This window comes from Thermobia domestica, chromosome 2, assembly GCF_964235325.1.
Source record: "Thermobia domestica chromosome 2, izTheDome1.hap1.1, whole genome shotgun sequence".
NCBI lineage: Eukaryota > Metazoa > Arthropoda > Insecta > Zygentoma > Lepismatidae > Thermobia > Thermobia domestica.
The window spans coordinates 36,390,106-36,534,284 of NC_137455.1; the positions used below are offsets into that span (position 1 = coordinate 36,390,106).

The 144,179-nt window shown below is 36.5% G+C and overlaps 2 protein-coding genes across 3 annotated transcripts; one reads left to right on the forward strand and one right to left on the reverse strand.

Moving 5' to 3' along the window:
• The first annotated feature begins 13,070 nt into the window (after positions 1 to 13,070).
• Positions 13,071 to 83,433, forward strand: LOC145671470 (ornithine decarboxylase-like). Of its 2 annotated transcripts, XM_081740663.1 has the most exons (10): positions 13,071 to 13,395; positions 58,305 to 58,455; positions 62,216 to 62,357; positions 63,294 to 63,390; positions 64,779 to 64,855; positions 67,604 to 67,776; positions 72,883 to 73,177; positions 74,101 to 74,349; positions 80,769 to 80,977; positions 82,885 to 83,433. In XM_081740663.1, exons 3-10 carry the CDS (start codon positions 62,268 to 62,270, stop codon positions 83,129 to 83,131), a joined length of 1,437 nt encoding a protein of 478 aa, XP_081596789.1. In that variant the 5' UTR covers positions 13,071 to 13,395; positions 58,305 to 58,455; positions 62,216 to 62,267; the 3' UTR covers positions 83,132 to 83,433. The 2 variants fall into 2 exon arrangements, with proteins under 2 accessions (XP_081596789.1, XP_081596792.1); XM_081740666.1 differs by lacking the exons at positions 13,071 to 13,395; positions 58,305 to 58,455; positions 62,216 to 62,357; positions 63,294 to 63,390; positions 64,779 to 64,855 and adding an exon at positions 64,897 to 65,063.
• Positions 83,434 to 99,841: 16,408 nt separating this feature from the next.
• Positions 99,842 to 124,976, reverse strand: LOC145671476 (EEF1A lysine methyltransferase 4-like). Its single transcript, XM_081740671.1, has 4 exons — positions 124,806 to 124,976; positions 120,087 to 120,261; positions 115,717 to 116,000; positions 99,842 to 100,427 (listed from the first exon to the last, which is right to left on the reverse strand). Exons 2-4 carry the CDS (start codon positions 120,241 to 120,243, stop codon positions 100,143 to 100,145), a joined length of 726 nt encoding a protein of 241 aa, XP_081596797.1. The 5' UTR covers positions 120,244 to 120,261; positions 124,806 to 124,976; the 3' UTR covers positions 99,842 to 100,142.
• Between the last annotated feature and the right edge of the window lie 19,203 nt (positions 124,977 to 144,179).

Below are 144,179 nucleotides of genomic sequence, written 5' to 3' on the forward strand. Positions count from 1 at the left end.
ATATTATATCTAACGCTTGCTGTAAGTCGAGGCGTAGCCAAGAGACTTATGCTTAAATGTGCTACCATGTCTCACACGTGCTTAATAGATTTAAGTCCACAGACCTAGCAGCAAAGGTAAAGATTTAGTGAATAACGCATATTAGTCCCTGTGTTATACCGTGTACCATCATTGCGTACACTACAGATGGAGAATAGACACATCACGACCTCAATTCTGAGGGTTAACCACCCGACCTTTCGTGGCCCCTGTAGAGGTCGGGTGGTTAACCCTCTCGTGGCCCCTGTAATAATTACGGTATATCACGCTTGATTTTTGGAGCGTACCACAATACCCTAGAAAATACCATAATTTTGACCATCATGCACAATAAGTACCAGCTACCTAGTTGGCAGTCCTGGTCCAGCCAGCTAGTCCTCATATTATGTTGTCTAAGGCCTAAGCATGGGCGTTCTGTCGTAAGCGAATTTAATGCTTGTTTGCTTTTTACAGTTAATAGTTTTAACGCAATTAAATTTACAGTATTAATCTTGACACTATAAGAGAGCTAGTGAAGTGTGAACTTTTTACATTATCAATATATTTTGAAATTGGCTCGAAGAGTAAAGTATGGAAGGGGACTCGTCTGAAAAATCGAGTCCCTTGCAGTAAAGCGATGGCGCAAGCAGAGGGGACGGTAGGGGTGGGGATCGGCCGTTTCAGTATTATATTCTGGACCAATTATTCATGGCATCATTTGGATTTCTAAGTTTTCAAGAAAAGCAACAAATAATAACCAATGGTAGACCAACTTCAAGTATTTCCATTGGCATAAATGAAACAGGCCCGCGTTTACAGATCGTCGCGAAATCCTTCAAGGGCCAATTTCTTTTCGAGTGAAGTGTTAAAAGTATTATGAAAATCTTAGTATTATTCTAAATCATATGTAGTGTAACCCACATAGTGCATAATAATACAAAGTTATTTACAATTCTTGTTATCATTTCTATAAGTGATGATAGTGCTAACCAAATATGTTTAATATGTTATGCACATTTTCTTAGTGATTGAAATGTGTACCAATTAAAACGTACACGATGTGAAATGTTTGTCAGAAGGTAAGGTATCTATCAATAGAGAAGTTCAAACATTTACTTTCGCCTCCCACTACTCGTCTGGTGTTAATCACGCATGCTATCCTACCTTGCACTTTTTTACAGGTATTGACCAATGTATATTGGAGCTGACGTAACAGCGATGGTGGGTATATGGCCTAGGCCTCTGATACATATAACGCCCGAATCTTAGGACCGTGGAGGAGTGAAGATACTTGTTTATTGCCAGTTTCTTACGTCTATTTACTAATTTGTGCATTCGAATGATGTTATAAAGGAGACTTTGAGAGGTCCAAGGTTCGAATCCCAATATTATTATTATTAGTCGGTCTTCTCGCACTGGAACAAACGAGTATCGAACCCCATTCTCCTTATATCTGGTACTTCGAACACGGACATCCGGAACTCGAACCCAGAACCGGCACTCCCCTTATATCTGGCGCCCGAACAGGGACAGATGTTTTAGTGGGAAGAGAGTAAAATTTTTGAACTTCACTGTTGTATTCAATGCCACTAATTTGCACATTGTATTTTTAAGTATAATATTTTACAATGTCAACGCTTAGTGAAACGGAAACACTGCTTGAAGCGGTGAAACAATTGTCCGCAGATTTGGCTGCAACTAACCAAATGCTAAAATTAAATCATAATGAGTTGACCAAACTACTGTTATAAACGGCTTCTCCCGAACGGGAACCAACGAGAATTGAACCCAATTACTGTAATAACGTGTCCACAATAACTAAATTGAAAACTCGGGAGAGCTAGAATTGATTTTCAATTGAGTGAGCAAAGAAGGTTAGATGTTTTAAAGCATAATGCACAAGTTGATTCAAATCGAGAACTAATAAAACGATTGATTTGTGTTTTTTGTTTTATGGCTCAAGAAAAGCTATCATTTAGAGGACATAACGAACAGGAAGAGTCTGTCAATTAGGGAAACTATATTGAAGTAATTCTAATTACGACACCAAATTCGTAATCTTACTAATTACTTTCTAATTACTAATTCGTTACTTTTTAATCTTCACAGCACGGGAGTGTTTAAAGGAACATCAAACAAGATTCAGAATTATGTTATTAAATGTGTTGGTGACGTAATTCTGGATAAAATTAAGTCAGAAATTAACAATACACATTTTACAGTAATAATGTTGGACAAAACTACGGACATTGAAAAGAACTTTCAATCGTTTTCGGTACGTGAAAGACGACAATATTCATGAAAGATTTATTTATTTTGCAGTAATGATCGCACTGCGACAGTTCTAAGTAAGCATGTTTTCCAAGTTCTCTCGCGCTTTGATTGTGAGTAAAAGCTTATAGCACAAGAATATGATGAAACTGCCAAGTTTTCTAGACATTTAAACGGTTTACAATCTTTTGAGAAAAGGAGGTGTCCCAGTGCACTCTCCATATACTGTTATGCTCACAGACTCAATCTCGTTGTTCCACAGTCTGTTAATCACATCAAGGAATGTAAAATATTTTTTTAGAATAAGTGGCATTCCAAATTTATTTTCACATTCATCGAAATGCTGTAACGCGTTTGCTGAATCAAAAGTAACTAAGCGATTTCCAACGGTTGCCAATATAAGATGGGATTACAAGTCCAGAATTGTGAATGAAGTGAATGAAAATCAAATATAGTTCTTACGGTATTTTGAAGACATTGCAGAAGATTCAGATAATTGGGACACCGAAGCTTTCATGACTGGAAAAGGCTATATGTAATCATTGAAGGGTTACGAGTTTGCATTTCTACTAAAAGTTTTCAGTCATATTTTTATGGGCACAGACATAGATACTATTCAACATTCTTCAAAGTAAAACCTTGGATGTGAAATGTTCCATCGAAAAAGTACAAGAAACGATGTCTCACCTTAGAAATGCAAGAAACGATTTTGAAGACACTTATAGAAAAGTAGAATTAGATGATAACGGGAACCTTCTAATAAAAGACGTAAAGTAGATGACTCAATAGATACAAAAATTAAATATGTGCGTCTCTACCATGACATTATTGATACTGTGATTGGACAAATGGAGATGAGATTTCAAGATCACAGTGAGTTGCAATTTCTTGAGCTGTTATATTTAAAGAAATTTCAGTGCTTCAAATCTCGATTTCCTGATTGCTTGTTTTTGACCCTTAAATCAAGTTACAGATTTAAAAAAAATAACAATTTGCGGAGTGAATTAATATCAGTTTACAGACTCTCAGATTTTTCAAACAAAACTATGACTGAAACTATCCATTTATTGAAAGAAAGAGGCTTGGTAGAAGAAGCGTTTACAGAAACATATAAATTGAGTTTGGTGTCAACAATACGACTCAGAACCTCCACTGTACAGTGCACATTCTCTTCGAACCTAGTCCCCTATGAGAAAAGTCACCGCACGCCACTGGTAGATAGATAGATATCACTCTCTTAGGAAAAACTTTATAAAGTAGACAAAAGCAAAATTACTCCTCTGATTGTGAGGCTTGTGAAAAAAGGAAAAGCGCATGAATATTTATTGTGTCTTTTACAATTATCGGATTTATAATCTAAAAGCGTACTTAAAAAAGTCTTTGAGATTCTTTCCAAAGGAAGATTTCGAAACGGAGAAAGAATTTGTCAATGTTACGACGATGGTAATGTGACGGCAGAATGTAAGCGAGGTGTTTAATAAGTATTGCAAAACCAACTTCGGAAACCAGTCCCTTATGTTGATTGCTACAATCATGAACTTCATATTGTTGATTCAGCGATTGCTACTGTGCAAGAATATTTTGAATTAACCAAGTTATTGTATTCAGAAAACATCGAGTGTGACAGATGTTCAAAGGCCAAAAGCTTAAGAGGATGAATCAATGATGGACTAGACACTTAGAAACAGTGAAAACTACTCAAGATAATTTTCATGATGTATTTGTTCTGGAGTTTTTTTTTTCTCTCAAGGGAAATCAGGTCGTGTAGATAGTGAGTTATCAACTGAATCTACGGAACTTCTAACAAAAATATTGCACATTAGAATTCTGTTTTATTATTGCTCTAATGTTACAAATGCTTTTTTCAACATTTGAGCCACTTAATAATGCATTACAAGGCAGAGAAACGCATCTCGGAAAAGCAGATCAAACTGTGGTGTCTTGTCTGTCAGTTTTCGAGGAGAAAGGCCTTGGTTTGACTACAGGCCTACTACAGCCAGAGACAAATTACAAAAGATTTGTATTAAAGTACCGTATCAGATCCTTAGTTCCCTTCGTCGAAGCGAATTCGGAAGATTCTGTCGTCTTTAAAAGATTTTGTTGTTGAAGAATCTCTAAATATAACTCAAGATGAAACTCTAAACCAGTTACCATCTTACGCAACCCGTATAGTGACAATATATATGGTTTTCTTTTTACTTGTAAAAAATATTTATATTTGTTATTTCATGCCAATACAAAACAGTAAAATACATATACAATAAGTTCCTTCGCTTCCGAAAATCCATTACAAAAATTTTAAATTGTGATGCAAATATAAACTGGATTCGCAAATTGCTACGTAAGAAACAAAATCTAAAAGAAATGCTGATATATATATATATATATATATATATATATATGTTACAATAATTATATCATGATAATTATTTTAGTAGGCCTACAAAAAGGTGTGGCCCTAATGAAGTAATTTTGGGTACAGACCTGGTCTGGGGGGCAGTCGGAGGGAAGGACGATACCATGCGAGAAGGAGGCTTGCCCCCTGTCTTCTCTAACGTCGTCACTGTTACTGGTTACCAGGGCAATTTCAGAATGGTGAATAATGACGTATCTCCCCAAAATTGTTGTATCCTTCTAACCATTTCGAAGTTACGTCGGGAAACTCTGTTCGACTAATACGATATCAGATCAGGAGCGTCATTTTGGATATTGCTTGGGTGAGGAGTGCAAGATTCTCTATTGACATAGAAGTTCTACGTTTTTTATTAGTATATATCTACAAGTGAGTAGAATATGCGTATTTCTCAAACTCAGAGGAAGAGCAATTGCCGCCCCCATGCACTCCGAAAATGACACCTCTGATAGGGATACTGAGCACCAAACATCGGAGCACCCCTAACCATCTCCAGTTCCCCTAATCATTTTGGGTGGCTACGGACCTGCTTCTAGATCAAGGATATAATCACTGAATTTAACTAACGTTCATGATAAACACAAATTTAGCCACTTTTTTTCTTTTTTATTCCAGAAAGGTAAACTAGCGACCTACGTTCTACTCTTTTAAAAATGGTAATATCTTGCGATGGTCGTGTGCTGTGGAAGTGCCTAAATATGTACTGCATTATTTAGCCTACACAATAGTACATCCAGCAATTGCATTATATTATTCCAATTATGTTAGACTAACATTTACTTTGATAAGATTATGTAAATGTTTTTAAGTCTCTGACCTAGATAGCTGGTTTGTCATCATTCTCATATGAAGTTGAATTAAAAAAATATTAAAAGCACTACATTGTTCTCAGATTAGATTAGGTGTTCTGTTTTCTCTCGTTTTATCGTAGAAAATATACATTAAATAACGAGCAGTCTATGGAAGCAGCCTATGGCACCCAATGATTGAACTTTGGAATAGGGTGATTGCGATCAAAACTATCCAGTCAAGTATATAGCCCCTATAGAAGTCTGAGTGCAAACGATTGTTTTTAAAAATCCGTCTACACTTTTTCCCATTAAATTAACGTGAAAGCTAAAGAATAAATTATATCTACTTGTCTATCTATAATGCCATCCGTTCTCGTACCGTCTCTTGTTACATGCATGCAAGGGTCCACAAGCGATAGTAAATTGAGAAATTCGTCAGACAAAATTCTCAAACAGTTATATATAGTAATTTCAGACATTTCAGCAAGTATATACAGAGTGTTTCAAAACAACACCGACAACGTTCGGGAGATGATTCCTGACATCAAGGTAAGATAAAAAGGTATAGAGCAACCTGGATGCACACATGCTTCCTTTTGGAGTTATAGGCTGCCGAAAACATGAAAAAATGAACTTTAAAAGTCCATAGCTCCAAAACTATGGGGCCTACCATGGTCGGGTCAAGACTTCACTTAGGAACTAGTATATGACCTATCCAAATATTAAAGTTTCAGAATCCTGCGGTACTTTCGCAACACTTTTTATAGAGGTAATTGGTGAGCACTTCAAATTATATGCCCGTAGCGAAACTTCCTCTATAAAAATTGTTGCGTGAGTACCTTAGGATTCCGAAACATGTATTTTTGAATAGCGCACATACTAGTTCCTAAGTGAAGTCTTGACCCGACTACGATAGATTCCATAGTTTTGGAGCTATGGACCTTTAAAGTTCATTTTTTATCTTTTCGGCAGCCTATAACTCCGAAAGGAAGCATTTATGCATCCAGATTGGGCTATACTTTTTGTCTTACCTTGGTGTCAAGAATCACCTCCCAAACGTTGTCGGTGTTGTTTTGAAACACCCTGTATATTAACTGAAGTACCCGTTATCCGCACGGGGAGAATACGTTAATGTAAAGTAGATAGAGTTGGATAGAGTTCAATTCCATGATAAAACAAATGGTGGTGAATTTGAATTTAAACGGCGTATCAGAAGTGTTACTATTTATATCACGCATTGGACACAAATGTTGGTCGTTTTCAATTGTTTTTACATGTCACTTCCCTTACCTCCTCTACCCTTTTGGCCGAAAATGTACTAAAATCTAAGTTAGGCCAGAATTCCCTCATATATCGAAAATAATCAAAATTGTCACAACATTCTTGGTGGAACTTATGGATAAACATTATTATAATCGTTTATATATATAGCAGACTCTTTTTAGTTCGAACTTGGTTAATTCGAATTATTGGATAATTCGAACAAAAGTTTATTCCCCTTGAAGACTGTATTTAAAACAATGGTAAAAACAATCGTTGATGAATCGAACTTTTGAATGTCCTGTTTGAATAATTCGAAGTATTTACAGTAGAAAAATTTGTTGTGTTCGACAGATTGCAAATAGGGCAATGCAATTCCAACTGGTTTTTGTTTATCTGTTATCTTATCCAGAGGCGACCGTGGGAAAGATAAAGCATTATTTGTTGATACTACCTCCGCTGGACCCCCTCACACTCTAGAGAATCTGGCAGAAGGTGGTTGGTATGCATCTCTCCTCCTCCTCAATAACCTGGAAGTGTCCATCTCTTTTATAGAAGTGTGAATGACCTTGAACCCTGTCCTCCACTAGCAAATGACTTGTACGAGACATTTGTGCAATTCTTTTTAACTGAACTAAAAGCAGTGACAAAAAGGTAAGCAGATTCGTTTCTGATCTATTGGCGTGCATTATGCACAATGTCAAATCGCGGTGCGTAATCTAATTCCTTACGAAAATGTTGTGCTTTAAAGGTAAGGTGCATTGCATGTTAATTAGTTTATCACATACAGCACAGTTATTTTTTTCCCCTTGATTTTACTTTAAAATTAGTGTTTCTGGTTAATTCGAATTTTGGATAATTCGATTTTTTTTTTCGTGTTCCTTTGGACTTCGAATTGAAGAGGTATACATACATATAGAAAATCCATTAAAACGGAAATTTTCAAAAACGATAGGTCGTCATGATAGGTCGAGGGGTCAGCTTATTTTTTTTTTAAAAAAAATAATGAATATACAAACCAAGTTTAAATTTCCTAAGTTGACAAAACCGTTTCGTAAAACTTTTGACCCCTGCTGCCCTATTAGGATGCGCATATTAATCAAAGTATCATGTTTTAAAAAAAAAGTTTAGTTCAGTCATGTATAAAAAATAATCAAAATCGTAAATAACTAACACTTTCTGACCAGAGCTTAATACACTTACTTATTAAAACTAAAATAATGTGTAACAATTTCTATAACTAACGTTATCTTCATCAGGCAGTCAAGATTGGTGAGTATCTGATGAAGACAACGTTAAGTTGTTGAAACTGTAACACTTTATTTTAGTCTTAATAAATAAGTGTTCTATGCTCTGGTCAGAAAGTATTAGTTAGTTCCAGAGTCCTAATGGATAGAGTTACACCGGTGCAAAAATGAAATGAAATCTTTAAGTTTTACATCCCATGCTTATGCCGGTTAGGCTAAAGGATACGATGATGATGAGTGAAATGAAGAAAGTTGGAGGAAACGGGAGAACCCCGAGAAAACCCACGAGCACGGTGTTTGTCCACCACAAAGTCCACACGGCGCGAGCTGCGATCGAACCAGGGACCCCAGGCACCGGAGGTGAATGCTCTACCACTGAGCCACCGAAACCCCTACACCGGTGTAGCGGTGTAGGAAGGAGTTAGCGGACAAACATCGTTACACTGATTTTTATATTATAGATAAATATTCGGAGCGTATTTGATTCATTAAGGGATTTTTGTAACCACCGTACTCCGGTAGAAGTTATAGAAAGTGGGATAAATTCATTACATTTTTGTACAGTAGATGCGGTTCTGGCTACGGGGTTTTGAAATATAAGATATCCCAGAAAAAAAGTATAGCTCATCAAACTACTGTATGTTCATGACTATAGACAGAGGTTTATGATCTTTCTTGACTGTACAGTATTATACAACGCTCACGATATGGCCACACACTAATTAGATTTTTTAATTATAATATAAATAATAATAACATAAGATTATACCGTATAAATTATAATAGTGTGAGATCGCGTGTTTTTATATAGTCTTATATAAGTATTAGCATTGATACTACCGTTGACTGACATATAAAATGTTATATAAAGACTAGAGTTATAACTCATCTGTATGCATAGGGAGAGCCAGTCGGGGCGAAGGGCTGTTCGCTCCTCTCCTTCCAGCAGCATCGACACCAGTGCTGCAAAAGTCTAGTGACAGAAGAAAAGTAGAATCTTTTACCACCGGGCCGCGGTGGCTCAGTGGTAGAGCGTTCACCTCTGGTGCTTGGGGTCCCGGGTTCGATCCCAGCCCCCGCCAAGTGAACTTTGTGGTGGACAAACACCGTGTGCGTGGGTTTTCTCGGGGTCCTCCCGTTTCCTCCCACTTTCTTCATTCCAGCATTTCATTCATTACTCATCATCACCGTCTCCTTTAGCCTAACCGGCATAACCGTGGGACGTAAAACTCAAAGATTTCATTTCATTTCATTTCTTTTACCACCACCCTAGGAGTCCATGTATATCCGCCAATGTTTGGATGATAGAAACACTCTATGGAACTGTACCCGCGACACATTGCGAAAACCTACCGTAAGTGGTATGCACTTTTATTTACTTTTTTCGTCTCTCCTGAACCCAGTTCACCCAGTTCACAGTAACCTCGCTCAATAGACTCCAGGGTCCCGATCCTAGCGGCCTCGGCCCCCCAATACTCATGTGGACCCACATGTATTTTTGCAATTTTTATTGTTATATGTTTTTTTAATGAATATACTATATTTGGCATAATTTTAATTCATTTTGTCTTAAAATCCTCAAATATGCCTTCTTAGACCCTTGTCTCCAACCAAAGACACATCTGAATGCCCCCCAAAATACAGATAAATCAGCGCCCTTGATAAACGCATGCTTCTACGAAAACGAAAACAGAAAAGATTGAACACGTTACACCGTGATTCGTTTCTTCTAACGTGTTCTTATAAACATTGTCGGACTGGCCCTTGGCCCAGTTTCTTAAAGTCCCCCAACATTATCTATCTATCTATCTATACAGCCGCGGATCCAGGATATGATTAAAAGAGGGGCTAAACCATAGTTTAACGCTTTATCCAGTGTAAAGAAAGTAGGATTGAAGCCCATTTTATCCAGTGTTTTACCTCAGCGACAAGAGGGGGCTAAAGCCCCTATAGCCTTTCTCTTGGATCCGCGCCTGAATATATATATATATATATATATATATATATATAAACTTCAGCTGCAAAACATAAACATAAAAATATCAGTTGCAAAACATAAGTGACAAAATGATAAGCCCATAGGGGGCGTTACGGAACCTTTCTAAGTACGAAGTTTTACTGGCTCACAGGGCCGTACAGATATGAGCAAGGTGGGCTCGAGAAGACTTCTTTTGGAAAGACCAACTTAAGCATCCGGAACCTTTTTGGTAAAATAAGATCAAGGCATTCAAGTACTGCGCCTTATCTTCCTTGTGGGGCCCTTGGTCATCGCCAAGTAGCCAACTACTTATAAACAAAAATTTGAAGAACCATCATTAAAAAGAAGAAGAAACTGATTGAAAGGTTAATTCCATCCCCGACTTCGTCAATATTGCGGAGCGTAACGCAACCCAAAATGTGCACCAAAACAAAACTATTATAACCGATATATTTATTATTGCAAACTAAAACGCAGATTTTGCGTTGACGGAACCATTACGGAGCATAGCCCTCAATGTATAAACTTATTGCGGAAAATCTTAAGCGGATATAAAGGGAAATTATATCCCAAAATCTGGTAGTATTGACAACGAACATAAAATTCATAGTTGCCAACTGCCTAATTCAAACACTAAGTTTGACGGTTTTAATTAAAGTAAATCTATGAATTTAAACCACATAAAATAAAATGTCAACATTAAAAATATAGTACACTGTTTCGCAAAAGGTCGCTCTTACAGACACACCCGCATGGCCTGGTGTGTATATGCAATTAAACAGGCCGAATATTCAAATTGAAGGTATAAGGACAAAAATGTAGGGTATAAGGGAATTCAATGGTAACCGTAGAGTGATTATTATAATAATCACTCTACGATGGTAACCAACATTGATTTTATTGTTGATTGCAAATCAGGGACATATGCACGGGGCGGGTACTAGGGTGTATGCTAGGTTTAGGTGTCCAAGCCCCTCCGTAATCTCGTCTTTCAGCTAATTTAGTCTCATTTTAGGAACGATTTTACTTGTTTTAATATAATTTGTTTTTATTGAATTTGGATCCCGGAAATAAATTCTTGTGTAGGCGCCGTGTTAGAATTGTATTCTCCCATACCTTTCTAATAAACTTTAATAGTAATAGAAGTTTTATTTTCTATAGTAGAATAATTTCATATAGGCCTATTAAGATTAAATTCATTGCAATTAAGTATGATAATAAATTTTAATTCAAATTCATAAATTGTTAGTAAATGCTTAGATAGATTTCACTTTAATATTAAGTTTTGATAATAGGTTGATTAGTATAACTATTTAATATTAATAGTGTCATATATTACGTTTTAGAAGGGGAATGATATTTCATTATGCCGTGTTGAGCCATGGAATAATTATGCTTTGTGGCGAGAAGACAAAGGTCGCGGAAGTATGCTAGTACAGAGACTAGCGACTACAATATGATGGTTTTAATATTCATTAAATCCATAACACAAAACGTTTAGTCATATTTCTAAAAATACAAAAACAGTTCTTGAAAATAATTTACAATATTGTTGTATCAAGTGTAACATTGAGAATTTTCTGAGGAAGGTTATGACTCTCAATTCTCTCTATAAATTCTTTTATGTATAGGCAGTGTTTATGATGCACTTTTAAGTTGTTTTTTTTTTTTAATCAAAATGCAAAAGACTTTCGGAAATTGTTAACGTTATTTAGCCTAAGTAGTTTTTCACGATTAGAAAAAAATACAAAAAAACAAATTGATAAAACAAGTAAAGATATAATCCGCCGTATTCGGGTTTCTTTGACGTATGATTAGCATCATACTAAATATCTGACTACTGCAGGAAACAAATGTTAGTCGAACCCTTTAGTATGGTACTAATCACGCGTCAGAAAGACTCTGCATAAGGCCCAATTAATTTTACTAAAATGTTGAGTTGTGTCTGATTTTCATAAATGGCTGAAGAGTTTAAAACTACAGATTAGTTCCTGGTTAAAAGAGGGCCCTTATTCAGAATCGGTTTTCGCAAAATGTGTATAACAAAACGCAACACTAAATAAATAAATACAATGAGCAATGCTGCTATGCCGATTGTCGCAAAATAAAATTCTAATTTTTTGTTTCGTCGACGCAATGTGGTTAAGTTTAGCTCAGCAAATCAACAATTGTTTTTTTAAATTAGAATTAAATTCCATTATACAATACCTGTTGGAAAAAGTATCCAAACATGGCCCCAGATAACCAACACACACCTGGATTTTTCATCTCCACTTCAATCTAGTTCTGCTCTCCCACGCACCGAGTTCAATGATCTTTCCACTGCTCGAAAGAGGCCTGGAACCAAGGGCGCCCGAAGGGGGGCGTGGGGCCCTGTCCCCGTGGCTCATGAAAACAACTTACATTTCTCAAGATTTTCTTAATACAAATAAAAAATACCAAACGTAATATAGCAATCAGGAAGATGGGATCCCCTAGAAAATTTTCTTCAGGCGCCCATGGCTGGAATCTTTCATCGGGAAGTCCTATGAGACAGGGGCGTCATTTAGGGGGGGGCAGGGAGGGGGATTTGCTCCCCCTGAGTTTGAGATGTATATAGATTTTATCAATATAATAATAGTAAATCAGTGAAAAACGCGAAATTTTACTTATATCAAGGGGTCTTGCCCCCCCAAGCAAAATCTGAAATGACGCTCCTGCTATGAGAGCAGCCACTAGCAATTGTTACGTTCGTCATTCCTTGGGAAAATTCTCCTTGGAGACGAATCACTGAGCACTTACTTGTTAGATTTTCATTTGAAGAATCTATATCACAAAGATATGAGAGAGTATGGAATTAGATTTTGGCCAAGAAAAACCTCTTAACAATTTATAAAAATATATATATTACGCAATGGTATTTAACTAGCATATAGTAATATTTTGATAATCCTTGCATTGGTAAATATTCAAACTTGTCTAGAAAAGCTTTTTTAAATAGTTTTTTAAAACTAAAATTTAGTGAATCTTTATGTAGACAGTTGGAAACACAGTGTGCCGCCTCACAGATGGTTCAATAACACAAAAATAGTCCCATCATTAATGGTTATAAACAAGCAGGATGGATTCTATTTAAAGTATGAACAAAGAACAGTGTACTGGGGGATACTTGAGAAATAATTTATTCATTTTTGAGTTAGTTTAAATCAAGTTAGAAGATTTTAAGTGACAGGAATAGCTGCGAAAGTAGTTCTAGTTCTGAAGTTATCTGTCTCAGTCTCTTTAGGGCATGGTGGTTGCAGTGAGGTAAACGAGCAAACCTGGCAGCGAGAATCCTGAAGTTTTTATCATCTTTATTCCGTGTGGAAGTTATAAAACTCATTCACCATTCCGTCATTAACTAGAGGCCTACCCAAAGGGTGGCAAGCATCCGTACAGGTAGGAAATGATTAATTTCTTAAAAATGAGTATTTACTACTGATAGCTTCACTATCATATTTCTTCATACTATTAGTAATTTGTCGAAATACAGGTTCCGTATTAATTTTGTCCTATGTTATGAGTCGTGTCTTCCAAAAATATGCAACGATTTCAGTCATGTTACACATAAAATAAACTTGTTACTACACATCTGTTACAAGTGTTGCATAAGTATTGATTTATGAGTCATCGTTTGCTCTCGGTGCAGACTACGTCGGGGTTGCAGCTGATAATTTCGTACGATGTGCGAAAAGGTTGACTTTCAGTATATGCAGTTTAAGTCGCGTAATACTATCATTTCATCGATTGTAGAAAATAGTCCTACTGCATTATTTATTGATACCTTGAAATATTTTGTGTATAACAAAATAGCATATCCATTTCATACATACCTGATGCAGCTAGTGTGACAATTCCCATAAAAATACAGTATAGCCAATTATTCAGAGTGCATTCATGGGGTAAATATATGAAAGAATTGGTACTGTCCTATTTTAGAGGGCACACTTACATTTATGAAATCTTAATTTGGTGCAGTTTTATTATATGGATCCACAGATTGTAAAATGTACGAAAAAAAGGGGGGATTCTTTAATTTGCCCATTTTATGTCGAGAACAGCCCAATAAACCCCTGCGGTGCTTCTAACCCGTTCCTACTATTACTAATACTGTAGATCCATATAGAAAAAACAGCACGGTTAATTTCAGTACAAAGTTCATTCGTAGGGGTAAATGCATTATTCTGTGCAGATAAAATTTTCGATAGTCGAGTGTAAATTTGGAACATTTAAATATATTAGCGAACTTGTAGTTCGCTGAGAAGCACGAATGGTATCTAACCGAAGAGCAGGCACGTCAGCGATGGTGGGTATACAGATAAACGAGGATACTGGAAAAGCACTTTATATGGCATAAAAATTCATGCTTGTATGTGACACAACTTGGATCACTCTAGACTGCCTTTACTTAGCACTTCAGGTCTTCGTTATGGAGTACTACATGGTGAAAAGCACACTTTGCATTTCATATTTCTTAACTTTAGGGGTGCCCTTCCAGTTTGAAGCCTAGTGAAAAGCACTTAAAACCTTAAAGTTGTAGGTTACGTTCCTTTACCACACCTGTTTGTCTCTACGAGCAACACTTTCTCAGAGATAACATTGATGTTTCAATAAACTGGAGGAAAGCCACAGTTGTTTCGATAGCCATGCGTGTTAAGTTTTTCTTTTCTGTGGAGATTCAATACTTCGAATCCCACTGGGTGATGATTTTTTTAAAACTTTCCTGCTATTCTTGCTGTATGGTTTTTTATTGTATGTACACCTTGTCTCAAAAAGGTTGAGCGCATTCTTTATTGGTGTTTTGAGGCAAAAATTTTCTAAGTCCAGCTTCGGGTATCTTCGGGAAAAAGTAAGCCAGGTTCGAACCTCCAAGCCAGCCTTTGCAATCGGGAAAAAGTTTGCAGATGTGTTTTTCTTCTTTTAAATATAATAAGACTTGTTACCAAGTGTTTAAAAAAGCAACATTGATTGAAATACTTAATGATACAATATTTCGAAACCTTTTATTAATGTGAGCACATGCTTGTTTGTCATTTAGCTCTCTATACGTAATGGAGCATTTAAATACGTTAAAGAATCTTTCCATATGTAAAAGAATGCTCAAAGTTAAGAAATAGAACATAATTATCGCCTGAGTAGTAAAATAAAAGTCAAAGTAGAACAGAAACAGCGTTTGTAATGGATATGAATGTCATAATTATCTTGAGATCCGTTATACATCGCTAGAAGCTTAGTTCTAGAAGTCCTTGTGTTAGCTCATTGGTAAGCTATCGGATTTCAAATCATAAGGTTGTGAGTTCGAATCCCATCTGGGTCAATACTCTTTTTTAAATTATATTTTCCGCAATGCATGAAAAATTATATAAAATAATTACATTAAAATACATAAGTTGTTTATATATAACATAATAATTGCAGAACATAGTAATTATTATGTTTAAAATATAACATCTGAGATAATTTTCACAGTAGGTCGTTATTATATATAAGAATGTTAAATACAAGTTAGGAAAATCGTTTAATAGCAATAAATAAGTTATATAGTGTTTTTATTTGCAGCTATTTGTCATACAGATTTAACTTCTCAATATTCTCATTACAGTATGTTATTTATATTCGTGAAATACAGTATATTCCTACGGATATAGAAAGTGTATAAACAGAGTATCCAAAGTCGTATCCTGCTTCAAGACACATAGCTTTTCCCGATCCCCTTAACGTCACGGGAAGAAACACAAATTCTCTTTAGAACGGAATGTCGTTACTTAGAGTCTCATTCGAATACGTTGAATATGCTTTTGTGTATTCATCTCTCTCTCTCTTTCGCTTTGTCTATGTGTGTGTGTGTGTTGCGGAATATCCCAAGTTGAATACAACATTTGCAAAGTATATGAGCATAATTGTCATCGAATACCAGAAATTGAAAGTCGTGTTTCTTCAGGTTAGGTTTGCGTGTTCATGTTAGCTCACTGGTAGAGTACGGACTTGCCACTGAAGAGGTCTTGTGTTCAAAGCCTACAGCTAATTATCATTCTTTTTTTAGTAGGATTGCACAGAAATCGGATACAAGGAGTGGTTTACTTCTAGAAATATTTTCAGAAGCGTTTAGGTAGCCCTGAAAAGGGCTGTTTTCGGGAGTTAAGGCGGGGACATTAATATTGTGTCCAAGACCCTTCTGAATTTATTACACGCTCCATTCTTGTGGGGATGGAATCTATTACATGGGTGACAAATCTATCTCCTTCCCCTACCTCCAGCCATGCTTCGGAAACAAGATGCCACAGGTCATTCTGAGTTCTTGGTGGATCTGCCTCAGGCCAACTTTCCCTTAGAGTACGCTTCACTTCTGCTCACATATTTTCCATGAGATTGAGGTCTGCTCCACGAGGCGGCAAGTCGATTAAATCAATCTCAGGGTGCCCTGCGAACCATTCCTGAACCACACGGGAATTATGTATTGGCGACTTGTATTGCTGGAACTGAATTACACCATCAGGCTGAAACAGATGGCACCATGATATTACTGATAATGTCTAAGTACTGAGCATTGTCCAGATGTCCTTCAATTCTATGAAGCTGTCCTGCTCCGCGACTGGAAATCCACCCCAACATAAAATAGATACATGGCCACTGCGATTGCAAGCAGCCACATATCCATGGTCATATCGGGTGCCTCTCGGACGATACACAAGACGGCGTCCCTCCTTTGATGTTGTGAATATGGATTCATCTGAAAAAACTACGTTTTCCCAATTGAGACCCACATTCGCCTGTGCAAACGCGAGACGGTAAATTTTGTGGTCGTCTGAGAGTTTTTCCTTCACGGCAGCAACACGGCCACGTAACCCAGCATGACGAAGCCTTCGCAGAGTTGTATGCTTACTACCAGGAAAGAGAGAAGCTTCCCTTATCTGTCTAGACGTCCTTAGTGGGTCTAACCGGGCTTCGTTTACTAATCTCGCATCTTGGGCTTCGGTTGACACATGCGGACGACCAGGAGATCGTAAATTACCAGTCTGACCTGTAGCACCATATTTCCGAATCCATTGCCTTCCTGTAGAGGCCGGGACACCTACTCGCCTGCTAGCTGCTGCAGTTGCAGAATAACCTTCCAACTCCCATAAAGTATTTACTGCTGTACGTCTATCCATAGTTACCAATATTCTGAGCTGTGAAAAGAAAGCAATAGGTAAAAGCTAGTACTTGACGTGTGATTGGTTACTTGCACGACACGCCTATTGTGGGGAACAGCGTTGCCAGATCTAGCATAATGATGCTAGATCTAGCATAATTTGCATGTCTCTAGCACCTAGCATCTTGCTTTTAGCATCCTGCCCAAATCTAGCACAATTTCAGCAAGTTATCAAAAAGCCGTAAAACCTGGAGAAGTTGGTCGTGGGAAGAAAAAGAACGGCAGAAATGTATCCTCTTCCATTGATTCATACACTCGGTAAACCATACAGGCAGTCTTACTTTCCTAAGTAAGTTCAGAACGGCTTTGGGCTTTTTTTTTTTTTTTGTGGCTCCACCCAGGGTTTTCTAATCCTTTAACTCCGAGTCATGGGCGGAGCTATGGGGGCCATTCTCCCCCAACTTTTTGACAACTTCACCATCTTTACTTCTGACTTCATGATCATATTTATTCCTGAAATGACAGCTCCGAGACCGACCAAAAATCTGCCCCCTCCCCCAGCAGACGATTCCCAACTCCGCTTATGCTGCGAAGTAATTTTCTTTCAAAATATGTAAACAAAAACTTTGCATTCATTTATACGATATATACGCCATTGAGTTTGGCAACGACTGCAGTAATTTAGTTGAGTTAAAATTTTGGTGCGTGAAGTATTGAGTTCTATCCATGCATTCTTGCTCTCTGTGTATTTTAAGTTACGTTATCGTATCTCAACTTTGTTTTTTTTTTTAAACTCCTGAATTAGTAATTATGAGGATCTAGCATAATTTGACCGAATCTAGCATAAGTTCGATCAGGTTTTGGAATAATTCCGAGCTGTGAGTCTGGCAACGCTGGTGGCGAACGACTTGGTCAACGACTCGCGAAAGAAATCTGAAAATGGTGCGCCGTAATAATAATAATAAAAACAGTTTTTATAAAGGAATATTAATACATACGAAAAGCTGTTTAAAGAATGAATTGTTATACTGACTTTACACGTATAAAAACATATACCATATACCAAACAGATTGAGCGATATGATTATAGCTGTTTTGAGACGAACACTTTCGAAGTCCAACTTCGGGTGTCTTCGGAAAACAGTAAACTAAAGCTGCTGGTTCGAACCTCCAAAGCCAACCTTAGTAATCGGGAAAAGATGTACAGATATGTTTTTCCTTCTGTTAAATATAATAAGACATGTTGAAATGGTATTAAGTGTAGAAAAAAGTAACATTGATTGAAATACTTAATGATACAATATTTCGAGACTATGTATTCACACTCTCGTTTCGTCATTGTGATTTCCATACGGAAAAGAGCATTTACGTATGAGCTGTTATATTTCAGAAGCAGCTTCCGAAAAGCGGTCATGTTAGCTCAGTGGTATACCACCGAGCGTTTAAATCGTGAGTTCGATACCCGTTCAGGTGAGATTCATTCATGATATTCTACTTTCCTCAATGCATGAAAATTATGTAAAATAGTTACATTACAATTCATCAGTTGTATATATATTTTCATATCATCAGTTGTATATATGAGTTGAATATATATATTCATATCATCAGTTGTATATATCAGGTGAATATATATATTCATATCACTTCACGACATAAGTAATTCTTATCTTTAAAATATAACATCTGAGGTATTCACAGAACGTCGGTGTGTTATGTGTGAATATTCAATACAAATTTTAAAAAAATCGTGTAATAGCAATAAATAAGTTATGTAATATATTTATTTGCAGCTACTTTCATCGCAGATAACTTCTCAATATTCGCATTACAGCATTTAGGTAGAGCATATCAAAAATCGGATCGTGGTTCAAGACAAAAAACTAGATAGCCCCAAACTGTCACGTAAGAAATTCACGAATCGCAAAAGTAAAGTGAAGAGATTGAGAGCGGTAATTCCTTAATCGCTCTCTCTCAACTCTCTCTTATCTGCATTTATACATATAAAAGTGTATGTATGTATGTTCCATCATAACTCATGTATGCCTAGAGCAGGGTTTCTCAACCTGGGAGTCGCGGCCCCTAGGGGATCGCGAAGATAGGCGGAAGAGATAAATATAGTTAGAATCTAATACCAGAAATTATTTTTAATTTTGTTCTGATAGGCATACTTTTATTTTTTATACACACTGTAAAGAACAATAAAAAATAAGTCTACTGAACATTTTCAAATGGTCTAGAATTCGTGTTACTATTCGGTTCAAAGTCTCTTGTCGTCGCGAATTCTGTCGAGAAATTTGAAGCTTAAAATATACAAAACGATAATCATGCCTGTTGTTCTGTATGGTTGCGAAACATGGTCGCTTACTCTGAGGGAAGAACATAGACTGAAAGTATTTGAGAACAAGATCCTTAGACGAATATTCGGACCCAAGAGGAACGGGAATGGGGAATGGCGGAAACTTCATAACGAGGAACTACATAATTTATACGGTTACCCAACATTGTTAGGGTCTTCAAGTCTAGGAGGCTTAGATGGGCAGGTCAGGTAGCTAGAATGGAAGAAAGTAGAAACGCTTTGAAAGTCTTGACTGGAAGACCAAACGGAAAACGACCATTAGGAAGACCTAGGGGCAGATGGGAGGACAATATTAAGATGGATCTCGCTGAGATAAGAATACAAAGTAGAAACTGGATCCAATTGGCTAAGGATAGAAGTCAGTGTAGAGCTTTTGTGAACGCGGCATTGAACCTCCGGGTTCCATAGGCCATAGAGTTAGTTAGTTAGTAGAGTTGTTTAAAAATGAATTTAAATCAAAGAGGTATGATATAAAACTAATGAGAACTGTATATAGAAATACTAGAAAAATACACATGAAACAAAACCTGCACATTGAAATACAATTAAAATTAAAACCTAATGAGATACCTAAGCATGGTGTAATTTCACTAGTGCAGCAATGCCCGGTTCAATCTTCATGACGAATAATATCAAGCCGTTTTCAACTGATAAGCGATTTCTTATCTTTGTTTTAATGTTTGCCATAAAAAAAAAAAAACACTTTCGCACAAGTACGATATAGCAAATGGAATTATTACTTTTAAAGCAGCAATCACCAGACCAGGATATTCTTCTCTCCTCATCAGGCAGAACTTGTCCAAGTCTTCGTTACAGAAAACCAGTTGCAAAGACTTGTCGCATGATCATTCAATTATTTGGTCAAGAAGTTGTGGGCTTAGATCGGATACGTTAATGGCCTCTTCAATGAAGGAGTTTAACATCCATCTTGAACCAGCACCTTCGTCGTTGGGAATATAGATATTACAGTTACTGTATCCACTGTCAGTGCCGGGCGCCGAAAAGAGGGGCCACACATTTCGGAGGAAGTGTGTTACTCAAGTTAGGAAAGTGCATGTGCACATGTGTAAAATAGAAGGAAAAACGTAGTAAAATGTGCTCAAAATTAAGGAAAGGTAGGGTTTATTTTGAAAATGTTATTGAGCTTCGTGCCAACCATGGTGGCGCTTCGTAGCTAGTCTGTCGACGTCACTCATATATACGGTGACATCGTACTATACTCTCGCCCCGGGCAATGATTTTCCATGGCACTGTTCACTATAAACAGAAAAAATGGATTCTACTATTATAGAAATAGGTATGTGAAAAATCCCACACAAGCTTATTATAAAACAAATTATAAAAGGGTCGCTGGCAAGAGCGTGTGATAAAAGGGGATCGTGATAGGAATTAGATTGAGAACCACTGGCCTAGAGTAATTTTAACCACATTTCTTATACTTTCAAAAAGAGTGCTGTCGGGTTACCTATGGTGAATGGGAGGGGGATACATATAAAAGATTGCTAGAAAATGATCGATATTAGATTCATAGTTTTCGGGGTCGCTTAGATAAATATTGTGACTTTCAATTTCGCTTAACTCCGATTAAGCTCTCATTAGTAGGGATGGGCACGAACGACTTTTCTTTGAAACTCGACTCGACTCGAAACAGACATCTTTGAGGTCTACTCTTGGACTCGGCGCGAAAAATATCTTCCAACTCGACTCGGATTAGAGTCAAGTCGAACCAAAACGAGCCAAATCCTGTGTGTAGTCCTACCTAGACAATACATAGACAATAATTATTCTATCATCAATTATACTACTGTTACTACAAATAATAATAATAATAATAATAATAATAATAATAATAATAATTATTATTATTATTATTATTATTATTATTATTATTATTATTATTATTATTATTATTATTATTATTATTATTATTATTATTATTATTATTATTATGACAACACCGTGTACAAACATGAACGATAGATGGTTAGTAAAGGAATACTAAAAGCTAGTTGACTGCCGACGTCGGTAGTCATGAAGTCTACAAGGCAAGGACATCGTTCATTACCCTAAGCTGTAAGCGTCGGTGACTACAGGTGGTCAACTATTAACCTCTCGCCAGAAATTGGTGGCCCCGCAGCGACGATCCGTGATGGCCCAAGTTCCATTTTGAAAACTTTACTACCAGCGGCAGAGACGCGATGAAACGCCAACGAACCACAAAATTACTCTCCCAAAATATGTTAAAATGCCTATATGTGTGATTTGTTTATATTTAGGTGAAACAAAAAAACACAAAACAAATACCCCGGGGTGGACGCGAACTATCAATATTACGATTACTAGGCACGTGTTCTTCTGACTTCCCCACGGAAACGATTATAAATGATCATAGATGGTGTGGGTCAATGAAAATTTGATCCACGACCCACCATGACCCACTCTGACCCACCACCCAAATGACCCATTGGCCCACTCTGACCCATCAACCATCGTGATCCACTCTGACCCACCACCAACTATGAACCACTCTGAACCATTGCGACCAACTCCGACCCACCAAAACCCATCGACATCAACTCTGACCGATGACCCACGTCCTCCTCTCCATTGACTAAAGAGATTACACTTGTAATAAAACAAGACTGTGAAATTATCACTTATCGGAGTTTGAATTTCTACCGTCATTGGCTCAAGCACCTCTTTGTTACAATACTGGTGGGTCTGACCTTTACGATATATAATGGCAAAGTGTTTCTCATCTTCCGAATTAAAATGAATTTAAATTTATCATATGTAATTATTTCTTTGTTGCCTTACAGACACATTTCAGTAGAAAATAGGGTGAAATTTAAAAATTTCGAATCAAGGAAAAGTAGACCAACGTAAAAAAAAAAAAGAGAGAGAAACTAATTTTCTATATAATTAAGCATGCCGTACTAATTGGAAATGCCCATGTAACTAAGTTTAGAATACAAATTTTATGGCCATTTTTCTCTAACTTTATGGCTTGATTGCCTTATGCTCGGAACGCTCCATATATTAAACACCAGCTTCAGCAATTATAAATAGAAAGCAGTGGGTATAAAATTCAAAAAGAACTTTAGTTTGCATTACTCAATTTTTTTTCTCAACTAATATCAATCGTTTTCGATTATTTTTACAAATCAACCCACTACCAATTTCCAATATATAGAAAATGCACCCCCGTCCCCCCGCTCATAAAAGACAATTTTAAAAAATGCCAGGGCATATTCTCTTTATTTTTAATAAAGAGTTATATGCTGAATTTCAGCTCTCAGTTGAACGGCTTGTGAAATACTAAATTTTTCGCAAAAATTCGGACTTCTACTCCCCCTAAGGATATGTATTATAATGAAAGTGACACGCGTATGATAACTTCCCAGTTGGGATTGGAGCCTGATTATATACCAAACGTCAATTCATTTGACTTTGCAATTTGACCGTGATGATTACGCAGACATAATTACTTTCAATTTTTTATGATACATATCCTTATTTCATATGTTACAGATGATCCAAAAATATTTTTTCAAGCAGTTAGCTCCTCTAGAATCTCACAGGCTGCATCCCAAAATCCAACTGCTACTATCCTATGACAATCCAAAAGTGACTGAACTTTTTTTATTAGGAACAAAAGACAAAAGAAAAATTGAGATCTTGAAAGTAAAATGTAGAAAAGCTCGGTGCCCCCAATAACTCCATATTTCTCCGCCCCTTCATTCCAAACTTAAAAATAAAACTTAATTCGAATATGGTTAATTAGTGAATTTATTACAGTTAAATTCCACTCACTACATGCTACAGCTACAACTATGTAAGAAAAAATAACAACTGTGAAACATGTTCTGAATTACTATTACATTTCTTACGCTATTATTAAACATATTAGAATAGTAAAAGAGGATTGTTCGTGAAATAGTATATTTGCTCATGATTTTTAACTTTTTCATACGGAAAAAATTAAAATATTATTCAAGTTTTAAAATTTGCACTCTGCAAATATGTTGCCCTCTAGGCAATGGGACTAATGTGGACTAATGGGAAATGCTGCACTGTTAGCGGCGCTGAAAACTTACGATTCGATTCTAATATCGGTTGATTTCGATATCTTTATGTCGCTACGTAACCACCCTGGGTGCTAATGGGAGCTTAATTGGACTTGAATTGAAAGTAGAGCTATTCACCTAAGCGACCACGAAACTATGGATTCAATAATAATATCGACCCGTTTCTAGCATTTTTGATATGTATCCCGACAGTACTCTTTTTCCAGACTGTAAGAAATATAGTTAAAATTGCTCTAGATATATCAGAATTATGTTGAAACACACACATAAATCCACTTTTATATTCTGTATAAATAGAGAGAGAGTGAGCGAGCGAGCGAGCGAGATAGGGCGACTCAAGGCCCACTTCCACATTGCAAAAGCATATATCAGGAATTGAATTGAAAATCTATGTAGACTTTCTGCTGTGGCATGCTTCATAAGGACAATTCGAGTCTGCTCACGTGACCTTTGGGGTTCATGAATTTTTTTGCGAGCGTTCCGACTTTGGATTCTCTGTTTATACCCTCTATTTATGCATCGAATAACTTTTCAAGAACATAAATGACATTCTATATTATGAATGTTGAGAATTACTCTCTATATGACAAATAGCTGCAAATAAATACACTACATGATTTATTTATTGCTATTGAACGAGTTTCTTAACTTGTATTTACATCCTCATATATAATACCGACCTACTGTGAAAATTATCTCAGATGTTATATTTTAAACATAATAATTACTATGTTCTGCAATTATTATGTTATAAATAAACAACTTATGTATTTTAATGTAATTATTTTATATAATTTTTCATGCATTGCGGAAAATATAATTTTAAAAAAAGTATTGACCCAGATGGGATTCGAACTCACAACCTCATGATTTGAAATCCGACAGCTTACCAATGAGCTAACACAAGGACTTCTAGAACTAAGCTTCTAGCGATGTATAACGGATCTCAAGATAATTATGACATTCATATCCATTACAAACGCTGTTTCTGTTCTACTTTGACTTTTATTTTACTACTCAGGCGATAATTATGTTCTATTTCTTAACTTTGAGCATTCTTTTACATATGGAAAGATTCTTTAACGTATTTAAATGTTCCATTACGTATAGAAAGCTAAATGACAAACAAGCATGTGCTCACATTAATAAAAGGTTTCGAAATATTGTATCATTAAGTATTTCAACCAATGTTGCTTTTTTAAACACTTGGTAACAAGTCTTATTATATTTAAAAGAAGAAAAACACATCTGCAAACTTTTTCCCGATTGCAAAGGCTGGCTTGGAGGTTCGAACCTGGCTTACTTTTTCCCGAAGATACCCGAAGCTGGACTTAGAAAATTTTTGCCTCAAAACACCAATAAAGAATGCGCTCAACCTTTTTGAGACAAGGTGTACCTATTACACGGGGGTGATTAACAACTTTTCTAAGCTAATAAAAGATAAGAAGTTGCATAGGTGTGAAACCTTTCGTATATTTTCCAGTGTAATTCCTCCTCAATGTAAGACACCTCCTACATTGATTCATAAGATTTTCGTAAATCTGAAGAGAAAAAAAATCTGGGATTAACTTTACAATGCCCGCTTTAGCTCGTATACTCGGTCAGAAACGAGACATTACACACTATTAATTTTATGAGAAAGATCAAAACTTCCCTAACCTTAAGCTAAGCCGTTCCTACCCCTACCATACTAATCCTTATCATACTCTGCTTTACCTTATCCTAGTCTACTATACCTTTTAAAGCGGCCCTACTTATCGATTTATTATTATTATTATTATTGAGCAAGGAAACAGAAAAAAGTTCGAGGGTATTACATTTGGTGACAAATTTATTTTTCGCTGTTTGCTGTTCCGCCTATAAACTTCGTTGTCTTGATACGTCATTCGATTTCATAGACTGCTTTCCACAGCGTTCTCACTCCCCCCCCCCCCTCACACACTTAAGTGTCTTAGTAGTTCGAAATAATATACTCCAATCATTATATCACAGTTTGATAGTGTCCCCTCAAAATTCCATAGAACACTGGCCATTGACGTACTCCGAAGAGTCTCATATGAAATACTTTGGAAGTGGGGTTGAGGTATGTTCTCCACTGCTTTGAAACCCGTTTTGTCTTAGGTTCAAAGTGGTTGATGAAAGTGTATCCTGAATAACGAATCTGTACTGAAACCTTCTGCCACTCTATAGAGATAAATGATGTACTCGCAGGCGAGCGCTCACTTATATTTCTTCGAGAAACGTTTATCTGGAGAGAAATTAAAATGACTTGGGTCTGCACTGGACACTATTTGATGTATCTGTTACGTGTTAATTTATATTTTATACAAAACAAAGTATTACTTTAATTAACTTCCCAAATCTATAGTTTACCAATGAATTAAGATACCACTTTCTTTTCACTGTCAACCTTGAGTTGCCTTATATATATCTCTATACACAATTAAACAGGAACCTTCCTGTGGCCAAAAAATTATCACAATAACTATGACCACACTTGATTACAATAACCCACTAAAATATCAATTGCCACACTCGACTGTAACTCTCCTTAACATACAAAAGACTTCAGGCACTTATGGCTCCATTTCTACATCAACACGATTACACATTATTTATTTCTACATAGTAACACCCTTCATTTGTTTTTACACTTTTCCAACACACTGTCCGATTATTCCCAATCAACACCTTGTCCGACTAATCAACATAACCCAACAATATCTTAGCTCTAGCGCAGGACGATGTTTCAACTCCTAGGGGGCAAGAAGTATACCTGGAAAGAATACTGCACTCGCTGCTGTGTTCAGCATTCAGACATCTGGCAACTTGCCTGGCTGGTGTTTTTCTCATGCTGTCCCACAGGCTTATGTGCCCAGCACTTCGTCAGCGGGTAGTGTAACCTTTTATGTGAAATTCAATAGTTTCTGTAATACACCATAAGTCTTTGATTCTGCAATACCGTGTCATGGATAACCAATGTTTTCTGGATCAGCTCTGTTGAAGGTACAGCGATCAATGGATGTCTGGCACTATTGGAAATGTGCGACTCAACATTAGAAATTGATATTCTTCAGTGATTGACACATATCAAGATGGATTCTTTGGGGCAGTTTCCTTCTTGTAAAGGTATTCAATAACTGCTTGGTTTTTCGCCGGTTGTCCCTTGCACATGCCTATTTGGAAGGCCGTTTTGTTGATTTGCGAAACCTGGAGTAAAATTAAATTGTGCCAATCATGTAGGTGAGAATTCCGTATCCACCATGAATAAATTATTTTGTGGTACAGTGATATTTCACTAAATTTCTAAAGCAAATGACAATGTACTTCATATTAATCCAATACAGTACTTAGTATATGTTAAATAACATTCACTGCCTTTTATATGCATCATTGCATCAAATCCATTCAAATTAAAACAAATGTATTCTTTATATAAGCAGCTCATCTGCAAATTTTAGGTTTCCAAACTGTGCTGTGTCAAAGGATGGAAAGTCTTATAGAACGTTTATATGCGTCCGTCCTTCCGTTTTATTTGACGATGAATATAGCAAAATCTGTAAGATATATTAAACTTTTTTCTTTGCTAAATAATGGACTCAGTATCTCAAGAATAGGTAATCTCCTTTAATCCTCTATTCATACCGTAACGAAAATGGTAGAAATCGAATCTTTTAGAAATATATATATGCAGAGAGAGAGAGAATGCTTTCATATGGACTTCCAACCGGAAGTTAGAAATTTGCCACTTTTAAGTTTTAAAACTAAACCCCACAGTTTGGAAATTACCGTTGTTTCACAATACTACCCAACGCAATTTTACTCGTTCATTGAAAGGAAAAAAAAGTTGAAATGAATAATAATTTATCAGTTAATAGCACTAATAGAACTAGAATATATTTAATTCTACACGTCTATCAAATTTCTGAGAAATCTATTATTAGCATTACTACTATTACTTTTTTTTTGAAATTAAATAATCATCCTGTACAGTCCATTTGGCTCTAGAGGGCTTAACCTTCAAAGAAAGGAATTTATCATCTTTATGACCTTTGGTATATCACTTTGAATAAAAATGAGCCAGCTCATTGAAGCGTTGCTGTTTCAGATTTTTTATGCATTATTATTATTATTATTAGCTTTAAAAACTGCGTTCTGCAGATTCAACTGGAATAGAAATGGTGTGGAAGAATGCAGTGGGCTAGTGTTAAATAATATTAGGATAAGACTCATATAAGGTCATTGACCAGCGCTGTAGCATTTTGTACAAGTACGTATGCAGGAATTTATTTCGTGAGGGATCCAAAGCATTTGGGAGATTCAAGTGTAATATGAGGATAAATTAAATTCGTGAAATCACCCCCCGGAAATTACATTAAATCTACAGAAGAGTTAGGATTTCGAGGGGAGGGATCCGAAGCCCTAGGAGCCACCCCCTGCGTACGTCCCTGATTCAGTGCGACAATGATGTACCGATCGCTCCAGTCTTAACGTAACATAATAAGATATCGACGGATTCACTTGCTTAAATCCTCTGACAAAATGATGGTTCATAATTTCTAAACAGCAAACAGTGTGTTTGAATTGCTTCACAACTCCAGTTTTTTTTTTTTTTTTCTTTGAGTGCGTTGTTGCCATAGTTTTAGGGAACTTATAATAAAAAATTATGTGCGCAAATATATTTTGAAAAAATGTACGTTTACATACACAAGTTAGTGAAAGAGCCAAGAACATCCATTAGGACCTTTTATTTATTTATTTATTTAGTTAGTTAGTTAGTTTATGGGGACCAAGTGTGTACGTTTGACACTATTGCCAGATGGTTTGAGTTATTTAAACAGGTGAGGGAGATTTTGAAAGATGACCCTCTTCTTCAGCCGACCTCGGGAAGGTGCGAATAAGAGCTCTGTTCACAGAGCATGGCAGTGGGAAGAAAATAGCCATATCACCTGGAGATACAAAAGTTTGCATTAGTGGTGATAGCATTGATACGATACTCCTTTGAATATGAGGAAGATATTTGAAAAAGTGGTTCCTGATTCTTTCACGAACAAAAAATGAGGAGGAAGATCTGCTCGGCTAAATTGCTTAATATGCTTATGCTCCAAAATTACTGACAGACATATGCACAGGGTATGTGAAAGTTTATTTTAATATTAAATCTTCACAAACAAAACTCAGAACTGCGTGTGTTTGACTGAAAATGGTTGAAACCAGTTGTTCTTGGACAAGTTTTCGGATTTTGAAAGCTAATTTGTACGATTTTAAATTACTGTTAGTTGATTGCATGCTAGAAGTTCGGACCACAAATGAGACGTATTATGGTATTTTTGTGTTGAACCGTCCTTTCAGAGATTGAAAATATGACTTCAGAGATAGGAATCTGGAGGGATTGTTTTATATGACAAATCTCCTGCTCGCAAAATATGTTCAATTGAGAAGAAACTGATTAGTGAAATTATCCAGGTTCTTGAACATCCATCGCACAGTTCCCACTGTGTACCGTGTTTTGGTTGTTTCCTGGAGTGAAGCCTGACATCGCTGGAGAGCCTTGTAAGAGGATGGAAGACTTTGGTTTGGAATAAATCCAGCTCTGGTGACAGTACCTCAGTCTGAGTATCATCGTGCCTTTTATAAGTGGTTCCAGCGCTTTCAGCGATGTTAGTAGTATGATGGAGATTATTGATTGAAGGATTGTAGATAAATATTTTAGTACAGGTTATGATGTGGATTTTGAAGGGCTACTTTCTGATTATTCCAGGGATAAAATATAATGTTATTAGGGTCAAGTCTAGGAGGTTTAGGTGGGCAAATCATGTAGTCAAGATGGAAGAAAGTAGGAACGCTTTCAAAGTCTTAACTGGAAGACCAATTGGAAAACGACTATTAGGAAGACCTAGGCGCAAATGGTAAGACAATATTAAGATGGATCTCGCAGAAATAGAAATAGAAACTGGATCCAGTTGCCTAAGGCTGGAAGTCAGTAGAAAGCTTTTGTGAACGCGCGGCATTGAATCTCCGGGTTCCATAGGCCATAGAGTTAGTTAATACAATGTAACGATGAAGCTTTAATTTCGATGTGGTGCCTCATATCGAGTAATCTCTCGGTATGCAAGAAGTTAAAGTTAATGCTTAAATTTTATAGCGAAACGGCAGTAGATATGTTGATGATGCAATACTTGAAAAGAGGTCAACATTCTTACGTGAACTAGCACTTCTGTTATCACTTGACATCAAACCTAGTAAGTTCACTACATTGAAAGATTTGTAATAATAGTATTGTTTTTCTCTGACGTCATTGTTGATACATTTAACGTTCGAAAGACAAAAGTTTACTGTTTTCTTTTAAAACTACTTTACTTTTGCGTTACAGTTCAACCTAAGATTTCTGATGTAATTGTAATGTAGTCACGTTTAAGGATACCTTATTTATTTTATTTAGTTTTTTTTTTTTTTTCCTTTTCTTTCTTTCTTGAATTTAACGTGTGGAATGAATGTGGAAGTGAGTAAGACACAAAGGCTTATCTTTGCCTGTTTCGGATGATCGTTATTGTTAATGAAACAAAATAATACAGTATCAACGACTGAGAGGAAACTTCCGAAGGAAATGCAGGTGGTTCGAAAGTTAAAAAAAAAAACGTCCAGACACAATTTATCGTGTTATTTTTCGTGAGTTGATGTTTTAATCAGTTTCACGTGAAAGGATATTGTATTTGAGTTGTAGGAAACTGCAGTGCAGTTTCTCGATCCATTTTTAAGTTTTTGAACGTATGAGTTAATTAAAGAAATATCCACCAATGTATCGGCAACGTGGAAATAAGTCTTGATTAGAATAACTGTTACGGTTTATTTCGGTAAAGTAAATCTTAACGGGATATCCTAATGAGCACAGATGGATTCTAGTTAGATACGGATCACAATATGGCACCGTGAGAAATTTCCGTTATGTTTCATACAAGGAATTCAAGGTAGAGAAGGAGACTGGATATAACTGGGAGTGAGTAAGGAGGAATCTTAAAGGGGTGGGAGACGTGCGTTTGTTTTAAAACTCATAAGGAAGTCGAACGTGTGATTTTCATGTCTTTCAATGGTATAATCCTCAGTTAAACTCAAAAGCCAATGGTACAGTTCTAATTAGGAATAGAACTCAAACTTGCCTCAGGGCCGCGATGGCTCAGTAGTAGTGTTCACCTCTGGTTCGATCTCAACTTCTGCCAAGTGAGCTTTGTGGTGGACAAACAGCGTGTGCGTGGCTTTTCTTGGGGTTCTTTAGTTTCGTCCCACTTTCTTCATTCCACCATTTCATTTCTCGTCATCACCGTCTCCTTTAGCCTAGCCGGCATAACCGTGGGACGTAAAACATAGATTTAATTTCATTTTCAAACGTGCTTCATAAGAAACTACATGGTAACCTTTATGGAAGTAGTTTCACGTTTTTTATGCCTATAAACCTCGGGAACAAGCTTCCGAGCAGCGATTAGTATAAAGTTTTTGTTTTGTCAAGATAAAGATCTGCCTTAAAATAGTTTTCGTGGAATACATTCTATTCATGTATTCCAAAATTATCCATATCGAATCTATCTTGAACTGAACTTTGTAGTTTCGTGATTTTGTGTATTGAATATGTTTCCATCTAATGCAGGTGAAATAATACTACTGTATTAAGAATTCGCAGGACGGATCGATTGCTACATCATAAAGTAAGGTTTTCTTTTAATACATAATAATAATAATAATAATAATAATAAATGTATTTACCTTGGTAATTCTTCGCTACGTTTTTACCAATTATTTCGGTAACTATTGATTGTTACCTCTGACGAGGGACTTTACCGAAATATTGGGTGATAAAGATAAACCAAGGTATGTACGCAATGAATTGTTGGTACTTATTACTGTAAGAAAAAAAAAAAAACCTACACTTTTGTCCATATATACGTGAATGAACGAAGCTAGTCTTGAATTTTCAGCTCAACAGAGAGACAGTGCACAATAAAGAGAGAGCACGTGTCAAATTGTAGCCAGTATTTCCGTAGATCTCTTTGCTATAGTCCATTGCGGAAAGTTCTTGTACACACTATATGATTAAGTTGTGGTTTTATACAATAAGTTTTTTTTTTATCGTACTGTTTTTTCTTCGACGTAATTGTTAGGAGAAGGATCTTCTGGTCATGAAAAAATCAAATTCCTACGGATTTAGCGTTTTATGCACCCTACATGCCGAAAAAGTTATTTTTGGATGTTCGTCCTGATGTAAATACGCCTAGTTTTTTTTCTTTTTTAAGTAAAAATATTCGCATCGATATATAACAGATTGAGGGCATACACTTCGTTATTGTTTCTAGGGCATGTTACTTGACTCTCCCTTTCTGAAATGAAGTAACATCCCGTTGAAAAGTCACTAGAAATTTAACCTGTAGCTCCCAAATAGTTGAGGATTAGACATACGGTCATAAGAACTTATTTGCTTAGAATAATTTTTAGTGTCACCTCCCTGAGGGACACTATTTCCTTCTGGAACGCCCTGTGTAAGGCACTCATACTTCCTTTGTTATCAAAGAGGATAAGTTACAAGATGTAAATTTAAAAATAAGTTCATCTTACAGTTGGAGACGAGAAAAACACACTGGAATTCTATACTAATTAGTTGAGAACTGAAACTTGGGTCGACTGCAGTGGAAACAAAAGTTTATAATTGCACCGCATGATACTTGACTGTAGGTAGTAAGCTTAAATGATCCAGAGTTACAGCTCCCGTTTTATAGATGTGCTGTTGTATATCCTAATAATGAATTGTTTATGTACAATCCGCGGCAAAAAACCTGCAACATGAGCATATAAGTTTATTGTGAAATGACGAAGTCTTTTGCTCCAAGATAAGTGTGCACGGGAGGAGGCAGAGGTTTATCCTGGCGTGATTCGTTCCACTTAGACGTTATGTTCATTCCCTGTGCTGTTAGGCGTAGTTTCACAATAAACTTACATCTTCATGTTGCAGGTTTTTTGCCGCGGATTGTACATACTTTTTATCCTGCAATGGAACTCAAATATAAATTAGTTCAATACGAATACTCTGGAGTGAAAAAATATTTAAATTACTGTACTACATCTACTAGTTACGTACATATTACGGATTCACGTTTATCCATCTATGTATCCTGTAGTTGTTGAAGGAAGGAGATGGATATAGTGACAGCCATACATCGGCCAACTAAAAGACGACAGGCCAGCCATGGCAAATTCGTTGTTTCTACTAGAATGAGCGGATATTTCCGTAACCCAAACAGCAGGCACGTGTGTACGCCGTGATCGACCGTAAGCACAAGATCAGTGTCCTAATAGAGATTTTGGCAGGTAGACTATTTAACACGGAGGCTGCCGCTCTGTCATTATCTTCAGTCAGTTTTTAGTGACGATGAGTGCTCACCAATGTCTGATACGTCAACTGTTACTGTGTAAGTCCGAACTTGGACATCCTCCACCAGCACACGACGAGTATTAAATCAGCTGGGCATGTCCCAGTCCATTGTTCTACTGTAGTCTCTCCTACACGAACTCTATGAAAGCTGTTAGGAGTTGCCACATTGTGCCATATGTGTTGACCCAGGCTCAGGCCCAGAGGAGAGTGGATGTATGCCAACATGTGATGTGAGTTTCCTGAAACAATTGCCACTTGTGACGAATCCGAATGGGCAAATACAATGGTTGAGCAAAGGCCAACTTCTAGAATCGTTCGTCAAACAGTCATTTCAAGCGTAAATTGATATATATGTGGTAGTGTGTGTGTATGTGTGGTGGAACTACGAAGAGGTAATTTACTTTGAGTTCGTTCCTAACGGTCGTACCATCAATGTCGACCATTATTCCGAATAATTGGAGCGGATGTATGCTGCACTTCCTATATTCATGAACTAAAAGCGCGCCCTGCTGCAACAGGATAACACAAAATCACACTTGGTTCGAAAAACGCAACAGAAAATTCATGAATTTGATGGCATAGTCCTGACCATGCCCCTTCGAATTAGCACCTGTTTCGGTGCATGGGTACCTCCTGAAAACATGTTTCACCAGCTAGGAAGGGGTGGAAACAGCAGCTTCTTTACCCCTTAGGACAAGACCTGATATTAACGTGGAATGAAGAACTGGCAGGATGGTGGCTGCAGACAGTCCAACACGAGGGGGGATAGTTTGAATGTTAACCTGTTCCCATTGTACTGTAATAGATACAGGTGTGTTGTGTACCAGAATATTGCGAGACGTACAGCTTATCCTTGTAATTCAAGAAATTCTATCGTAAAATGTAGGCCCACATTTCATATTGCTTTATTTATTTATTTAACGGCAGAGTTAAGGCTATATTTGCCTTTTCTTACTCAACCAACTAAAATGTATACAAGATATACGTACTACCATTGTCATCTAATCCATAAAGATTACAATTACTACATTAATGCATATGTACATACACACCTATATACCCCTACACACGAATAGGGATAGCTTAAAAGGACGTTAAACTTCAAGAAGCATTCAAATTCTAATTTTATGTATTTTGTTCCTTTGGTACAGAGAAACTTTTAACCTTAAGAGAACTTTCCTTATCTGAACTGTTTTAATACAAGGGTCATCCAGAAAATAAACACCGTTCAGTTATATAAAATGAAAAACACAGTAGGGTCAGTGAGGGTAATTGAGACACTACCTATGGAGGGTAATTGAGACGCCCTTTACTGATATTCAAACCTGTAAAATAAATACAAATTAAGAGCATAGGCATTTAGTAACATCCTTCACAATGCTCTCTCTACATTTTAAAGTTTGTTTACAAAAGTTTGAATGTACCATTTTTTTTTTTAACAAACATTCATTTTTTTTTTTTTTTAATTCTATCATTAACTTTTATATCTAATCGTGCGGTAATATCACTATTGTGAAACTAATGAGTGTTGGTGGAAGCCTGGGAGATCAGCAGTTACAGGTTAAGTTGAATTTGTCCCTTGGGCTTTTGTTTCAGAATTAGAAATTTTGTTTCTGTTCTCTCATTTTGCTTATGTGGAGGGTAATTGAGACGCATTCTGGAATATCTGTATCGTACTATGTTAAGTTTCAGAAAAGCTGTGCTCTGTAGTTTAGATAGTACTATAATTTTGTTTCTTACTAACTTTCAAAGTTGTAAACCTACTTTATTTTGTTGAAAATAGCCTAGTCTGTATATCAATGTACTCTACTAGAACATAAAGACATAGAAGTAGCCTAAGTTGTTTTTTAGTAAACAGCCTAGAACTTGGTCTAAGTTTGTTTCATAAGCCTGTTTTGCAACCTGAAACTATCTAATATGGCCTATTAGACTACCAGACCCATTATAGTCAACTCTCAAATATTGTAATGTAATTGCAGTTCATCAGTGTATATTAAAATAATAATAAAAATAAAGAGAGAGCAAGGTAATAACCAATGACTTTAAAAAAACACCTTTTTTTTTCCCTAGAAGAGGCAATGTAATGTGATTTCAACTCATCAATGTATATTACAAACTTTTTGAAATTGAAAATAAAAAGAAAAGGCTGAGGTTTCGTAAACAAATTCACTTTCAAGGAAGTGAAATCTAAAGATGAAAGTAAAAATTAACAAAATAAGGAACTTATACCGGTGGAAAGCCAAAAAACCAGAGATATTTAAACTAAAATAGTAAACAAAGGGTCAGTCACTTGGTCAGTCAGAACGGCATAGTTAGTCGACCACTAGAATTGGAATCTGGTCAGGATGGACTTCAGCCTATGCAATTTAATTATCCTGTAAGTACTTTCATTACTTATGCTTAAGAGGCTTCACATAAAAAAAAATCAGTGCTTGGAGGTCTTCCTCCATAACAGGCTTAATTTATCAATTATAATTTCTATATTTATTATTTTATAACCTTCTTTCAATTCTATGTAACTTGTTTCAGTAATATTTAAGATGCATCTGAATTAGTATTTGCTAATTTTTACCGAGAACACTAAAACCAATCAATAAAACTATGCATATCTAAATATAACAAATAATAAGCAATATCCTATAACCATTATTCAAATTAGTAACAAATCTCTATTTTAAAGTTACGAAACAATATGTTAGAATAACATCAATGGCTCTTTCTACTTTCTTTTAGTTATTTTCTCGTAACGCAGCCAAATATTGGTATATCTGTATGTAATAAACACAAAATAATAGACTTCTTTCTCTCACAATTGTACTCGTTCATACCTCAATATCACATACAGAAAGCTGGGGACAACAGGTGTCTTATAATTACCCTTTTGGAGGGAAATTACGAGACAGCACAAATTCGACATTTACTCATCAACTTATGAGATGGCAAGAAATTTCTTGGTAGCAAATTGTTACTCTATTGACACGATAAACTGCTGCCTAGGTTAACTGCTTTCAAAACTAATTTAAGCTGAGTAGCGTGCAAAAGTTGTGAAATCTGTCTCATTACCCTCACTGACCTTATTATTGAAAATAGAAAAGTTACATATCTTCTTTCACTTCTCGACACAATTACCTCCTACGTTTAAACATTTGCCGTATCTGGTCACGAGCTTCAGAATTCCCATGTTATACTCTTCTGCTGTTATTTCATTAAGCCAGGTAGTTACTGTATTCTCCAACTCTTCATCACTTCCAAAACGTTCAAGGCCCAGAAACTCTTTCAGCTTAGGGAAAAGGTGGAAATCGCTAGGACAAAATCCATCAAAAGAACACCTTTACAATCCCAAAAGACTGTTACCATAGCCTTTCGTATTGAGAGAGAGTGAATTTTTTCAGTTGTTTTGAGTGATGAGGGATGATGATACTCAAGTAATTGGCACTTGCTCTCTGGGGCGATGTGAGGTACCCAGGTTTTTCACCAGTCACAATTCGATCAAGAAAGGCATCTCCATCTGTGTAATATCCAGTCAAGAACGTCAGTGCTGAGTTTTTTTTTTAATGCAGTGACCACCTGGTTTAGTGAAATGACGGCAGAAGAGTATAGCATGGGAATTTGGAAGTTCGTGAACAGATACGACAAATGTCTAAGTGAAGTGGTAATTCTGTAGAGAAGTGAAGGAAACTTCGGTGTGTAACATTTTTTTCATTTTGTGTAACTAAACCAGGGATGCAAATAACCGCTCGCCCACTCACCCGGGGCGAGTGGTTCATCAGTGCGGGCGAGTATTTAATATCATACCGAAGGTAAGTAAATGATTTCTATATGTTGGATGTGGGCTAGTAGTTTGTTTTTTTCTTGGGCGAGTAAAATTTTGTTGCTTATTTGCATCCCTGAACTAAACGGTCTTCACTTTCTGGATGATCCTCGTATATTGTGGGTATTAGTATTTATTTTGCCTTATGTTCACTTCTGATCATAACTAGTTATAATTCGAAGGCAAAGTTCTCCTCTTCTGACACCAGGGCATAGACTTCGTCCTTCGAATAAAGAGAGATGTCACTGTTCGAGAAGGAAGATTATCTACAACTGTTGTAACAAGTGTGTACTAGGAATCTTACTATCATCGGTCATTGTCAGGAGTGTGTTGCTAAGTCGTATATTCATTTCAGCTGACCGGAAAAGTAATTACGCTTTCAACTATTACGCGTGGATTTTCCGTATTTGATTGCTTTGATGTAAATATAGTTACAACTTTTAAATTTTATTTGATACTGCCCATATCAACCATAACCATTTTATTATTATTATTATTATTATTATTATTATTTGAAAATGAACGTTAGTTTCTAGTTCGAATTTACATATAAAAAAAATTGCTTTGTATTTTCATGTCTATATCACAAGTATAAGTATTAAAATTTTGTAATCATGGTTGGTTGTCATATTTTCGTTAAAAGTTGATCAAACAATTGAGGCGTTCCGGGTAGTAAAGGCAAACTCGGCAAAATTGCAATCTGCGATCTAAACGCTCGGCAGTGTGCACATTGGACAATTTTATATGTATTTGAAATATTCGGGTAGTAATACCAATCTGTGGCAGCCAGTTCTTGTGCCTATAATTATAGTTTGTGAAATTCCTTCTTTTTTCATTTAGAAAAGTATTGCTAAAGAAATAAGCGATTATTTTGACCGTCTAGAGTGTTTTTTGAAACAGCCTCTGTTGAGTTCGTCCTTCTACTCAGAATGCCATAATTTTTGGGTAGCTATAGTACGGCCGCTGTATCTCTGGCTCTGACAGCTATGCGAAAAAGAAAGCGAGGGTTGATACTACATTGACACACCCTCATAAGGCCCAATGAGTAACCGAGCTGTCACCGCGCTGGCATGGAAACCAGACGTTGTTGCCGCTCCGTATTCTTCCTTTTGTTTGTGCATAGTTCAGTGAAAAGTGCTTTGAGATCGTTTAGTTACTGCAACTTTTTTTTTTCTTGTCTTTGTGTGTGTATTTGGGTGTGCTGTTAAGAAGTGTTATTATTTGGTGACAATGGCTTGTTCTTCAGAACCGAAGCCAAAGAAAATAGTGTATAAAGAACAAATTGGCAACATTGTTTTTCCACGTGCAGAACTGTCAGAGCCAGAGACATAGCGGCCGTACTATATATGTGCCCTTGTGTGGTCTAAGGTAGTCGAAAGTTCCAAATGGCTTCCGCCATTTGTATTTGAAAAAAGAGGATGGGTCACAGTCAGTGGCGTATTTAGGGGGCTATCGGGCTCAAGCCCCCTCCCAATTAAATCTATTTTTCACATACCACATATAACAATAATCTTCCTTACCATTTCTAAGAACTTCATTGACTTTCCATCCTCTTATGCTCTTTGTTCAGAAAAATACTGTATTTGTCAGATTTCATTCCATGTAAGAACTGAGTTTTTTTCCTTTCTTTCGTCCATTCTACTTTGTTTCTTTTTCTCAGTTGTTACTTTCTTTCGTTTTTCCAATCATACTTTCGACCATTGTTTGTTGTGATTCAAATCGGCCGTCGTCAGTAACGCAAACTTCGAGGAGCTGATAAGCGAAGCTGGTCTGCCGTGTCGTGACAAAACGCTGTAACTTTGGCGGAGCAGTTTTGCGAAAAAGAGCCGTAAAGTTTTCATCTGAAAATGTGATCTGTATCGTGTAGAACCAGTGTATCTTGACTTTGGAAACACGTGGTTACATGTTATGCAAATGCATGTTGTGTGATTAAATTTGGTGAAAATTGATCGGTTGACTATTATTGCCTAGTTACACTTGTTCTACACGATACAGATCACATTTTCAAATGAAAACTTTACAGCTCATTTTCGCAAAACTGTTCCGCCAAAGTTACAGCGTTTTGTCACGACACGGCAGTGGTGTTCCACACAAACTTGCATGGATATCAGCATAACAGAACTTTAGTTATTATAGCAAAGAAATATTTACATCATTTAGTTATGAAGAAAGGTAAATGTTTGACTTAAAGAAAATCAAGAGTGGGGGGATAAGTAGCCTGGAAAATTAGGTATGCCCTTTTTTTCTGTGAATAGAATAAAAGGTTAGATTCACTGCTAAATTTTTGTATCATATCCCGTAAGTCTGCAGCATTCACCAATCTACAATTCTTGCTATTGAAACTTCAATTTATGCATAAGTTAAAATATATTTAATTCTCAAACTCAGGTGGGCATTTGCCCTCCCCCTGCTTCCCCGTGTTGTGCATAGTCCATCCTTCCGAAACAAAATCCTGAATACACCATTGGTCACAGCAGTTGCAGATTATCCTTTGTACTGCTTCATTAATCGCAGCAACCTACTATGTCAGATTCAGCACATTGCTTACAGCAGGTGCAACACATGTTTTTGTAACATATTGCTATACATAATGAATTTTACTTTTATTTTATCCAAATCTTGACATTTTGTTATGAATTCATACATTCTCTGAATGGGCATGACTGTCCCTAAAATCAACAAAAGCTGATAATTTTACACAATGTATGCTTGTGTATGGTTCTAAGTCGTGTTTACGAAATGTAAATATAGTTCGTAGGTAGTTTTCCATTTCTCCTCCGTGTACCTTCAGTTGTTTACACTAGAAACAGAGAAATTGGATAACACTGCGTAATCATTAATGTGGAAATGATCATCATTGTGTGATTGATAGGCGAATTGCAAACAGTTGGGTGTCCTTGGAATACATAGGTCATCGTACTTCAATCAGAAATGAATTTAGTGGTTCATATTTGAAACGTAATGATCAGTAATATTTGAATAAATAATAATGCTTATTTTTTCTGGGAGTAATGGAAACAATCTTCTATCGATAGAAATGTGATTTTGTAGTTTTTTTTTTCTGACTTATACACTCTAACAAATGTAAACCCACATGAGTGAACTGCATAAATACTGCCAGCTATGAATACTCACATGAGTTGGACTTCCTGATTTTTAGTTAAGTAGCTGACGTGTCCATTCTCTGCCGACAACCGATAAGAGTAAGAAAATGTCACTTTTCTAGTTTCTTTTAAGAACCTATAAGAGTTCCAATTTACTGGAGTCCCGGAAACTTCAAAAGTCTCCCCTAAATGACTTCTGCCAAAGTCATCCATCCGAATATTTGAGTTCGAGTGTTTTGCAACACTGAGATTCTGGACAGGACGTGTATTCTCACTGAGGGCAAGCTGTAGTCCACGTAGTAGTTCGGCGAGGCTACTAAGCCAGCACATTAGGGTAGGGAGGACTGTTCCTTTCCCCGTAATTGGAATAGAGAGGAATAGGGTAGTAAATTAGGATTAGAGATACAACATATACAAGAACGGGTTCATTGCACAGATTTATATTGTGTATGGAACTCGGAGGTTCAATGTCGCGTTCATAGAAGCTCACCATTGACTTCTATCCTTAGTCAGCTTGATCTAGTTTCTACTTGGTATTATTATTTCTGCAAGATCCATCTTAATATTGTCCTCCCACTTGCGCCCAGGTCTTTCTAATGATCGTTTTCCAATTGGGTTTCTAGTTAAAACTTTGAAAGTATTGATACTTTCGTTCATTCTGGCTCCATGACCTGTCTACCTGATCTTCCTGGACTTGATAATCCTAACAATATTTGCCAAATGGTACAAATTATGCACTTCTCATATATATAATATGAATGTGTTTAATATTTTTCCGATGTGAGACTCATGAAACCTAGCCAAATAGTTTTCTCGTTCAGAAATTGAAAGTTATTAAAGTTATTAAATTCATTGTACATCTTCCGCTGTGACCAGCAGTTGTCTTAGGCCGGCCGTATATTGACCAGAGAACAGGACAGCCACAACGATATTCAGTACTCTGAGCAATGCAACAAATGCTCGTAGCACATATTCACTCGAGCTTTTGCTAGGCAAAAGTCTCTCCAACGTGAGACACACATTAATGTACTCAGGCCTCTCTCTACATCTTCTTCTGCCTCCCTTTGCGTGGCTTGGCGGGCCTTTCTTTGGTTAATATTTGACCGGCCTAAGCATTACAGTAGGTAGCTTTTAACTTGTCTTTAAGATTCCAATACAGACATTGAAGGTTTCATTGTAATGACTCATTAGGTTTTGATTTGTCAAATATGCATCTGTTTATCCATACATTTCCCGTTAGTTTTAGATTCATGTAACTACATTGCCCTAGAAACTCAGAAACGACAGGATGGGAGCGCTGCGCTAACTAGATATTTATCACCAACTAAAACCCGTCTACCGGTCATAGTCTTCCATGGATTGTAGACGTTTTGGTGTATGGATAAATAACTTCCAACTGAATGCTTTGCGACGTAACAATTCGCTTCTCGTTTTCTCAGTAAATTACATAGAGAAAACAAGACGGCAGCAAACGTTGCGTTAATAAAAGACAGTGGTGACAGGGAAATAAGGCATAGTCGACGGTTCTGCAAATGCATTAGTCGTGGATGCATGACTAGTCTTTCACTGGCAACACTTATTTTATTTCGTTGCATCTACCCCGTTCCCTCCTCTTTGCTCAATCTTGTTCTCTCCGTCCTGGCTCTTGTAAAAGCGCGCTCCTGCACGATACATCGGTTAGTTAGTAATGACTGATATAGATATGTACACTCATGTCCAAAATTATTGTTGCATGTCTATAAATATGTTGTTGTTGGAATATATTTTGATAACTAATTCGCCCGGTATTTCTTATGTTAGTATGTGTATAATTGGCAAAGACATACAGTATATGTACCAAATTTCATGTCAAAAGAACAGTAAATAAGAATATAGCGAAAATAAAACTTTCTTGTCCGTTTGGCAACATTCTGTTTTTCTCATTCTAATTTTTGTATATATAATTCTTTTCCTATGAAATTTACCACAAATATACATTTCCCGATTATACACACAGAATCAGTATTAAAAGTACCCTGCAAAATCATTATCAAATTATACTTTTACAAGAAGACAGTTATAGATATACGACAATCATTTTGGACATGAGTGTACATAATTGAAAATGATAGTATTTTTTACTGTGTTAAACTCAGTGAAAGCTCATTTCTTTTTCTATCTGTAGTTTTCTCTTTGAAACAAAGTATGAACCCATTGACATACTGTTATTCTTTAAGCTGTTGAAGACTGTAAGTAAATTAATGAAGAAATGTTTATCACTGTACTTTTGTACTAATGTTCCACTTATCTGTCTAATAGTTGTAATGGTTTTCTCATTAACATGCTTTGTCAGTGGTGATATGGAAGTGAGAAAAATGACATGTTAAAATTAGTTGGATGAATTCAGATGACACATCTTTGGTATTTTTTTCTTTTTAATTGCAAAGTCAGTGAGTGTCATAGCTATGAAGTACTATGGAAATTCCACAACCAATCAAGTCCATATTTTAAAACGAGATATTGCGCAATTAAGGTGTATTGCCTTTGGAATGACCTAAATAGATATCGAACATGAATGCGATTCACACAATGATTATTTATGATTTCTTATTACGCAGATAGAACATAATCGTCATTTAGAGAAGTCGAATAACAAATTTAATTGTTAAACTTACATTTATCGTAAGTAATAATGGAGCGCTTACCAAAGTATAGTAATTGTTACGACTAGTCGCGGATTCGATTCTGTGGGGTCACTCGGCCGAAAAGGTATTAGCTTTTTCAGGCCAGCCATCCTGTGAGATTTTCTTAATTCACACCAGTAAAATGGCGGGATGGTACCTAACAATTGTTCCAGGCCACACAAATTCCCGGGTAGTAATCGCCGAAGGGACGTCATCCCTCATACACGACGGACTAACATTGCCATAGATGCCGAAAGCCCAGAAAACTAGTTCCTCATCTAACTATAGCCACAGCTTCGATTCGAGGATTGTGTTTTAGTTTTGTTGGGTATATTTTCTCTTCCTTCCTTCCATTTAATCAGGTTCTATTACCAAAGTTCCGTACCATCTCAGTGGAAACAACAGCGTGAGTGGAGTCGCGGATATAAAAGCTCATCATTAAAAATTCAGTTCCGTACAAATTGACCTAGGTTCGATTTTGGGTTTCGGCCATCTTAACTGATGTTTTCCCTCTTAAATTCACCTAACAATTATAAAGATTGGCTTATGGGCTCCTTCCATAATTGAATGTATGTGATTGCAGATTCAAATTATCAAGTCGTCTAAAAACTATTGAGCTTTTAAGCATGAGATGGCGTCAGCGTCCCGAATCTCAGTATGAGTCGCAGCGGGTTAGACCCAACGTCATTTGACAGCTAACTGTTTTAGCTAGTAGGCATGTAAAAAGTGTTCGTTGCACCGTAAAGATGAGTGAAGTCTCCGGTTTTTCGATAAATGTGCAAATGCTGCACAGACTTGTGAAGAAATTTTTGCTGTTTAACATGTTATAAAAAGCAACAACCAAAACACGACCAGTTGTTTTCGTTCTGGAAATGTCGATGTTCAAACTTCTCGCAGTGGGCGATCAGTCACAGCAAAAATCGAGGATATTCTATAAAAAGTCGAGCAAGACCAACATGTAAGCACTCATAGCATCTTAGAGAAAGCTGGCAACAAGAGTAGATAACCTATAACAACAATGTATAATAAATTGTGGTTAAAGCGAGAAGCTCCACAGTCTATGGCAGTACCCACCACTGACACTCACGAAGGTTGTTTTGCGTTTGGTGGGATTGGAAGGGCGTTGTGCATCACAGATTGCTGCCGCCGGGAAAATAGGTTGACTCGAACCTGTACTGTAGACAGGGCGAGTATACCTAAGAATTCAAAAGAAACGGCCGTAAGTAGTCAATAGGAAGGATGTCGTATATCTCGCTAGGCTACATAACCTTTAAGAACTCGTCAGAAATTGATAGAACTTCGATGAGAGAGTTGAAAGCATCCACCGTATAGCCCAGATCTGGCACCATCACCTGTAATTTGTTTCTGTCTACGCAGAAGTTCTAGAAAGATAAGTTAGTTTCAAAGGAAGCATGTGAAAATAACGTGTCATATATATTACCAGAAATCACATACGTTCTGTAGCGACGAGATTATGGTCTGCTACCGGCAAATCATCATCGAACGGTGCAAATATGGTTTCATATAATCACAATAAATGCATTCTCAATTTTGACCTCCAAAAGCTCAATACAAAAGAACGCAACTCGTGATACAAAATCAAATAATTATTCCTGTTCTACTTTAGTAATAATTAACGTAGAACCTAATTAAACTCTCCATTTTCTTTAGACTACAAAGAAAAGGTGGGATGTTTAACGGATTGAAATGACCACGTTCAAGTAAAGCAGCAACCTCGATTCGTTGTGCAATATATAGAAATGCTCTTCGATCTTTTTGCCTACATAAGAATACAAATTAAGCATCAGTGCCAGGAAGGTGAAGGAATGAAGATATAGCAAAATGTGGGTTAAGGAACAAAGAATTTTGTCGGAAGTCATGAACTGGCCCTCAGATCAAATTTTGAACATAGTTGCTTTTCTGACCAGATTTACTGACGAGTTGCAGCTTTACTGTTGAACAGACACAGTCTTCTTCTTCTTCTTCTTCTTCTTCTTCTTCTTCTTCTTCAGTTATTTAGACATTGAAATTTGCATTTGTTAATGGTTCTGCAGTGTTACCAATAGATGAATTACCTCTCGAGTTCAGAAGATAATTGTAAAAATACTTTAGAAAACAGTTAACGAAAAGAGGCCTTCCCTCATACATAATCTAGCTTCGGAACGAATTGCTTAATTTGATTGGTTTTCGACGCCGTCCAGAGAATGGCACACGCCCTTCGTGAAATAAAATATTCTAAAATTGGTCAATTAATTCTGAAGCTATATACACGCACTTCTGCTTACGACTGAAGATTCTTTTAACAGTAAGTATTTTGGCAACTAGAAGTAACCACCAATATCCAGCAGTATATTCAGATATTTTCTCTTTTGCTGTTTCGACTGCCGGCTGGAGAGCACAAAAAATTTAATATCACAATCATCAGTTTCATTAATCACCCGTCTCGTTTAGCCTAAAGCATAATCGTGGGACGTTAAACTAAAGTCCTTTCATTTTTCCCTTTTAAAAAATTCAAGTTCATAAACAAGACAGTACCTAGTGGCAAGCTTTTGTTTCTGTGGCATTGAACCCGCGGTTTCATTAACCCATATAATATTTGTGAAAATTGCAGCACCAAGAAAGATGTGAGAGTGGAATGAAATTTATACCACAGATTCGTTACATGTACGAAAAGATTCAAAACTGTACATAATCTCTAACCTTGCTAAAAGCATTGTGTGTTACATTCACTCTCTCTACGTAGTGGCATCGAATCAAAACATGATGAATGGTTCCTGAGAAATCGCAAGACAGATGAGGACATTGAGAAGCAAGAAACAACCATATGTCGTACACATGTTTGATGGTCGACGTCTGGGGCTAACACTACGCACGCCGCTGTAATCCGTCATACCATGGTCTTCGTAATGCTCTAAGTGACCGAGTGGCTGATACACAAGGTTGCTGATTCAATTTCTTGTTGAGCCATTCCTCATGCCATCCCTAACAGTAGTATGTTCGGACCCCGCTTTAAACGGTCTAATCTTAAACATCTTTCAATAAACCATCCGTGTCGTTTTCATATCCATTGCCTGATCGGTGTATACGGTTCTCTTTCTGGTGCTGCCTCACATACGCGTCACTGTTATGATGATATAGTAGGGGGACAAAATTGATAAAGTTGCACAGAAAATAAATCCGTAGGATATTCATTGCCAAAAGCGGCAACAGTTGTTTTCTGTAAGTCCTTGCATCTGAGACTTAGAAAAGTACTGTTGCCAACATAACAAGTAGGTGTGTTGGTCGCCATATTGGATCAAAAATTGCGGGTCCAAAATTCACATACTTAAATTCAATTGAAATATTGGCATGTGTGGATAGAAAATTAAAGATTGAAACATCCACAATGTATTAAAAAGTAAGAAAATATATAATACAGAAACATGTTAGGCCAGTGAAGGTGAAAGTGCAATATCAAAGCGTTGTACTATAATTTATTTCATGTTTTAGCGAAGATGACACTCCAGTGACTACCGTTGGGTTTTTCCCAATTCTGCCAGCACCAGCCTCAGATTATGATGCAATTTGAACAGCTGCAATGAGATATAAATTGATTTTAGAACATTTGGGCCAGCATCACACTGTTGTAACATTTGGTCAGGCTCTTTACTGTAAAGTATTTGAGTTAGTATGGTTGAATAAAGAGGAAACATGTGACGTTATAATTAGACATAGATTTTGACGTTATAATTAGACATGATAGATTTCACATGATTCTGGTGTGCTTCTCAGCTCTAAGCCATCAGTTTGCTGGTTCAGGACTGGAAAAATGTAGGAATGAAAGTGGAATTTTCTCAGAAGTAACATCGTCAAATATAATAAAAGGTAAAATGTATAACCGTGCAATCAGAGTTCACAAACTTATCTTTGAAGCTATTTGGCATACATTGATTAATGAATTTGTGGATTGGTTGAACAATTCAGGTGGAGGGTGCGAATATGATGTTGTAGAGGAATACACACAAAGAATTGCTACATCTTTCAACAATAGAGATTATGAACAAGTCAGAAGGACAGTGAAGGAATTAACGTGTAATCTCCCTGCATTTGTACTAAAACTACAGAAATTTGTAGATCACATAAATCGGTTAACTTTTAGATTTTGTTTGCCTTACTTGGAAGCAGTGAATACATTTCTCAGCTTTATAAGAGCTAAACGTGAGGGAAACTGACACAAGCACTTAGAAGCTTTCGAAAATATGCTGGCTTTGATTTCTGCTCATAAACATACAACGTACACCAGATGGAGTCCAATGTACCTTACACGCATGCAGGTTTATGCAGAGTTCACAGATGGTCATTTCGGTGTCAAAAGAAGCAAGCCGCCGTTTATAAAGATAGCAACTGATCAAACCATTGAGCATATCAACAAGATTTGCAAGGTAACAAATGGCATAATAAACACTACACGGAATGAATATGTCAGACAGCGATGGGAACTCAGTTAAAATGAACTTAGACATCTTTCTGAAGCGATAAATCAGCAACATTGACATTCAAACACCGTTCATCCACAATGAACAACATAAGAAATGACTAGAGAGGGACATCACTGATGTAGCAGTAATAAAAGAACAACTTGTGCGCTTTCAACTGTTTCGTGGTATCAACAATGATTTGAGAGTAATGTCAACAGAAGATGTAATCCTGGAAGTTACAACACATGACATTCTCAGTGCTTTTGAAAATGGCAAACGAATTATTGACTATCGTTAAGACACGTTTACTTCCTAAATCCCAAGTTAATCTGTTTGAGACTATACCAAACCAAACCAAACCGAAGAAACATTCCAAGACATAACGTTACAACGAAGTAAAACAAAGTAAGACATTTGGGACCTTATGCAGAGTCGTACTGACGCGTGACTAGTGCCATACTAAAGAGTTCAACATATGATTCCTGCAGTAGTCAGGCCTTTAGTATGACGCTAATCATATGTCAAAACGACTCTGCATAAGGCTCCTGGAGTATGTCACACAAGTTAATCAGCCACAAGTTAATTACATGCATAGACCGATATCCAAATGTTGATGTTTGATTTCTCCTACAGCATGAGTTGTTTTCATATCCTCCATCCCTGTCCAGATCGGATGCATTATTGGTTACAATGCTGCTTTATTTCAGCTTCTAACACAGGATATAGTAGCCACTGCAAATATAAAGGATCTTCAAGGCTCAGTAGCACTAATTATTGATGCTATAGCTTGTGTGCACAAGGTTGGTAACCCAAAGAGTGGTAAAACTTTTGGAGACCTCGCAGATTCCTTCACTGAGTTTATATCGTCCAGTTATTCAGGAATATGAACTAGGATTGGTGTTGTTTTTGATAGGTATGTCTCTCCGTTCATTAAATCAAGTACAAGAAACTTTAGATCTGGAAACACTTTACCCATTAGAAGGGCTATTCAAGACAGAGGAATACCGCTTCCAGCATCAGCATCATGAACGCATTTTATGCGCTGCCGCAGAACAGAGAGAACATTGTTAGTTTTCTCAGTAAGAAACTTCTTAAATGTTCCAAAAACAAACAAACAAACAAACAAACAAAAAAAAAAAAAAAAAAAAGACAACAAAGTACTAATTGGAGGCCTTCTATCTGCTAAAGCAGTGCACTCTGTAGCCGGAGACATCTCGGACCTACATTCAGATCAAGAAGCAGACACAAGGATGTTGTTGCTGGGAAACAAGCTTTAGATGACGGATTTACATCGCTTGTCTTTACTAGCGACGATAGAGTCGTATTCGTCCTTCTTGTGTGACATAATTTAGGCTCTCGTGTGTGGATGAAGAGAAGCAAACCAACTAGATTAATACCAATCCTAAGATTGTGCCTGATACGCCATGTTCTGGTATACGGGTCCTCTTTGCTTTCATTTCACAGCACTACAGCCTGTGATACAACCAGTCAGATAAGTGGGCATGAGAAGAAGTCACCCTGGAAAGTATATAAAGACAATTATAAATTACTGACATCTGTGGGACTGGAAAACGAAGTAACTTCTGATGTGTTCAAGAGAATTGAATATTTCGTTGTCCTCCTTTTCCACTTCAAACCCACTGTATCAGAAATAAATGATAGATTAAAGCTATTTTATCAGAGAAAGACTATTCAACAACTGTCCCCAACAGAGGATGATTTACGCCAGCATACCAATTGAGAAAACTATCAAAGGATCGTTCGGAAGAGAGCATTTCAGCAACATCAAAAGTTTCCTACACGTACAGATTGTGGCTGGCAAACGAAGGGGACATCTACGTACCAATTATGACAACGCTTCCACCAGTTCCTACAGAGTATTTGCGCATCACAAGCTGTAAGTGAAAAAAAAAAAAATGTAAATCGTCTTGTCCGTGTAAATATGCAAGATGTTCATGCTCTCGAGTATGTGACTGTTATAATCAAGTATGTTATAATGAGTATGCATCTCAAGACAACTTATCAGATTCAGAAACTGAAGTGAGGATGAAGAATCGTAGTGACTATAGATAACACTGTGAAAATTCAGAAATGAAACTTTCTTTTCGTTTCACAATACCTTTCAGTCTGCTTTCAAGTAATGTATTAGATTGAAATTGTTTTCAATTTAAAGTATTAACAAAACAGTAACATTAATGCCTCTAACTAGGAATTTCAGTAAGGTGACCTAACAATCTTGACCTTAAACACACAAATAATGGCTTAAACAATGTATATAAGTATTTTCGTTTACTTGTATGTATCCTAAGCTTTCATTTGATACCCCACATGACTACATTTTAATTAACTTGCACTACGTAATTTTTATTTACGCCATCTTTAAATCAACATGGCGGTCATCCTACCAATTGCCGAGATTGGCAACAATACTTTTCTGGTTCTTCGTACAAATGTCTATCAAAATAAAATAGTTGCCACTTTTGGCAATGAGAATCCTACGGGGTGACATATTTCTATATTTTGTTACTCTTATAATATGCCTGTACTCACAAATTTCGCAGTACGGGAAATTTTCCCATAGGCGGGTCATGTGACCCTATTCAAACGCAGTGGTTTTTGTATATTGCAGTGTTTGACGTCGACGAGGCATAGTGGTCTTTTCCTTACACGTTCCCTTCCCCATTCCATGCGAAAGTGCTGCGTTAACTGCTCTCTTGCTGCACTACTCCATACACCGAACAGAGTGCGCTTCCAGGCCACACCTCTGGTGCGACGGGTCCCTGATTTAGTTCCAGGTCATATGAGTTTGTGGTGGACACCTTTATGTCCATGAAGTTCTTTAGTTTCCTTCCACATTCTCATTCTACTATTGTATCATGATCATCCACTTCCATTAATTTTCCATTTCTTTTAGCATAACAAGCGCATCTGTAGGCCGTAAACATGAAGTATTTCATTTTTCGTAAAACTAAAGCTTTTAAAACTATTTCTTCAAAACTAAGACATTGTAGAAAAGGAAAGCGGCGTCATTTAGACGGGGAGGGGGAGATTTGTTCCCCTCGAGTTTGATTATATATTAAAATCAATAGTATATTAATATACTAATGAACACAGGGACCTACGATTCAGTGTAGTTTCCTTCTTACCCCAAGCAAAACTTCAAATAAGACAACTAGAGTGCTCCATATATCAAAGTTGTATAATGTAAGCGAGCGTAAGCAATCTTCTACAATTCAACTCAAATGTGCGTGTGTCAGTATCTGTTCCACGATAACTTTTGTAGAACTTATACGATTTTAATCTCGTCAATGCTTTCCTTCAGGTTTAAGAAACGAGTCCATAATTTGATGTTAAAATCCTCAAATACAGGGTGGCCCACTATGTAGTCCAAGAATGAAATAACTGTATTATTACTATTATTTCGAAAAAAAAAAAAAAAAAAAACGGTAAAACCTGTCAGATGCAAAAAGTGACAAACCCTCATGACACGTATGCTACTAAATGTGTATTAGTAATAATGTAGTTAGTTTTGTCTTGTACTGCCTTCTTGTGGTCCGCCTTATATAAGGGTGTAAAAGAGAATAAAATGAAGTTGGAAGTTCGCACATACTTTTTAATGCACAATATAATATAAAAATTTTCCCAAAATAACCTTTGATTTTAACGCAATAATTTGTATTTTAAGCGCTTTGTGATCTTTCGCATTATTCAAGTTATTCTGCTAAGGATGAAAAGTTAAAGGGATACTTTATCCATTCCTTGAAAGTTTTCGTATACATATAATGTGGTAATCTCCAGAATATCTTCCTTAAAAAATACTTAGTTTTGATGCAATATGGCAAATATTTTCCGAAAAAGGATATGGCATACATTTTCTTTGAGCTTTCCCGGTCATTCCGACTGCTTGGAGTTGAAATTTGCCAAGAATTGAGCGTCAGTTTATTCCTTAAACTACGTAAGAATTCTATTTTTATGAAATGTCGTGCACTTTGTGACTTAAAATTATCTGTTGTGAGGGATTGAAATTGTAGGCAACGTATGCATTCACCTCATGCTAAAAACATTTAATAATTTTCGTAAAAGTTAAGTGATTTTCATAAAGTTTGGGATACGTTTGCCTCGAAGCTTCTCTGTACTAATCACTGAGATTTCTATTAGAATTTTCCATATTGAATTTCGCTTAGGATGAAATTGTGAAGGACAAGCAGTGATTTCACGTAAGCTTTTTTTTTTTTTTTTTTTTTTTTTTTTTTTTTTAAAAAGACATAACCCGGTTGTCATGAAACACAGGCTATCCTTGAGGCTATCTGTTTAAAACTACTAGCTGAAGTCGCGGAAAGGTGTGAATCCATCTCAAACGTTTTCCAGGTTAAAATCAGGGGCGTACCCACGGTGGCTCAGTGGACTCCCCAAACTTGTAATTCAACATTTATACACTTTTTCAATAAAACTATACTTGTTTAACTGGGAAGTTTTTGATTTAGCATGAAATTTTGATCTTATACTTCGTCTGTATTCTTTGTATTATAGAAACAATCTAGTTCTATCATTTTGTGTTTGAAAGTATGGGTGGAAGTTTTTTACAATCACCGTCGTTTCGGGTGCAGAGTAATACCCATTCAATACTACACAGACGTAGTGGCTTGTAGTATTGGAACGCCCTCTCCCAAATTGGACAAAAAAAAAAAAAAAAAAAAAAAAAAAGGGTGCGCGCCTGACTGAAATCATCCAAATGGCGTGCGTACATTTTCAGGGAGGTTTCAAATTACTCAGTTGATTAGGGTTAATGTTTCTTTTAAACAAATTTCCGGAGAATCCTTGTATTGAATCTCCCCCTCCCCCCTGAGATTGCATGTCACTTTTGTGCAGGGGTCGTCCTCTAGCGAATAGTGTCCCAGTGTAGCCTTATGATATTTTGATTTTCCTCTTTTCCCCTTAGGCAATTATGGTTAGGATTGTAATGAAGCAAGAGTAAAGTGGTGAAAACAAGTTTTAGGAAATCTCCCGTTCGCTTCTACAGTGCACGACATCGATAGTTACAATGACATCATTACAGGTAGTTACATCATAATTTTGTGAGCTAAAAATGTATATTTTGAAGGTCATGGAAATAGCCGTGTGTGGCTTGTGAAAAGAAAGAAGTAGATAAAGGTCATTCTCTTGAAGTATGTTAGAGGGAAGAGACGTAGAAAACCAATTCAATTTCAATACAAAATCACAGCTGCACTTGAAGGAAGAAATGTACTTATCATTTTAATGATTTTATGATAAGCTTATAGATTTCCCATCTCATGACATCGCAAACAATTAATTGAATATTGAGTGGGAGTATATAAATCGAAGCTTCCGCTGAATGATCTGCAGTAGCAAAATGCTCTTTGTGAGTCGACACAGCTGTTTGAAAGTCGACATTTGCTTCGTGCATAAGAGAATTCACGTGGACCCTCACTGACGTTTGTAGTCACGCATTACACTTCATTTAGTGTAAGTACATTATCTAACTTCCCAGTTTAACGCGTACATGATGTGATTGCTGTTTTTTGAAAGTAATTCGGATGTGTGTGGGTAATTAAGATTACCGTTCGTTCACAGTATGAAATATCACTACTTCATTCAAATGTGATCATATATTCGGTTGAGTGAAGGAATTGTAAAAATGCTCTTTTAAAATACTAGAAGCGCGTTCGTGAAAATTGTGTGCAGTGATGTGTTTGTGCGCATTGTGTAGATAACTTTTTTTTTAATAGAAGTGTCATGTCTTAATATAGTTTTTTTTTTTTTTAATTGATAGAACTGTGTGAGTTCATAATGGCTGCTGTTATTTTTGATTGTGACAAATATAGATAAGTTCTGCCCTCAAATGTCATGCGGTACAAGAGATTAAACATAAAGCATAATGAAACTTGTTCGATCCAGCCAAGGACCAATTGGATATGAATTTTATTGCACGAGTGGTAGTGTTATATTTGATAATGTGAGAATCAAATTAAAGTTTTAAATTTTAAACTTTTGTCTTTGATTCACGTGGTCACGGAGTCCGTTTTCAGTAAGGGCTGATCTAATATAGAGAGGTCAGTTATATTCATGCTTTTTAAATGATAAGGATTGTCACTTTTCGGGAGATCCGAGTTCGATATCCGCTAATAGTTCGTATCTCACGTCTAACTATAGCCACGACACTTAGTTTCTAACAACCAACCAATCGAGAACATCAGGGATTTCAGTATTACAATACACTTATCAGTGGAAGACAATAGACTCTACCATCTACGAGTAGATTTTAAAAATTTTACTTCAGCGATAAATAAGTCTCGGTAAGCTCTATGTGGCTCAATGTTAATTTGTGAGCTGCTTCGTTGCTAAGCGGTTAGCGTACGCGCCTTTGGTGTGGGAGACCTCGGTTCGATTCTCGGCGGGAGCTCATTTGGTTTGGATTCCACGTTAATCAGTAGATCCCATCTCATATAGCCTCGCTGTTGAAAGGGTCGTTAAACAAAATCAACTCAACTCAATATTAATTCGTATTTTTTAGTATGTGAAGAAAGGGTTGAATAAATAGTGAGTGTTATATAAAAAAAAAGTTGCATTAACAAAATACAGCTTTAATAACACTGAATTCATTATAAACCTGAAGTTCTGGCTACAGACAAGCTCAAAGTGATATATATATATATATATGATTTATAGGTTGAAAATAATATTGGTGTTCAGTTTAGTAACGACGTTCTGGCGAGACAAGTTATGTATGTATACAGACCATTGCACTGATAATCTGCTTCATCAGCAAACATGTGCGATAGAGAGGATTTGGAATTTGACCTAACGGAAATCGTGAATACATATACTGTTTCATATGTTCTTGCAGAAACTTAAATGTGCAAGAAGATATCCAAGACATTTTAAATTAAGATTTTGTCAATTTAAACTTAGTAATTATAAAGTTACATATAAACTATACAAGGCCAGTAAATTAGAAATACCAGAATATAATAGTTCTTTGATAACAGGTGTATCAGATCTTACAATGATTTTTTTCTAAAAAAAACTAACAGCATCTTAGTATAACGGTGTAAAGCAGTCTTGTGTGCTACTTTCTTTTTTAGTATATCATCGAGAAAATCACGTGAATATTCTGTCGGTTATAATGTGTGGTATTTCGACACAGTTTTCATGCATTAAATAAATAAATTTCTCTATTAATTTTCTGACAGTCGTAAGTAAAAGCTCATAGAAAAGTCAACAGTATTCTGTTGAGCAATTTGCTTCCTGTATAACTTTTGGGAACTATACATTTAATATCATAAATCGAAAATGTTGATTCTCCCCCCGTTCCGTTCAAATCTTCTGTGTATTATATGTTAGAGTTAACTGTGAGAAGAAAACTCTTTCATCTCTGTGCTTTGAGAAAATTGTAATCGTAATACCATATGCAGATGTAGTTCTATTCCTTTTTAGTAAATTCGTTTAGAATTTTCCTTGGTAATAAGTAATTTCTTAATTTGCTTGGTAGAAGCTTTAGAAATATTTAAATACACAGTACGACCGCAAATCTGTCCATACTTGGAACCCACATAGGCCCTAACTGTGAAATAAAACAACGCTAACTTATTAATGTGCATATATTCTGAAAGTATATACAAACTATACCCTCTTTTGAAATAAGCGACCTATGCGGCAACACAGCAGTGAAGACGTCCAGGCTACTCAATAGCTGCGTGAATCGTGTTCAATGGAATTTGGTTGACTGCTGTCCTGATGGATTTCTGTAACATCTCTATATTGCGATGCCGTTTGCGATATGCTACCGCCTCAGGCTTTTACCACAGAGAATAATAGTGGATTGAGATCCAAACTTTAACTAGCCAGTCAGTATGTGTGATAAACTATGGGGTATTGCTTGCCAAACACACTGTGGCGTATTTCTTTAATTTGTATGTTAGCAGATATCATGTGTGTATCTTTTATGCGGAGCAATGTTCATATCACGAGACAAAAATCTTTGCTTTAAAGGATTGCATTGAATCCCTACATGAACAGTATTTACAACTTTTGTGTATGCACATGTTTAATGGCCCGATCAAGAGCTCCATTCATTTATTTGAACCTTACTCTTGTTCGAAACGAAAAGCGTGTGGTTTCATCGTAGGAATCTCGCACTGGTTTTCCACATCGAAATGATGCTAAAACGGCGATTCGATTTTCATAATACTGTCACCAGGTGCAACTGGATTCGTGAAGTAGACTATTTTAGCTAGAACATGCAGTGTTGCTAAGCTTCGTCACGGAACATTAACACATTACGTCTTCTGATTTCACTGACAGATTCTATGGGCTTACTGTCTATAGACAAAGGACTGTCGCGTTATGCCACTTATATTTGCAATCGGAATTGCATATCCGTCTGTATTTTCGTCCTTTTTTCTTTTTTAAAAGTCAATCACAAGGATAATATGTATATAAAACATTCGATTTTTGCGCAGTGGTACAGCGTTCAACTCTGGTGCTTGGGGTCCAAGGTTTCAACCCAGCCCGCGCCAAGTAAACTTTATGGTGGACAAACATCGTCTGCGTGGATTTTCTCGGGGTTCTCTCGTTTTCTTCCCACTTTCTTCATTCCGCGATTTCATTCATTTCTCATCACCGTCTCCTTTAGCCTAGCCGGCATAATCGTAGGACGTAAACCTTAAAGATTTCATTTTTTCCCGATCTTGACCAAGCTTGGTTGCAAGTTGTGTATGAGCTATCAAAATTGGAGTTTGTACTCCGCCAAATTTTCGTAGAGAGCTCGGTGGTTAGTGGCAGAGCGCTCACTTTGGTGCGAGGTCAAGGGTGTCGAATCCGGCCGCACGAGTTTGTGGTAGACAACATAGTGTCTTTGGGTTTTCTGGGAATCTTCCATTTCCTCCCACATCTTTTCATCAGTTATTTCACAATCGTTCGTCTCCTTTGACTTTGAGCAGGCCTGGCCAACACATTGACTGGCAAGTGGTAAGAGGTTGCTTGCGGTAGTCTGTTGTCGATTGTTTTTTTTTTTTCATGTAGAGGGAAGCACGGTGGCTGTGGTAGAGCGCTTGTTCATGGGGTCCCTGGTTCGATCCCTGGCAAAGTAAGTTCGTGGCGAACAATATTAGGCGTGGCGTAGGTTTTCTCGGGGTACTTCCGTTCCCTTCCACTTTCTCATTCACTTGTTTAAATCGTAGTCTTCCTTAGCTAAAGGGCATAATTGTGAGACGTTAAACTTAAATATTTCATTTAATTTTCTTTCACGTAGAGCAGTGTGTCTCAACCTTCAAATGAGGACCCTTTTTATTAAAACGTACCGTGGACCATCTTACTCTTGACTCCTTCGAAACAGTACTTTTTTTCTTTTGAGCATATACCACTATATCAGTACATTTGAGTTTAAAATACTATTAATTAAAATTTCCTTAATTTTATATAGTATCAGTAGAAGAAAACATTTTTTAAAATTAATTGAAAGCTATCAGGAATATTTTATAATCATACATCTATAATTGATGAGAATTAGTACCTTCACTTTAATAGATTGTATAACCTAGTATTGAGTTGATTAGTTCATGACATTTAGAACCAATGGATACATTTCTTGTTTCAAAATTGAACTAATAAAACAATGGATCACTAACATATTCCCCCACATTGTTCACTATCTGTTCCCAACGTTCAGATAGTTGTTGGATGCCTTTATAGAAGAAAAAAAAATGGTAGCTTGAATGCATAGGAGTCACGAATGAAAGTTTGCAGCTGCTCATCGTTTTCGAAGGACGCGCCACGAAGTGCATGCAAGATTCGACAGGGACCGGAAAAGATGGTAATCTGTAGGAACCCCATCTGGGGAATACGTCGGATTAGGAAGAATCTCCCATTGAAGCTGCTGAACGTTTATCATGTGTGCCACATATGGTCTGGCGTTGTCTATGTGGATGATGATGCCATGTTGTTTATCTTGCCCTTGATTTTGAAGTTGTGCATGAACATTTTGGAGTTGATCATAGTATAAAGCAGCAGAGTATACGGAGCAAGAGTTCACTGTGGATAATCCCCTCCATATCCCACCAGACACACAACATTGTCTTCTTGGTATGCAAATCATGTTCGGGCCATGGTGTTACCCTTCTGTTTAGGGTGATCCACTCCTTCCTCTGCTTAAAGCTCACATACAGGCCCCATTTATCTCCGGTAACAGTATGTGAGAGAAAGAGCTGATGTTGGCGACAGTATTTACGATGACGGATAAGAAAAGAACGACAAATGGCAACACACTGGTTTTTGCCAGTACTGAGTGAACGAGACACCCATGAACTCGGTTTTTGAACATTTCCTCTGCGTTGAAGATAACTCCCAACAGTTGTCTGTACACTGCCTTTCTCTGTGGCCATTTCTTGAATGATATGATGTGGATTGAGGTGGATCAAGTCGTTCTAATGGTCTTGTGAAAGTTGGATGGGCGATCAGAATATGGGGCATCGCTTAGGTCAAAATGTCCACTTCGGAACCTGTCAAACCATTTACAAGCGATCCTGTCAGCAATAGCGTCTTCTCCATATCCTGTAGTCTGGATGCGTCTACAGCACTAAAATCTTTGTTCAACTCGTACAGGAGAATATGACGGAGGAGATGACTCTTCCTTTCAACGTGACATTCCACACTTCAGACCCTGGAAAACAAGAACTTTATTAGCTCCACCAAAACCGCAAATAGTGGTCCACGTTATTAGTAACAGCTAAATTTGGTTTATTTCACAGTACTGCCATCATCACTGACGTTTGACAAAAAGTTTGCTGATCGGTAGGAATTAATGAGTCAATCCAATATATGTGCAATATGTACTTATTTAATATTCTTAACTGTAGTGTGTGATACGTAGGTATTGTAATTTATTTTTTCTGACTGAGGACCACACGAGCAAGATTTTAAGACCACTTGGTGGTCCGCATACCACAGTTTGGGAAACGCTAACGTAAAGAAAACATTCTTGTGCTGTACTGAGAACTGTATGTATCTCAATGGGACATTTTGTGTGGAAGTTAGCTACCTCAAATCGTGGGATGTGTGCTAGTATTGAACTCAGATGAAATTCTTGACAACACACCGTAATCTACTCTACGAGAAACTGTAGATCTGAAAAGGAAATTGGGCATTTATGTATTTTCATATGTTTTCGTATGTTTTTTCTTGTGTATTGTAAAAGATCAATTTGCATATAATTTTGGGTCCAAATTTTATGTATTAATAAATATTTTTTATTTTTCCAGGGTTTAATCTCGGGGCGGCTTCTTGAGACCCCTGCGGCAGGCTTCTGCCTTTACAAGACCAACTGGAGACTTGTGTTGAACGGCGAACCTCCTTGGGCGGCATCTGTTGACAGTTGCTGAGATTAGCTTCTCATTCCTTAAAATCTGCCTTGTAAGTGTTGTCAATTTGTGTGATCACATATAATAATTAAGCACTAGGTGCTTTGAAATTGATCAATATTTCATTGAAAACTCGAGAAGAAATTCGCATCAAATTAGTTTTATTGTTCTTTTTTCAATCTCATAAAGAAACTGATAACCATTTCCAGCTAGTTTCAGCTTGTAATGTCTTGAAGGAAATAAGGGCGATACGAAAATGTCATGATGGAAATACGACAGTAAAAAAAAAAAAAAAAAAAAAAAAAAAAAAAAAAAAAAAAGTTCTAATCATATGTTGGAAAAGGTGGAAAGAAGTAGGGGGAAATTGTCGCAGAGATTTTCGAGAGACTATACAGTATCTTAAAATAAAATACCAAGAGTTAAAAACTAAACAAAAGAATAGCCATGGATCGAATATCGAACTGTTTTAAAAGCGGTGTTACGATGTCCTTTACACACTATCTACTATCTACCAAAAAGTCACCGGTCGCCCCACAACTTTTGGAATGAAGCAAATCATGACATACCTAATATCGGGTAGGGCCTCCTTGGACTGGATTACAGCATGTGGAAGGATTTTCACCAGTTGCTGATAGGTATCAGGTGGGATGGCAGCCCACTCCTTCTGCAAGGTGGTTCCAAGTACGGCAGGTGAATTTGTACGAGTTGATCTGGACCTTAAACGCCGCTCCAATTCATCCCACAGATGATGCTCCACGGGGTTCAAATCAGGCAATTGAGCAGGCCACTGGAGTCGTTGCACATTGTTCTCGTCATACCACGACATAACATTGGCAGCTTTGTCATCCTGATAGTAACATGTATCCATTCCAAAGAATTTCCAGGATATGGGAATCACTGAATTGTTCAAAATGTCCAGATAATTTACACTCATGTTACCAGGCACAATAACAAGCGGGCCTAGGTCTCACCAATAAAATACACCCTACACCATTACACCACCACCACCAAATTTCACTGTTGGCACAATGCAGTCTGGTAAGAAGCGTTCCCCGGGTTGTCACACCCACACTCTACCATCTAACATGAAACACGTGTAGCGTGATTCATCATTCCATAACACATGTTTCCATTGGTCTAGGATCTAATTTCGATGAGCCTTACATCATGCCAACCTCCTGGCTTCGTTCGTTGGAGTGATGTGTGGCTTGTGGGCAGCTGCTTTTACCATGGAAACAAAGTGCATGCAGTTCTGTCCTCATAGTGTTCAGTGAAACTAATGTGCCCGATGCAGTGTGGAACTCGTGCTGGATGACAGATGCAGTTCGACGGCGATTGCTGAATACCACTCGTTTCAGCACTCTCCGGCCCCTGTCCGTCAATTTCTTGGGCCGTTTAGGGATACTGGTGTTACCGTGACATTTCCAATTCAGGATTGCATCACCCACCGTTGATTTTGGGTGGTGTAATAGGGCACTGATTGGCACTATTCGACAAACCCGCAATATGGCAGCCGATGATGACCCCTTTCGAACCCACTAAGTTCTTGTCCGTGTGCCATTCTCAGTCAAACTGACTCCTCGCTTGACACACGATCATTGATAATGCCTTCTGCATCGGAACAAATGACTGGTATCGTGCAGGTTGCTCTGGATTCCTTACGGCGATGTCCTAGCAGATCGACCGATGACTTTTTGGTAGATAGCGTATATAATATTATCACAGGTAGGATCTGTCTCCTGTGGCATGTATGGATTTCGACTCCCTACGTTCCGTATAACTTGCTGAGGGAGATTTTACCTTACCACAGTTCTACAGTCCCGTATAGGCCTTGGCTTCCTCTATAACATACCATTCTGTCCGATTTTCGGTCTGTCTTGTTCATGACTAGGTTCCTATCTTCCGTAAATATTCAGCGCATCATGCTTCCACCGTACTCTTCTTTCTAGTAGAATAATTTTTCTCTCATCGCGCTTTTCGATGTTCTACTGTTTTTCTTCGCATTACATATCTCTGAGAGAGATCAAGTTTTATTCCAATCTATAAAATATTAGGAAGTAAATTATAAAATCAATTTGTTATTTTCTTAATTTTAAGAGTTAAAGGCTTGAAGGAGTTAGTTATAACATGTCACGTGATGGAGCTCTGGACATTTACTCCTTTCCAAATTTTCTTACAATTAAATTATTTTGTTTGCACATTTCTAAACCCCCATATACGTGAAATTCTTCAGATTGTGCAAAAAATCTTTCAGAAAAAAAAAATCATATGTTTAACTAATATGAATGATGAGACAGTTATTACAGAATAAAGTTTGTGTTAATTGTTTAATTTAAAAGTCTGAATGTTCTGAATAACGAAATAATTAGTTTGCAAATATGAACACATCCTCTAACTACAGCTTTCTAACATTTTAGATTAAATAGTACAGAAGAGCATAAAAATACAGTAATCTTTATTATAAATTATTTTGAAAAGATTTATTTTATGCATTTGATTTCATTTCTGCATTTTTTTAAATACATAATTCATGTGTTTTATCTATAATTTCTTAATCTAGGACTTCTAATATCATAATTTATTACAATTGTTTGTAATAAAGTTAAAACGAAACTTCGTTTTGTTTAAATCGTCACAATTTGCAAAATAACAGCATTTGTGTACAAATAGCTTTATATGCATACAAGTTAACATTAGCAAAGCTATCAATACACAAGTTCTGAGCGTATTCCAAGTTCATTTCCCGATCCTGGTTATAACATTAGTTTCTTTTACCACCCGCAGTAATTATTATAAGGACTCGATAAAAGTACTTCTAATTTTGAACGGCTTTATACGTAAATAGTTACTGACAAGGAACGGACATGAACCTGTCATCCGGACGTCCGAATCAAACTCAGTCCATTCAATAAACAACAGACACGTTCATGTACAAAAAATTAGGTGCCATGGACAACGGAGTAAATCCCTGGGGCCCATTAACCCTGTCAGTATAAAGAAAATCGTAGGCTTGCAGTGAAATAACTATTGTATCAATACTGTTCATTGAAAAGTCGTGGTTTATAGTTCATTCTCTTCAGCATGAAACAAGCTTTCCAGAGGTGCTATTGATAGACAGAGAAGATATGAGGGGAAAGCTTGTATACCAATACACACTTGGCACACACATTTCTTATCCCCTATAGTATTTTTGAGATGTATTTGGATTGTATGCTTTTACCCGGGGCCACTCCAGAGGGGGCCAAAGTTGAGGGGAGGGATTTTTGCCGACATTCTCCCAATTTGCCGTGTTCAAGTACGTTATGGGCCCCAATTCAAAGCACTTCTGGAAAGCTTGTTTCATGCCGAAGAGAATGAACTTATAAACCAAGACTTTCCAATGAACAGTGTTGATACAATATCTATTTCACTGTGAGTCTACGATTTTCTTTACACTAACTGGGTTAATGAGCCCCAGGAACTTACTGCGTTGTCCATGGCACCTAATTTTTTGTGCATGAACATATCTTTATGTTTATCGAATGGACTAGGTTTGATTCGGATGTCACGTTCACGTCCGTTTCTTGTGAAGACATTCTAATCCAATCTTTCCTAAACCACCAAATTTAGCTCCCCATTTCTAAGTAAAAAACAATCAAAACGCATTCGTATTTTTTTCAGTCATATAACTAGTTTTCTGTTAGGCAAAGGTTTTCTTATGCCACTAGTGGGACCTTTTCATTAGCGTTTCTTTTATCGTGTTTAATCTTGAAAATTGTCCTTAACGAAGTGCATTAAGTAATTTAATAATTTTTTTTTCTGTTTATTTTCAGTTTGCTTATTCCTAGATATCTTTGTTGAACATTTAAATCAGCTACATTCAAAATGAAGATCACCAACCTTGATGAAAGAATTCATGTTTTAGATTCTAATACAGATGTATGGAAGGTCATCTCTGAGATTGCAGATTCAGGAGTAAGTATTTTGTTTAAATTGCACGTCACGAACATTCTAAGTACGTAGTTTTAAATTAACTTGTCTTAACTATTAATCAATCCTTTGAACCTGATCAGTTAAATATATCAAGGTACGAAATGACTGGAATAAAAAGTATTTAGTTCATCCGGCAACATCGGGTTTTCTAGTGTTGAGCAGGATTACATAAAATCTTAGTGTCGATAAATATTGCAAGACAGCTTCTCGTATCTTTTTAGATGTTGAATAAAACCTTATTAATTCGTTTGTGGTTGATAATTATTTATTTATTTAAACACAATAAATGTTAAGTAAGTTAGTATTCAGATTTGATCTAAATAATTTGCACATTTATTCGGCAAGCTCAGATCTTTGCTTCACGAGACAAATGGATGCATAATTGAACTTAAAACGTAGAACTTACATTGGTTGTCATTAATATTTTGAATAACAGAACAGTTGCGACAGAAACATTCTACTAAAACTGGTCGCTTATTGTAAATATTGGTTTTACAAGTAGTACAAGTTTTAGAAACTTCAGTTATAATAGACAGTTTGAAAAGAATAAATAAATAAATAAAACATAAATTGCATATGAAGTCGTATATAAACAACAATGATTTTGTACAGATTGCTATCAGTTAGCTGTATCAAACTCCGATTTTTGTCAGATGATTGCTTTACCATTGGGCTACCAGTGTCGCGGCTGGTGTTACTTTGTTTAGGCGTGTCATTCCTCAAACTCCTGCGGAACAGGCACAAACTGGTATTTTTTCTTAGTCAAGTAATTGCCTGGTTTATCTGTTATTGTATCGTTATTCTGCTCCAGGCATCTGAAATACATAATAAAACTTGTGTCAGTAACTGAATATCCAATTTTGTATATTTGTATGTTGATACTATGAAAATAGTTAATAATATTGTTTTTAATTTCAGATGCAGGAAGAAGCATTTTACATATGCGATATTGGCGAAATCGTGAAGAAGCATGAAGAGTGGAAAAAGAAGCTGCCCCGAGTAGATCCCCACTATGGTATTGTTCCATTAATGATTATATTAACAACTTTAACTGCTGAAATATTAACTATCAGCGGAAGTTTTAACTTGTTTGGCATACGCGTTTTTTTCTTTTTTTTTTAATATAGAAAAATCAAACTTAAGTATTATAATTATTTGACTGCAGACGGAGTTTGTTTATACAATGTTAAAAAATTACTAATAATTTTTTTTTTTAGTCAAATGATTGCGTTTTAATACATTAGTTACGATAAATATGTGCCTTTTTTGGTTTGTATTGTCAAAAGAGTTTTCCATCAGATGTTTTCTCATATTAAGATTTTAATAATTATTGATGGCCAATACTACTGTCGAAAATGTTATTAGTTGCGACACCTTTAAAAAATTTTGTTGCCACATATCAAGATTAATAATTGATTCTAAGCGTTTTTACATTGAAGTTGATATGTGCAAAAGTAAGTGCTACATTATGTAGAAAACACAGTTGTTGAAATAGGCTAGGAAATTTATTTAACAACAGTTTTTCTAAAGGAAGAGTATAATTGAAAAGGGAAAATAAGGTTTAGATACAATGCTATGCCCTTCTATTTCAGATGCTTAATGATTATTTCAGTTTTAAAGTTGATCTGTGCAAATTACGAAGGAATTATTGTTTCTCCTCTATCTGATTGAAAGGAATTTAAGTGCCTTCCACGAAGATACGATGTACGCAGTTTCCACAAAAATAATACATTTATTTTGTAGCATACTAAAGCATTTATCGTATAATTTCGTTACCTTCTTTTTCAGTCTTTAAATCTTAAAATGTTAACTATTGAGGTATAACAAGCGTGGTAGTCCTCCTTGTTGGTCTAGTGGCTAGCGCGTGCACCCTTGGTGCACAGGGTCTCCGGTGTAATTCCTGCTGGGAGTGCCTTGAATAGTTCGAATCCCACCTTAAACTATAGGTCCATGTCTTATTATAGTCTCGTTGCTGAAAAGGAACGCTAAACTTCAATAAACAAGCAAGCAAGCCTGGTAATTGTGCGGTCGAAGTCAGTCTACATTTTCTTTTATGTAGAGTAATTATACAGTTATTCTCGCGTAAATTGGTTCAGCATTTGGTTTTCTCTGATCCATGATTAGCATTAACGTTTTCTAACGATATATTTTCAGTCATTCTAAGTGATGTAACACAGCCGCTAATAATGTTAAAAAAAAAAAAAAAGTTACTAATACAATAAATTGTTACACATGTTCTTTTTTTTAAATAAAATCTATTGTAGAAAATTAGTCTCAATATGTTCGTATACAGTGTTATAAAAAATATTTTATATGCGTTAAATACACAAGTATCCTTCATCTTTGAATGTCAGTATCGTAGTAACTTGATAAAGTTCACTTTTTTTCTTTCTTTCTTTGTAGCTGTGAAGTGTAATGACAGTCTCACTGTGCTCGAGGTGTTGGCAGCCCTTGGCACAGGATTTGACTGTGCATCAAAGGTAAGACCCTCCTACTCGAGAATTCTTGAACTGGAAGTGATCCCCCTCACAAGCCTTGGGTCTTCTTGCTCTGGTGAATCGACTTGAGCAGTGTGTCTGATAAACCTATAAAAGGCTGCAAAGTTGTCCCCGGGGGACGATGTGTGTTGGTGATCACGACTATGGATGGACACAATGCTCATTTGTGCTGGTGCCCATTTGTAATCAGGTAAATAGTGGAATATTAAAGACTGCCACCTCCCCTGGCATGCCTGTATTGTGGAGAAGCCGCTTCAGAGCTCCCTTTCCCCACCCAGGGTCTGAGCTGAAGAACTTTTTCACAAGACGGAGTGCACTCTTGTGGTTTAATCAGGGAGGTATGGCATTTGCAGGATAGTTGCACTCTCAAGAGCAAGTATATATTTTTTTTACTGATATGTTCAGCACAATTATCTGTAATGAGCAGCTGACGAAAGAAATTTCTTAATTTAATCCGTCGGTACTATTAAATGTTAAAAGATGAATTTCTTAATTGGTTGTTTGGTGGGATAGTTTCCTTGGAATAGGCGAGTAGAGCAAGTGCTGAATATATCAGTGGTAGAATAATCAATATAGTTTGTTGTAGAAGCAGCTTAATTTCGATGCTGTTACTTAGATAAATATATATACGGAGACCAAGCTCTTGATCTTTTATTGTTGGTTCAGATCAACTCTGTCTTTTGACAGACCCAAAAAGTGATGCATGCTTTCATCGTAGAAACAGGCAAGTTCAATATAGGTTAAATTGTATATTAAGTTTTTACAGGGAAACCTGTTTGTTAGCCATCGACTATTTCCGGAAGATCTTCAGTTCACAGTTTCAGAGAAATAACTTAAAAGTCGGCATATTAAGTATGTGGTGAACTTTGTAGATGGCCAGACTTACAGGTTTAACTGTACTAATTAAATGCACAAATAATATGAATAGTATCGTATAAATAATTTCCCTTAAGAAGTCCTTATTCAGATCACTTCACGATATACAGTATATGTGTGGCGATTATTAGTAATAGATTTTTGAGAGCCATAATAATTCAAAATTTGAGTGTCTGTAAATTATGTACACAGTGAAACCTCTAAATAACAAACACCAATGGGGAATAAATATTAGTTCGTGAATGAGCGGTGTCGATTAAAGGAAGGTTACAGCTCATGCAGTAATTGTATGCAGTATTAAGTAAATATATTAATTATCAATATTGGTTGATATGGAAATACTGTACTCAGTATTCGTATTAGTGGAGGAACGAAATCTTCTTTTGTGAAGAAACAAAAACTATTGCCGGGTCATATGTGTATATAGGCATTTATTCCAGATACTTGTGTGTTTGTGTATTTCCGTAAGTTATACTTCAATTAAAAAAAAAAATATATATATATATATCCTTTAATTTACTTACGGAATGAGAACATGTAACATTATTAGAAACTGAGCATGTAGGCAGAACTAACCATTCTCCTTGCTTTATGAATCCGTTCAGAAAAAGTTTGCAATAGTCTGTCTATAATCCTGTGGATACTAGTTGTAATGTGAATTTACGTTGATTTCAAAAATAAGAACGTAAAAATATTAGAAAAAAGTATAGTAGCATAGCATCTTGTAACAGTAAGTGCTCGACTTGATTAATTGGTTCGTGTTTTCAACGCAAGAGTGAGCCTCTACGTGAAGCGGGGTTTTTCTATGCATGCTTTTGAATTACGCTGCATAGTTTCTGATAGGAGTTTGCAGGTGGGAGCCAGAATCCAGACTATGATAGGTAATGTCATGAGTTTACAATGTTTCATTGGTTCTACAGAAGTTACAACTTAACTCCCTCCCGATGGATATTATGACTAAGTTGGCATTGTAGACCTCCCAGAGCCCCGGGTTAGATCCGCCACTGGGAATTTGCCTGCAACTGTTCGATCAGTTGAAGAGATGAATTGAAGATTAATTTTCAGAATGAAGAAGGTATTTTCTGTGCTATATACCTAGCAACTGAGAATAATTCGTGTCCGTTATAAAGAGGTTATTAAACCGTTGAAGTAAAAAGTGTGTCCATGTCCGTATAAGGGAAAGTTCTTTCCCCCTTTATGGAGGTGTCTTTTTAGCGGGTTTCAGTGTGTACTATATAAACTAATGATCCTTCCAAGCTCTTCACTAATCTCTCTCACCACTGTAATGTTAGTGAATAACTTCACCTTTTGAACATCAAAGATGTAGAAAGAAAGTCACTTCATCTACAAAATGCTCTTCATATGAACTAATAGTTGATTTCAAGATCTTTCGTTCAGTGCAAAAATTTGAGTGTCCTTTTCATGACGTCATAAACTATATCTAAATTTCATATCTGAAAGGTTTGGAAATTGTTATTAATTTATTTACTGGAATTTTATAGATAATATCTGGCTCACTTTCTAGTTTTGTTATTGTTCACTGTTTTTACATTAGTCACAAAACTTCAGAAAAGTAGGGGTAGGGTTAGCGAAGAGCTTTCACTTCCCGTAATTATAATATTTAAAATAAAATTTTGAAGATATCAAGAATAGTGTATGTAATTTTTAATGAAAAGTTATCTAAATCATTTTTCTCAGTTTCAAAGAGCTTAGTGTACTATTATAATTTAGCTGCACATGAGTGGTTCTGTATTAGTGCTGGTCTGCTCAAATTACACTAACGTGATATTTTTTTGAAAGGAAAAGTACAGAAATATTAATGTGTTCTTTTTTTATTTTTCATGAAATTTCCAGGTGGAATTATCGAAAGTGTTGAAATTGGGAGTTGAACCAGAGCGAATAATTTTTGCTAATCCAGCGAAGCAAGCATCTCACATCCGCTACTCTGCTGCCGTTGGAGTTGAAGCCATGACTTTTGATAACGAGACTGAACTCCATAAAGTGAAAGCTCTTTTTCCATCAGCAAGGCAAGTTTTAACTGTTAATTTTTTACCTGTGTATGTTCGGGTTTTGGAAACCTACTTAGCCACGATTTCATCATACCGGATCACATCGTGAATAGTAATGAACAAAGATCTGCCCAACTTAAGGTCTCTCTCGAGGGAGAGAGAGATCGAGATCTGTGGTGTATACAACATTAATAAGCACTTCCCCTATTTTCTAATACCGTATTTACGCGATTCTAAGACATTTGCAGTTTTTTTTTCTTTCTTCAAAATCAAGGTGCGTCTTAGGTTTATGCAAATTTAGGGCCAGATTAGATGGAGTTTTGCCAAAAATTGAAAATCCTGTTAGTCACGATTCTGTAAAGAGTGAGTGTATTTTGTGTGTATTTGGCCATCAAAAGTGGAAAAATTAGAAAAAATAGTGATGCCAATGAGGAAACAGATGATGTGCAATAACGTGTCAGTGTGTGCAAAACAGAAGAAAAGAAACAAGTTTAAATAATTGCTGAATTTTTGATATATATATATATATATATATATATATATATATATATATATATATATATATATATATATATAAATAATATGTGTGTGTGTGTGTGTGTGTGTGTACATATTGGTATAATATACATACTGGTATAGTATAATAATAACGATAATGGATTCCTATAAAACTGACGCAAGCAACTGTTGTACCGTAATTACGTTAGGAAAAAAAAATACCAGCAGATGCACATGAATATATCGTAAATTGCAGCAGTAAATTCAATGTTTGTTTATTTTCCGTAACATTGTTTTCCCATGTTTATTAATCATTTTTTAAAATTTTTTTCCTTTAAAATCAATGTAGTTTAAGTTTTCTTTTTCTTCATTTTCGCCAAGGGTGTGTCTTACATTCCAGAATATTTTTTTTTCTCTGGATTTGGATTGGGAGGGATTTAGATGAGAAAAAATGAGTAGTTTGGCTGAAAGCTCTTAAAAAGTAGCAGGCAACATTAAAACGATTAAGTTACTTATAGTTGTTTATAGCTACAGCGGATTCCACGTTAATCAGTAGGTCCACGTCTCATATAGCCTCGCTGCTGAAAAGGGACGTAAAACTAAAAAATCAATCAATCAATCAAAATGTCAAGAGAGGATATAGCGTACTGAATGTAGCAAGTATGAAGAGAGTTTACTTTAAATATGAGAGTTATATTAAAGAGTGTGTAATTATGATAACCTAATAAGAAGTTTAGTGTTGTGACTGTTACCAATTATAAATGAATTTACTGTGTTAAGCGTAATTGGGTAGACATTGTTTTTTAGCCGCCTAAAAAATATACAGGGGGCACTGTGGCTCAGTGGTAGAGTGCTTACCTTTGGTGCATGGGATCCCTGGTTCGATCATCAGCCAAATAAATTTGTGGTGGACAACATCGTGTAAGTAGATTTTCTCGAGGTAATCCCGTTTCTTCCCATTTTCTCAGTTCACTAATTCTTTTATCATTCACTTGTCTAAATAATCCTCTCCCTTAGCCTAATGGGTATAATCGTGTGACGTGAAACTCAACGATTTCATTTCATTTTGAGAGATCTACATATGATCACATACATAACTGCACTATTTTAAATATCAACAGTTCCGAGTCTGAACATCGTGTCTTTCTTTCAGAGGTCACGATTTTCAGTATCGTCATACAAAATTTGGTGCAAGTTGATTGAGCCGTGTAGGTGTGTTGTCTGCACGACCAATTTACTTGAGTTAGAAAAGGATGGAGCTACGCTTTCTTCGCTTCAGTAAATGTTGCGACTCCATTTTTCATTTTAAGACATTCTATCTGCAAGCATTTTTCTCAGTCCGCATATATTATATAGAAACTAAAGATTGAGAAGTGGAGATAACTTTTTGGGATTGCGATCAAGTTTTCCCTGAGACTTGATAGGGTTGGAATCAATCTTTATAAAGCCCTGCATAACGATTGCGTTTTTTTTTCTTTCTTCGTTTTCGTGTTCATCAAGTATGCTTAATACGGAGTGTATACGAAATATAGGAATGGTAGTCATACATGTTAAATTCTCGATTTTTTTTCATTTGGTTATAAGTATTCATGCACGTCTACGCAATCTTTATTTTTCTCTTGAAATTTTGAAGGGCAACACGTAATATTAAAGCAGTATATCTAAGCTAGAATTTATTTGCTGCTCCCACATCCGAATCCTCATTGCTGAGATAAGTGTAAACAAAGTAGTGGACCTAGAGAGCATTCCTGTATAGGAGACCGTCGCCGCCATATTGGCAATTGATGTAAATTTAAAAATCGGATAGGCAGACATACAGTGTATCATACGTTGTAACTTCAATTTCGCATTAACGGTTGTTGGCATCAATAGGAAAAAGGAGTAGTGGCTTAGTAGCAAAGTGCTCACTTCTAGTTTGGCTCGATTCCAGTCCATGTAAGGGGCCGCGGTGGCTCAGTGGTAGAGCGTTCACCTCTGGTGCTAGAGGTCTCGGGTTCAAACCCTGCTCCCGCCAAGTGAACTTTGTAGTGGACAAACACCGTGTGCGTGGGTTTTCTCGGGGTTCTCCCGTTTCCTCCCACTTTCTTCATTCCACCATTTCATTCATTACTCATTCTCACCGTCTCCTTTAGCCTAACCGGCACAACCGTGGGACGTAAAACTCAAAATTTCATTTCATTTTTCCAGTCCATGTAAGTTGGTGGGCAACGTCATGTCCATAGACCTTTCTCGCGGTTTGCTCTCTACCTTTGACAGTCTCGTTCCACCAGATATTTCAAAATAACGTATTTTCATTAATCATCCATCTCTAGCTTGTAGCGCTTAACGGTGAGATGTTGAAGATTTTATTTTCATTTTTCGTCAATAAGGAAAAGATATGTAGCAATTAGACTATCAGTGATACATTAGGGACACTGCAGAAGGTTGTCCACGATAAACCTGGTGTACTTTGAACCACTTACCTGACTGGTAAATCCCTCACCACAGATTGTGTTCGATGTGATGGCCACGGGTTCAAACGATCGTCCCGCTGTGTAGTTCCCATTTTTCCAAACTTCTTTGTAGAATGGGAGGGGAATGTCTTTCTATACTGCTTTGACAGCTTTCTGGAGACCTTGCAAGAATGGTTTGTTTGAAGAGTCCAAACTCACTGTAATCCAGTGGTGAGGCGTCTGGGCAAATCACAGGAATAGATGAAAATGTGATCACTTGAATTCCAGTCTCTTCTGCTTGAATTCCAGGCTCGTCACTGAAAAGGCAGGTTGTATATGCCATGCAAAGACTCCTAGAAGTAAGCTGCGTTGACTTTGTTGGAAGGAACTTGGGTAAGTGGCAACCTTATACGCCTGCAGTATCCCGCTGCCGCAAAAAATCCCTTGGAAAACTTATCCTTGCACTGCAACAGTCAGAACGACTCACGTGGTCTGTTTGACAGTAGAAAATAGGATCGAACTCGGTTGATCTCGTCTAGGTAGAGCCATCTCTTATCCATGGTACGTACCCATTTGCACTTGGCCTTTGCGAGGTATGTTTCATATAGTTTTCTGTCATTTGTGAATCTCGTGGATGTAGCTTTTTGTGAGGTTCTTCCGGATAATGTTGGAAACTACACCTTGTGAGATATCGTGTTGTATGGGCAGATTTCTTTGCGTGGGGAATTGTCCCGTGTCACTGTTATCCTAATGACACGCACTGTATTGTCGGTTCAAACGGACTGAAGCCGTGCTTTCACGCTTTCCGACTGATCACGTACCGCAGGGGCCTATTGGGAACATCGTCAGATGCTGACGATTAAACCATCTTAGTACCGTTTCAGTATTGCCGAGTGGCTATAATGGGCGGTAGAAAGCCCACAAATTAACCCCTTCACTTTTACCTTCATTGTGCACAGATCGTGATAAAATTATATGGTACTCTTACCAAGTACAGGGCCAGTGTAGCCAGCAAGCTAGCAAGATACAACAGCAGTTACGTGCAACATTCGGGAGGGTCAATGCAAGTGGACTCCTTTTATCATGGGTCATCTTCTGTATGTACACTTCCTTTATAGTATGATAAATGCTCAATAATAATAATAATAATAATAATAATAATAATAATAATAATAAAGTTGCTTTGAAATGCTGTTATACCACTTACCTTGAAGCTCTTCTGTGGCATTGGTTAATTTTGAATATGTAGAAAAAGAAGTCTTGAGTTTCCTTCTGATCGTGAAATTTGTTGTAGTGGACTTAACTTGAATGTGAGTAGTGTTCTCAAGTTTGAAGATAGTTTTTAATTAGTTTAAGTACATCAAATGTAGAACCCCAAGGAAACGTAAGACGAATTTAGTTTATTACTACATATTTAAGATTAAACGGTGGCTTCAAGGTGTGAGATAATTAAATAGCACCTCGAATTTTCTTTTAAAACCATCAGCCCTGATGAAGGCTTCAGCAACCGTGTGAAGTCGAAATTAAAGAACAGAAGAAAAAGATAAAATTTTGTAGTTATAATACATTAAATTTACATCGAAAAATTAAAAGAATCTATACCTACTTCTTCGCTTCTAAGGAAGATCAGTTCCTATGTACACTAATGTCCAAAATGATTGTCGCATAACTATAACTGTCTTCTTGTAAGAATATAATTTCATAATGATTTTGCAGGGTACTTTTAATACTGATACTATGTATATATATAATCGGGAAATGTATATTTGTAGTAAATTTCATAGGAAAAGAATTATAGGTACGAAAATTAGAATGAGTAAAACAAAATGTTGCTTAATGGACAAGAAAGTTTTATTTTCGTTTTATTGTTCTTATTTACTGCTTCTACTACTTTTAATACTGCCAATACATTTCTTATTGAACGAAATTTTGCCACATAAATGTCTTATGCCGATTATACACATACTAACACTATAAGAAATACCGGGCGAATTAGTTATCAAATTATATTCCTACAACAACATACAGGTATTTACAGACATGTAACAACAATTTTGGACATGAGTGTACATTCAATGAACTCTCACTTTCATCGCTCGGTAATAAGAAAATGGACAATAACTTGGTCGTTTAGTATCTTAGTAATTCACAGGATATTTCAATAATTGATTGTAATGCGATAAATTCATTTCAGGTTGGTGATTCGCATTCGGTGTGATGCGAAGGTCGCCCAGTGCCCTTTAGGAATGAAATATGGTGTCGATGTTAAAGAAGCTCCTCATTTAATCGAAGTAGCACGTGAACTGGGACTCAATGTTGTTGGTGTCAGTTTTCATGTTGGTTCTGGTTGTGGGGACCCTCCTGTCTTCCGAAGAGCAATTGCTGCTGCCCGAGATCTGTTTGATTATGCTGCTTCTGTTGGGTATCACTTCTCCTTGCTGGACATTGGAGGAGGATTCCCTGGAAATAAAGGATCATCCATTGATAAGGTAACTACTTTCTCATTCATCGTTAAAGCTTTCCTTTCTGTACTAGAGCTAGTTTATGTATATCAAATGTAGGAGGAATAAATTGTTCATACTTTCTTCATATTATTAAATTTGTATTAGGATTTAACGCATTTTTGTGGTTGGACTGATGGTATATGAGATGGAATATTAGTGTAGGATCGGTACTGTTAATGATGTTAGGATCAGTTAGCTTTGTAACCAAAAAATTAGGGTATTATATGAGAAATAAAGGAAATTACTGATTTTTTCCCTACATCAGTTCCTTCATTTCTGCGAATTCAGAACGATAATCAAAGAGAGAAAAATATGACTGGATAGGGAGTAGAAGGACCTTCACCTTCTGTGCGTTAATCATTACACTGTCTATCCGCTCACTGCTCAGCCATATGATTTTTGAGGTCTGTACTCAGCCACTCAGAGCAGGTGAATATCATTGTCTATAAAATGGTAGTCACAAATTTGGAAAGTAATTTTGCCAAGGGATATTACTGTTTGGCAGACCAAATTAACACATTACATATATATATATATATATATATATATATATATATATATATATATATATATATATATATATATATATATATACAGGAGAGAGATCGAAATTGAGATAAGTCGAGTATTTCATTTCCTAAGTGGGATACCAACTATACACACATTCTTATGGTGAAAGTAAAGCAAAGCACAAAATGCCAATAATGAAAACAAAACGTACATTAAAATCGTAATATTTTCCATAAGTAAAAGCTTTGTGTTTAAAATTGTAAACAATATTAAGGGAATTTTGTGTGTCTGAAATAGTAGACACACTGTTCTTATATATTTACATTAATGTTTTTTTAATCATTATTAATATAGAACTTTACTGTAATGTAGGAATAATGTAATTGTTGCTGTTTCAGATTGCCGATGTTATCAACAAAGCACTGGATGATTATTTCCCAGAAGGATGCGGTGTTAATATTATTGCGGAGCCTGGACGGTTCTTCGCAGCATCGGCTTACACCTTGGCCACAAACATTCACACTTTAAGGGAGGTTCCTCGCGAAGATGGCTCAATATCTTACATGTACTACATAAATGATGGTGTCTACGGTAGTTTCAATTGTCTTCTTTACGATCATGCTCACGTAACACCGATTCCTTTGAAGGTAAGTGTATGCATATTAGCTCCGAGAAACTAAATATCAGGTTGTCTAAAAGTGTTAAGCCTTTGGAGGTCAAAATTGAGATTCAACATTTATTGACATCTAAAAATAGTATTGTGAAACCACATATGAAACATTTTGTTCGATGATCGTTTGCCGTTTTTCTGACATCATTATCCCGTCGTTATAGTACTTCTGTTGTTTGTGTTAAAAGAAAATGACAAGGGGTTTACACATTTTTTGAAAGTAACTAAACACCATTCAGGTCGTTCTGCAGAGACTGAAACAAATGATGTCTGACGGTGCCATGTCGGGCTATACGATGGATGCATTAAAACCTATTAGCGAAGTTCTCAATTTCTGACGGGTCGTTAAAGAAGTTTGTAGTGTAACGTTGTCAGCGTGCCATACATCACCCTTTCTGGTGAACAGTTCCGGCAGTTTGAGTTTCTAGGTGCATTTGCGCTAATTGTCGACAGTACAGTTCGAGTCTGTCGTACTGCTCCGCGGTAGCAACTCGTAATGAACAGTATCCTTTCAATCCCACCAAACTCACCTTCCTGAGTGTGAATGTGGGCTTTCCCACAGACAGTGGAGCTTTCCCTGGCTTCGACCACGATCTTTTTCTCACATTGTTGTAAGTTATCTACTTTTCATTACTCGTGATCGACCGCTTCAGAAATGGCTTAAGTTTCAGTAGTGATTTGCTATGATCGGTCTTCTATGCGAGGAGCATATTGGACATCGAATTTTCTAGAACAAAAGCGACTGAACCATCTTTCGGTTGTTGCTTGTGATAACGTAACTTGTCCATAAACAGCACAAATGTCTTCATAGACCTGCGCAGCATTTGCGCCTTTATCGAAATAAAATTTTAAAATGTAGCACATAATAATTCCAACACCTTTAGGACATGTTGTACTAGCTTCAACTGTCATTTGTCAAACGACGCTAGATCTGAACGAGATTAGGCTACGATCCATATACCCTGAGATACTAAGGCCATCTCATGCGCAAAAGGCTTAATAGTTTTTAGACTACCATATTTTGTCAAGTGTATGCTTGACCATAGAATTACTATAATTTTATTTTCTATTCTGTTATTAAGTTTGTGTTTATTATTTACAAGCAATAAGGATGTCATTGTTAGGTATATATACGTCGCTGTTAGAAGAAATCAAGCAGCAATAACAACTTACAGAAAATAAGTGTGATTTGTGTATTTTTAGAATAGGATTTCTAGTAATACTTGATTGTAAAATTTTAATAAGCAGTGGCACGACAGCTACTTATAAATAATGTATACAGAGTAATCATAAAAAATATACAGTACTAGAAAATATTACTATAGTATGCAAGAGCGCCGATTTCTCTGTAAATTTGGGGGCATTCAGATGTAGAAGGTATATATATATGAAGATTTTAAGACAAATTGCACTCAAATTATACCAAATATTGTGTACTCATAAATAAAATAGGGGCCACATGAGCTTTGGGGGGCCCGGGCCTTCTCGGTCCCCCCAGGATCGGCGCTCTTGATAGTATGTTTAATATATATGCATACCTTTCTCTTCCTGAAAACTAGTCTGGTACATTGGATTATTCGGATTGAAAACACAATAACACAAACAACCATGAAATAGAAGTGTATGTACGCAGTTTATTGAAATTTATATTATAGCACACTGAGTTATTCAGATTGAAAACAAGAAAAGCTAAGTTATAAATTGAGAAACTCATATGCAATTTATATGACTTTTCAGTTGTTACTGAATGGTGGTTCATTCTAGACATATTTGCTTTATTATTTTTGGCAGATATGCACATTCTAATATTGTAGTTAACTACCTCTTGTTAATGAGCTAGAAGTGTTTCCCTCGGAGCAAAAGATGTTTTGAGAAAATCTTGAGGGAATTCATATCTCAAAACCTCCGCTACCTTTTACATGCAGTCAGGTGCCAATAAATGACAATTGAGCTTTAACCTTGAGAATTTTCCGGAATTACTAAAGCTTCCCACTGATGAAAGGAGCCGATATAGCTAATGGTTTTACCAAAACGGACAGGGTAAACAAATTCGTACAACCATTTCCTGAATTCCTGTACGTGCTTTTTCTTATTCATATCTTCCTTCACTACCCTTTTATGGGGGTAGTGTTCTGGCCATTGACCTCCAAGAACAAATCGTGCGAATCTATGCCTCTTTGTGTCCAGTCACAAATACAGAACATTGCCTCTCATATGGTAATTCGAAAGAGTTAAGAAAAATAACAAAATTGTATTTTTCGTGGCCAAGATACGCAGGTAAATTTATTATCATCGTCATAGGGTAAACATTGCTTCAGTGTGGCCAACTTCCAAGATAGACAGGTGGCCAACTTATAGAGTAGTAAGTAACGAATGTCTTATAGGAAAATGCAGGTTCAAGACGAACTAGGCCAAGATAAGCAGGTGGCCAACTTAGATAAGTGGCCAAGTTGACAGGTTTCACTGTAGATATATATATTATACTACAGTAACAGTTGCAACAGAAGACAGTTTATCTTTTCTTTGACAGAATGGTTCTCTTTCGATCTTACATACAGTTTAAGCTCTGATTAGTCTTCTTGGAAACCCGACGTTAACCTTTAGTTGTCTGTTGGCTCTAGAGATGCAAGGGCTCGGAAAAAAACCGGCTTTTTTGAAAAAAAAAAAAACTGTTTTTTCTGCTTTGCTTTTTTGCTTCGGAAATTTTGGGCTTTTTTCAAAATACTGCTTTAAATTGATAAAACAGATTTTGTATCGCTTCTCTATAACACAAAAAATCATTTAATTAGTGGTTGATGCTGATAATAATATAAAACATCGAAAATAAACTATGAATTTCGAAAAAATATTTCGAACAATTTTTCTTCAACGTATTTACATTATGAATTCCACAGGATTAACCAATGTATATAATAAGAATTTTTTAACCTCCTATATACAAAAGTAAGCAGAGTTGGCAAGAACCGTGGTTGTTTTTGAAAATGTCAAAAGCCCGTTTTTTGGGGGATGTTTAAACCAGGCTTTTTTGGTTTAAACCAGGCTTTTTTGACTTAGATTTTTTGCTTTATGTATTTATATTACATATTCACAGAAATAGCCTAAGTTTGTTTCGCCTTGATGTTATTATGCAACAGCGGGGTTATGCCGGAAGAACTCCCATAAGCTTAGAGAAGTGCGGTCAGTAAATTTCTTAAGTTGAGAATCTCCCGCCCTAGCCATTGGGAAAATCCCGTCATTACTTGAAATGTAAGACAATAACGGGAAAATCCTGTTATTGCTTTGCATGTAAAATTTAAAGGTCAACGTACCATAATCAGTACGCTAAAACTGAGGTATTAAATTACATATTTAGTACCGGTACGTAGATATCATTGAAAGTCCAATCCAAGCTAATGTTGGAAGCTTCGTAGGCAATCGATAAATTTTGCCAATTTCTATCAATATATTTAAGCAATATTGGCTTCTTTATAAAACAACACGCATTTAGGCATGTAGAAATATACAATTTGGTTTGTTTCGTATATTTAGGCTTAACATCCTTACGAAATACCGAGGTTATCAAGAAGACTTTCGCTTAAACTGACATCCGAACCGCTACTTGGGTTACGCATGAAAGAAGGATTGTGGTTCGACCGAGAATTGAACATGGGACACCTTGATTAAAAGGTGAAAGGGAAATAAAACTATTGCAGGTAGTTTCATATCTGGAAACGTCACCATGAAGTTCACACGATTCGCATTTTTCATTCTTTTTTATTTTTGTAGTTTAAACCAGTTATTAAAAAAAAAAGTTGGTGTAAACCAGCCAACCCTAAAAGTAAACACTTCTTTTTAAAGAATACACAAATAACTAGCAAAATAGTATGTAGTATTTTTACTTCAAAATATTCCATACCCTCTTTTTGAAACAAAATAAAATAAAACATAAGAGAAATACTTAGATTTATATGATACACTTAAAGGCTGCACATCTAGAGCTTTTGGTTCTGTATATTCTTGAAATTCTACAGTTAAGTTTTATAGAACCACCATCACAGTTTACCCAATCCTCAAGTTTCCTGAATTTTTAACAAGAGGGATTCAACATATCATTACGGACCCCCCCCCCCAAAAAAAAAAGACTACGGAATATATTTAAGTTAAGCTAAATACAACTGCACAACAAACATGACTGAGTGATTAGCTTTTGCGCTTCTATCGGGAAGTCCGGGATTCAACCAGCATTCGACCATTCTGACAAAGCTTTTCTTCATTCCATCTGTGAATGTAGAAATAGTGCGTGTACTGTGAGTTGGGCGACTTCCTTTTTTATTGTTTTTAAATCGTCATTATTACTAATTACCAGCAGTGACGGTTTTGCGAAGGTTAGGGGGGCGGTCTTTCGGACTGAAGCCCGTTCCCCAAAGTTACGGAATGTCTGCAACAAACGAAATATCTATTATTTATGCCTTTACTCATAAACTTTAAGCTCCCGTCAAATAAAAATTACGAATGTTTAAAAAAACTAAACATTAGTAAGAAATCCTTCCCAAAATACTTTTCTAAATCCGCCACTGATTTTCAGTATAAAATGATTTTTAAAGTTGTATCCGGAAGATTATTGCTAAACATATAAACGAAACGAAATATTAGTTATGCCTGTACTCATAAACTTCAAGCACTTCCCAAATAAAATTAGGACTTTTTAGGAAACGAAACAATCAGGAAAAACCCTCCTAAAGTACTTTTCTAAATCCGCTACTGATTATTTGTATAAATTGGTATTCAAGGTTGTGTCCGGAAAATTATTGCTAAATCACTTCACAGCTGCAGTATAACAGAAATGTGGAAGTACGGTTTGACGGATATATTGAAAAACGTACGCTTTGACGGATAAATAGAAAAACGGGCAAGTTTAACTTTTGCGCTGGAAGCTAGAGTACTAAAAGCTCTTAGAAATGAAACACGGATGACAAACTAGAGAAGAAAAAAGATGTCGATAACTCAAAAGTTAAAATAAAGTTAAATAGCCTCTAAAATTACCCTCAAATACTACATTCTTCATGTTAGCTTTAATTCGTAAAACATGTGATCCATCCATCTTGATGGTGAATTTCAGAGCGAAATATCACATTCAGGTCATGGAATTTTTATCTAACTATAGAATATACTATAAGAAAGCTATTTAGATAGAAAAATCATGAAGTTGAAAAAAGCCAAAATTTCCAAAATTCTCGTTTTTTTCCCCAAAAAAGCCGGCTTTTTATGTGAAAAAAACCATCGATTCAAAAAAGCCGGCTTTTTTGCATCTCTAGTTGGCTCTCAAGAACACAATCTAGCACTGACTACAAAACCAAATTATTGGAAACAGACCGTAGAACTAATGACAGAGACCATGTTCTCTTCGACACTATTTCATCTGTAAAGAAAGTGGCTCAATCGACTCTCCAAATCCAAAACTCGAGATTACTTTTCAAAAACTAGATTACTAGCGCTAAAATACGGGACCTTAGCAGTACTCTTTTCTGCCCTCTTATTTTCTTCATATTTGTTTCATAGTATTGTTCTAGAAATATAAGTTTCGCTATGTTCGCTTATTTTACATTGAAGTTATAGGAAACTGCGCGGTGACAAGAACCATAGAGTAAATCTACCAATCCATCAAATAGTTACATCAAGTCTTTCCAGATGTCAGTTAAAGTCGATAGACGTCCATAAAGTCGATTCGATACTAGCACCACTTGTTAGCGTAATAATCGATATAACTGCTTGATGGCTATTTTCTGTACATTTTGCTGATATTTTTATTTTCTTTTATCTTGTTAACTTTCCTTTATTCTAGTTCTGACTTGTAAGTCTATGCATGAGCAACAAGTTGAGGCCATTGGGCTATATCGTGACGAAGACATACTGGTGTACGCATTCCCCCGCCACATTGAATCAAAACAGTGCCCTCGAGGGAAGAAGAGTTCCTATTAAGAATAGCGTGAAGCTTGTGGAAAGACTTTTCTCGCTTTAATATATCTATATTTAAACCTAAGAACTCATGAAGCCAAATTTATATCTACATTATTAGCTATTATTAAAATGTTTTTGGAATGTGGTCTCGGAAGCCACTCTTATTTAATTTCTTACCTACCTTCACTCCGAGACGAAGATATAATTTTATTTCAGTAAATAAGAGTAATTTAAACGAGGTAAATTGGGTTAACAACTATGTGTGATGTAGCAGCCACCGTATAAGAGAAATATGTATCATACAGATTATTTAGTTGGTGCAACACACTATTGACAATAATATGGTTAATATTATGCATAATATGTTACTCATATCCGAATAAAGCGTTCTAACATTTCATTTCATTTAGGCAGTCCATACATCTTGACGTTTTCTAAATTTCACTTTTCTTGTTTCAGCCTCTCAAAGGAAAACTTCATTTATCGTCAATCTGGGGTCCAACGTGTGATGGACTAGATCAAGTAGCCGATAGTATTCTGCTTCCCCAGATGCATGTTGGAGATTGGATTATCTTCGAAGATATGGGAGCTTACACCATCGCTTGCGCTGGAACTTTCAATGGATTCCCAGTTCCCAAAGTCCATACTGTAGCATCCGAAAGAATCTGGTACGTAAATGATTACAAATTTCAGTCGATTTTTTTTTTTTTTTCTCATTATGAATGTACTTTTACAGACGAGTTCTATGTTTTTGGTGTAAGATCTTTTAACTAAACAAATACGAAATTATTATAACATAAATTACTTAATGCGTACCCAAGTGAAGGTTTTTAAATTAATACAGTAAGATACCAAAACGAACGATGCCAACATCGGAGGTTTCGAAATAATAAACATCATAAAGCATATCAATAAAATGAAATTTATCGAAAAACCATAATAATTCATAGAAAGAGACACATGACACTTGTCATTCGAAGAAGGGGATTAGAATTAAATTTGGACATGGATAGTGAAGACAAAATTTGGAAAAGCATAATTGATACCTTCGCCGTGGTCACCAACCATTGAGAAACAAAGATGTGTATTCTGTGGGGCAGTAAGGTGGTGATAATTATGAGAGTAAATATTTCATTTCCATACATCCTATTCCCACTAAATACCATTCCTTAAGTCCTGAAATTGCTAGCAACTATCAACGAAAATTCGACGTTTAATATAATTTTTAAACCATCCATAATAATTTGAAAGAGCAAAGAAAGTATCATTCCAGTTTATCAATGAAGTAAAAGTAATCCATCCGATCTAGAAAGTCAGAAATAAGACCAAGGGAAACCAATAGCCTTCTCACACATCATCCAACTAAAAGCTGTGTAATCAGTCTGTCTTCCAGAAACTTAAATTAGTGTATAAGATTTTTCGTACTTGTAATACGAAATAGGCTGATTGTGCCTTTAGTTGATTATTAAGGATGGTTAAATTTGCATATTTTGCAGAACATACTCTTTTGACTAGAGTACTTCTAATAAAAAGTACTTAATACTTTTTACAAGATGTAAGCGTATACTTACTTTATAGCTAGTAAGTGACTGCAGATGTCAAAGTAAGAGAAGGAGAATCTAAAAGACTACAAGAAGTAGAAAAATTTGTGTGAAACACTTGATATAGTAGTATACGAATATATCTGTAATAATTTCCGCAACGGAAACCTGAGTAATATTAAACAGAAAAGAGTAAAAAGGAAGGCAGTCATTGGAAATACTCCCAACCTAGATTATCAAAGAAAAAGTAGAAACCTCTAGCCTAGCACGTAGTAACACACAGAAAAAGAAGTTTCTACACAGAGGTTCAGGGAAGCGTCTACGAGGGGGACCCAGTATCAGATGACATGAAATGCGGAAAAATGTGGAAAGAAAGGGAATAAAACTGGAAGGAGGTCAGGATGAAGAGCAATGACGGTGAAAGAAAGAAATGTCTTGTCCACAGCCATACACGGCAGGATGATGGAAACTGGAATTTATGCTGCTGAAATTCCATCACATACTTCGATGTGATAGCCTGGAAACGTTACTTCACTACTGACTAGAATGGCTTAGTTTTGTTCTTGGAATGAACTGTCGATAAGGTAAAGCTTAGCGAGTATAACTTTTTAGGATTTAACGAAAAGGTGGAAGAAAACTGGAATGCCCCGATAAAGTTCATGACAAATTCTAGGTAGAGCGATAAAGGTTTGAACACGGGAACTTTTCTCCAAAGATATTTCATCTACCATTGAGTCACAATGTGAGCCTAATTTTGGGATTTTCAGCAAAACTTTAGCTATTAATATCTGCTTATGGAACTTATACGTCACATAATTAGAATTTGTTAACCAGTTTTCAGTATTATTTTGATTTTTGTTTTAGATAATGTATACTTAAAAGATTATATATATATATATAATGAATGGCTTTTAACGAACGGAACAGTATTCTCAAGGTAACTTTACAAGAAATCATTAGAATTCACATTGTAAATTCTACCGTAATCACCAATTGAATGTGTATATTTATGTAGGAATATTATCTTTTTATAGGCAGATGTTGAAGGACTGTTCCCCGTTTACCGAAGATCATTTTGTAACGGGAAGTACACTATCCGACTATCTGCCAACTTTGGATCTAAACGGAAGACGACCGTGGGATATGGGTCCTTGTTCCAGTGCTCTCTCTGGCACCTCCATGTCTACCAGTGATGAAATCCAACCGCATTCCAACTTTATTGGCCCACATCCAAATTCTCCATTTGTCTTTGAATATCTTGAAATTAGTCCTGTCAATTAGAAATAGATGTAATAAAAGATTCACCATCGTTTGCTGTTTTCCAACTATGGCATTTAAACAAGTTAACTTCTCATATATCATTCGCATATTCTATCTTACGAATGCATGTAGCATCATTAAAAACTTTACTCTTGTTCTTAATGGGATCAATGGAGATTTGTATTTGAGGGAAGTGAATTTTTTAAATGCATGTCTTTTTCGTAATCAAACAGTCTCTGAGATAGCTAGGCAAGTAAGTAATAAGGCAGCTTTTAATTTCTATGGTGTATCTAATGAGTCAAATAAAATACAGTATGAGCAAATTACTTTTGTTCTAATTTCTTAAATGTTAGATCTTTCCAGAATACATATTTTTCTGCAAACACAGTGCGGGAGTGCTCGATTACTAGTACGTTGCCCTAAATTGCTTTTAATAGTTAGTTTTGTACCCTATTGTGGAATACAAATCATACATTTGAACTTTTCAAAGGCCATGTTGAAGGACTATACAAAGTAAAAAGACCGAATCAATTTAAAATTCTGCTTCAGACTGCTCGTATGGAACTTCATGATTGGCCTTTTCTTTACGTTTCGTATTTGATGTAATGTTTGTAACTAAAAGGTAATGAAAAACACAGAAGTGGATTACTTAACTATTTCCACTCCTTCCGAAATTCAATGGATCATGGCATAGTATTGTATTTCTGCTAGGAAAGAGGTCAGAACACATACGAGGTGTGTTCGAAAAGTATCGAACTTTTGGCTAGCAAAAATACATTTATTGATTTGGAAATCTGAAACAGTAATCCCCCTTCAAAGTAGTCTCTTTGGTAATGCACACACTTCTCCCAGCGGTCCCGCTATTGTTGGAAATACTTCTGCAACGCTGTTTTTTGAATGGTGAGCAACCTTGCTGTCGTATTCGCATGATTTCTCTTGACTCAAATCGGGTCCCTTTTTAGTGGCATTTTCAGCTTGGGAAATAACCAAAAGTCACACGGAGCCATGTCGGGTGAGTAGGGAACCTGGTGACACACCAGAAAGTTCTGTTTGGCGATGAAAGCCTGAATCAAATTTCGCGGACAGTCTCCTCATGCCCAAATTCTCGTTCAAAATAGAATATACCGATCCGATTGAATGGTTTCCGCCAAATTTGATGCAATATCGCTTTTCAAGTTTGTCATTAAAAAAAAAAAAAAACCGACGAACACTCATTACACGTCTTCACTCGTTGGCCGACTGTCAGCGACTGACGATTTCTGCGGGCGGGGAAATATTAACGACTGCGCATGAGTGTTCCCACTACATCTACCCTGAAGAAAGTCTCCTGCACGTCATTGGTTTACGCGAAAAAAAAGGTTCGATACTTTTGAATACACCTCGTATATATGGGATCAATCTCATAAAATATAGTTTCCCATTCTTTGTAAACTCGGCTAGGTTTACAACACGTGTGTCCGATGTATGTAGAATTTGTTGATAATAGTTGTTAAGACATAAAATGTGCTCTTTAGGCTAAGGGAGACGGATGATTAAGGCAAATAAATGATTATGGAATGATAATGTAGGAGGAAGCGAGTACACCCCGAGAAAACCCACGGATACGATGTTAAAAGAGAAGGATCTAGTAGTGATAGATGCATGAACCAAGAACTTGGACAACTGAAGAAGAGGAAAATTAAGAGACGAAGTCACTGACGAACAGAGATCCATGCGTAATTGTAATGGGAGATTTTTAGGCAGTTGTGGGGAAATGGTACAAAATAGGTAAATATTATTAAAGCGAAAGAAACTGAGGGCAAGGAGTAGCCAATTTATGTAGACTGAATTCGTAAGTAGTTGTGAATATTTCATACAACAAAAGAGAAGATAACATGGAAATCCTCAATAGATGAATAGGTTATGATTCAGGAAAGACTTCGAAACATATTAAAGAATGAGAAGATCCTTCCTCAAGCGGATATTTTCGCTTTGTGTTGCTCGAAGTGGATATCCAGCTGAAAAGTGTAGCTAGAAGTTGGATATTGAAGAGTTGAAATATGAAGCAAGAACTCATTTCATACGAAAATTCGAAGAAAATGATTCAAACGCTGAAAGATAGATGCTAGTACCAACGGGTGCTGGGAACACGGGTAAGAAAGCACAAGTTACGAACAGATGTTGCAGAAAATATGGGAAGGAAGACTTGGAAATAAGATAATACAGAAGAAAAGATGATGTACAATAAGTTAGATAACAAATTACGAACGAAAACAGAACAAAGGAAGAATTTTAGAGAATATAATACAAGGACATGAAAGAATTAGAGCAGAGAAATATGACCGAATATACGAAATGAAATTACAGAAATTCAGAGATGCAATGGGGTAGTACGATAGTAGTAGAAAATAAGAATAGGAAAGTAATCAGCGAACCGAACGAAGTCTTAAGGAAAGTAGAAAAAAAAATGTTGACTTTTATGAGAGTAGGGATAGACCAGGTAATGTTGAAAAGTACTGTAAATGATGTGATAAAGGATAATATGAAACTTTGGGAGGAGTTAAAAGCTATATCTGAAATGAAGAATGAAAAGGCAACTGGGTTATATAACTCACAAAACAAATTCACTAAGAGTATTAGAGGGTTAAGGGGGGAAGGGGGGACGGAACAAGAACAAATTATTCATTTCTGTAATGAAATATATGAAATGCCAAAAGATTTCTTACATACCACAATATCATTAACTAAGAAATAGAACAAACGAGATGCTATTGGCTTATTACTGGTAATCGGTGAAAGATTGATGGGAAAAGGGAAGGAGGCGTATGCAGAAAATTCTTTTGATCAGGTGAATTTCGAATTGGTGTGTTAAAAGAAGATAGTCCCGTACCAGATTAGACCAGAAAATATGCGATGCTGTCCATGCGCTGATTCTTGAGGACCGTCGAATATGTGAAAAAAAAAAAAAAGCCCAGTACTGGACATTTCTAGGGAGCGAGTTGGTTATATTACCTCAATCCTAAATATACACAAGCTTTCAGTGAAATGATTGCCGAAACTTTTGAGTACGGATCAAAAGGAGGAACGTGTCGCAACATCCAAAGCCATCTTGGCCCATTTTGAAAAGACATTTTGGCTAAACTGGTGACACAGAATGAAACTTGGCTTCATAGTTATGATCCCAAATCCAAGGAACAGTCAAAGAAATGGCGCCATAACGGTTCCTCTCGCCCCAAAATAGTTCCGTACCCAGAAACCAGCCAAAAAAGTTCTGGCGCCCGTTTTCTGGGACAAAGATGGCATTATAATGGTAAACTACCTACCGAATGGCGCTTCTATCACCGGAGAGTATATGTTAATCTTGTAGACCAGCTGAAAGAGGCAATCAAGAGGAAACGCCGTGGAAAGCTCACAAAAGGGATGTTGCACGATAATGCACCCGTACACAAGTCTAACATTGTTGCTGCCAAATTGGCCATCTTGTGATTAAAATTGGTCCACCGTCCACTTTACTCCCCAGACCTGGTCCCTTCTACATTACCCAACCTGAAAAAATACTTGAGGAGTCACCGTTTTGAGAACATTTTTGACGTCACACAGGCTGCTGAGGTTTGAGGGACATTTTTTGCATGGGGTAGAAAAGCTTCAACAACGCTGTCAAAAGTGCATTGATCTCAATGGGGAATACGTTGAATAAATGTGTAATCTCGGACCTCTGACACTTGTTTTTCTTGGCAGGCAGGAACTTTTCAGCATCTCTCGTGTATATATATATATATATATATATATATAAATGAATTAATCTAATTTAATGTACAGTAACCGATTCAGCTACTTTTCTCGTGGATACTATACGGTAGTAGGTTATTCGACACCAGTATATGATGCAGAGATGTAAACCCTAAGGATAATAATAGGCTTCCCCGCTGTCTAGTGGATAGCGCACGTGCCTTTGATGCACGTAGTCTCGGGTTTGGTGCACAAAAATAATTTCATTATTTGCTTTCATTACCCATTTGTCTCGCTAGCCCAAAGGGCATAATCGTGGAACATTAAACTACAAAACAAAACTTCATTTTCCTCAGAAAGTACGAGGACTAATACTACTACCAGTAATAATAAGCACCCGTAATATCATTCATATACGTAGTAATATATGCAGGTAATAAATAATATTAGAAGGAAAAATTGCATGTACTGATCACTGCAAAGCGCAGCAGTAATATCTTCCGTTTTGGTGGATATTCATCGCTTTGCAAATATACAAACACTGTGGTAGTTGACTGTCGTACTCGCTGCAAGGGAACAAACGATGAGGTGAGCGTTTTATTTTTCTGTTGAGGAGCACACAAGATGGTGGCAAGCTCAGTACTAGGGTTTTACCCTCTTATTTAATTCAATTTACTATGTTTATATATATTTTTGACAATTTTCTATTGCTTAAGCTTCATGTCATGAAGATCACGTGAAATTTACCTGGAATCAGTGCTGCCGTGTCATGACAAAACGATGTAACTTTGGCGAAAAAGTTTTGCGAAAATGAGCCTTAAAGTTTTCATCCGAAAATGTGATCTGTATCGTGTAGAACCAGTGTAACTAGGCAATAATGGTCAACCAATCAATTTTCACCAAATTTAATCACACAACATGCATTTACGTAACATTACATGTGACCACGTGTTTCCAAAGTCAAAATACACTGGTTCTATACGATACAAATCACATTTTCGGATGAAAACTTTAAGGCTCATTTTCGCAAAACTTCTTCGCCAAAGTTACAGCGTTTTGTCACGACACGGCAGAGTGCTTTTCCATAGTTTTAACATTTACATACTTTACAACATATACTTCTTCAAGGCAATATTGGCTTAATGCACGCACCATTATTTTCAATATTTTAACAGAATTGTGTACATAATAAAAAACTTAGTGGGCCTTAAGCAGAGTCGTCGTGATGCGTGATTAGTGCCATACTAAAAAGTTCGACTAACATGTTTCTTGTAATAGGCGTTTAGTATAACGCTAAACATACATCAAAACGACAATACTTTTCCTGAATAGATATAAGAAGTCAAGAATACGACTCTGCTTAAGGCCCAGTGTCATAGGCGAGTTGGGCACTGAGTTGTGACTTTTAATGCTTAATAGAGGCTAACACTTGGAAAAGAACAGAGTTCTGTGTCCTACATGTGTTAAAAATGTCATTCAATTTTTAGTTATGCAGAATATGCTGATAAACGTTTGTTTGTGGCTTGGAAATGCCTCTGCTGCTGCTGAAGAGTATTGTCGACGTTTCCGTAATAGGCGAATTCAGAATGGACACCAGTGTAAAGTTTCTAAGTACCTTAATTCTTTGAGTGATGCCGTATGTTTCCAAATGCCCGTGAATACCTCTCAACGGGGTATTCAGCAATTTATGGTGGAAATGGTTCAATACAGTACAACTAACATGAGATGCGTTTCTGTTTGTATTCGTGGTGAATTGAATTGAAAAAGGCTTTATTCAAGCAGGCGATGTTTAGCATATTGCTGCTCTACCACCTAATCCTTGTCAAGGAAATACATTGTTATACAAAAAAGCATTCAGTTATACAATACATTCAGTTAACAAAGCACACAAATACTACATGTGAAGAAAAAAAAAATAAAAATAAATACGAACACAAACCGATCAACAACATAGAGACAAAATAAGGTATGCTTGTCATTGAGAATACGGGGGGTGTGGATGGGCGGTGATGAAATATTTCTACAATGCATGATTATTTAATAAAAAAGGTGTAGCAAGTCAAGTCTAATTTACTTTACATGGTTGAAGTTATAGAATACAAATCATGGGTATCTGAACTTATTTTTTGTTGGCGAGTTCATACATTTTTAACATTTTTTGAAGGAATTAAATGTTTTAGCTTCTTTTATTACATTTGGTGGAGCATTCCATGACCTTGGAACTAATACTGAAAATGCCGCAGTGGTTTGTTTAAGTCTATGGCGTGGAATATCAAACGTACTTCTTTTGCGTGTTAAGTGAGTGTGAATAGTGGACCTAGCAGTGAGTTTCTTGTATAAATACGCGGGACGTGTTGTTTTATGAACTTTAGAAATGAGAGAGCAATAATGCAAATGTCGTCTTCTGGACATTGTCAACCCCAATCACATCTTGGTGACACTACCCATACGGGCCAATAGTTTAGTACCTATCTTAACATTCTTCTCTACATAGGAATTCCTGACGAAACCACCTTCACCAAGAATGGCATAAAAACAATCGTAACACGCATCAATGATAATACAAAAATCAAATGATACATTGAAAACAAATTTGAAGGGCGTTAGTCCATAAGAGTATGGTGGGTTACGATCAACGGCGTGCTACTCGGTCTAGGGTTGCCAGATTGAATTGAATGCAAGCCCGGAGACAAGTAGCATTTGTTTAAATGGGAACAAATTTGAAACTGAAGAATTTTGTATGCAGTTACTTCTACCAATTATAACTACTAACACTATTATTACTACTAACTAAACGTATACTGTGCCCAACTATATATATATATATTGATTATATAAGTATTTTTCCGACTTTCATATAGTCGATGAACGGTGAAAACAAATATCATACGTGAAGACGAAGATGTAAACTGGACACCGTAGAGTATTGAAAAGTTCTCAGTTGCAGCTAGTGACCTGCCAATAATGGCAGAATATTTATGATCAGGAAATATATTCATATTTTTCGAAGCTCACTGCATTAAGAACAGTTCTATTTTCCAGAATTCTTCAGGAAATCTTGATAGGCTATTTCAAATTCATATGAACACAAATTTCGCCCATCACACGTTCTGCTTCTATCACTTGACCATAAAGCTTTCATTACACCAAACATTTATGGATGTTAAACTGAAAACCAACACTCGTTCGATGTGTGCATTACCGGCTAGTATACCAAGAATATATTGCATTATTTTGAACAGATTTGGTGCATTTACTTTCTCGAAAACCGTACTCCATAATTTACTATTATGAATATTCTCCCAATCACGCGTTGGTATTACATATTTCAAAACAGAAAACTCATTGTACAGCCCATCCTCATAGATAATAATTTTAAGTTTCACCCTCCCCTCTGTTAAATCATTAAATTTGGTGCCGCGTGATAGTACACTCATTTGTTACAATTGAAATACAATCGTGGTAAATAATAAACAAGTACAAGATATAAGATATAAATGACATACGTAATTAATTAGAGGCAATTTAACAGTAACAACTCGTAAGTTTAACCCTTATCCGGGCAAGCGGGGCCTCCGAGGCCCAGTAGCTTCATATATATATATATTCGAATTTCTGAATAACCATAAATATTTCGATGACATAAAATTCTGAATTCTTCTATCTTTAGTCGAAGTTAAAGTCATGAACATATGGAGTTGGTAAGGACCCAGTTGCTGTCTACGTTACAAAAATAGCTTGTCCGAACAAGGGTTAATTCGTTGGCCTATACCATGTATTTCGATCCCACCCAGAGATCTGACAACTCTTATTACGTTATTCTGCATGCTCTACGATCAAAGACGATCATTTACACCTACAGCAAAGATTGGTTGAGCAACTAGAAGAACCCACCTTGGCTACCTGGATGATTGTCTGTTTCCATCACGATGGGGGTCATACCCATTGTACCAGGCTTACGAAGTATTATCTTGATAGACGTTTTCAAACCGCTGGATTGGTTATAAAGGATCCCATTACTTAGACTAATCTATCGCCTAACTTAACTCACGTAGACTTGTATCTATAGAGTTGGACGCAGACTGACATGTACAGAACTTCTACACTTCTGTCAGTGTTACTTCAGGCCTGGTCCAACCCGCATGTTTACCCTTGCTGACCTGGGAGTTTGCAATTTAGTGCACATACCTGAAATTCCCTTAAATTATGGCTTTTGCTTATTAGCATGATGTTGCAACAGCTGAGTGCTTTCATGGACACGGAAGTCATCAGAAGCCAATGACAAGCGAGCTGTCTTCTGCTTTAGATGGTTAGTGCTACGTGGTTGGAGAATAGTACATACAGTGACACGACTATAGCACATTCTATAGCGTAGCCATCGATATAAAATGCCTGAGAGTGCTGGTCACGAGGCTCATACGTCACAAACGGTAGGACTAGTTATTGTCAATATCCTATATATGTTACATACTTTTCAATTGTTTGGCGTTTTATTGCGCCTTTTGTGAAAAAAAACTTCCTGAAGACACGAAACAAAAAAATAGTTAAAAAAGGCAATTCAAAATACCTAGATAAATCTGCAAATATTAAGTTCATAGTTCAAGGAGAATCTTCATAACCACCGTTTCAAATACGTTCAAACACACTGACGATGGAAGGGATATACAAGTATGTAGGGTTGTTATTTTTATAGAAGTGTTTGATACGAATAAATTTAGATTTAAATATGTTGAACATTAAAATTTTCCTTCTGAAATCAATTAATATTCTCATTTTTAGTCATTTTGAATATAATTCCAGAAATAAGTAACTGCAATAGTTTCGCAGCTTTTCCTAATGTTATACAATTCTTTACATTTATGCTACGGGCATTTCATTAATAATTTTAAGACACTTAGATTGTTTAAGATTTAATATTTAAAAAATAAAATGCATGAAAACTATTAAGTACAAAAATAGCAATTAAAAAAAAAACTTTTACTGGTGTTATAGTAAAAGTTAAAAAGGTACATCATAGATATGAGAATACATTTGCCGGTACTGTTGTCATCCTATTACAATTTTATCTACCAACTGACTTGCTAAAAGTCAACTATTTTCTAGCCAAAAGGGAAATTTTAAATGATATTGACATAATTCCTTGACCACTGGTTCCTTTGGCCATCCCTTTCCAGGGAAGCATTATATCAGCAGAATCACAACCAAATTTTACCAGTAATATTAGCAAAATCCTTTGAAGTTACATACACTATTTTTTAAAGGTAGGAGATATACTACAAGATGTAGTGTCACTATACGCCGAAATATTTTCGGACAACTTTCGAATAGCTCGCTCGCAAGTAAGAAACGGCTTTTTTAATTTCATGGAGATATTTGACCTGTTTCCAAGATATAAAATTCTAGCGTCTCCATAATGAAGTGCTTAAAATACCGGTAAGTTAGTTTTTCAAAGTTGAGAATAAGCTAAATCGCTTTCTTGTACGTGAAAAAAGGCATTTCTACATAATTTCATGACAATCGTAAGAGATGCTTTTAAGATAAAAGTTTGGCATTCCCAAAACGCTACTAAACTAATTTCTGGTCCCCTCACCAAGCCGCTTTCTTCTACGCAGAAACGCATTTGTACAAAATTTAGTGAAAACTTTTTTTTTTTTTTTTAAATATAGTTGAGGTGCTCCCAAAATGCCGCTAAACTGAACCATAGCCAAATCGCTTTCTTACACGTGAAAACGCATTTGTAGAAAATTTCATGAAAATCATTTGTTCTTTATGAAATAGAATTGACGCGCTACCAAACACAGCTAATTTTTTGGGGAGGAAGTTGAGACTAATTTAAATCTATTTTTCATATCCAAAATAGTTTTCTCATCAAATTTCATGAAAATCGTCAGAGCAGTTTTCAAAATAATGGTCTTTCAATGTTTTCTCCATTGTAATACGAACGCCCTAGTGATTATGACGTCACAATTTTGTCTACAGGCCTTGTACGAGAGATGATCAGAAACCAGGCCCGTAGTCACGCCCCCCTAAATTTTTTGCTGCCCCCTAACTAAAATCATAGTTCGAATAAACGGGGGATGCCGGGGAAATTCCCCTTCGGTCAAAATTTATGTCCGGCTCGTATCACAGAAGTAACATAAATTTTCGCCTTCTACATTTACAGCAACAATACATAAGCATCCCCCTCTCGTTCGTTTAATTCGAGCACTGACTGAAATGTTGGAAGAAATTGTATTTCCAAATGTACTTTAGAGTGCTAAATTAAAATTTACTTTTATTATCCTCATTTAAAGTATTGTCCTATTTATGCGCTACGCTTCTTTGAATTGCTAATATTTATTTGAGCGTGAGTCTGTTTATATATCTGTTTAAATAATTAGTTCTTAAGAGCCGGCGGGACTCAAGTGACCTTGACAAATCGAAGATAGAGTTTTTCCATGCAGTTCAAAGAGTTTCCTTATTTTGGCAACAGATGGGGTTGTCGCTGAAATGCCGTCAAAGCAAATACACCCGTCCTTTTCCTTCGTTTTCCCCTGCATGTGGTCAAAGTTGGACAGCGTAGGAGGGGGATGGTTACGGCTGTAAATGGGACAGAAGAGTGAAATTCTTTTCTTTTGGCTAAAAGAGAAACAGAACTGAAGAAACAAATAAATAAGAGGGACCAACATGATATCAGCCGTCAGCTCCGTGTCAGAGAGCCACTCAAATATCTACAACGGTCACAAACATACCATAGAGAACTAAAGCACTTGTCGCCTGTCTCTTTCTCAAAGGATTCTACCTATGGTAAATAACAGAATAGTGCGGGAAGAATCTAACATAAAATGAAGAACCATGCCAGTATTAAAAAAAAAAACAAAAAAAACACACACACACACACACACACACGGGAGAGTCGATATTCTAATTTATTTAGGGCCTTCGTGGTTTAAAAAAGAAAAAAAAAAAACTTGGAATTGAAAGGCAGAAAACCCAGACAAAGATTTGAAATGTATTGACAATGTGAATCATTTTTTTAGTGGAATCCATTTCCTTATTTTCTTTTCAAAATATGACTACCAGATTTACCCTTTCCTCGCCTTCACATTCGAATGGTCCTGGGTTCGATACCAGTTGCTGACCATCCTGAGTTTTTCCTATTATAACAGGAAAAAGCCGCAATGTTACATTCAGCCTTGGGGGCCGGCTTAGAAGGACAGGAGGGAGCACATGCCCTGCTTGATGTTGGTTTTTATTGGGGGAAATAGACCACTTCATTAACAATAGAATTAAAAGATGTGTCACTCATGTCCAAAATTATTGTCGCATGTCTATAAATATGTTATTGTAGGAATATAATTTGATAACGAATTCACCCGGTATTTCTTATAATGTTAGTATGCGTACAATCGGCAAAGACATGTATGTGGCAAATTTCATGTCAAAAGAGCAGTAAATAAGAACAATAAAACGAAAACAAAACTTTCGTGTCCATTTAGCAACACTTTATTTTACTCATTCTAATCTTCGTATTTATAATTACTGTATTTTCCAATGAAATTTACCACATATATTTCCCGATTGTACACATAGTATCAGTATTAAAAGTCTCCTGCAAAATCATTATTACATGATATTTTTACAAGAAGACAGTTATAGATATGCGACAATCATTTTGGACATGAGTGTACAAGGATGTAACAGGTGTTTGTTTCAAACATTAAATAAGTGTTTGTATAAATTGAACTTATTTCCTGGCGTCATAGAACTAAGAACTGTTGCAGAGCGATGTAAGTCCGGTGACAATACAATATTCCATTCTTACTTTCATACTTTGCAATATATCTATTTATTTTAAAAGTAAATTTTAATATGTTTTTATTTTCAACTTCCTTATCCTAAAATAAATACTAGCCTTTAACCAGCCCTGGTATCCCTGGTTGCATATCACTTTAGGATTTAGAAAAGGTGTCAACGAATTAAAAAAAATGATAAGACACCTTTTAAAGACATTCTTTTGTTAATAAATTCCCACTAAAAAGTTAAAAATAATTTTGTTTATGCAAGACTAAATAAAAAGAATGGAGCGCGTCATTTTAAGAATTTATAAAGTAACTGTAAGCCTATATGAGAGCGCATCCCTTTTTTTTTTTTAGTCACGCATAAACATTTTTTTTTAACTTTTAAGTGCGACTTGATTAATGAAAGAATGTCTTTAAAATTTTTATTATTATCTTTTTTTATTATTGTTAATGTTTGCGTCCTTGGCATAGGGTGTTTATTTTGGTAAGGTACCGTATGGTACGTTTCTATACTACTAGGGTATATTAAAATTTAGTTTCCTATGCGTTACTACATACATTAAAAAGCATTTTTTTAAAAAGAATTACTACCGAATATTACTACCGCTCCGCTAATAAGAGGGAGACAGATTGAGGATACCAAACACCCCTACCGTTGATTGAGAAATATTTAGGTGTCGACACTGATGAGCAACATCTACATATGAATTTGAATGTTTTATGGGCTTTAGACAATTGATTCAGACCGGGAAACATGGGGGACAGAATGTTGGAAGCAAGTAGTCCAGTCCCTAGTTTGAATGCCTGGAATGAGTAAGGACTCTTCCCCCCTTGGTAAAACCTGCCGGAATTGGAAGCAATATCAAAGAAACACTGCTTCGAAAAAATAGGGAGCAAACATGCATAAATAGTCAGAGTCGGATTTAGGTTTAGTGGGGCCCCAAGCTGTTGAAGGTAATGGGGTCCTCTATGTGTCCAGATGAACATAGGCACCCTACATACTAGAGATAATTTAGGAAGCAGACTGGTAGAAGGAGCCCTATTAATTACACGAACGTAGGCTACACAGCAGGAAGCACTGTTGCTACGTATATATAAATTTTATTTTATTTTTTTAAAGTTTCTTATATTTTAGAAATCCAGTTTTTCTTTAGATTTTGGGGCCCCCAAGAGAGCGGGGCCCTAAGCTATAGCTTGTTTAGCTTACACGTAACTCCGGCACTGCAAATAGTATACATATACAGGCGCGGATCCAAGGGTGGCTAGAGGCTATAGCCCCCCTTCTCTTGACGCTCAGGTATACACTGGATAAAATGGGCTTCAATCCTGTTTACTCTGGATAAAGAGGCAAACTATGGTTTAGCTCCTCCCTTGATCATATCCTGGATCCGCCACTATATATATATATGTGTGTGTGTGTGTGTGTGTGTGTACATGTATGTATGTATATAAATGTGTGTGTCTAGTATGTTGTACGATGGAAGCTGATGAAAGAGCTTTATACCATATTATTTTTGATTTTTTGACAGGTAAACAAAGAATATTTCGGGAATTAATCTATCCTAAAGATTATAATAATGTATCTTATTTTTTCTCTTGCATGTATATTCTTAGTCCTGCAGGAAGTTTTCATTTCTTTCTTGGAATAGATAAACGAAGACTTTGGTTTGGCTTCTCCTTCACAAATTTTTGTCGAAAGGTTGACTTTATCGCTACAAACACAAATTACTTCTCACAGAAACCATCTACAAACACACTGTACTGCTGAAACAGAAACCATCAACCAAAGAGGTCATAAATTTTGCCATTCCTCGTGTTTGAAGTTCTCGTTCTTCACAATGATTTCCTTCCTCCCGCCCCTGTTAAGAAGTTCAAAGTAGATTTTCAAAAGGACTGGCTCCCGCTGAGAAGGAAAGTGGGATGAGGAATGACTATAGTGCCATCTAGCAGTTATACGGCCAAGTACGTGAACACGAAAAAATCTGATTTCTGATTTCTGTAGATTCAATTATGAAGGATATAATTTCTCATCGATTGTGAAATGGATGTCTTTGGAAACAGCGAAAAAATAGTACAGTAGCGCACAAATACAAAGATTGTACTCCATTCTCAAAAAAGTCCAGAGTTTTTAGCTCTTTTCCTTACTGTAAAAAACAGAAGACTTTTCCGTCTGATTTTGATCATTTTCTTATAGGAATTTGGATTATAATTATCTGTATTTATAAGAAGAAAATATCACGCACAGCGTTCAAATTGCACCTTTAAAATGAGAAGCATCATATTTAGTGCGCTACTGAGACATTTTTGCGAAAGAACGAAATGAAACCGTGATTTGCCTAAAAAATGGTTGAGATCCCATGTTAAATTGAACACCAATATTCCGGCCGCTGTGGCGCACTCCTTCCCCCTCTTAACTTAAACATTTTAGTACCTACGAAAGCAACTGATCTCGAATTCTTATTTGGACAATGTAAAGAATTTCATGTGTACTTTTATATGAATTGTACTATACAAAGAAAATTTAATGAACTGTTACTTCTCTTATCAATTTCGTTTCGGGAAAGAAGGTAACTGCGCTAGAACAGGGAACTTTTTTGGAGTTATTTCTTATTTGAATGCTCGAGTACCAGATCATAACAGATTATTTTTACTTAAACATGACTTTAGTAGCAATCATCCTAAATGATTGTTGATAGTATGTTCCAAAGAGTCTGGAGCAGTGGTTCTCAAACTGGAGTCCGCGTGACCTTGCTACAGGGTCTACGACGTCTAAAAATTGAAATGTGTTGTGATAAAATGGAACTCACAGCTGTTATGCAAAAAGTATTTTTTCAGTTACTAAAAAGAAAGCAATTAGAAATTATACGTTTGTAAATTTGAATATTTTCTTGACTAAATTTCTGCCCTGAAGCCGATCAACCGTTATATAGGACTACTTCAGGTGAGAGGAATTCCTTCTTTCTTAGGGCATTTTTTTTTTCAAAAGGAGTTGTACATTAACTGCACTGTGCCGATCTTGTTTTGTTGAGTTACAACAAGGACATTACCAGAAACTTCGATCTGGACACAATTGTTTTAAGATTGGCAGCATTCAAAACAAGGAGACTTATACTGTGATTGTGTTGTTAGTGATTGTTCAAATGTACAACTTGTTTCTATTAAAGGTGCCAACATGAGGAGTGTATATATGCGTGTTGTGTTTGTGTTTCTTAATCTTATGAAATTTATAAATTTGTAGATAGCAAAAACCCATAAACATATCATTATTTCTTTCGAGAATCACCATAAAAAACTGATCAAAAAATGTTTAGAAGTACAAGTGTAAAATAAAGCGCGTGATATTTAAAGAAATATAAAGTTTCATATCTAAGGAGATGTAAATAATAATACAGGTAAAATGTTAATTTCATTTTTCCAATATGCATATATTTGTTTAGGCCACATGTATTTCAAAATATTGATTTAAGATTCTGAGACCCTTCTCTGTAGAATCTCTTTGAAGATAGTATTAAATCTCATTACTCTCTAGATGTTTTCAAGTTTCACAAATATTTTTTCAGTCATCAAAAATTAAAAAACGTATTTCCTGTACTAATTCTTTGGAAATTTTAATGATTGGTTCGTTCGGCCAACTATTTTTTAGTATATATATAATGTCTGTCTCTGTGTTTGATGATCAATAATTTCTTATGTTCTTTAAACTAAAACTACAGCGTGAAGGAATTATTATTAAAATTTTCCCCTATAGCGTTAGTACAACTGTACCTGAAAGCTAGAATGCTATGTGTCTCCTTTTTATTTTATTTGTTATGGCAACAAAATATTTCTTTCGTTTTCTCATCTTCAAGGAAATAAAAAAAAAATATTTGTTAAAAAAATTATATATATTGTATAATGTCTGTCTCTCTCTCTGTGTGTGCCCACCCTAATTTACATTTAGCCCCCCCTAAATTTGGAGGCTGGCTACGGGCCTGTCAGAAACTAAGGTTACAAGGCCGATATTTCTGGAATTTCGTCTGTTAGAGAGGAATTAGGAGTGTGCGGTAATTGTAGTACATGGAGTTGGCAGTTGTGCAGAATTTCAGCCACCCACCACATACGGCGCTAGTTGTATGTACTCGTTTTGGAAACTGGTTTCGCGACGAAGTCCGCTTAGTTATTCGATTTCTGTGGGCGAAACATGTAACCGCGGCTGAAATTCACCTGCAGCTGGAAGAGGTTTACGGAGAGACTGTAATATCTCGTCAGTATACAGCAGAATGGTGTCGAAAATTTGTGTCTGGTAGAGAAAACGTTACCGACGAGGAGCGCAGTGGCTGACGCAGTACGGCATCAACAGATTTGAACACAGCTGGAGCAACATCGACCACCCTTCCTACAGCCCGAACCTCGCTCCAAGCGACTTTCAACTGTTCCTGCACTTGAAGGAGTACCTAAGAGGCTGTCACTTCGCTTCAGACAAGGAAGTGAAACACTTCGTGACCACGTGGCTAAACACGCAAGGACAGGATTTTTACCAGGAGGAAATCTTCAAACTCATCCCACGATGCGACAAGTGCCTCAACCAATATGCAGACTATGTCGAAAAATAACCTAATGTATGTACTATCTATTGGCTGTATTGGTTGTATGAAATAATGTATACACGTTTCACTATAGGCTTTGTAAATTTACTTTCTGATTACTCCTCGTATATCGGTGGCTACAGCTATGGACGCTGCTAACCGTACAAAAGTACGTGTCGATGTACTCTACAAAACGTTGATGTGAGAGCATAAAAATGCATTGAAGTTGACGGTGGAATTCTTGAAAATATGTTGTAAATTGAATCGGTGAGTAGAGAAAGAACATTCCAAAAATAAAGGATAAAATTCAGCGATAACAATTTCTCTATAAATAAATATGCAATCCCATTACGTTTTTGGAATTTTGGCAAATGAAAGGTCTTAACATACGCTACAAATCTCCCATACAGATATTTTTACGTAAGCAATGGTATTTCCGGTAAGCAGTTTAACGTGTTGGGGAATATTCTCCTTTTTCTACGCACTGATTCAATTGATATAATTGTTACCACTGTACTTGAGCTACTTACGTATGCCTGTCATTACTTTTACTTATGGAGGGTTCATTTTTTCTGCACTCTCTCTTTGTTTACTCGTACTTTCACTTCCTTGTGAGAGATTATAATTTGTTACTCATAAGAAACAATTGGAGTATATCTCGTATTTAAGCACAAAAGTAAATATATAAATTATTTATTTATTTTGTAAATATGTATGATTATTCAACAACAAATATTTACTACAAGATAAAACAGTCTATAAAATCACCTGATAAAACATTGGAGTTTCGCTCGTCTTTTAAAAATTATGTACAAAAATAATACAAACATATGAATATTTGCAGTTACAAGCATTATCATAAAAAATATCAGGACACTTGTTTTGTTTCAAGACAGAGTTGTTTCCTGAAGTTATGAAACTAGAATCTTTCTCTCCAATGGATATGTTAAGTGAATTCTTAAAACAGACAATAACGATCTATCCGTCATCTAAACATATATGTTGTAGAAAATCATCTGAGTGGTTGTCTTCAAGCCACACAACAGTTTTAGAATGTTTTCTCTCCCTTCCTGGTTTCAATAACTTTGGCTTCAATTCCTTTCCCTTTGAAGCCACATAAAAGAAGTAATGGAATGCCTCACCAAATGTAAAATAATCAATGTCCCAGGAATATTTTAGTTGTGCGTACAATGGAAGACGGAAATGTGGCTGAGCAAATGTTATGGAAATAAACTTTCCTTTGGGTTTCAACACTCGGCTAACCTAAAACAAAGAAAGAAATTGTTATCGTATATCACTACATAAAAAATACAGTTTAACACTTAATCGTAAAGATCTGAATGAATTAAGCGCAATTTCAAATAGGACCTAATTTTTTACTTTGTATTTGTTTTGAGGTTACAAAGGACATGTTTATATTATAATATCCCACGTGCTACTGTATACAAACACTACTCTGAGCTCTTGTTTGTAATCATCATCACATGGATTTACAATAAAGCAGTACGTATTACGTAAATTTACTGTAAAAATCAAAGACGAACCGCTGGCTCCTCCTACAAAGCAAACGACGACAGAACAGCAGCAGCGCTACCGCGGCCAGGACCTTATATAATGGAATGCAGCCGGCAAATCTTCACCAGTTTTCTAGTCTTCTCTCTATAGACTTGCAGTGAAGTCTAAGAGGCACCTACCCTACCCCAAAGCCTTAGTTTGCAGTGGAGCTAACGGTTTCTTAACTTTATCTCTCTTCGCTGCTTGCAGTGGAGCAGCGTGAGATTCCTAACCACAACCCGGCTTGGGCTTGCAACAGAGCCTTAACAAAACTTTAACCCCCTCTCCTTGCTGTAAAGGAAAGAGTGTTCTACAACCCCTCACGTAGCTCGCTCCTAAGGCCATCTGGTCAAGAAACACCTATATTTACCCAAAACCTTATATATTAGTATTTGTAAATACTATTGTAACATATTTTGAGGATTTGTAAATAAACCGGTAGAGGGAGTCAATTCCGGACGCTCAATTATTCAATCTAGCTCTACCTATAACCAACGAACAAAGTTTTATATGGTGAAGGCTTGACCACGAGTGAAACTTGCGTGCACGTTCAAACTGTTTCATAATCCTTTGTGTATTTAGATTCTATACTGTAAATCTATTTGTGTTAAGACTACAATTGAGAAGTTTGATGCAATAAGGGCGTAACTCTGAAACATGCAGTTGGAGAAAAACGATGTTGAAAATTTTAGTAGTTTTTTTTTCTTACATAAAACAATGTAATATGCAGTATTTTATTCCGATATTGAATTGAAATGTTACCAGGAGGCTAAACAAGCATAGCAAAAGCCACAAATGCGTTTGATGCAAAAAGGGCGTAAACTCGCTTACGCCCTCAGTACATCAAACTCCTCAATTGATCTGAATATAAAATGAGTGAATTGCACAACTGCAATCAACTGTACATTCCATCGCAATAAAATGAAATTTCTTTTATATATGAACTTTCAGATCAACAGGTCGGAAAATATGACCTGGTAAGATTATACACGCATAGTTGCAAAAGTTAATGTTATAAAAAGTCAACTGTTAAAATTAAAAGTAATTCAAAATTAATCAATTAAAACTGACAGTCTTCACTACTATACCTTGAGTTGCGGAAGTTACGTAAAATTAAAGGCATGAGAAAATTAATAGATTGTTGCGAAAAGTTACTATTTTCAAACAATACTGTTAATTAATAAAAATGAAATTCGAAAGTCATAAATTTAAAAAAAAAATCAATAAAAATTATGTATTTTAAACTTAACTTTTCGTCTATTACTTCTATTCGTAACAATTTTTGCATTATATATACAGATGGTGATCAGAAAAATGGAAACACCTGAACGAAATTGCAGCTTAACAGATTAATATGGTGTCGGACCACCTTTCGCCTTCAGAACAGCCTTGACGCGACGTGGGATGGAGGCATAGGTTGTGAATGGTAGCAAGTAGAATTTTATACCATTCCTCGTGTAGGGCATCGGCCATTTCTGTGAGAGAGGCTGGAGGTGGAAATCGTCGCCGGAGTCGTGTTTCCAAGACGGACCACAGATGTTCAATTATGTTTAGATCTGGGGATTGGGCGGGCCAGGAGAGGTGTTGAACTTCATCCCGATGTTCCTCAAACCACGCTGCAACAACGCCAGCTGTGTGAATGGGTGCCTTATCATCCTGGAAGGTGGCGTCATTGTCCGGGAACTACATCCGGACCATAGGATGCAAGTGGTCTCCTAAAATTTCGACATAATCGTTGGCAGTGATTCGTCCGCTAAGTGTGACCATAGGACCCAATCAAAACCATGATATTGCGGCCCACAGCATCAAGGAGCCGCCGCCATGTTTCACAGTTGGGCGGAGACACTGCAGATCATAAGCATCTTTGGGCGTTCTCCACACATAAACACGGCCTGTGGTTGGGAATAGGGTGAAGGATGACTCATCCGACCATATCACACGTTTCCAGTCCTCAACGGTCCAAGTTGCATGGTCGCGGCACCATTTGCGGCGTGCGAAAGCGTTATGGTCTTTGATTAGCGGTTTGGCACGTGTAACACGACCCCGTAAGTTTATGTCATGTAATTCGCGGCGGACTGTGATTGTCGAAACAGGGTGGGGGTGGGGGGTGCTGATTGAGTTCCTCCGTCACTTGCTCCGCAGTGGCACGACGGTTCTGCGTGACAACGCGCTTTAATACTAGGCGTGACCTGTCACTCATGATTTTCTTCCGCCCACTTCCCCCGATGTGGTTTTCCCGTGTGTTGTGTAGGCGTCATCACCTTCGACACTGTCCCACGCGACACATCTAACACAGTAGCCACTGCCGTCACACTCACTCCACATAACTGCGCACCAACAATTTGCCCTCTTTGAAAATCTGAGAGGTCTCCCATTTTACACTACTTCCGTCTGCTGCAGCCACTGGCCACTGCTATTCCACTGCGCCTGACGTAGTATGGAGACCGACCTAACACACCACCACCAGCGGTCCGGCGCTGCGGGCGCCACGACACCACTGCTAACTCATACATCTGATGTGTTGTCAACTACAGGTGTTTCCATTTTTCTGATCACCATCTGTATATACACAAAGGGTTCCTCCTGATCTGGAGAAATCTATTTCCCTCACTTTTTCCCTGATCTTTGGCAGGAAATTTTCTTACTTTCACGACAGTGTCGAATGACGTTGACATATAAATATGGAATAAATAACGGTAAATACTTATATATGAGAACATTTATTCTATAGAGACAAATAATAATAAATTGCTCATACGTACATTCCACTTACCACCCATAAAAATCTGAGCAACGTTCCCTACTGTGATTATTAATGCTTGGCTAAGCTGAAATTTGCGTACAATTAATGCTAGAAAAAATATATTTTATAAAATTTCCCAGATTTCCAGTCTTTTTCCCTGACTATTAGGAACCCTATTATTATTATTATTTTGAAAAAATAAAATAGACATTATTACAGAAAATTAGCGAGAGTTGGTTAATTCTTCTCATGTGGTAGTGACTAAGTTTATTTTATTACATGATACAAGGCGGTCTGCATTCATGTTCTGAGTGCTCCTATGCGGGTTCGATTCCAAGTTAAATGACGCACAAAAGCGAAAGCTATCAGAAAAGAAACAAGAGAAGACTCGATTTAGACTCAAAACTGAGTTTTCTGCACAAAAGTTCCACAACGTGATGTATAAACTTAGGGTTAAAACCAACCTCCATTCTCAGAAATATACACAAATACGGTATATACCATTCCGTTAATGAAAGAAGGAAACAGCCACCGATTTAAATTTATATTTTTACACACCAAATTCAACAAGGATGTTATAAAATAGAGGATCTGCCCATATGTATCTTCATATTATTAACTCAATGAAGTCCAAAAAACAACCGAGCATCGACACGTCTGATTGGCTACTCTCGTTTCCAACATGAATGTTGGCTCAGAACACTGTGATCTTAGTGGACGGAGCGGGCCGAGTGGAGAGAGGCGAAACTGTGACGTATAGCTTCACGATTTTGTTGTACAGACAGAGCCTCTATTTTATACGATCCTTGAAATCCTTTGTATGTGAGATTTTAATAATACACAAAGAGTGAAAAGTGCATGGCTGGACCGGGACTGAACCCGGGATCTTCGGCGTACTGTGTCGGTGCGTTAGCCACTACGCTATTCCGTCCGCTCCCAGAACAGCCATACTCTCTTCTTCTCTCCTACTCACGAGCACCGAATAAACATTCAAAATATAAACATTAATTTGAATTGCAGGAAGTTGAATTCAGTTTCAATTGAGTGAATATATTCACTTCAATATACAAGTACATAACAAAATAACATCAACGCTTAGACATATATGATGAATATTTAAAATGTTTACTATTCTCTTAGCGGTTTTTTAGGAAGATTGAACGCTTAAATTTAACTTACTTACTATTAATCTGACAGATATTAGTCAACATATAATATGGTAGACATATATATATATATATATATATATATATAGTGTCTACTAAAATTCCAAAACAAAATTTCGTGGCTTTTTCTTTACCAAATTATAAAATTTCGTAATAGCGAATCTGGATGAAAATTAGGCCGATTTTTCACGCAAGCAATAGAAGCGTGCTTTGCTTGCGATTTGGTAGCGTCTGAAGCCGACATAGACATTTTTGATGGTGAATATTGACGTTTTATAGAACAAAATTTTCTAGTCTGTACTTATATTTGTATAGTTTAAAAAAATGGTGAGTCAAAAGCTAAATTTCTTGACTTTCATGACAGTTTTCTGATTCGTGACTTTTTCGTGACTTTCGTGACCGATAGACACCCTGATATATATATTAAATAATATAAAATGAAAGCAGCAAACAATAAGAATATATATAAGTAATACTTGCTTATACAGGCAGAAGACGCTACAAATGTATCAAATAGCAGTCTATCGAATATGAACTAACAATTTAAAAAAAAATGATAAAATAAATAAATAAACTAAAAATGAAAAAAAATACAGGAAATAAATTAAAATAATCGTGATGATGAAGTCATGGTACAGTGCTAAATACAATTAAGTAATTCCCTGATCGACTAATAGATGTTTAGTTAGATACGGTTATTTGTTATAGTCAAACACCAAATGTTGACTCGGAATTTCGCATGGAAACTGGATGATAAAGAAATGTGATTTTTATAAATATCTTTTCATAGATCTGACTATGGATGACCACCTTAAATAAGGATTTTATAATAACGATAACGATAAGGATAACGAAATACTTTTCTAAGGCTAAGACAATACTTTTCCTGAATAGATATAAGAAGTCAAGAATATACTACATTTTCGACTTAATATGATTTTAGACTAGAGCCAAGATCTCTCTTGTCTGTCGGCGAACACACATGAAGGATTTACGCTAATAATCTTGATATTGACATATTTATATTTACGAATACAGACTTCAGTTAAAATCCTATTGCATAGTGCACAAATGGCAATCACAACATTAAACTATATTTTGCTTTAGACATTATTTTTTAGTTAATAGACATATTAATTAAAGTTATAATACTAAGACGAATATAACATTTTGCTGTTTATTCATATCTGAGCCGCATGTTGTTCGCACATCAGTCACAATAGAATTTATGATAATATTGACGTTGTACATAATTTCATTAATTATATAATACGTATACTGATTTAAGTAATCTGTTAATTTATAGATTTAAGAACTAATACGCTTATACTCCATCATAGCCGTACTTGTTTTTACATTTTATGATTATTTTATAGTTATAGGACTGTTTTATTATGTATTATTTAGTACTTACAATTGACATTAAGCTAACAATGTCCAACTAATCATAGTGTGCATCACACACGAAGCTATAATATGAAACGCTCGAACACTAACACTAATTCAATGAACACTTCTATATTTTGTCACCCACATACACGAAATTCCCCCGACCCCACTACCACAACAGAATTCACACTGACACTAACACACACTGTTACAAAGACGACACTGGACAATTCATCTCATTTCCCAGAATTGTGAATATGACTCCAAAGAATATCCAAGTGTAGCAGTATTACCATCTGTAGTGCTAGGCCAGTCTCAGATCGTTATCGAAATGGTGGGACACTATTACCAAACAGTGCCTGAATTATCGTCAAGTTAGAGTGCTTCAGTTCGATTCCCGCCTAGTGACTAACGACATCCACTTAAACTTGCTGTTATGATGAAAAAAGCTGGTTTGATTTAGATCATTAGTTCGATCTAAAATCATTGTTTTACGCCCGATATGCTGTCATAATTTTTTGATGATAGTAGTTTCTTCTGGTCCCGCTACTATCATCAAAAATCATCATGCTGAGATTCAATACCAGTTATTTCAGTATCATTACACTACATTCATCACACAAGTGCTACATCAGTACTTAGTGAAGGAAAGCTTGAACCGTAAATACATTAACATTATAGTTGGTTGTCAACATTTTCGATTAATACGTGTGGGAAACATTTAAATAAAAACAGTAATTTTTTCAAGAGAATTAGCGACATTGAAACTTGCTAATAACAATAACTGTTCTCTAATTTTCTGTTTCAAGTGTTAAACTTTGCTGAGAACTTTGTTTCCAAGAATGTGAAAAATCATAAGTCAGATTTTGATGAACAGTAGGTAGTTCAAGGTCCTCGGTAAGACAGTAAACAAACTTCGTTGATAACAATCAGATTAACATTGAATGTGCTATGTATAGACGTTTTAAAATGGTCTTCAATATGAAATGATAAAGACACTGAGCTAGTTCTTTAATAAAGATTGATTTTTTTTCAGACAATGGACATCTATATACCATTATATTACATATTGGCATTTGATTTATAATATTAATAGAACTATTTGGAAATGCTAATTTTTCAATTATGATGTTTATCTTTGATCGAATTATATACAGTACACTATATTCATATAGAACTCAGATACCAGAATTATTAACTTTGTATTTATCACATATTATTATATTATTCACTGGTAATTATGAATCGTAAAATATCGCTATGCATGGCAAGTTCATTTATGTTGCCGGGATGTGGACTCAGAACGTAAAAATGGAAATTAATATTTTAATTTTATCGAGATCTTTATTTATGCACGTGGATTTGTTAGTTTTGTTTTTTCTACCCGCTTGTTAAATTGTCCAAACAAGCCGGAAAACAATAGCGTTATGTCTACATATGTGAATTAAAGACCTAGGTGCAAGAAAGGGACAGCTACGCTTTTTAAAATTTTTCAGGAATCACAAAAAAAGTTTTAAAAATGTATTTTTTTTTAAAGATTTTGTCTTCATATTTATATAATTCACTTCTATGAAACCAATTTTAATGATATTTTAATAAAATATTATGTTATCTATGTGTAATTAATTGTTATGTATTGGTTATGTCCCGTTCTTGCTCCAAATACATATAATAATCCAAATAATATTTGGTTCTAATGCGAAAACAATGCAAGTCCTTTTCTCTAATATTTTATGGAATATTGGGCGGAGCTGTACCGTTCTTGTACAGAATTAAAGTGAATATTTTAATTCGTATATTTCAATGTAAAATACAAAATCAATAAAAAAATAAGACCCTTCTTGCACCGAGGTCTTCAATTCTGTTGTTTGTTTCTATTGTATACCTTACGTGTCATGTAAAACTGTGTATGCATTAAATTGAAGTATGTATATCTTAAGTGTCATGTAAAACTGTGTATGCATTAACTGTAAGAACTTCCTATTTACTTATGTTGATGAACGTATTTCTCTCAAATTGACATTTTTCTGCACACGTCAAGATTTTGGATTTGAGACACAGATCCGTGGTTTAAAAACTGAGTATACTTCTTAGTTTCATTGATTGAATCTCTAGTATAATCACCCGTAACTACCAGACCAACACCTTAACCTTTCTGAGATAAACAGCCAAGTCTGTAACATAACTCGTAACTCAATTTATCCCATAAGAAGTAACACTCCCAATAACTATTCTCATTGTAAGTCCCACTGGATAAATAATGAATACAAGTGGATTTAGCGTTTAGTCTCATCCGTCGGTATACAAGGACGAATCGTTTCCAGGTTCATAAAAGGAAACCCATCTACATCATCAGCAGCACGTTAGTGAGAGGGAAATATGTTCTTTGCACACCCAAATCCAAAAGGGATAGTGTTTACTCTTGGTGATGAGTTCTTTTTGAATAATTTTCTCAAAAAGCGACTCAGATAATTTTCTTCCAATTTCATAAATAAATACTTCATTGCTAATCTGACAATAGGACATAACTCATTTGTCGTGAAAAAATCTACAACAAGTAGTTTACTCCTGGGGGCGAGATTTCTTCGGATGAAGTTCTCCAAAAATGTCTTATAATTTTGTTCGTGTTTCACAAACAAATGTTTCAGTAATAAGTCAATTTAGTTTAAGAAATGAAACCAAAAAAGTTTAGTGCGGTGTCCCTACCTATTATTGTTATTTGTACAGTGATGCCTTGGTGCATGAACTTAATCCATTACAGAAACCTGTTCGAGTTCCGAAACAAATTTTGCCCTTTAAAATAATAAAATCTTGAATAATCTCTTCCTGGGTTCCATGAACTTGAATGGTTTTAACAGTAAACACGCTGCGTTTTAAGATAAACTGTTAAACAAATAATAATAATAATAATAATATTTTTACAAAAATGAAGTTTTTAGCACTCATGGCGATAACTCGAAGTTATTATGATTATTTTAAATAACGCAAAACAGGTACAAAGGCAACGAGACGTACAAGGGCCTTTCGCTCCAGCTTCCAACAACGAACCGAAACAAAGCACACTGGTGACACAAATGCAGGGGAAACCGAATCACGAGCTGGGCATTGCAGTTCCAAAGCAGTGTTCGCCTTCAGAGGCAAAGTTTGCGCGAAATTTTCGTTTGTATTTCAAGTTGTTTCAGTTCGGGCACAATTTTGATAAAATTTCAGATACAATGTTATAACCAAGGACCACCTATATGTTAATTAATTACTGAGAAAAGTGGATTTCCAATACAGACTAAACCTTTACTGGATACTATCAATCAAATTTATTTAAACTGAAAATTTCCCAACAGAAAGAAAGCTTTCAATGTTCAAAATTTTTAATACTCTTTAAGATCATTGTTACTTCATAATTTATTTTTTTAAAAACACCAATAATCGAACAGTTGCTAGGAATATTTTTTTTCTTATTAGTGTGGTAAGGTATTTCTGGAGTTCGAGGTAATATGGCGTCGATGGAGGGACAACCATCTCGAACTCCAATTTAATTCAATTTTACTTTTATACAAATGTTCGTTTTTAGTTCTTTTGTAGTATGATACAAATTCTTTCTGAGTGTAGACATTTTTGATGATAATAATATTAATATTTACGATGTTCATAGCTGAAGAATAACTAGTTTAACACGGGCGATTTCCGGCAATATGCCTGCGCCATTTTATTTTACAAACTATAGTGCATATCAATTTGCTTAAATCAATTTTAAACTTTTTAACAACTGATAGTGTAATAGCTGACATGGCTAATGGCTGCAGCAACTAATATGTTCAACCACAATAGTGGTTCGAGAACAAGGTATTTCTCCATTTTTTTTTCTAGTGGCGTTGAGGCTAAAATCGTTACTAGGAATAGGAGAAAATTATATTTTAAGAGATGAATGTTTATCAATATGTTAGTTTGTAACTTGGCTGTTAAGATTACTTAGGGACAACTGAGGGAAGGGGAACGGCGCGCTAGAATAAGATTTTCTGCAAAGGAAACTTCGACGCTTGTTTAGCGTAATGGTCTCTTCCTCAGAATCCTTTTCTCTTTGTAATTCACAGGCCATGGGCGCTGAGGGCCTTTATACAATCAACTGGTATCTTCTCAAGCTCGGCAAATTCCCGAAAGATGCCTGGATAGTTAATATATGTAAGAAATTCAACTATGAATCCTGTTCCTTGAACTAAACAATTATCTTCAAATTTTTAAATTAATTTTTAATTAACAGTTAATTTTTCAGCTGAGCTTCAGCAGTTTCATTTATACTGATAGGTTAAATTTATAGTGGTGTAATTCACTTTTTTTCTTTTTTTTTTTCTTTTTTTTTTTGCATATTTTTTAAAGGAAAACTTAGAGCCGTGTGCACCAACGAAGTTCAACTGTTGAACAACGTTCAACGTTTAGTCTCGATCAAGTGGCGGGTGAATCGGTTTAACCTTGAACGACCGATTTTCGGGCTTTAATTTACAGTATTTAATTTAAAGTTTCAATGGTGCAACAAAATTCCTTGAACTATATTCAGGTTAGAAAGTTTAAGTTTGAATTTGAACTAATCTGCATGAACACTAATTTGAACTGCGTTGGTGCATACAGAAACCAGATCTATCGACTCATTCCATAATTAATGTACGTTTTTCGATTGCCACCACTAACACCATCTGACGAGCGAACAGTGAAGTAGACGGATCGTGCTATAGCTGTGTCATATAGGATAATTCATTGTGCAGCACTGTTTAGAAGGACAACGGTGTACTCCACGTTTTGGAATTGTGTCTTGCGTTTGTTCATGGCAGAATTGCAGAGCCACATACGACATGTTATGTATGAATTTTACCGTGACATTCAGTGGCACGAAACATCAATGCCAAATATGATCAGGGTGCTATGGATGTGCAGAATTGCCAGAGGTCTGGAGATACCAGCCTCATCTATAAGCCATGAGAAGGGAGACCTGTACAGCTGCACAACGATGCCTTGTGAACAGCGGTGGAGCCAAATCCAATGCAAACTATTGAAGAAGTGGTCAGCAAACACCATGTTATCCATTCGACCTTTCGTCGTCATCTGTAGGACCTTAAGTACGTGTCGAAACTCGGTAAATTGGTATCCCATTCATTAACACCTCAACAGAAGCAACAGCGGAGTGGACATCTGCAGTTCCCTAGACGTGAGGTATTTCTGGACAGAATGGTGACAGAGAATGAATCTACTACAACATTACACGCAAACGTCAACAGATACCTAAAGCGGAGCCGCATAAACTGTGCGAAAACGTAACCTCCACTCCTGTAAAGTGATGTTGAGTGTTTAGTAAGGCAATCTATTCTAAGCACTTGCCACGTAACTAGACAATCAATGAAAAATATCTACTGTCATCAACTTGAACGCCTACGGATTGCATTGTAGGAGAAGAAACGTTTTGTTGCAGTTCATCGCACAAGAGTGTACTCATCCACGGCACGGCAATAATGTGCGTCCACACACGGCAAGAAGAACCTGTACTAAGAATAAAGATTGTGGTTGAGAAAAAAAGTCCCCCACCTGATGTTTTCACCAGATCTTGCACCAGCAGACTAATCTTCTTCGCACCCCGCAAAACTACCTTTGCGGAAAACACTGCAAGATGAGTATGATGTGCGACGAACAGTGACTGTGTAACGTCGGATGTCGGATGTGTAAAATTAATAATGAATTTATTAGCATGTATGATACTGACTCAATGATAGGCTCTGATTCTGACTTCAATCTTATCCCAAACGAAACAGAAATTTGACTTCAAGAAAGATTTTGTGGACAAGCAAAGAAGCACACTATAATTAACACAAAATAAAATAAACGTTCATTTGGTGAATTGTATCAATCCTAAAAAGGAAAGAGAACGAAATAAAGCTATAATAAGGCCACTAAATGATTTGTGAGAAAAGAAGGCTTGGTATACATTACAGAATGGGATTTATGATACTTTCCCATTTGTATAAATTTTTTTAGGACGAATTTCCAAAATACTTTTCACTACAGTAGTTAAAAATTTTAATATATAAATCCGTAGATTCTCAATATAGACCTTACATTTTTACAGTACTAAATACATAGCATATAATATATAGCTATACTTCAATAGTAGCATAAAAACATTAATAATGTTAATTTTTTTTAGGTTCTGTTAGTATTTTGAAGCACTATAGATTGTTGAAGTATCTGACAGAAGTATGTACAAATAAATCACAAAGAGATAAAGCATTTAATGAACAGAACAGAGCGAACGTTTCTGTAGTATGAACAGAACGAATGTGTCATCATTAGGATGTACACAAAAGAAAGGGAATAAAAGATTTTTTTAAAAAGTTGTAGTTTTCACCATGATGATGAAACATTCAGTATTGAAAGCTAAATGTTATTCAAATGCCGTGAAAGCTAAATATATATATAACGTAGTCTAAAAAGTATTGAGTCTTTTGGGCACGAGATGGCGTTAGTGTCCCAAATTCAAGTTTTATGACTCGTAGCAGGTAGGCCTAACTTCACTTGACAAGTGATAGTAGAAGCTAGTGTATATTCAAAAGGCGATGGAATTCTTATAATCAGTTGGAAAGTGTGCGCCGTGAAGATGAATGAATTTACCGCAAAACTGCTTCGGTAATTTTATAATGTTACTTCGATAAAGGAGCAAATGTCTTGAAGAAATTTGTGCTGTTTATGGTCAAGATACGTTATTAAAAGCAAAAGCAGAAAGATGATTCAGTCTCTATTGTTCTGGAAATGTCATGTCCAAGATGCTCCTCGCAATGCGACTGATCACGCTAAAAATGGACGATATTCTGGCAAAAGTCGAGCAAGACCGACTTGCAAGCAACCCGACCGATGACCCAAACATCCATTACTAAACAGTGTTAAACTATTTGGAGAAAGCAGACTATAAGGAGCTTGACGTTTGGGTGGCACATGTTTTGACTCAAAAATATTTACTCGATCGAATTTCTATCTGCAAATCACTACTGAAGCGTAACAAACTCGAGCCACTTCTGAAGCGGTTGATCACGAAAAGTGCATAACTTACAACAACAATATGAGAAAAAGATCGTGGCCGAATGAATGAATTTACCGCAAAACTGCTTCGGTAATTTTATAATGTTACTTCGATAAAGGAGCAAATGTCTTGAAGAAATTTGTGCTGTTTATGGTCAAGATACGTTATTAAAAGCAAAAGCAGAAAGATGATTCAGTCTCTATTGTTCTGGAAATGTCATGTCCAAGATGCTCCTCGCAATGCGACTGATCACGCTAAAAATGGACGATATTCTGGCAAAAGTCGAGCAAGACCGACTTGCAAGCAACCCGACCGATGACCCAAACATCCATTACTAAACAGTGTTAAACTATTTGGAGAAAGCAGACTATAAGGAGCTTGACGTTTGGGTGGCACATGTTTTGACTCAAAAATATTTACTCGATCGAATTTCTATCTGCAAATCACTACTGAAGCGTAACAAACTCGAGCCACTTCTGAAGCGGTTGATCACGAAAAGTGCATAACTTACAACAACAATATGAGAAAAAGATCGTGGCCGAAGCGACCGGTGTACCACGAGCTGCTGCCAGTTGGCAGAACGACAGACCCGAATCTGTACTGTCAACAATTAGCACAAGAAAGCAATTCAAAAGAAGAGATCGGAACAGATCAACAGAAAGGGTGTCGTATTCCATACTAACAACGCCAGACCATATACATCTTTAGCCATCTGTAAGAAATTGACAGTACTTGGCTGGTAGGTTTTAATGCATCTATCGTATATCCACGACATGGGATCGTCAAACTGTCATTTGTTTAGGTTTCTGCAGACCTTCCTGATGGTGTTAGATTAGTCTCAAAACAGGCCTATGAAAACTACGTGTCTCAACATTTTGAGCAGAAACCACAGAAATTCTACAGCGGTGGAACTATGGGGTTATCCAGGCCCGTATTTATATATTGTGCGCCCCTGTGCTCTAAATAATTTGCCGCTCTCGGCACAAAATCCCCCCGGAAACGACCAATATTAGAGTTGAATTCATAGTTTTTGAGGTGGCTGAGATGAATAGTGACAGTTTTAATCCAGTTCAACTTCAAAGTGATACTCCACTCTCCAGGGAGTGGACGAGATTTTAAAAGTAATCGAAAACGACAGATATTAGTGTTCAATTCGTAGTTTTCGAGGTCGCTAAGTTTACCGGTATCTGTGTTCATGATGCTCAAGTTCATCCCTACCCCTTGGGGATGGGAGTGGGCTAGGAAGACTTTTTTAAAAATAATCAGTTAAGCTAGCTAATTGGTAACCATTGTAATTAGAGCGAATTAAACACATTAACATATTTTCTCACGCTTGCGTGGCACTCTGCGGGTTGCTAGTTTTAAATATTACTTTGTTGTAAATCTTAAAAGAATTCCAAAATTTTGCCGCCCTGTGCTCGAGCACAAAATAGCACTTACCTAAATACGGGCCTGGTGTTATCTGACAAATGGTAGAAGCAAGGTCATGAAACAAAGTGCTGCATACGTCGTTTCGTATTATTATTTTCTAATAGCAATAAATGTATTCTAAATTTTGACTTCCAAGGCTTAATACTTGTTAGACAACGTGATATATACACATTACGTAAGCTACACAAGACTGATACACATTTGCTTGAGCTCTTAAGTAAGTTCCCCAATAGCTCTTCATTTCTTTCAGATAAAAGGTTGTCTTTATAGAAAAACAGTTAGTAAAAGCATAGCAAAGAAAATATATTTTAATTTTATTAGTAACGTAGTCACTCACTGAAAAAGTATGAACAGAAACTGAAAATCAGTTGTGGCTAGTTTACAAATCGTTTATTGCCCTCTTTTAGACTCGTGTTTGATTATACAACGTACTCGTTGTATGTGACTCCCGTGCTCTTTCCACGATGACAGCAATGTACAATGTTCTCGCCTTTTATGTGAGACACGGATTTGTATAGTTTGAATCTCAGGTTAAATCCGTGTCTTAAATAGCTCCCGTGCTGAAAAGGACATGTGCAATGCTGTGTCTGCTCCACAAATTAAATCTTCAATTTTGTTACTCTGAAGTCACAGTAATAGCTAAGATTCTAATAACAGCCAGAAAAAAGGCAGGTTTTGTTTTTTCGATACAGCTATACGCTTCTTATTTATACTGTATCATGTATTGCACTCAAGGAGGTACTTCATACAAATTTCATTCCTCTATAAAAATAAAGATTTCAACAATGATATATTCTTTCCGGCTTACTGAAATTAACCTCAACAAAATTGCCGTCACTACCCCTAAATTTTCTGACAGAAATGTCAAAATCAGGAAGAGAATGAAATATAATCGTCATCTCCTTATTAATTTAGTCCAACATTTTGTCGAACTAAAATATTGCACAGCCATATTCAGATAATAACATATAAGATAAAAAGTTTTGATACCTTGTACAAATAACCGAAAACAATGATATGGCCAATAATTCGTCAATTCTGCTGAAACGAATATATGTTTCAAAATAAGTTCACAAAATGTTTTAGAAAGCTTTTTCCGTCCATGCAAAGAAAGCACTTTCAAAACTATTACCGTCACCAAAGCATAGCAACAAGTTTCCCCATTATCGAAGCGTGCAGAAACGTTGAATAAAATGGTCTGTAGCAAAGACTTACTTCAGTCAATACAGTATCGATTAACGTGGCCGTCTCTTGTGAAATATTCCACACACTCTTTTCTCCTGCCATCATAGCATCTAACGTTCCTTTCTCCACTACTACATCAAAACTATCAGTCGGAAAATCCAGTTTTCTTGCATCCATCACGTGCCACTTCATTGCTTGAGTCACCGGCGACTTCTTGCGCATGTTTTCTATCACTACTTCTGAGTAGTCCATATTCTCTATATTACAAAATCCGTCTTCATACATATCCTCACTCAACACACTGTTTCCACAGCCTACAACACAAACAAAATGTAGAACAAAATGTGTAAATGTCAGAGTATCAAGTGGATGTGAGAGGGTGAAGTACATAGTCTCCTTACAGGTGATATTAGGACCTACTTCTTAGAGCAACATGCATCACATTGAAGCATGTAATAGAAATTTTAAGTTGTTACGTCCTACGCTTACCCCGGTTACGTTAAAGGAGACGGTGATGATGAGAAATGAAGGAAATGGTGGAATGAAGAAAGTGGGAGGAAACGGGAGAACCCCGAGGAAATCCATGCACACGGTGTATGTCCACCACAAACTTCACTTGGCGCGAGCTGGGATCGAACCAAGGACCCCATGCACTAGAGGTAAACGCTCTACCACTGAACCCCCGCCGCCCTAAGCATGTAATGGAGATGTAGTTAATAGTTTTGAAACACCTTCTCGTTATTTTATAATCTACTAAGGTTAGATACTTCAGCTGAGGAAGCTTTGGTTCAAAGATAAGTAGTTTAGTGTGTCCCCTTCAAAGATGCCCTTAACTGTGTATTCCTTATGTTGAGATCTAAACTATATAGCGTCTCTATTTACCTGAAGGAAGTGCACATTACATCCCCTAATCAGAATAACGATTACTACAGTTTGTAGTTACATACAGGCAGCCACAGGAAAGAGTGACACAACACAATTCATCTGGTGATGATGATGGCGAAGGCAAAATAGGTCATAAAGTGACTTTATGACGAAAGTGTGTGTTTCAAATCATCTATAGTTTCAAGAATCGTTGAAAATTTAAGAAGGTTTATTGAGTCAACAAATGTTATTACTGTTGTATTTCACGCAAAAATGAAACTGAGGATTTTGGTGGCCATATAAAGACAATTAAATCAAAACAAACTAAGTTCATGAAGTGAAAACATACAATTAAGGTTGCCACTTGGGTATGTGTGGTTCTGTGTGTTTATTCAATGTATACATTACTGTGCACAAGTGTGTTCTCTACTGTACGTGTACCTTAACATATGTGCAAGTAAATGTCGTTTGTTTATCTATTGAATGACGCAGATAATATGCTGCCTTAAAAGTGAAGTCTACTGCACTATAATTTTTATTTCACGCATAGTAGTTTTAGTCAATTGTTGTTCTAAGCATTTCGCTATTCGCTGCTGACCTTCTTCAGGGAAAGATACATTAAGAGAAGTTGATTTGGATTATGTACATGAATTATTTATTGGAAGTCCGTGAAAACGAAATGTAAACTTTATTCCTAGGCGTTAATCACGAATCATAATTTTTCAAATATAGAAAATGTAGTCATTTGTTCTTGAATGGCAACTCTTGGAATTTTAAAAATAAAGCTATGCTCAGGGCTCAAAATAATTTTTTCAAACCTAGGCGCTATTTCTGAAACCCAGGTGCTCGAATACCAGTCGTTGAAAAATAAAAATGACCATTTTGCTATAGCCTATGTTTACGTATTGATAATTTAATAAATTTTCAGTAAATAGATTAGAAATGGATCATAGATCATTAAACATATCATTCTAAGTGTGTTTTTTGCTTTACCAATTAATGCTATGCTATTACACTTTTTACCTTCCTACATCGTTTATAAAAATGTTAAGAAAACAAGAAATTCGGATCATTTTACTTCGAGTTCAAACTTGGTTACAATGATGCAAAAGCAACATAAAATATCAACAAAGCACGGGGTGATGACACCGCTTCCGAACGTAACACACGCAGATCAATTGCAAAATTCTGCACTGATGATCTCAGTCTCAAAGATGAAGAGGGTCGCAACTAACAGAAGTTGACAACGACCAACTAAAGGCGTTTTTCGAAGGCGATCCATTCAAAATTACACGAGAAATTGTCGAAGAGTTCAACATACGTGATGGATCAGACGGCCGCGAACCACTAAACAGTAATTATTCTCATCTATTGATTATGATTTTTGTTTAAAAAAAAGCTTTCAACAACTTCATCGCCTCCAGAATTCAAGATTTCTAGGTTACCGGTTTAAATCAACTGTTTCTTATTGATAAAAATATATTGATTATAATGGTTCTTATTTTTATTAATAAAGTTTTGTTTAAGCTAACTTATGAATGCTTAAAGATGGTACAAAGTGGCCAATGTACGTAGACCATTTTACAGCTGCTCGCCATTTGAAGCAAGTCGGAAAAGTTGTGAAGCTCGGCAAGTGGGTGCCGCATGAATTGAACGATTTTTTTGGGAAAAAAAAAAAAAAAAAAAAAAAATCGTCATTTTGAGGTTTTTCAAATCATCTTCAACGCAACAAAAGCGATCTGTTTTTTTCTTTTTTGACCGGATTGTGACGTGCGACGAAAAGTGGATTCCCTATGACAATCGACGACGTTCGGCACAATAGTTGGATCAAGACTAGGCTTCGCGACACTTTCCGAAGCCGAAGTTGCATGAAAAGATGAGAATAATTACCGTTTTGTGGTTCGCGGCCGTCTAATCCATCACACTTTTCTGAATCCAGGCGAGATTATAACAGCGAAGAAATACTGTCAATATATCGACGAAATGCACCAAAAATTTCAGTGTATATGTCTGGCATTGGTCAACAAAAAGGACCAATGTTTCTACACGACAACGCTAAACTACGTGTTGCAATGAGCACGCGACAAAAAAAAAAAAAAAAAAAAAAAAAAAAAAAAAAAAAAAAAAAAAAGCGAGTTTGTCTATGAGACTCTCGACCACCCACCACACTCGCTGGACCTGTCGCCTACCAAGTACCACTTTTCCAAGTATCTCAAACCTTCTTGCGCGAGAAATGCTTCCAAAACGAAAACTATGTTGATAATAATAATAATAATAATAATAATAATAATAATAATAATAATAATAATAATAATAATAATAATAATAAACCGCTTTCAACTTCATCGGCTCCAGAACTCCGGATTTCTAGGCTACCGGCATAAATCAACTTATTTCTCGTTGACAAAATATATTGACTATAATGGTTCTTTTCAGCTAACTTATAAATGTTTAAAGATGACTGTACAAAACAGCCATTATCCGTGCGACACCCTAATAATAAATATCCAATTTATTCATAGATCTAGATGTTATGGCCTTAAGAGGTAGTTACTTGTATAAAAAGTAACAATAACGTTGTCAGATTCTAAAATTTCATTCCAGGCATATGATTCCGATTCAATATGTGAATACGAGTCTTTCTTTCACATGGTCAGTTGAAATTGCTTCAATTCCTGTATTTGAACCCGCACTTTTCATGGTTAATCTGGAAGCTACAAAATCTTGTTGACTCTAACGAAGAAACAGACACATACAGCAAGGTTCAAGGTAAATTGGAAACGTTGAACTTCATAACCAATTCATACAAAACGTGTTTCTAATTAATCTTAGAATATAAAAATCAGTACTACTGGCTGCTGAAAACTAGGAATAGTAGCATCAAAAAAGCTAGGCTCCGACTCGTATTTCCAGACACCATGACGACCAGGCACTCGTGATTTTTGGAGACCTGGTTATGTTTTATGATGTTTTTATTTAGGTCACCATGCATTCGACTTATTTGTGATGTTCAGTATGTGCTTCCTGTATCTCGCAGAAGACATGTATTCATCGCTTTATGCGAATTCCTAATCACTTGACCTTTCCAATCATATATGAAAGCTTTATCAAGTTTTACTCCCAGTAAAAGTCATAGACAGTAAATAGCATGTAAATGAGTTATGCCCGTAAATGTCACTTCTATAATTCTGATACGTATTCAAATTCAAATTAACAAAACTTGTAACAGACATGTATACGGCGGCCTCTTTTTTTAATTCGAAGTTCAAAAGAGCACGAAAAAATTCAACATATGCATATTTAAATACCTAAAATCAAGAGAAAATAAGACAATTATTTATTCGAATCAACAATCAATCAAATCTGAATTAGTACGGTAACTTCGATGCTACCTTAGTAAAACAAATTACATAAATATTTGCAACTAAAATTCCTTAAGTTTAGCATTTAACAGCATTTAGAAAATTAATGAATAGTTGAATCTAGTATAGAATTATTGCTCTTAATTTGAAAAGAAGAATTATACTATAATTTACCCAACATTAAAATCCTGTCTTGCGGTGAGACGAATTCCTTTAATATATGACGAAAGTCTACGTAGCTTCCAAACCATTCATATGATTCCTCCATTTTGTATCTTTCATTCCAATAATTGGCATCTTTATAAGTTTCGTTCTTTACTGGAAGGTCCATTGTACAGATTTCCAGTTACTGCAAGTAGGAAAAGAATGTAGTTAAAAGCGTTAACTGTATATTTTAAATTACATAAAGAAAACTTGTTCTATATTTTTTCCTCATTATAACACAAACAATACGTAAGAAAAAATATGATTAAAAAAGAATCCAGAATTAAAGAAAATCGGCCATTCTATAGGAAGGAAAAGGACAAGTGGATGAGACAGTTCAAGAATCAAAGAAAACTGATCATTCTATAGGAAGGAAAGGGACAAGTAGTGGACACAGTTCAAAAATCAAAGAGAATTGGCCATTCAAAAGGGCAAACACGTTATTTTCATTCATGATTTGTAGAATTCTTAGAGGAATGTTGAACAATACTTTCTGTAGTCAAAAGATAATTAGTGTCATTAACAGGTTCACTGCCATAAGCATCTGGTGCTCACTTTATTTGTCTGTGGGCCCATTAGCACCATAGATGATGCTCATGTATGCTATCAGAAATTACTAACCTATCCAGATTCTTGAGCATCATATATGATGCTCATTGTCACAAATTACTGATAGGCCATGAGCATCACATATGGTGCTCGGCTCCCATTGCTACATTTTCGGGAGAAACAAAATATCGCGACAAACATGTGATATAACTATCCATAATAGAGCCAAAGGTAAGAAGAAATTGTATTGGTCTCGTGGGACCACTACCCTCAAATCACCTTGGCAGTCAAGTTGTTAGTAACTGTGCTGAAAATGTAATGGCTATATTTCGTTCCACGGAATTATCATTTAAAATTTAAGTATGAACTGAAACTTCATTTAGGCACATTTTCAAGAGCTAAAATCGCATGTAAGGTAAATATTCCCAAAAACTTACAACATAATGCGTTCTGCTAGTTTCGACAGAGACACCTGTCTTCCTTGGTAAGTCGAAGTTAATTAAAACAAGTTTAGGGTGAATAGTATAAATACGAAGTAAACAATCAATTATACCACTAAAATAAATAATAACGAAGTACGCAATTACTAAATTTAATCAGTTATTAATTCTTTTAAACCTGAAAATTGCTCTGGTGTTGTGTGTTGTAACAGGAACCCATTTTACATCAAGAATTTTGAAAAACAGCAGCTCTTGTGTTTTTAAAGATTAATGATTTTATTCTTCAACAGTTTTGAACCTGTACAATTAAGTACAAGATGACATTGTACATTTTCGTGAAATGAGAGAATTTTTCAGTAACTTCGATCTACTGAAGAAGCCCAACGTCTCTGTAGAAACTGTCTAGGATAATTCTAGCAAGACACGATTTTCGTCTGATCATTTAAGAGCATGTGTTAATTTCTGTAATACTCGCAGTTATGTATATTTTCTAAGTTTTGACAGCTGATAAAAAAAAAAATAAAAAATAAAAAATAAAAATAAAAATAAAAAAATAAAAGAAAAATAAGAGTTCGACAGATAATTCCATTAGAAAATATGGGTGATTGTACTTGTTCAATATACGTGCTTGCAATGTAGATAATTGTAAGAAAGTAGACCTGAAGTAAAAAGAAGTGTGGCTACTTAGCTGACAGGAAACTCAACTCTGGTCTCTCATTTGAAGGCAACTCCTCTACCACTGCCGTGGCCGAAATATTATTATTATTATTTTGTACTCTAAAACAACTCACCTGAACAATGCCCCTTTCATGTATTTTTTAGTCTATATTTCAAATGCTTCCCACGTGCAGTTTTCTTCACGCCTGGGTCATTCCACGTCACTTCAGCCAGTCATTTGATACCCACCTGTCGCAGTCATTTGATGAAAATTCAAGTGCTTATGTAGTTTTGATGCTGAATCGAAAACTGCAAACCGGTTCAAAATCGGTCCATTGGCCCTGGACTTATGAACGTTTGAAACTGAAGTCTGTAACCTGAGAAATAGTAGTCGCGAGAGCTAAGGACACATTGAAAAGAGGGTGTAACTTTCTTTAAAGTTAACGTAGAAACATTAACTTTAATTTTGTTTGTTTCCTCTATAAATGTATTTTACATACATAAAAGCTATTCTTGCAACGGTAGAAGGAAAAGAGAAAATCATCAGTAAATTTAAAAAACTGCAGGTAAAAGACGCCTAACATTGTAATAGCAAGAACTTATCAGCTCCCATCTTAACTTGCATGAAATTTTGTGTGAAGAATCGTAGCAATATACTCATTCAATAATAATAATAAAAAATGGTGGTGGGTAAGTCATAAGAACCATAAAAAAATACAATAAATCTGTAATAAGTTGAAAATATGCCACATGATGCTAGGTCTGGATTATTCCATAATTGGTATCAGCAAAAGCATCCTATAAATACCTCCTCCACATACAATGTGTGTCTGTGTGTACAATACACCAAAATGTTAAACTACTACTAACAGCCATTGAATTGGAAGAAACACATGATCTCATTAAGATGGTGATGGTGTGCAGTAAAGACAACAGAGATTGTACTGTATGCTCACGGTGTGCAATAAGTGTGTTTCGTTCCAAATATTGGACGAGGTTTTAATGTCAAAGTTTGAAGACTTTGATCCTGCGGACATGGTTGAAGTGACGCAGTGGATAATTACAGATAGAACTAACTTGGTAATGCAGACCTTAACACTAAAGAAACTGATTAAAACTATCACTGAACACGGAAAAAATGGCCAAGCTTATTCCACATGCATACAAACTAAAGCAGCAATCTCGTTACCGGTACCTAATATCTAGAAAGGAATGTCTACCAATGAAGCGTTGATACTGATAGTTTTCAGTGAAAATTATTCATTTTTCATTCAAGATGAAGTCCAGGGATTCCAATGGCAGTTGCACACTGCATGTTTGTGTTCTTTATTTCAAAGAAGATGAAGTTCTGCAACACAGGAATTTTTGTATTTTTACTGATGACCTAGAACCTAAATTGAGTATTTTACTGATGGTTGTGCACCACAGTATAAGAACTATAAATTCTTCTTGAATTTGTGTTTATTATGAAGCCGATCTTCAATTAAAAGCCCGGTGGTCATTTTTTGCTCTTAGGGAATCGTTTAAAGCAGGAATATTGAAAAAAAAAAAAAAAGTTTCTTAATCCAACGTACTATTCATAATCTGCACCGAAAAGTCTTAGAAGAGAAAATACGATGTATGTGACCATAACTCCTGAAAAGGTTTATGTTTAGATAAAGGGAGTCAAATGTTTAGGTGAAGGTAAATGCTAATTGAAAGTATAAAATCTAACCTAATATATTACCAGAATTGTAACATCATTTCGATTAATAATAATAATAAAAAGCTTGCTCACATCAACTAACCATTGGCTGCTGAAAATAAATTTGCAGCCGCATAAAAGTTAAAATCGTACTACTCATTTGCGATCACTTACATAAATGACTTTAAGCAATGTAAAACAAACTAACTTTTGCTAGGTGGGCACTAGAAAAAGCATGAGTGCTAAGTAGTTGTTGTCATCATCTTTAACAATTTAATGTCCTAGGCTAAATGCATCTTTGGGCAGTTATTAAGTATATCAAGCGTATAACATATTAATAAAAGGTTTTCTGTGATATGAGTTCTTATAACACTTAATCCTTGTTTCACAGGATTAAGTGCTGTATTGCCGGACCAAATTTTAGGAAATTTAACAGGCAAATTGGAGAACTTATTTTCGTTTGTGAAGAGTGAGTGAAAGTCAGGCGAGAGCTGAAGTTTAAAAAAAAAAAATTGTTACTGTTGTTCGTTGTTTATGATGTAAGCGACACTGTAATGGACTATTTGGCGAAGAGGTAGACTTTTTATGATTTAGTGGCGGGAAAGGCAGTGTAGAAATGGTACGTACATGTCAAGGTTGTGACATATCGTGCTTTGAGTTTCATAGAATTATAGAAAAATAACGAGCTTGTAATGTTACTAATCTAACCTGTTAGGGCACTACGGCACTGCGTATTTTATGTTTACAAGTGAAGCGATACTAGTAACAAAACAAGGCACCTGCCTGCTCACTTCAGACACACCCCCGCTGTATGTAACAGGCTCAACAGCTTCTCCCTGATCTGATTGTGTTAGATAGCGTTCGTGCTTTTTAGTGACCACCTAACACACGTTGGTTCGTGTTTTTGTACTGTAGTTATGTCATACATCCGGACGCCGTATTTATACTCAAATAGTGATTTTCTATTACAAATTGTGAAAGTTTACACGCCTCTGTTTTGAAGGTAACTGACCTGTAAGTCAACCTAACCTACTGTAATGTAACGTAACATGATCTACCCGAATTAGTACATTTTGATATTTTTTTCGATTTTTATGTGATCCGGCGATACAGTACAATCATATAACACTTTTAATGATTTTACACTATTTACCCTACTTTTGTCAACATAGGACAGCTTTTATATTAGAATTTATTTGTCAAGGAGATAACTTCTCCGTGTCAAAGTTTAATAGTACATATGGAAGTGTCACGTCCTCAAGAAGTGCAAGGAAAAAAATCTTGCCTTCGTAACTTTTCTTTGATTCATCTATTACTTCTAACACTGCGAGAAAATCATGTGTAATATGAAGTACTTACAAATATACAGTTCTTGTAGTCAATAAGATCTTTCAAAATATTTTCATCTCCAAAAACCACATTTTGTGTTATCCATATGACTATGACCATCACCCAGGGGCTGCTAAATATGCGATTCGAAGTGGCATTGGTCGCTGGAAGTGTGACGTCACGCGGAAGAGAGGAAATCGCGTCTTCTGCTTTCAGCATATCCTTTTTGTATACTACGAGCATATTCTAACTTCATTTGATTGTTGAAACTACATAGAGACAAAAATATTACTAATTCTAACACTACAAATACGCAGGGTAAATTGCTATATTATAATAAATTTCTATTAATGTTATCATCCACTCATTGTTGTTGTTTTATGAATATTGATAGGAAATGTTAGTGATAATTCTAATTGCAGCCCTCATAAGTCACAGAACCCGGAACGCATTGGTTGTTTTTCCTTGCACTGTGTTTCTTCGTTGTTTGGGCCTTATTTTTTTAGGTTGAGATTGCTCAAATAAATGTTCTTGTTTTTACGTGTTTCTACTATATTTTGGGTTTAGTTCGCGGAAAATGTGCCCGAACAAAATTCGTAAGCGCGAGTGCCAGGAGGCTCATAACTGCAAGTCTCATTAAAGGATCTGAGCCAGAACCTGACTAAGCACGAGCCTGAATGAAGGATGTGAGCCCAGGCAAAAATGAGTACAAGCCCTACTAACGCCAGTGAGCTCGAGTCCAACTGAGTGTTAAGTCTGAGCCCAAGTAAGCGCTTGCCCGAAAGAGATCAGAGAGCACAAGCTACAAGGAACTTAGTTAGTGCAAGCCTCATTGAAAGATATGAGCCCGGGACTAAATAAGCACGAGCTTCAACGAGAATAATGAGCACGAGCACACTAAAGATAACGAACCCAAGCCCACATTAGTGAAAACCACGCTGATGTCAGTGAGCTCGAGTTACATTGATGGTAGCGAGATCGAGACCAGTTGACGGAAGTGAGACAACACGAGTGAGCACGAGTCCAATCCAAATTAGTGTGCCCGAATCCAAGCAAGTGCGTGACCGAAGGAGATTAGAGAGCGCGAGTTCCAAGGAGCCTAGTAAGTTCGAACCTCATTAAAGAATGTGAGTCCTAGACCAAGAAAGCTCAAGCCTCAACGAGAATAAGTAGCGCGAGCCCCACTGAAAATATGGAACCCGAGCCCGCATTAATATACACTTCTGTCAGTGAGTTTGAGCCCCACTGATGAGTGAGCTCGAGCCCAGTTGACGGAAGATAGCACGCGCGAGTGAGCAAGAGTCTAATTAAGGTTAGTGACCCCGAACCTAACTAATCGTGTGCTCGCTCGAAATAGATTAGGGTGCGCGATCTCCAAGGAGCCTAGTGAGAGTGAGCCTCTCTCGAAGATGTGAGACCGAGATCGGGTAAACTCGAGCCTCATTGAAGGATATGAGCCCGAGCTTGAGTAAGAGCGAGCCTTAACGAGAATAGTGTACGCTTTCCCACTGAAAGTAATAAACTCATTGCAAGCCCCACTGACGTCATTGAGCACGAGGTCATTAATGGTAGTCACCCTTACTCTAGTTCAGATTAGTAAGCCCGAGCTTTATTGAGTGTAGTGAGCCCAAATCCAATAAACGTGTATCACCAATGAAATTAAAATGAAATGAAATCTTTAAGTTTTACGTCTCATGGTTATGCCGGTTAGGTTAAAGGAGACGGTGATTATGAGAAATGAATGAAATGGTGGAATGAAAAAGTGGGAATAGCCGGGAGAACCCCGAGAAACCCACGAGCACGGTGTTTGTCCACCACAAAGTCCACACGGCGCGAGCTGGGATCAAACCAGGGGCCCCAAGCACAGGAGGTGAACGCTGTACCACTGAGCCACCGCACCTCTACCCCCAATGAAATTAGTGAGCACGAGCTCCCAGCAGTCTAGTGAGTGTGATCAGGACCGGATTTAGGTGGAGTGCACCGGTGCACGTGCACCCCTTCTTTGTAAATATACACTATCTAAAGTGAGAAGCTAGCAGTGAAAAAAGCAACACTTTCCGAAACTTTCTGCCATTATTTTTCTGTTTGGTGCTTAAGAGAAAGCAGAGCTTTGCAAAAGCAAAACATGAAGTCGATTTTCTGAAGGTTGAAGGAAAAGGATTCACCAACTAAAACAATATAACATTTGTCAAGTAGGACAGAAAACATGCAACCTTCTATAAAATAACCGCCCTCTTCCCTCGTTCTATGTGTCAGCGTTGTCAAGGGTAAAGAATATTGTCACATGTCACTTTGAAGAGTTTCAGTATGATTGGTTAGTTTGGTAATTATTGATGCACCCTCACTCAGAAAATCCTGGATCCCACCCTGAGTGTGATCCTTATTGGAGGATGAATCCTAGCCCAAGTGAGCACGAGCCTCAACGGAAATAAACACGCAATCCCCATTGAAGGTAATGAACACGAATCCATAAGCTGCACATGTAACCATTTTAAACGTTAAAGCGAATATTTAAATAAGAATAAACGCAATGAACACTACATGTTGGCATACGGAAAACTTAGTTTTGACCGAGCATTACTGGCTGAAAAGAGAGCAGCCAATCAGGTTTGTCTCGATTATTTTTTTGGCTTCACCGAGTTATGGGGATAAAATGGGCAAATCTTCTTTTCTAACATTTTTGCTCATCCTACAGGAACTGCATCCATGACTCGAGTTATTTAAATTTCTTTCGAGTTGTTCAACTTCATGTTTGAAAAATAAATTATTTTCTCAACCTTTTAGTTCTGTTCGTTCTTAACAATTCCATGCCAATTCGATATATGCAGAGAAGAAATTGCATGAGGGCGGAACTTTTTTTCTTACAGGTAGCTTATGAAGTTCGTGTTGTAAATCTGTCTCATAATCTTTCGGTAAGAAATGAATAGAATGAATATTAGCATTGTTTAGATCGATTCTGTCTGCGCGTTTTCACCGAGAAACTCACTGTCGTTGTACCAACATTTTAGGAAAGGGGTGCTCAGGGCCGCAACTAGGGGGGGGGCAGAGGGGGCACGTGCCCCGGGCGCGTGGTTGGAGGGGGCGCCAGAAAGAAGATAGTATATCAATTGTTTTAAAAATTGCACCCTTTCCCTTGAGGAACTTATTCTAGAGGTTAAAAGAAATCAAAAGTTTACTTGGCCTTTTCCATGGGACCTCTTTTAGAGAGGGAGAGAGAGTCTCATCTAAATAGGTGTAATGTCATACATTAAAAACCTAATATTGCATGCATTTGTTCCCTTGGGCGACCACAGAGAATCCGCCCCCCTTTCCTTTTCCTACCACAAGGAGCTGTTTGTCTGTATAATTCCATTGAGTTGAGTTGATTTTGAGTTTAACGTCCCTTACAGCAGCAAGGTTATATGAGACGTGGACCTACTGATTAACGTGGAATCCGAACCACAAGAGCTCCCGCCAGGAATCGAACCCGGGTCTCCCACGCCAAAGGCACGTTACCGCTTAGCCACGAAGAAGCTCTATAATTCCATTGAGAACAGCTCTGAAGTTTAAAACGCTGTTATCAATAGGGGCGGGGGCGAAAAGTTACCGATTTTTGTTGCTTGCTGATGGTTGAAAAGTTTAGCTCAGACGCGCCCCCTGTAATGTTACGCAATTGCTGTAATGTTTTTAAACTAGAGGGCAGTTTTGTGGCGGAAAAGATAAGTTACACGCCTCAGTGTATTTAATTGTTTCTTGTACGCCTACCAAGGGATTTTGCGAGTGAAGGCTGTATGAAGTTTTATCTATTAGTTTTGCTTGAGAGCTTTTCTAGGCATTTTGAATTGTTATCTATCAGTCCAACTTATGCTTTATTGTTAATTTCAATCATTGTTTTACATTAATCGTGTATAATGTATAATATTTACTATACATTAAATAATCTAAATATCTTGATCTATTTATTAATATTTTATGAAGCAATTTCTTTCATATTTAATGAACTTTCTAGTTAATGCACTGTAAAGAGATATGCTTTGCTCGAATCAGTTTTTTCTATCACTTGTGTGCACCTTAGAGGTGCATATATACAGAAAGAGAAAGTATACAGAAAGGTGCACAAAAAGTACAGAAAGTGCTCAAGTTCGAGAGGTACACATAACAATATAGTGTGGAGTTCTTGTGTGCTTCATTGTTGATGGAAAGTTTTCTTTTCTCCACATCAAAGGATTACACCAAAAAATATACAGAAATAAAAATAAGCTTTTCATTGTTGCATTGTTATGTTCTCAATGATTTTGCATTGTATTTTTTTAAAAAATATTAATATAGTATATGTTAAACTTGCAGTTAAATAGAATTTCCAAAAATTATGCTATATGTTTTAAATTATGCTTTATTTTCTAAAATTATGCTTTATTATTCTTTAAAGTTAGTTTCTTTTGGACCCTTAGACAACCGCACCCATGTTCAAGGTACCAACCATATATCTAAATTGCTATTATGCTTTTTATGCTTTTGGGTTGCTGTACTTATAATATACCAGATATTTTCAAGTTTATTTTGTATTGTTTTTATATTTCGGCCATTCCATCGTAACGGGTGTTACATTTGGACGAATAGAAATTGTTATAGAAATGTCCTTACTGGGTCAAGATATATCAAACTGCCTTGAAACATCGCCGTTTGTCTGTGTATTTTAGTAAACACTTAATTTGTTACATATACATGATACCACAACTCAGTGAGAGTGAAAAATGTGGCGTAACGGGTGTTACAGCAATTGGACATGCACTTTCAGATGCAAAGTTAAGCCAAACTCTGCGAATGTCCAAATTCGAATTTGTTTCCAATTATGTGTGCACTTCTCTGAAAGTATGATGTTGTGAATATTACAATCAGAAATTCCATAAGTGTAATGACATTTATTTTAAAAAAAATGTTCAATACCGTAACGGGTGTTACACAAATTGTAACGGGTGTTACACAGTGCGAGTGAACTTAAACCAACGTCGCTTTTAATGAACATATTATGTAAAGAACAAAATATTACAATGTTAATAGATAAAAAATTACACATGTAGTACAATGTAGGAAATAAAAACACAAAATAATAAGCATATAAATCAGAAGAATGTAGGAAGTTTCAGTATTAAATATGTAGGTCTGTTAATACACTGATCATCAACAAAAGTGTATTCTTATGCTTCAGTGACATTAACTCTGGAACTAAACTGCTACACAACTTTGTTATTCTTTAATTTTCATAATCGGATTTGGCAGTTTACCAATCACGTCATGAAAATGAATTATATTGTGCCGTGCTGGGAAAATCAGCGCCCGGGCCGAGAGTATACGACGGCGCCCCCGTACATATTAGTGAGGTCGACAGACCAGCAGCAATCGACACTATGGTTGGGGCAAACCATAAGAAACTTTGCCAAAATAAGAAGCTTTTCCTTGATTTCGAGGATTTTTTATTACTTTTTTCCTTCCATTTTATATACAGTATGTGCATATGCATTTTCCTAACATGAGTAACATTATAGGACCAATTCTAAAACAGGAAGAGGATTTAAGTGGATACTAATTTGTACTGATATGTGAAGTATTTTTTCTCTCTTTTTTTCTTTCCTTTTCTTTTCCTACCGAATTTTTCGCCCCCTTACTTCGGCGCCCGGGGCCATTGCCCCCCCTCTTACGGCACGTCACTAGTATATTTTCTAAACTTCGGCGTAGTTCGAATTCCTTTTCGCCACAAGATTTCAAGAACATAACTAATATCACCATTTTCGTCCACAAGTCCTTGATAGATTCCAACTTGACGATAGTCTTTGTTACTTATTTCATCTTTCATTGCCAGCAAGACAACATTCCAACACAAACATCTTTCCGCAAAGGGCTGATCACAACTTCTTTCGGAGTCTGTGTATGTATTCTTGTAGTGTAGGGTTTTTCTGGTTTCTTAATGAAAATCTGTCGCGCTGCAGCCTCTAATGATTTGCTAAATGAAGACTTTCAATAGCACTGTATTGGGCTTCTGATAAAGAAGTAGATTTCTGGTAGGTAATGAGTACTCAATTAAAATACGTCACTTTTATGCTATTTAATCACTACCCTGAGTATGCGACTTACCGGGGGAATGAGAGGGAGTCCCCCATCGTACGATATCTCCTAGATATTATATTCTCTGGAGTGCATTTCATCACATCCGGTATAATGTCCCTTAATTTCGCCCACTGCTCAACCTTACCATAATTTATGTCTTCAGAAGAGGACCCTCTATAACTTTACTAACTTCAAATTCCCTATTTAGAGCCATAGAGCTAGCCTAAGTGCACAAAATATCACTGTTAAACCAAGCTAACAATTCATGTGTAACATCCGTTACATTGGCAATGTAACACCCGTTACGCAGTTTTTGCCTATTAAATTATAAATAAAATGATATTCATTTTCTTGTTGTATTGCCCATGTGCTCATTTTTACTTTTGCAAAAGATAGACTACTTCTGACTTTTAGTACAAGTTGTATAGAAAAAAATATATCTTTTTTGTAACGAGCGTTACATAATTACATTGGTACCAAAAGTAGTCAAATAGTAGACTACTTAATATACTAACAGCTTTAAAACTTCTGAGCTTCAGTTCCTAAGGTGTAATTGCTTGTCTACATCGCAGTGCAACTGAATCAAATGCTTATCATGTGTTGTTTAGGGGTGTCCAATATTGTTGGTAAATTATTCCTTCGACTGGCTTCGTACAGCATAGAATTTCAATCGCTCAAAAATACAAAAACTAAAACGTTTTAACAAGAAATCGATCTGCATAGTAAATTTTGAACCTTTCTGGTCATTTTTATATAAATAACGAGAAAAATATATTTAAAACAATTTTCTGCACTTAGGCTCATATTTACGTGGAATGGCCGATTTTTAAATGAAAGCTTATGTACAAAATTATTTTTGGGTTTATTAGAACTAAATGTTATTTCAATTATAACTTTATGATGTACTAGATATTTTCTAGTTTATTTTGTATTAGTTTCTTATTTTAATATAAAAGCGTATGTTCATAATTATTCTTCGGGTTATTAAAACTAAATGTGTTATTTCAATTAATAACTGTATAATGTGGCAAATATTTTCTAGTTCATTTTGTTTTGATTTCTTCATACAACATTAAAACAAAATGTATGTACAAAATTATTCTTAAAACTTGTGAGCACATAACGAATGTTATATATTTTTGTGGTAAAAGTAAGTTTGATTAAAGTACTTAAAAATCGATATAACTGGTTTCATTAAGAATGTTATTTACAGTTGCAATCCATAAGTAAGTGATACTTTTCGACTAAACCTGGGGGGGGGGGGGGCGCCGAATTGTGTGTTTGCCCCGGGTGACAGAAACCCTAGTTGCGGGCCTGGGGGTGCTATGTTATACATGGAGTTTTCCTTTCTCAATTCGAACATTGAGCAACAACAAAGTTATTTTTATTCATTTTTGTCTCAATAATTACCCCACGCATTGACACCGCTTACTGTATTCCCTACAATGTGTTTGTTTCGTGCTCTCTTCCACGTGACGTCACGTCGCGCAAGAATTCTGGGTAATTCTTTCTCTCGATAGCAGAAAATGTGCTACCTGTAATACTCTATATACATTGACCATCACCTTCTTCTTCTTTTTTGACTTCGGTATATTCTTCTTCTTCGGAATCTTTTTGCCACTGTGAAGAAAATTTGGGACACGCTGAAATACGTAGGAACAAACCTTGGTTCGACCAGGAATGCATTAAACTAGCAGAGAAGAGAAAACAGGCAAAATTACGCTGGCTACAAAACCGAATGAAATAACTACACAAAATTTCGCAGATACCAGGAGGGAAACTTCCAAAACATTTAGAACAAAGAAACGCGATTTTTTGAAAGCTAGAATTAAGGAACTTGAAGAGAATAGGAAAAATAAAAACATCCGGGACATGGATAAGGGGATCAGCGAATTTAAGAAAGGCTATCAACCTCGTGCTTATATATTAAAGATATCTGACGGTACAGTTCTCACTGATACGGATAGCATCTTAAATAGATGGAAAGATTTCTTTGACGATTTGCTCAACAAGCAACCAAAAACTGGTGTGCGTGGAGAAAGGAGATACACACCGCAGAACTGTATATTCCAGAACCCAACCGAATAGAAGTAGAAACCGCTATAAAGAAATTAAAGAAACACAAATCTGCGGGTGTAGATGAAATTCCGGCTGAGTTTAATTTTAACTGGAGGCGAAAAGTTGTGGAACAAGATACACAAATTCATCCTCCTTATCTGGAACAAAGAAGAATTGCCACAAGAATGGAAAGAATCAATCATTGTTCCAATTCACAAGAAAGGTGACAAAACTGACTGTAATAATTATCGAGGCATTTCTCTTTTGTCAACATCCTATAAAATCCTTTCAAATATTCTATTAGCAAGATTGACTCCATACGCAGATGAAATTCTTGGAGATTATCAGTGCGGATTTAGACAAAAACGATCAACTATCGACCAAATATTTACCATTTGCCAAATACTCGAAAAAAAAAGTGGGAATACAGTAGCCCGGAACATCAACTATTTATTGATTTTAGAAAGGCGTACGACTCGGTTAGGAGAGAAACATTATACAACATTCTTACAGAACTTGGAAAACCAAGAAAGCTAATTAGATTAATTAAGATATGTTTAAATGAATCCCAAAGTAAAGTCCAGGTAGTAAAATTTTTTTTCCACGAGCTTTCACGTCAAAAATGGCCTGAAACAAGGAGATGCGTTGTCGCCATTATTATTTAACTTTGTTCTGGAATACGCTATAAGGAAAATCAAAGATAGCAACTAGGGCCTAGAGTTGAACGGTATTCACCAGGTTATGGCATATGCTGATGATGTAAATTTAATAGGTGATGATAGGAGAACAACAGAAAGTAATTCGGAGATCTTATTAAACGCTTGCAGGGACATGGGTTTAGAAGTAAATGCAGAGAAAACTATATACATGGAAGTGCGACGGGACCGTAATACATCAAATTATAGATGCGTTAAAATATTAAATAACAGTTTTGATAAAGTGGATAGTTTCAAATATCTAGGATCAATATTAACAGAGGAAAATCATATCCACGAAGAAATTAAATGTCGAATAAAAGCAGGGAATTCATGTTACTATTCGGTTCAAAATTTCTTGTCGTCGCGAATTCTGTCGAGGAATTTGAAGCTTAAAATATACAAAACGATAATCATGCCTGTTGTTCTGTATGGTTGCGAAACATGCTCGCTTACTCTGAGGGAAGAACATAGACTGAAAGTATTTGAGAACAAGATGCTGAGACGAATTTTCGGACCCAAGAGGAACGGGAATGGGGAATGGCGGAAACTTCATACCGAGGAACTACATAATTTATACGGTTTACCCAACATTGTTAGGGTCGTCAAGACTAGGAGGCTTAGGTGGGTGGGTCATGTAGCTAGAATGGAAGAAAGTAGAAACGCTTTCAGTTTTGACTGGAAGACCAATCGGAAAACGACCATTAGGAAGACCTAGGCTCAGATGGGAGGACAATATTATGATGGATCTCGCAGAGATAGGAATACAAAGTAGAAACTGGATACAGTTAGCTAAGGATGGAAGTCAGTGGAGAGCTTTTGTGAACGCTGCGTTGAACCTCTGGGTTCCATAGGCCTTAGAGTTAGTTAGTTAGTTAGTTAGTTAGAAGATAAGCGGTAACTTCAAAAGACAAAGATGGATGAACGAGATAAATCTTTAGAGGTGGTTATATGATACGAAATAATACAAAGTGTTGTAAATATAGGTGTTAAGCTTGAAAAACAGGTGGAGATAGGATAAAAATAAATGAATCCACATTAAAAGGGCCAAAACTAAGACATTTATGGCGTATGGAGAGAAAAAAGGAGGCGATGTTGCTGGTAGAGTTTGTGAACAGCACATGATCTGTGTTTTTATTAGATTTGCATATAAAATTTTTGGCTTCATTTTATGAATATTTAATTGTATAATTGGGGAATTTACATATATAGTTTACTGAATTTGCATACGTAGCGACGAGAGCAGATAACTTTTATTGGTATTTTTGTGCATATATATTGTTTGTTTAGTGTAATTAATTAAATATTGTAACAACAGGACGGGATGTTATATTGATGCTTCAATATTTTAACATTATTTGATATTTACTTTGGAGAAGATTGAATATTCTAAAGTTCAGATATGCTATTTTACTTGCAATAGAGGCAGAGAAGTCCTCAGAAAAAAAAAAACTTGAAGAAAGCTTGCGTTTCTCAAGGAACCTTGGTTTACCACAACGTGGGAAGAAATTAGTGAATCAAGGTAGCTATCTATATATGGGTAGAATTACCATGAGCTCCACTCTTCGTATATTGGAAGGACTAGTCTCAATTTCTAGTGTAATTATAGTTAGGAGCATACACTCACACTTTGGAGTCACGATGTCCGCCCGCACAATACATTCGTCGCAAGCAAAATTTTAGCGTATCTGTGACAAAACTGCTAGTACAATGAAGTGTTAGATTTTCAAGACACGCCTTCTTTTGGCATCCTAGTTACTGAAAGCGTCCTTTGCTCAACGAACGGCTTGCAAAGGGGAGAAAGTCGACAAATTTGAAATTATGGACGAGTTCATTTCAGTCCTGGTTGTAGTCGTCCAGAACCCTGTTTGTGATAATACAGAAACATCCGTCAGATGTCTCTGCTGCGGGATTGTTTTCGTCTGCTCTCGCACGTATGATTTGCTACAAGTGTATGATTTATATTATGTAAATAAACTTTCTGGATGTTCCCGTAGTATGTAGATGTATTTAGATCGATATTTAGTATGCATTAGATTAATGGCTTGTACTAATGGTGATTATGAGCCTAGTTGATGGTTGTGAGAAGTATTCAAAAGACTAACACAAACCTCAGTTTTTTTTAAACCTCGACGAGATTCACGGCTGATTGAGAGAGAAGAGAACTCTCAAATAGTATTATCATACTGGTTTTGATGTGTCAGTCCATGACAGCCCTGGTAGGGACTCTTTTATATATAATAGCATTTTTGCAGTATATTTAAATTGTGTATTTAACATGTGAAATCATATATTAATCAAAATCCTTAAATGCATCAACTCCAGTGATTGGCAATTTTCAATGTCACTTGGACAAAAGTTTACGTGTGTCGCCACTAGGTGGCTCTACTTGTCAGGACTAGTACGTGAATCTGTGGAGTGACCAATTTGCGATAATTTTGTTGTTTATTTAAATATTACTAATTAATACGGCACTGTGTTAGAGCGTGTGAGATACTATATTAAAGCTTAATCAATAAGCTATTAAACACATATAGTGTCTGTGAATAATTTAATTTGAGTGAGACAGAAAGTGCAGGAAAACAAGAAAAACTGTTGAATCTCGGTAGAAAGTAGGTCACCGGAAGGCCCCGGTGCATGATGTCCCTTCCCCACCTATTTTGGGTGAAGCGGGCAAAAGTGGTTTGACCCAACACGAAATTCCAGCAAACAATGAACTTGAGTGAAATAAAACAATACGGGACAACCAGAAAAAGGCAGTTCACTTAAAATCTTCGAAGCGACAACGTCAGTCGAAAAATCTTAGTAGTTTTCGTTTATTAAAACGACAGTTCATCGAAAATCTTGAAAGCGACAACGTCGGTTGCAAAAGTTTAGTTTTCTTTTAAAGCGACGGTTAACTTAAAATCTTCAAGACGGAAGTATCGGTCGCGTTAAGTTTTGTGTTTTAATTGAAAATATATATACACATTGTGAGTGTGATATACTTGAAATTTGACAAAATGACCGGAAAAAGTTTAGTTTACATTATATAAAACACAGTTACTCCGAACTCAGTCTATAGTGGAATGAGAGTGTTGGAAGGACTCTCAACATTAAAAGGTGCGGTTCTCAGAATGTCTGTAATTTAATATTGCATTAGGTGAGACATGTACGGCAATTTCGGGAATGAAGAGACATTGCTTCAGCAGTTTGTGTGAAGTGCTTCGCCCGTATAAAACTTTAAGGCATACGTCGAGCGCTATATGACATGTTAATCTCTATGTGCAGTGATTATTAAATTCTACTTATTTATTGGTCAGGACAAACACTATGCCTGTCACTTTAGGCAATGACCAATAGTAAAATGCCATTCAGTTTAGTTAAATATTTCTAGTACAAGAGACTTAGCTATTAGCCTTGTACAGTGCGTTTAATAATGGCAAATTAGTGAGATCGTTCATTACACACACAAAAAGTTAGTTAATACTATGTCACAGAGGACGACCTGCAGAACCGTCACTAATGTAGCTGAACCCAGACGTTTGTGGGAGAATCACCAGTAAAAGGCTAGCAGCAATCCAGAGACAGAAGGAGAATGACCAACGCAGGAAACCTTGGGGGCCAACAACGGAAGAAACCCCACAGCGAAGTGTAGGGAGTGTTTAGATGCAGAGACACTGCAAGAAAGAAGAGATCAGTGAAACTACCGAAATGTGCACAAACATTCAAAAAGAGATCTCGAAAGGTTGATTTTAAATTTAAAAAGGAAATAATTTTTTTTCTTTTTCTCGTGTCTCAGGTGTGAGACGGCGCGCGAGTGATTTTTGTATATAATATCATACTCTGTGCATTTCAAATGGTGAATCAGTGCATTAAAAGGATTATCACCGGAATTTTAGGACACTCTTTTCTTTCTACAGTGTGGCCGTAAGGTATGTGTTACCCTTTTTGTCTATTTGTTTCCTTTTCAGGCCAGATGCTGGGTTTATGAAGGAGTCGTGAACACGTAGAGCATGTTTCATGTTTGGGTAACTTTCACATTCAGGATGGTGTTAAAACTACAATAAACCTGAAAACTAGAGTTTCATGTTTCAGAAAACATAGTTTAACCTCTCAAAATTTTAATTTCTTTTAATAAGACTCTACCGACTGAACAAACTTCTTTAAATTAACTTTGTGAGTGGAGGTTGCATTAAGTTAGAGTAATTTTCAGTGTGCATGTGAAGTCTCCTCCCACATTTGCATTCCAATATTATAATTAATTTTTCTAAATTTATTCATCACATGCAAACATCCTTCCTCCCGTTCACAAAGAACTTGGCTGCCGTTCGCGTGGGGCGCGGCACACACCATCCTGGGTGCAAGTCTTATAAAATGTCCCTTGCAAAATTTTGTTTTAAATAGTAAATGTTGTGGCAAGTAAGTTAAGTAAAGTCTTGTTTTTATTTTGTCTGTTTATTAAAATATGTTGCCACAAGAAATGAAAATTACCCAACGTGTTCACGACTATTAGTACAAGCCAGACGCGGTTGTCAGTAAATGTTTTTCTTTCAGGTTGTCGCGCTGCCATCCAGAAAGTTTACCATTTATTTGTGTTTTATTTTGTGTTATATGCATATCTAATTTGAAGTGTGTGAAAATTTTAGAACCTTTTTGGAGGGGAATACTATTTAGAGAAATCAGTTAGGCATATTAGAGCACATTTTTGTTTTCTTATAACACGTAATCACATTTATGGTAGTAACGCGTAGTCAAGCGAAGGCAATGGAGGGCTCTGCAGACAACAATTTAATTAGTGAACAATTTGCGGAGGTCATGGAGTTTCCTTCGGAGTCTCAGGACACCGTTAGCGACACTATAGGCGACGTAAACACCTCTCTCCAGGAAGTAGTTCCGCCTGGAGAACGTACCGTTAGCAATGAAAGGGCAAGTGAATCGGAGCAGGTTAGCGAACCGGTTCCTTCGACCTCAGCGCAAGTCACTACAGTTACTGACCCGTGTCTCGCGTCATTAGTTAATATGATAAGGGAAATGGCAGAAAAACAAGAGAAGACACTTTTAGAGATTTCAGGAAAGCAGGAGAAGTCGCTTTTGGAGATTTCCAATAAATTAGAAAAACATGAGAAAAAACTTGAAAAGCAGGAACGAGTACATGAGAGAACGTTAGAGGAGTTAGCGAGCAGGCAGGAGAACTCTAGTAGAGCGATGCTAGAGAAGTTAGAGGCTGTCGAGAAACAGATCACTGCCAGTTTCAGGCAGGAAATGTTTCAAAATGTGTCGGAGCTAGAGGCAAGGATTGATTCCTCAGCGGAAGCTCTCGAATCTAAGATCGCAGCATCCTGCCAAGAGTTAAAGTCATCAGTAGAGGCAACTGAAAATAGAATTAGTGAACTAGAAGTAAACACCGAGAATAAGATAGGCGAGATTTCAGAGGTCCTTGGTTCGGATCTCGCTCAGGTCTCTCGCGATGTCAGCCATTTACGTGGTGACATGGAGAGAGTGGGGGAAAATGTAGCCGCTGTATCCAGTGAAATAGATCGAGTAAAGGCCACCGTAGACAGTTCTGTGGGTCATCTGCAGTCTAAATTACGTCGAGCAGAGATGAGATGGGAGGAACAGTTGGAACTGTTAAGGGAGTCGGTGAGAGAATGCAGTTCCGGCTGTCAAAACACAGCCTCTGTCTCGCATGATGGAGCTGACACGCCGGTCGCTGGACCGAGCCATGCGAGACAGTTCCCTGAGCTCCCCATACGCGAGAGCTCAGATGAGCAGGCTGCCCCTCCCCCTAACAACAACAATAACATCAGTAGTAGTAGTGGTAGTGTGTCTACCTGCCAAGTAGCATCGGCATTAGGGCTACTACACAGAGATCTGTCTCTTCCTGTTTTTACGGGATGTGAATCTGAAGTCCAGGCCCACAATTTTCTAGTGGAGTTGGAGAATTATTTCGATTTGACAGGTGTGCCGGAAGAAAGACGGCTCGCATTTTCATCCCACTGTTTTCGTGGTATCTCGCGTCAGTGGGTGCAAGTCACGCTAAAGAAGTGCAATAGTTATCAGGATCTCGTTAAGCACTTCAGAGATGCCTATCTTAGCGAAGAAAAGCTTGCTAATCTCCGCGCCTCTATTCTTACGTCACGATTCGAGACACGGGGCAGTAAGAAACCAACTGAATACTTGTTGGAGTTATTACACACCAACAGTATTCTCGACCCTCCTTTGCCTCCACAAGTGCTATTGAGAGTTTTGCCACGACAATTGCCTTTCTCAATCTATAGGTGCATAGTTTCTTCAAAACCACGCACTATAGATGAGCTATTAAGTATTGTAGGTGAGCTACAGTCCACGTACCAGCCACCGAATAACAATAATAGGAGGGGAATAAATGCACTTACTGTAGAAGAAGAAGAAGAAGAAACAGGACGATCTCCCCCCCACGAAACAGTAGGCCGAGTAACCCCACAAGAAGCAGAAGGTTCCATAGGGACAATGGGCCTTATCAAAATAGGGGTAACAGAAGAGGCAATGGGAATAGTAATACTAATAATAATGGCAATTGGCGTTCGAGAAACTCCAACGGTCAGTCTCGTGACGATGGAGGTTCTCGAACAGGAAATCAGAATAATAGGGGGCAAAGGCGTGGCAGAAATAGGGGTCGTGGTAACGCGCAGCAACGTAACAATAATCATACTAATGACTATGCTGCTGAGGTAAACCAGCTCAGGGTTCATGACGAAAGGACTGCACAGTCTGCGAGACAAGTCTCGTCTCGAGGCAACTCTCGTGCCAACAGCCCAGGGATCAATAACCGTAATTGAGAACTGTCCGCATGTTCTCAGAACGGTAATTTGAATACTTGCGTGCTGAATATTCAGGGTCTACCGGCGAACTTTCTTTCTGAGAATGTGCGTAATAGTGTTATTGAGCATAACAATGATGTAGAAGAAAAAGAAGAAGATAGTTGTGAGACACAAGTAAAGAGTATTGAGACACTTGAGAATGGGGACTGCGATACTTGTAAGCGCATAATAAGCACCACACATTTCGATCGTGGAGGAAATAACGACATTCGTCATCCTGAAATCATGCTTTTGAAGAGAAATGGGGACAAAATTAAAATAAACAGGAATTTGTTTGATGAGACGAATGCGATTTTTAGAGACCTTTTAGAAACATCAACCGAAAAACTACCCACTAATAATTTGGTGACACTTCCCGAGGTAGAAGTAGGTTTATTCGAGAATAAAATTCTGGCGCTACTAGATAGCGGAGCTAGTATTTCGGCGATCTCGCTCCAATGTTGGGAAGTTATACGTCAGCGAGACCCCCCACCAGCGTTCATCAAGTCATCGAACATTCGTGTCAGTTCTGCGTTCGGGCGTTCCGTGGCGTCGATCATCGGACAAGTATTATTAGAACTAATTATTGCGGGTAAGGAGTTCTATACTTCGGCAATAATTGTGAAAGGGCTCAACCGTGAACTCATTTTGGGTTCACAGTTCTTTGTAGAGAGTAGAGCGATTTTGGATTATGAGAAAAACGTCCTTTTGTTAAATCACCCCCACCACATAGAAGTTTCTTTTCGAGACATAGAGATAGAGGAAGAAGATCTATTCATAAGAAAATTATCCTGGGATTTCGAAGATGATGTGGTCGATTTAGTTAATCCCACAGTTAGTAGTTTGTGCGCGCCAAGGTTAGGGCCGCTGACTACGCCGCAGTTCGAGCGAGCGTCAGCAGGTGGATGCCACCAGCAAGAGTTGGCTACCCTGCGCAGCCAGTTGGATGATGGGAAATTCCCAACTGCAGCCGAACTTGCGAATGTTGTATACTCGCCACAGGAGTGGGCGAAGGTTCGAACCCAGGCTACACCCGACGATATTAGATATCATGTCGAAAAGTATACAGATTTGAGTGGGGATGAGAAGCAAAAGTTGTACGACGTGCTCTACAAACATCGATCGATATTTGATGAGAAGCCTGGTACAGTAAGGGACTACTACCATTCAATAGAAGTGACCGATGACCGACCCATGAAGACTCGGATGTATCCATATTCGCTTCGACATAGAACTGCTGTGAAGAATACTATTAGTCGATGGATGACGTGGGGATTCATAGAGAAGAATACCACTTCGTATAAGAGTCCGCTTGTAAAAGGGGCGCAAAGTAGTTTGGATTACTGCGCAATTGTAATTGAAAATAGCCAGAAATAATTAAGTTTCCTGCACGGTAGTATAGAATAGATAAATGAAGATAATTGAAAATTGCTTGTGAGCATGAAGCAGTGACGTGCTTTGATAGTGTGTGTGCATCTCAACCATCAGGGTTGATGAATAAAGAAAGTCTCAATTAGATATATTGTGAAATTAAGTCCCAGTAGTCTCTCATGCATGAAATAATAATAGCACATTTTGTCGGTACCAAGTAATGTCCAGTACGGAGTATTCAAGATAGCGCTGCCATAAATTAATTAATGATCCTGAGACGAGAGAAGTCATTATGAAACGCAACGTGTTTCACTTAAAGAAATACATACAGCGTGAAGCCACGCCTCCGCTGGAACCAGCTGACCTGATGACGTCGTAGGAGAAGAAGGTAAACACGTCGCGTCATACAGGCAGGAAAGCTGAAGATGCTGCATACACTCACAGACGCACCTCGTTACTTCTGGCATAAAAAAGAGTTGTTGCGCTGAGTGTTATATTGCAGAGAAAGAATGTTGTATTGCAGAGAGAATTTTAGTGTAGAAAGATAATTTGTGTATTGGTTATGCCAGATTAGTGATTACTTTTCTATTTTATTATTGTTAGAATATATTCATGTACATTAAGTATATCTAGTTTGAATTTTGACATATACGGAATATGTATGATATTTACATAAAGTGTATTGGCACCACTTCTGAGAAAATGCAACGATTAAGCAATTAACGGTTGCATTTCCTTAGGAGGGGAATAATGTGAACAGCACATGATCTGTGTTTTTATTAGATTTGCATATAAAATTTTTGGCTTCATTTTATGAATATTTAATTGTATAATTGGGGAATTTACATATATAGTTTACTGAATTTGCATACGTAGCGACGAGAGCAGATAACTTTTATTGGTATTTTTGTGCATATATATTGTTTGTTTAGTGTAATTAATTAAATATTGTAACAACAGGACGGGATGTTATATTGATGCTTCAATATTTTAACATTATTTGATATTTACTTTGGAGAAGATTGAATATTCTAAAGTTCAGATATGCTATTTTACTTGCAATAGAGGCAGAGAAGTCCTCAGAAAAAAAAAACTTGAAGAAAGCTTGCGTTTCTCAAGGAACCTTGGTTTACCACAACGTGGGAAGAAATTAGTGAATCAAGGTAGCTATCTATATATGGGTAGAATTACCATGAGCTCCACTCTTCATATATTGGAAGGACTAGTCTCAATTTCTAGTGTAATTATAGTTAGGAGCATACACTCACACTTTGGAGTCACGATGTCCGCCCGCACAATACATTCGTCGCAAGCAAAATTTTAGCGTATCTGTGACAAAACTGCTAGTACAATGAAGTGTTAGATTTTCAAGACACGCCTTCTTTTGGCATCCTAGTTACTGAAAGCGTCCTTTGCTCAACGAACGGCTTGCAAAGGGGAGAAAGTCGACAAATTTGAAATTTTGGACGAGTTCATTTCAGTCCTGGTTGTAGTCGTCCAGAACCCTGTTTGTGATAATACAGAAACATCCGTCAGATGTCTCTGCTGCGGGATTGTTTTCGTCTGCTCTCGCACGTATGATTTGCTACAAGTGTATGATTTATATTATGTAAATAAACTTTCTGGATGTTCCCGTAGTATGTAGATGTATTTAGATCGATATTTAGTATGCATTAGATTAATGGCTTGTACTAATGGTGATTATGAGCCTAGTTGATGGTTGTGAGAAGTATTCAAAAGACTAACACAAACCTCAGTTTTTTTTAAACCTCGACGAGATTCACGGCTGATTGAGAGAGAAGAGAACTCTCAAATAGTATTATCATACTGGTTTTGATGTGTCAGTCCATGACAGCCCTGGTAGGGACTCTTTTATATATAATAGCATTTTTGCAGTATATTTAAATTGTGTATTTAACATGTGAAATCATATATTAATCAAAATCCTTAAATGCATCAACTCCAGTGATTGGCAATTTTCAATGTCACTTGGACAAAAGTTTACGTGTGTCGCCACTAGGTGGCTCCACTTGTCAGGACTAGTACGTGAATCTGTGGAGTGACCAATTTGCGATAATTTTGTTGTTTATTTAAATATTACTAATTAATACGGCACTGTGTTAGAGCGTGTGAGATACTATATTAAAGCTTAATCAATAAGCTATTAAACACATATAGTGTCTGTGAATAATTTAATTTGAGTGAGACAGAAAGTGCAGGAAAACAAGAAAAACTGTTGAATCTCGGTAGAAAGTAGGTCACCGGAAGGCCCCGGTGCATGATGTCCATTCCCCACCTATTTTGGGTGAAGCGGGCAAAAGTGGTTTGACCCAACACGAAATTCCAGCAAACAATGAACTTGAGTGAAATAAAAC

Bases quoted from the DNA above. Each gene is read 5' to 3' on its own strand.
- LOC145671470 (XM_081740663.1), top strand. From the start codon at position 62,268: ATGAAGATCACCAACCTTGATGAAAGAATTCATGTTTTAGATTCTAAT. The intron at 62,358-63,293 runs GTAAGTATTTTG...TTTTAATTTCAG, and splicing joins CTGAGATTGCAGATTCAGGA to ATGCAGGAAGAAGCATTTTA. The intron at 64,856-67,603 runs GTAAGACCCTCC...TGAAATTTCCAG, and splicing joins GATTTGACTGTGCATCAAAG to GTGGAATTATCGAAAGTGTT.
- LOC145671476 (XM_081740671.1), bottom strand. From the start codon at position 120,243: ATGGACCTTCCAGTAAAGAACGAAACTTATAAAGATGCCAATTATTGG. The intron at 116,001-120,086 runs GTAAATTATAGT...TTTGTGTTGTAG, and splicing joins AGACAGGATTTTAATGTTGG to GCTGTGGAAACAGTGTGTTG. The intron at 100,428-115,716 runs GTAAGTCTTTGC...TCTTTGTTTTAG, and splicing joins TCGATACTGTATTGACTGAA to GTTAGCCGAGTGTTGAAACC.